The sequence below is a fragment of the Aphis gossypii genome, chromosome X (genome assembly GCF_020184175.1).
Source record: "Aphis gossypii isolate Hap1 chromosome X, ASM2018417v2, whole genome shotgun sequence".
Classification (NCBI taxonomy): domain Eukaryota; kingdom Metazoa; phylum Arthropoda; class Insecta; order Hemiptera; family Aphididae; genus Aphis; species Aphis gossypii.
Window position 1 is genome coordinate 33,020,758 of NC_065533.1, and position 144,179 is coordinate 33,164,936.

General features: G+C 26.1%; 2 protein-coding genes across 4 annotated transcripts in view; one reads left to right on the top strand and one right to left on the bottom strand.

Moving 5' to 3' along the window:
- The window catches only part of LOC114121022 (thrombin-like enzyme bothrombin), a 2,979-nt gene extending 714 nt beyond the window's left edge, over positions 1–2,265 (bottom strand). For 2 of the 3 annotated variants that reach the window (XM_050205995.1, XM_050205994.1), the window contains exons 1-3: positions 1,892–2,265; positions 1,687–1,809; positions 2–195 (exon numbers count right to left, since the gene is read on the bottom strand). In XM_050205995.1, coding sequence (XP_050061952.1) covers positions 2–195; positions 1,687–1,809; positions 1,892–2,158 — 584 coding nt within the window. In that variant the 5' untranslated portion in view covers positions 2,159–2,265. The remainder of the gene's footprint in view (position 1; positions 196–1,686; positions 1,810–1,891) is intronic. The other variant, XM_027983164.2, reaches the window with a different exon arrangement.
- Positions 2,266–15,050: 12,785 nt separating this feature from the next.
- LOC114121006 (uncharacterized) lies at positions 15,051–117,991 on the top strand. Its single transcript, XM_027983135.2, has 75 exons — positions 15,051–15,314; positions 23,278–23,322; positions 23,392–23,549; positions 23,620–23,741; positions 24,292–24,433; positions 24,505–24,657; positions 26,988–27,192; positions 27,563–27,681; positions 27,744–27,868; positions 28,327–28,461; positions 28,645–28,852; positions 28,920–29,050; positions 29,780–29,946; positions 30,023–30,193; positions 30,277–30,386; positions 30,731–30,922; positions 31,055–31,183; positions 31,255–31,442; positions 32,219–32,401; positions 33,409–33,682; positions 33,777–33,918; positions 33,982–34,155; positions 34,276–34,571; positions 36,284–36,524; positions 36,634–36,782; positions 37,422–37,607; positions 37,753–37,922; positions 38,954–39,177; positions 40,187–40,349; positions 40,864–41,089; positions 41,208–41,421; positions 45,077–45,342; positions 46,452–46,652; positions 48,978–49,220; positions 49,317–49,469; positions 51,630–51,878; positions 52,105–52,254; positions 52,355–52,617; positions 52,830–52,956; positions 53,895–54,065; positions 55,106–55,251; positions 55,338–55,577; positions 56,757–56,955; positions 57,058–57,257; positions 60,410–60,559; positions 60,660–60,831; positions 61,975–62,193; positions 62,697–62,805; positions 64,678–64,817; positions 65,660–65,902; positions 66,946–67,127; positions 67,335–67,485; positions 67,571–67,739; positions 71,035–71,216; positions 71,326–71,480; positions 72,179–72,310; positions 72,453–72,555; positions 74,134–74,244; positions 74,347–74,521; positions 74,623–74,811; positions 82,106–82,215; positions 82,360–82,472; positions 83,206–83,317; positions 83,450–83,579; positions 85,399–85,607; positions 88,226–88,382; positions 94,601–94,851; positions 96,781–96,914; positions 97,836–98,036; positions 100,364–100,485; positions 100,672–100,793; positions 100,904–101,015; positions 111,233–111,364; positions 112,565–112,764; positions 117,687–117,991. Exons 1-75 carry the CDS (start codon positions 15,245–15,247, stop codon positions 117,771–117,773), a joined length of 12,594 nt encoding a protein of 4,197 aa, XP_027838936.2. The 5' UTR covers positions 15,051–15,244; the 3' UTR covers positions 117,774–117,991.
- Positions 117,992–144,179: the final 26,188 nt, after the last annotated feature.

Genomic DNA, 144,179 nt, shown 5'->3' on the forward strand with positions numbered 1-144,179 from the left:
CCTGTCATATCCTCGACATGCTTTTTTACCATGTTTGACCTTAACATTACTCATGAATCCTTTTGTGCCCATGGTATCTTCATTAATTAATCCAAACCCAATAACTGTACAATTGAGGATTTTTTCATTAGCAAAATCAATAGGAGTTCCGCCTATTTTTATATATTTCTTTATTTTTGGAAACTTTTTATCTATCTAAATATAATAAAAATAATACATAACAACACTCATACATATAAAGAACAAATATTCGAATTTAATTTTTAATAGAACTATATTATGTAGTAGGTATAATATACCTAAATAAAATATAATATTAAAAATTAAATTCAAATATTTTTTATTTTATAATTAAATAAATATTAAGCATGCATAAGTAATTAAATGAATTTCTTATTTATAGAATAGTGGTTCCCAAAAGTCCAACGCATCCCAAATGGCTCCCGTAGAAAAAGGTTAACAATTAAAGTAAAGATCGAAGTCATGTCAATACACCTAATCGAAAAAAAACAGGAACTCATTAGAAACACTAAATTTTAATGAATAATATTAAAAATTGTGCCTAAAATAATTTGCTTAATGATTTTTTATTATATTTTTAAATATATAGGTAAACATTTTGTTTACATTTTTTAATACTAAAATTTAATTCACAATAATATGTGATAATTTTTATAATTATTTACTTAGTGAACATCAACTCATTTTTAACCACTCCCTTTTTGAGACAGTCATAAGTCTTATAAAGTGGGAAAGGATTTATGTTGTAAAAACCGAAGCTGTTTCGGAATTTACCTGTTCGTAAGACCTTTTTCAAAGGGGGCCGTTTAGAAATTGAGCTTTTTGTAAAGCAAAGAATGGGCTACGTCCCAACATGTGTCACTGACAAAGGCGGTAGCAAGGGAAGCAATTGCCCTAAAATTGTTAAGTACGTAAGTGGGCCCTTGGCTTTGGGGAAACGATCCACAGGTTTTTCTGTGTATTGTTTTAACTTTAAGTCAATACACTAATTAAATTACATTGTTTTTATTTGAACAAATATTTACAACAATAATTAACATTTAAAAATTGTCACTCTATCGAGTCTTTATAAAATAGTGTTATTTACTCTTGTTAGTAATGATAAAAATATATAACTATCAATACTACAATCAACTTTTTTTTAACATTATTCATTAATAATAATTTGCTTCATAATTAAAATATAAAAAATCTTAGGTCTTAGATAATATTCTGATAATACTTTTAATACTCTTATTTAAGATATTTTACAAGGTTTTCATATTTTCATACAATAAATAACATTCATCACCTAATAAAATATTATTAATGGAATAATCTATTCATAATACTGACCTAATATAATAATATCAGTGTAAAAAAAAACTATAAACTGCAACAATAGGTTCTACTGTTTTTTTTTTTTTTAACACATATTATAATCCCTATATTTCCTTATTTAGGAGCGGCAAATGTCTACTACGTATTATCATAAAAAAAGATAAATCGCCTCCATAAGTGTCAAATTGGTATTCCATTATCAAAATATGAAAATTTAGTTTAAATTAAGTAATTCAAATTAGAATTTCTAATAATGAGTACTTAATTAATACTACACGAGTGGCCACTCGTTACATAGACTGGCATACTGTATTATAAATAAAATACTAAATATTTAGTGCTTACTTTTAATACACTAATATCCCCACTTATGTATAAATGTTTAGTAGCAGGGTTATAATCTTCGTGTATGTACATTTCAACTAAATTTCGTGAAATATTATTTCGTAACCATGTACCTTGATACACCTATATTAAACATAGTGATATTAATAAAAACGTACTTATAAATAAGTGTCGGGGATTATATAATATTATGTAGTTTATTTACATAGGTATTTACTTTAATAAAGTCTTTGTCAACACCGTAAACACAGTGAGCAGAAGTCAATACGAACAATTTTTTTATCAGTGTACCTGAGCAAGTCTTCTTAGTTTGGTTAGGATACTTTATTTTAATAGAAACTACGTACGGATAATCATCTACACTATAGTTTTGGCCGTTGTAAATAAGACCTTTATAAATATCGTGATTGGTCGCGTTAACTTCAAATGTCACCACTTTAATTACCAGTAATAAAATGAGTGTAATTCTCATCGTGCCTTAAACGATTGCTGTTGGCTGTTATCGATAATAAATTTTTCTCTATGAAATGGTACATATTTTTTAACTTTTTGTCAGTGTTTTATAATTTACATGGCAACTAAAATAATAATAGTAATAATAATTATGAATGCATATAAATCTCAAAAGTCAATATTAAGTTAATAGTTTACATGAAATAACATAACACATTAAAAAAAAAAATGTATAAATAAGTAGTTAATATGAAAGATAATATTAAATTAGCTCAGTCAAAAAAAGCGAATTGATTCTTTTTAATAACAACTCGGGTCAAGCTTACATAATACAGTGAAATTTCCATATAAGTAACGAACTTCCGTTTAACAAAATTTTCTATTAAAAAAATTATTTTTGAGAAACATGACCTTCATAATTGTTAATAATGCGTTAATTCTATTTAACCAATTCCTCTATGATACGATGATTTTTTTCATTTCCCGCGAGACTTCATTGTATGAAAGTTTCATTGATAATATAGTGTTTATGCATGTATTTTTCAAATACCTAATAGTAACTATTATTTTAATAAAACTGCATCCTATACCATTCCTACCTATTTTACACTTCTTTAATATAACTGTTGTAGTTGTTAACGGGTTTAAATAGTTATACGTTCGTGTGTAGTGTCTGCTTAATTGTATTAGTTTTTATAAACCAAGAAATATTAATTTGTTTCTTTATATTTAAAAACACTATATACGCTGGGCGATTAAACAAAACAATAATTAATTAATTATCTTTAACTCTTTGAGGGACAACCATTGACTGTAGAAAAAAATCTTATTTGCGCAAAACGAATAATTTTCCCATTAATCACAACATCAATAGTGATAACAAATGCTTAAAAACAAGGGAAAAGATATCAGACTAATCTCAGTGATGAAGTTTAACATATGTCTAAACTGATAGCAAGGTGGTTATACTATGGTGGTTATACCATGGCTATACTAGCCACCTAAGAAAAAAAATGAAAAAAAAATGATAGGTAATTCAAATAGTAACCACCGCCCTTGAACGGTAAAAAAAAAGGTGGTCGGCATACTATTCATACTAACCACTGCCCCTCAAAGAGTTAACCATAGCAATCATAGAGTATTATGTAGGTATATAATACACGAATTTAACTTAATAATATTAATATATTTTTATTATTTTTTAAAATCAGCTTCAAAGCGCTAAATCGCTACAATCAGTGGCGTTGCTTATGGGCAGGGCAGGGCGAGGGCGAGTATTTGTGCGTGTGAGTGTGTACTGTGTATAGTGCACATAATATACGCTGCATTGATACTGCGCCGAACATGCATCGCAAGCGGGTTTAATATATTTGAAAGTACGTTTATTCGTTTTAAATTTCTACTCTCAAAATCAAAGTCTAAAGTCTAGACACTCCATTGCGACGGTATAGGTATAGGCACACTGCACTGGCACAGTGTAATGGTGTAAATTATGGCGACTTGTTTCGTTGCGCGGGGTGAGACGATGAGTGTCAAAGTTCAAAAAGATGATCGTCCTTGCATGATGGAAAATATATTGACAATTCACTCGAATGAGTATGTAATACACTAATACTGATTACATTTTTACAACGAATCAAAAAATAAAATATAGGCGATGGTGAAGTATCATATACGTATATCTACATCAGTGTTCAACTTTAAATATTTAAATCCGGAATACATAAATAATATTATAATATTATAATTTACAAAGTGAATATCGCAATATTACCTAATATCAACTCCACGGATACAAATATTTATTTATATATTATAATATTATAATAATTATTTACTAAGATATTACTGGGTAATTTTTTAATAATTATATTTTATTGGACCGAGACCGTCTGAGCATTAGTAAAACCAACACTTCAGCAAGACCAACTGTACAACAATTTTGCTATTTTGCAGTATTGTTCTAATTATCTGTTTTTTATTTCCCTATTACCTCAAAAAAATAAAAATACATTTAGCGTAGGTCAAATTTTTTTATTTATAACGAATAAGGTATACAATAGTAATAAGAAAAATGAATATTATTATTATTTATACCATTTTATTGGTATTTTATTTGATGGTGTTCGAAAATACGAATATTATTGAAAACAGGATTATATAATGATAATTGGAATAATATTGGATGTAAGACACAAACGCACAATAACATAATAAATACTATCAAAGTCACCAGTGATACGATTTATTTATAAACCACATTACATTTTATTTATGGCCCTAAATACATTTGCTCTTTGAATATAATATCTAAATATATATACTTTATAGGTAATTATAATAACAGTAGGTACTTATGTTATTGCTTTTCCTTAAGGTGAATTGTGATAGAATTGGTTAAAACCGTTTCATTGTTATTTCATGTGTTATTCATTTATAGTATATCTACTGTCTCACTGTTGAAGTACAATGTATTGTATAGAATAGTGCTTCATACGCAAATTTTTTAGTATTTCTCGGTGAAGTAGGTATACGTATACTTATGAAAAAAGTATACAAACAAAGTAGGTAACAGTGACTGCATTGTAATATAAATATTATAAATACCAAAAGTGTTACCGTATCAGGAATCAAAAACCAATTTCTAATAACAATAACAATGAGTAGGTGTTTTTAAACCAATAGTCTTATAATATTGGATGAAAATTATATTATTGGATTATTTTGAGTATAAATTCCAAATTATAATATGTATACATAATTATTTACCTGTATAATTTGTAATAATATGTATATATTATATATTCATATTTTTTTAAGCGTTTGTACTTCAAATTTCAATGATGTTTGATATTTAAATGTAAAGTAAAGATTTTAATTATTTTATTGTAATTTAGGTAATAAAAATTAATCATACAAATTTGAAGCTTTTCATTATTGTCTATTTATTTTTATCTACAATAAAGTTTTACAAAATATTATAATTAATTATAAACTGTATAGGTATTTATCATACTTATAGAGATTTGAAGTTTTTTTCGATTTATGATGATACAATTTTTTATTGTTCAAAAATGTTAGCAATATAATAAGTACCTTCAAGGTTTTTCATAAGTTTATCTTATAGATAATCTATAGAAAAAATTATATATATACAGATAAAGTGATATATATATAGGTACATAGTGACTAGTGAGTAAGTAATGATTGTGTCGAGTAGTCGTGTTTATTGTATTGAGCGACATGCGCTTAAACCTACGACGCCTTATCCTTGAACACTCTTGCAAGTCAATAACTATGTAGTTAAAACATCAAAAAATTCATAAAAATGCAGTGTTTTTATTTATGATATCATTTATTGTTAACATTTTAATTTTAATGTAGTAATTCATAATTTAAATTACTAAATTGTATCATAACGTCCTATTTCCAACAAATAGTACGACGTTTTGATCTAATTTATGGAAATAGTTCCAAATATAAGGCATATAAAATCCTATATAAAATCCAAATACTTCGATGCACAAGTCATTTAGTTCTTGATTTATACATTGTAATATTATACTATTAAATAGTCTAAGGCCGTGGTTTGAGGTTTTTGAGATGAATAAAATGAATATGATAGGTGATATTACTGACCATCGATACCTTATCGGCACAATTTACTATCAATAATCACAATGCTTGGTGTATGATGATTATATTTTTAAATGTAGAAATAAATGAATAAACCATTCAAATTAATTTGCACAGTTAATTTATATAAATTAGTTAATTATTAAAAATCTACAAAAAAAAAAATGTTCCTATGTATTTTAAAATAACTGGAAATAGTATATTTTATATATTTATAAATTTTATAAATTCGGCGTACAAAAATGTATATGTTTTATAAAATAAAAAACAAAAAAAAACATTCACATAGGTAGGTACGATATGGTATTACTTTTAATTAATTTTTAAAGTAATAAATAATGTCTGATTGTATACTTTTGAATATGAATATTCATATTTTTAAGTTTTTAACCACTCCATTTATAAATAATTTATAGTATTAAAAAGTCTTCACTCTGTAAAAGTGAAAAAGGAAATCGAGAAAGAGCAATTCGAATGTAACGGTTTTAATTACTCAAAAACTACTCGTTCGAAATTTGATTTATAGGTAAGTATTCGGTATGTACTATAATACTATACAACTATGTTTGATACTTTTTTGTTAAAAAAGAATTTGTAATGTTTAATTTTTCAATTAGTTAATGCACCAGTTTATACTTGAATCAATGCGATACTATTAAAATTCAATGTATTTATAAATGATTTATTTATGGTTTATTTTTATATAGGTAGTCCATGTGTACAATTTAATTACATTTTATTTATAACTTAAAAATCTTACAGATTATAATTTATAAGATTTAGTGGCTGTTTATAATTTTCATGTTTAGCAAAAACATGCACAGTTTTAGCACTTATTAGGCAGTACTCGCGAAGAAAGGAGATGATGTACGGAAAGCTGCCAGTGACTGTCCAAGCGGTGAGTTAGTTTAAAAAAAAAAAAACAGTGTAATGTATTAAAAACCAAGCAGATAGCGCCACAGTGATATTATTTTATCGCTCAGTTTTCAAGAAGCAGCGGAGTCGAGTCGGTCGTATCGTCGTATTTTAATAGCACAATATAGCTATAATATCTAAAATAATATCTTCTTGTTATCTTCAAATAATGCTGAAAACTTGTACCTACCAAAACTGTTTGGACGAAAATACGAGGACAATTGTCAATAAATAAATAAGCACTGCAGTGCTGCACGACTATCTGATACCCTAGAAATGTATAGTGTATGTAAGATAGATAATTCCTAGAGTTCGGTAAGTATTTTATCGAGAAATCGTAGGATTATTTTTGTCTTTTGATAATACTGAGAACTTAATCTAACACTAATAGGTATTTGAGGGATCGTTGCAAAAATAAAAGAACCCTATACCCATATAAAATAATAATATAGTAATTACTAAAATAAACATTTACACGAATCCGATAATATTCTTCATTTTTGGATATTTTAATTTTATTTTATCCATAATTTCCAATCAGTTGACTTGTCAGGTATTACAAATAAATCTCAAATCAACGCTCAATGATGTTAAAAATATCATTAATTTAAAATCATATAATATTAGATACTTAGTGTTTAATTTTTCCATCAATCACTAATCTTCAATTTATTTTAGACGAACGAATATTCATGCGTTTGTTTGAATAATTTAACATTATTTGTAGGTTACATGTATACACATTAGAATATAAAATTATTTAAAAAATTGTCATTAGATTTTGATTATTCATTTAAAACACATTACATGAGAATTGATAGCGGTATTCTGTTTCGAAATTATATTAATGTTTTTAAATAGATATATTATATTTTATTTTGCTATCAGTATTGATATTTATAGTGTACCTATTGTATTCCTTATTCCTGAACACAATTTAATATTATGAGTTATTATGACACATGAGACGTTGAAATCATCACTTTAGTATCCATGCACCGACGATGTATCGTATTGCACTGTATATTTGTGTGTATATTATTATAAATAATTAATAAGTATGTTAATATCCAAACATCTTAGTTATATCCTTAAGATTAATAGGTAGGTATATATTAAAAATGTAATTCGGTATAATGTATACACAGAGTAATTCACCAAAAATGCCCAACCCTTTTCGTCTTTCAGTAATGAATTAATTATTAAAATCCTAATTTTAGCGCAACAATTTTCAAGTATAGGTATATAAGATATTATGAGAAGCGTAGTTTTTAAACAACTCAAGAAGTATTATATCTCCTGCGGTTATACCAACTTAATTATTTTCAAATCAGTATTTACTGTTTTAAAGATTTATCTAAAAAATAAAAATTATAAATGCATAATTAAATTGAGAATATGGATTAGGCATACTTAAAGAATCATTTTGTATAATAATAATGCTATTATAACAACATTTTTTCAAAACAAAAATATTATATTACACAATTTTTAAATATACCAATAATATAATATATATGTTAATAAATCATGCATTATTATTATACAAAATGATTCTACAAGTATGCTCAATCTAAATTTTTAATTTAATTATGCATTTATGATTCTTATTTTTTTAGATTACCCGAATAATAAATAAAAATAATTAAGTTGGTATAACAGCAAGAGATATTTTAAACGCGTCTAAAATTGTGTAATATAAATAATATGCTTATCTTGAAAAAATATTATCTTTCACTCTTTATTTTTAAATTTTATTTTACACTTGTCATTGGTAAAGATATTAAATGATTAGTATAGAGTTCAAATTAAAAGCTTAAAGGTATAGGTACCATTTTTCTTGACAAAATTAAGTAAGTACTGCACAAATTTAATATTAGTATAACTCATAATATGTACCTAATTATAAAATAATTTACTTATATGATTAATAAATAATTGGATTAAAACTTAAAGTCGTATAATGTTTATTAGTGAAGTAGTAGAATCAATGCATGGGAAGTACATTAAGTACAATAAATTATATAAATAACTATAAAATAATATTATAACTTGAAAATATTAGTTTTGAATTTTGAGTAATTTTTTATTCGGATTTAAATACCATTGAATTGTGTTTTATTTTAAATACTCGAATGTTAATAATACTTAAATATAGCCCATTATAAAATATGTTTTTATTATTACTATTTATAATCATCATAAATTAACAATATAGAGATAACAAATACATTTTGATGATTTGATGATTATCAATCCCTTTTAAGCTGAGCTTATGTTAGAGATTGAGAGTTAACATTTTGTTTAATAATTAGTAGTTAGTATAGTTGTTTTGAAACAACTAAACGAATGTTCTATGTGTGTATATTTGACACACTAAGTGCTCAAAATATTATTATAATAATATAATAGGTATGTACGAATCGGAAAAATGTGAGTATATGAATTAGTGAAATGTTGTAAAATATTTATATAAAATAAAATAATTCACATCATTCATATAAGAATGATATAATTTAGTTCATAATTTATAAAAATATAAATAATTTAAAATAAATTATTATCAGTAAATTTAATTTAATTATATAATATTATATATTCATAATTAAAAATTAAATAATGGAAAATTATAATAATTATGATTTTAACTAAAATAATGTTTGTTACTAATAAATATCGTTACACTAAAAAGATAGGTATATTATCTTATTTTACGGGTTTAAGTACGAAATAAAATCACGCGAGATTAATGATTCTAAAAAAAATATAATTTTATAATGAATTCCTAATAATATTATATTATTAAATTTATCATCAAACAATGAAATACCTAACTATCATGTATATATTTAATAGCCAAGTTTGTTGCCTAAGTTTAAAACTATTAAATATTAATTATAGTCATAAAAAAATACAAATTAACATATTTTATTAAAATGATGCAATTCTTTATTAATATTTTTGAACGGTACGAGTTAATTTAAAAACGAAAAATAATTAATTGAATTATTAGCTTATGAAGTTATGGACATGGTACTTTATTACTTAAACATATTATTTTATAATGAACACAACTGTAAAATAAACAAATTGTTAATCAAAGATTATAAATTTGGAATTATTATTATGTTGGTCACTAATAACCAGGGCTAGGATTTGTATGCAATAGTATGTTATTTTTGCTACGTCCAAATGGAATTTAACTAATTTAAGTGAGTAATATCAGTGATTTATATTATTGTGATAAAAATGGTACTATTTTTATTTTGCATGTTTTTGCATACTTAGTATGATCGAATTTATTGTTTTTAAGTCGATAATAACTAAACTGATCAAAGTATAAAATTTGGTTTTTTGGTTAAACATAAATTGTATTTTTACAAATACAATCCTTTATGGTACAATAAAATATATACTATGTACCTACGTTCGCCTATCATTTATATTTGAAAATTTAAAATAAATATACGGTCGTAGCATATAAAACACATAGATCTACTATTGATTGATAATTATTATAAATTTTATAACTAAAATAATAATGAATGCACGCAAAAAATAAATAAATAGTTTTTAATTGTTAATCTCAATTATACGTAGGTAGGTATTATAGGACAATCAGCTATAATCACCGATGTATTTCTTGAAATAAATATATTTTTTGTAACTATATTTTTGTGTGTGTCTTTTAAAAATTAAAATGCATATTTTTGCATCTTTTGGTAAATAAAATGCATATTTTTCAATTTTTTATTGCATACTAATCCTATAGCCCTGCTAATAACTATATATTACACGCAATAGTCAATAACGTACAAATACCTATTCATTTTGAGTTTGTATTAAAAAAGACACGTATTGAATCATTCTTTGTCGTATATTTTACGAATTGCTATTAAACCAATGTATTTTATTATAAGGTGATACATAGTGATACATTGGTCAAATCATCGAATTATTTTTTTGTCAAAAACATTGTACTCGTACATGAAAATGTCATTGTGTGTATAAAATATAATAATAGGTATACTTTAAAAGTTTCAATTACCCATAAATAATATTTATACATTAGGAAAAAATTGAAGAAAATCGTTATTCTTTGTTTAAATATTTAATTTCATTTAAATTCTCTTCTTGTATTTAACGCAAATATTTTTAAACTGAGTGCTGCAAGATTTTGTTCCAAAAATTAAATAATAACCAAAAAAAGGTAAAAAAAAATGAAAACCACTGGTTTAAAGAGTAGTCTCTTTTTATAACATTATGACAAAATTGAATAGTTAAATGAGAATAAAGATTTTAGTTATTTTGTTATGTAGAAATAATATTCAGGGGGACTTAAAATTTTTACGTATTTTACTGTATTTCACAACATAGGTATAATGAAAATTTTAAAATATTCAGATTAATTCCACTAACTTATACTATTATTGACACTATTCTGCTGTAAGTGGTAACTGGTAACTGATAAGTACCTAATACTTATTGACTAATATGTTTGTATCAATTATATATGCATATTTTATAATATGTTGTATTGTTGTATAGATATAATTTAAGTATTATAATATAATAAATGCAATGTTTTTGAAAATAATTAGTTATACCTACCGTATTACTATAGTTTTAGAAAATAAATTACTGGATTAAGTATCAATATATGAATGTATAGTGACATTTTACACATAATACTTAGGAATAAGGCTGACAGATCGTCTCCGCTCGAAAGCGTTTTTTTGTATGCAATAATTTATCATTGCATTTAAATTTAACATATCCATTAGGTACCACACTATTACATTAACCTACTCAATGACAAGTTGTATTCGAAACCTGCTGTATAATAGAGCGTTACCTACTTATAGTATTTTTTATTCTTATTCGAGTGCTATTATTTTAATTTTTTACTATTCAAAGTTATTGTTTTTTATTTTTATTATTTTTTATTGAGTATAATAATTAAAATATATTAAAAAACATGTGTAAATTTATTTTCCAATTATAAAATATAAACATTTTTAAAAAGTCTACCTACCTATATACATCATTGACCATATTATGTGTCTATTTCTAGAAAAAAATGTCTCACTTAAAATGTATTTGTTTTTTTTTTTACTTAATTTTTATTAAACGTTGCTGTACAACAAATTGCTTTTATAAAACCATGCATTGTAAATTTTTTATTAAGAAATATTAGAATATCACTAATATTAATATGAAATAGATATTATATACATTTGAACAAAATTGTATTTAAAGAACATCATTTCATAAATTATAATGTTATAAAATTATTATTTTTTTCTGAGTATTTCTTTATTTTAACGCTCCTTGAAAATTTTCCCACCGCTGTTGACATTATTGCTTCTTTCTAAATAAGTCTCAGATTATGTGTTTCATGACAAATTTCACTATACCTAACCTAATGGTATTATTGCAAATAATATTTTATAATAATTAATGTTATTGAAGTGTATAATATTAGAAAATTATTATTTACTGTACTATAAAAAATATGTTGGTTTATCAAAATAAAAAAAATAAAAATCAATTTATGTTATTATATATTATAACGAATTGAAGTAAATATTTTAAAAGCTTGTAGTGTTACTTCTAATTTTCATCATGTATTAAAATAGTTCTGTAAGTTTAAAACTTTAGTTTTGTAGGTGGATTATATTGTAACAAACACTGTAACTTGTGAGACACTCGCTGTGTTCGAGGCTAAATATGTAAAAATAAATATATAAATGTTTTCATTTCTTGAACTAAAGCAGTATAATATTATTACCATAGTTTAAAATACTGTTACTACAGTCGTACACATTTTCATATTTTATATTTTAGAGAGAGCTGGTCCTTAAAAAGAGATATACATGTAACTTAGATATAGAACTGAGATATTACGTATAATCGAGTTACACAAATTGTAACTTGTATCTTGTATTTAATTACATTTTTTAAAATAATTTGCATTGTAAATTTACAGTGGAACTTCCATAAAAACGAAATTTTTTGTTTAAGATTTTTTTTTGTTACTCATTATGTAATTTCGTTATATGGATGTTTCACTGTATAATGTGTATACATTTTTGGGTTTAATTTAAAATGAATACGATACGAATTTTTTTTTTTTTAATTTTTAAAATATAATTAGAGTGAACAATTTAATACAACATTGTATTTGTCTCACAATAATTGTGGTATTCTAACATTTATAACATTTAAAGTATATATTACTTAAAGTAATAATATTAAAAGTATATAATTAACATGTACACTATAAGATAAATATTGTTAGGCATTAGCTGCCTAATCATCAATTTATAGTTATTTAAATCGGCAGAATATAACGAATTTGTACACTTTAAAAAGTGGAAAATAACTTTCTTATATTTTTATTTTCAGAGTCAACAACTCTAGGTAAATATAAAAAACAAAAGTTGATTTAAAACGAATTCAATGTTTAACTAATAAAACAAATCTTTATCTTATACAAATAAATATTTTGTAAATAATAAGTTGTCTGTAACATATATTCTTTTTCACTATAGTCAATAGACAATATCATATTTATTAGATAATTATTTTGAAAAACATATTACCTTAATAAAAAATTGTATTATTATATAGCTAATCAAACTTTATATACCTACATTGATTAATATTTTATAATTTATTTCAAAAACGTAGGTACCTTACCTGTTTTATATAATATGTATTTTATAATTAGTATTTTTGAATACATTTTTACTTTAAATTATAAAACAATAAGTACTTGTTTAATAAAATAAAAATATTTTTTTGTTTTTAGATTTATTTTTATGTAAATAACTTGTAAAATAAATTTTGATACATTAGGTACTTAAGAATGAATTGTAACTTGTATCTGGTTACAATTTATTGAATATTGAGTAACTTGACCAGCCCTGATTGTAGTAAGTTTGTCTACGTGATTACCTCATGTCAATCTAAAAATGTTTTTATTTACTTTATGACATTTTTTATAGTATATTGTCTATGCAAATATATATTAAAAAATAATATGGAGAACGCTACAAAACACCCATACAAATCAGACCTACAGACAAATTATTCAGGGGAAACCATAAGATTTTTTCTTAATTTCATATTACTTTCGGAATTATTCATTATATTTTGTGGTTATTAAAAACATACTCACACTTTATAATAACGATTTGGTATTTAAAAATTAAGATATAGGTATAGGTACCTTAACAAAAGTACAATAAATTCATTATTTATTTAAAATTTTTAAATTTTATAATCAATATATAAGAGCCGCAAAGAGCTTCTTTAAGTAAAAATTAAAAATTATGATATACATTTTAACATTAAACTAAATTTGTAAATAATTTAAATACATTATGTAAACAATGTTTATAATTTATATCATTGACTATAGTAGTCGAGGGCCTCTATTTTATTTATTTAAACAAAAAAAAAATATTACGTAATCATTTTCATAATTATTTCGTTAAGTCTTTAATTCTAACTAACCGCTCTCCTTTAATAATTTAATAATGAGATACCACTTTTCTCCACAGTTTATTTTATATGTACCTTACCTACACACGCACACACACACACACACACACACACACACACACACACACACACACACACACACACTGTATATATTTATATATAATAATAATAAATCTTGACCATTTTCCTTCATTAAAGAATTAAAAATATCTTGTTTGTCATATGTAGCTTAATACAAAATAAAATAAATAACAAAGTAATATTTTTATTCAATTCAAATAATATACGGTATGTATCACAACATTATTAATATCGGTAGATTAGGCAAATATTGGTAATTTTTTGTTAAATTAATTTTAATATTTTGGATATAGTTTTAATCCAAAACAATTTTCAGAGCAGAATGGTAACTAGCATATATTTTTGTAGAGGTGGAAGAAATTAGTATCTCACTTTTTGATGTTTCATACAACGTTATTTCGATTAAAAAAAAAATATCGCACGAACATTGTTCATTTGTATTTATTAAAAAACTAATTAGAAAATTATTAATCACGAAACGATTATTGTTCCTGGTAATTTGGATGCTACATTGCAATAGGTAATAGTGCTATCGTGTATGAACGCAATAATGATTCGATCTAAATTATACCACACACGTTGAGCGTTGTACCATATTATAATACATCGTCGATGATTAACCATTTTATATAGAACATTCGTATCTCTAACAAACATAGCCTTTGAACTTGATAACAGCCTACCTTATTTACTTGAAATATTTGACGTATGTATTGAATGCAATTCCGTTTGTAGAAAACTGTGCTCATTGTCAGTGTTTAGTAACAAAACTCATGCCACGTTTTAATGTCATAATTTTGTTTTTATTCCTACGTTCGCGGTAATTTTTTTTATCGGGCAGACTATTTTCTATGATTTATAACGTGTAAAAAATCATTTAAATTTCGTTTTCAGAATGTAATCGTTATATATATATATATGTATAATATATATGTTAAACTAAAAAACAGAATACACAGGAAAAATGAAATCCGTACGCGTCCGTGGTCTGATCGTCTTGACGCTGTTCATAATATTGGATATAGCTTCGGCATGTGAGTACCCATTGGTTGTTATTCATTATCGATAAGATCAAAGTGTTAATACATGAAAATCTAAATTTAAATATATATCTCACTAATTTTGTTAGGTGATTGAAAAAAAGAATAAATGGATATAAATAAAAACTTTTTTTTAGGATGGTAATTTCTTTATTGATAAAAACATTTACTAAATGTATTAATAATTTATACAGATTTACTACAGACCATTCATTTGTATGATAATGGTCCCCTCGATAGTTTGTTGTGAATAATATTTCCGTTATTATTACATAATTATTATTATCTGTTATTAATGAATTTTAAATAAAATTATTTTTTGTTGTAATAAAATATTTAATATAAAAAAAATTCCAACATTCACTTATATTTTAACTAAAAAATATTAAAATCATTATAACTATAAGTACTTACAAATAAATTTGTATCATTTTTTGATGTTAATATCGATTTTGTTTTTTAAAAGAAATTTTTGGATTTAAATGTAATTTTTTGCAAACCAACAAGTTCATTAGTGACTAGTTTAATGATTTCAATTTAATTTTGATTGTTAAGAAAATGATTTTTATGCTCAATATATATTCAATTAATTTTGCTATTGAAGATAGATATTAATTGTTTTATAATGAAATATAGTGGATCATGGAACAATATTATAATGACTGCTGAGTAATATTTTACATAATATTATTAAGTCAAGACTTAACACATTAAACGTTTATAAATTATACTTGCCTTGGCTTTTATTTGTTCAATTTGACATTTAAAAACAATCTTGATAAATTAGTTGCTTTTAACAAAACATTTTTAAATGTATTGATCCCCTATGTTGAGTAATCAATTATTATTTATTTTGTAACAAACTTAGGATGAGTTAAATAAAAATAAATATAAACTAAAGAAACATTATTTTTATGTAGGTAGATAAAAATAAGTAGGTACCTGGTTAATATAGTGTTATACTCGTATTTAAAGTTTATGAGCGGAATGAATAAAGTGGCACAGAGGAAATCCGTAAAATGTTGGTCCAATACTGCGCCCTTATATAAAATTAAAATACTTTTAAGTAATTAACTAACTACTCGTTCGAAATTTTATGTTTTCTTTATATTTTATAATGATATATACCTATCTATCTATATGTATGTATAAAATATTATGTTTTTCATTCAAACACATTTTAAATGATGACGATAAGTATAGTAATATATATATATTTAAGTTTTTGTTTTGCGTTGTTAAGACAGACATTTTTAAAAACGTTCATATTAATCAAGATATAAGATAATGAATGTTTACTGTACAAATAATAGATCAGTAAATACATAATATTATAAAATGATTGAAACGTTTTGAAATTATTACACAAAGTAAATAATTTATACATCTGTTACATCTGTATAAGTTTCACTGTAACTTTTGACTGATGAAATTTACTAGGTTAATTAATGAGTTAGTTACTGAAGTTGGTATGCAAACATAGATAGGTATAACAATAATTATGAGAATTTAGGTTCATTACCTACCACATTTTTCAAACTAGCTATTTTCTTATAAAATATTTTCTATAAATTATTGTCTAATTAAATTATAACTTATATATTTTTACCTTACAGGTTTAATATTATAATTTTTCCTTAAATATTTATTAGTCGATCAAAATCTTAAGTTCGCCTAATTTAATATAAGTAATGAGGCTTTGAACTGAATTAGATTATGGTTATTTAAAATTTTTACTCATCAATAATAAATATAATAAAATTTGCAAAATTTAATTTATATTTTAAAATCGTTAAAAAGTTTTTTTAAAAGTGGAAAACTGCTAATAAATTTCAGAATTATTAAGTTTTAATTTTTATTATTGGTTAAATAAGTTAAGATTAAGTATAATGAAACTTAAAAAAGAAAATATGATATTTAACACTTATGATTATGTTATAAATGCATTTAAGATGTCTTAATTTACGTTCACAAAATTCCTTATTTTCAATTTCAATATTTCTATGAATAAGTTTTTATTTATCAAGCATATTAAATAGTTGTTTAAAAAATTAAAATTAAATGATCAAAAAAATGACGGAAATATTAATTCATAAAATTAAAATCAAACTTGAAAATATTATATAGATTATATTATCTAGATGTGTTTTCAAAAAGTCCATAAATAAACACATTTTGCATAAAAATGACTATACATCATCTTAGAATTTAGTTTTTGAAGATTCATAACATTATTTTACTACAGTAATGTTCAGTATAATACACATCATATAGATAAGTAAAATGTAAATACCTAATAATATAAGGATTACTTATACAAGTATAATTTTAAAATGTATATTTACCTTTATATATTATAAATGGACACATTGAAATGTCTACTTTTATAATTATTTTCGGTATCTTAATCCTTATCAATTATAGGTATTTATTATTGAAATAAAAGTTGAAGGGATCAAAATAATTTGTCCGATTTAGTCAAAGCATCAAATCTATTTACCACTTGTAAAATAAATTATACATTTTATTATACCTACATTGTTTACTCATAATAAAATAATTGATTGTGTTATAAAGTATTTTTTATATTCTTCTATTTATTTATTTATTTTTACAAATTTTATTCAATATACACAGATATTAAATTATGTTCATTGCAAGTTTGATAAAGTTAACTATATGTATAATGTTAACAAAATAACTTTGTATGATTTTTATTGTTATGTCAAACTCGCACAAACTGTGCATTTATTAAAAGAATATTGATTAGGTACTTCAAGTTAAATATTACTTTAAGATTTTAAATTTATAATATTTTGTGATCATATATTTTTTTAATCAATTTCGAAATTCGTTGTAATTTAAACTAATAAAAATATGTGGTTTTATTTATGTAAAATGCTGTAGTAACATTATTTTGTATGGTACAAAATATTTCCATGTTGGTAGGTACTAACAAATAATTGGATGATCGTGTATTGTTCATCTCCGGGCTAAATTCTATAGTTGTGCAGTATGCATAACAATACTCCAATTTATTATTTTGCATGAAATTGTAAAAATAAAAACACCAATATGTACAGACAACGCATCCATGTAAAGTGAAATCCATACAATAGTTTTTAGAAAGCGATTATTAATCGTATTCATAATGTTAAGAATAATACTATTATTGTGTGCTCTATATTTACACAAAGCACCATTATTATCATGGCGTTAAATCCCGGCCGAGGCCATGTCGAGTTTCGAGTGCTAGACATTGTGATCACTGTGCCGATTTCAGATTCCGAATGAATTGACGAGTGCATTGGTTTTACAATGATGTGTGCTTTTATTTGATTTTTTTTTTACTTATCATAGGAGGACGGCAAAAAATCTCAACGCATTTTTTTCAAAGCCTGTCCATATTGCAAATAAATTATAGAAGACTTTGGAAGATTCGATTTTTGAATTACTAACATGATTGCGAGAACATAATAAAAGAAATATTGAAGAAAAATAAGCCCATCTAACCATTATATCGACCAGGTTTATACCTAAACCTAGTTATAAGGCTGGTTTTAGGTTTGGGGTAGAACACATTTCCGTACTGTCCTTATCAGTTATCAGTAAATTAAATTGTGTACATTTTAAGGTACACAATTTCGTGCGTTTTGTACATAACATTTTAGTGCAATGTTGCCAAATTTCCATAAAATAATGTAGGTATTTGACTATTAAACTTAGTTATAGCATTTTACGTATGTTTTTTACATATAAAATAAGAACAGCATCTAAATTACGTTTTAATCAAATTCTATTAAACGACTAACAGCATTTAGATTATAGAATTAACGAGTATAACGAGTATAACGAATATTTGATTCTTCAAAATAAAATAAAATATTTGTCAAGTATTTGAAACAAGTACCAAAGTATCATAAATTATATATATATATATATATATTTTATTTTATAGTAGTTTGTGGTTAATAAAAAATTGTTTATACAATTTTTACTATTATTTTTATTAATAGACAAATTTTTAAACATTTGAATTTTATAAGTTTATCAAATTTTTATAACTTAATTATTTAAGAAAATTAAGCGAATTGAACATAATAAATAATAAATATCAATATTACTCAGAAAATAAATTGTACTTAATTGTATTGTTTTTAGGGTAATTTTGATAATCCCTTGTTTAATTAAAATCGAACGGAATCGTGTTCCCAAAACAGATTCTAGATTACTAGATATATTTTTATATTTTTCTAGATTCTAGAATACTATTTATTATTATTTTTTTTTCGATTTTTTAACATATTAGGTACGTTCAAATTGATAGTTAACTTGTAATTATAATATAAAATATTTATTATTTATTTGATGGATATTAATTAAAAATTAAAGTTGCATATTAAACATAAAATATAAAAATTACTGAATACAGTACCCACCATCTGCAGATGACTCCGGCCCTTCTATAAATCTTGCTCTACCTAATTCCATACACAACAAGTTTTTTTATCATTGATTTTATTTTGTATAGAATTGTGAAGGTACTCATATTTCAAAGTGTATGTCTTGGTCCAAGTGGTATAGCCATTATTTAAATAAATTGTTTGATGCAGTTAACTATAATTATTTGTTTGCGTTGTAGCTATTATAGACCATGCACTTACTTTGAATCGACTTGCTTTAATAGTATTAGAAATATTACATCACAGCTCAAAGAGTTCCTATTACTCAACTTTCGATCCATTCTTATCATTAATCCTTTTTTCTTGACTCACGAGCGAGTGATGTCATTGTGTATATTTTTTTACTGCTATCATACTCCTGACACAAAGTATACTTTGGACAAAACATTTATTTGTTGTACAAATTGGATATTCCGGAAACAAAAAATAAAAATAAATCCGTTTTTTTTTTTTGGTTATCTTATCTGGCTTCCCGATTTAATTAATATTTTATTGTCCTAACTTTAGCTGTATTATATTTTATTAAATTGTTCCATTTATTATAATTTTTCCATTCTACTTTATTTGTTACATAAATCAGCTATTGCAAAGAAGCTATAATAATTCATAACTCGTATGAGAAATACAGAAATAATTGACGATTGTATTCATTGAGCATTGAGTATTTTTAGTTAAACAAGGAAGTACAAAACAATAAAACAATAAAGACTTTTTTTAGATTCTTAACGAAGAGAGATGAATGTATTGATTTTTCAATGATGTGTTTTTATCGTTTTTTTTTTTTTTTTAAAGTTTTGTGTATGAATAGACGATACATTATTGATAAAATGCTTTGATTTTTAAAAATAATGGTGGTTTTGGATAGAAAAATGGATTTAGTTTGTACTTTTGAAACCTAAAAATTAAAAATTATTAGTACTTTTTTTATAATCGGAGAAAAAAATCGATTTTATTTTTTTATGTACCAAACTCGAAAATGTATATTTGTAGATACATGACATTTTTACCAAATCTTTATAAGTATTATGGTTTTATATTTAAAATGTAATTTTTTAAATCGTTTGATTTTTTTGAGCTATTTATGGACATGAGAAATTTTCAATTAATTTTATAAATATCGATTAAAAATTATTTTCTGCGTAAAAATGTTTTCAATTAAAAAATATCGAAAATTTATGAACATAATATTATTTTTTAAATGAGTTTGACAAAATTTATAAAAACTAGTGAATTATTTTGTATAGTTAAAAATTAAAACATAGTTTTGGTTTTATACCTACGATTAAAAATAATATAAAACAAAGTTCTTTATAAGGTACCTATTTTCTATTATACATAGAAAAACAATTATACTGGGAAGTCAAATTAATTTTTGATGAGAATTCCAATTTCAAATTTTTATGACATTCGATACTCACTCGTAAAATAATATGCTCAATCAAAATTATTTCTATAATATCTCATCAAATAATTTTTGATATTTTATTAAATTTCAAGAAAAAAAAAAATAATAGATATTTGAAATGTTCACCAAATGTTTGTATTATTATTTTCATAAAATAATAAAATTATAAGTTTTTATTAAGAGTTAGCTAAGTTTTTTAAAAGGCAAATAATTAAAAAAAGTCATTAACATACATCTCTACATATTGTATTATTTATTTATACTAATATTATTAGGGCTATTAGGCTGTAGACTGTAGAGTATATTTTATATGTTTGAAAATGCTAATCTCAGGAACTAGGTACAAGTATGATTTTCATGAAAGTTATATAAAATCCTTTAGACTCGAAGATGATTTTAAACTTTTTTTTAATTCTTATAAGGCTGCTATAGGGCAATTTACGCATAAATTTCGGTTTGGATCTCGGAAATCGATTTTTTTTTTAATATACGGTTACCAATGGTCACATAAATTAAATTTAAAAAAAATTGGTATATACCTAGTAGCCGACTCGCCATGAGTTACTATGAATTTTTTTTTTTTTATTAAAATAAATAAAATAATATCAAATTTATTGCACTTTAATAAATTATTAGACACAAAAATTACTTGACTGACGTTGCCAAAAGTTTCAGTGGTTGTTTTTAGATATAATAGAAAATTTTCGAGAGTTGATTGAACCATGTTCAAAAATATAGATACTAAAAGCTATATCCAATACGCTACTAACGGATATCGGAATATTGCCCATCTCGGTCGAATTAGTTATTTAATTCACCAAGCGAAACACAAAGATGCTTATTCACTCTCGAACTGAGATACACCAAAGTTGAGATATATCGATAAAGCGCAGTAATTTATATTAGTTTGTTTTTTCCCACACGAAGTTGAGTTATATAGCTATAATTTAGTATTATATATTAATGTCTAGTACCTATATAGCTTATAAATGTTTAATTAAATGATTTATATTCTATTATATTAAGATTCTTAAGAAATTGTCAACTATAAAAACACTCAAAGTGTTAATATACGTAAGCTTAAGTGTAAATCAGTGTTTTCAATAAAAGGAATGCGACAAAATGATTAACTCAATATCCTAATCAAAGTTCAATTTATATGTATGGTTACCATGTCTAATCACGTGAATTCATCGCCTACCTATTTACACAATAATTATTGTAAACATGATTCTATTAATACAATAAATCATTAAGAAGAAAATCTTCAATGAAAATGGTTATAATTATAATAATACTTATGTTCTTATCAAATTTTTCATATTTATAGAGAGCATATTATGATATGTAATTTTTATACGATAAAATACCTATTTTAATAACATTACAAGTCTTAATAAAAACAATATTGTTTGTTATTAAAATTTTATAAGCTTCTTGACTCTTGAGCACCACTTTAATAAATACCTATTTTACAGATAATAAACATATTACCTATTATAAATTATCTATTGTTGAATACCTTGAACAAAATAATTTCATAAACTACAAAAATAATTTCTTCGTTATTCAGATAACAAGTATAATAATATCTATGCTATGTCGTGAAATCCCCCCCGCGGTAGAATAAAAAGGGGTAATATTTCCCGTAGTGACAAATTGTTCGTACTTTAGGATACTTAAGAGTTTGAGTGGATCGATTTATGTATTAACATTGTAAATTATTGTGTGTTTTTTAAATAATGAAATATTTTTGTTTAAAACTAATAGGTATTGGTCCAATACGGCTAATGGAAATAGTTTGATATTCTTATGGATTGGTAGAATATTTCATATATATTATATTTTAATACATTAATATTTAGTATTATAATAGATTGATAAAAACAAATATAAGTAGTCTTTTTTTCTTTTAATTTTTTTTTATTAGAACCCGGTGTTCAGGTGACATTTAAGCTAAACATAAACTGCAATGTTTAAAATATTGAATATTAAATTGAATATTGAATATTATATGTAATATACCTATATAACTATTTATTGTTTGGGATTTGGAAATTTATTAAATTTAAAATTTATTTGTTTTCAGATACCACAGCTAAACACAACAGTTGTTCAAGATCTGCATGTTTTAGTATGATAAACATAAATATATTTAGTCTTAGCTTATTTTTAACAAATTATTCATTATTTTTGACTGTAGATGATGGAAAATTTAACTTCTTACCCGGTACCATCTATGTGTACAAACATTCCATTAGCACACAGACGACGTTTGATAAGTCCAAGAACACAGCATCGATTGCCGAATTTAATTTCAAAGTTCATATACACATTCAAGAATGCGACGGGTTCATGTTTGTAAGTGCAATTTAAGTTTTATTAATTACAAAATTTGATTCACTAATATAATAGCGTAATATTTTTTTAGATTACTGATACTAAAATTCATAAAGGAGTCAAAACAAGGAATTCTAACACCGTGGATGAAGAAAATTATTTAAGTTCAGATGATGAAGTACTATATGAAGATTTGGAAAAAAATATGTTGAGGTTTGCTTTTGTCTTCTAACAAAAATAAAAAAAAATACGATGAATTTGATTTTAATAACTTATTATAGTTGTATACAAATTGGTTCATCGTACAATTTTGTTTATTTCACATAATTATTATTATTTAAAAATAAATGTTAATGAAAATGTAAGCTTTACAATATCGTGATTGAAAAATAACCATGGTATTCACACAACGAGGACAATTTGTTTTACTACATAAATTATTATTAATTGGAAAACAGAAATTCTATTAATTAGAAAATAAGCATTCATGACGATATAACTGTGTGAGGTTATTGGTATTTGAGTAATAATTGGATGACTTTTTGGTGTGTTTGTGTGTGTGTAGGGGAGTAGGAATTTGTGTTGGCTTCTTATTAATTTTCAATAATAATAAGTTCCTTATGATTATACAATTATAGTATAGGTGTGTATTTTATTGAATTTTAAATTAAAAATTAAACGTGACAATCGAAACCAATTAAATTTGATGAAATACTTACACAAATATAAGTGCATCGAATGAATAAAACAAGTTTTCCAACAGATTTTCATTCCAAGATGGTCATATTAGCACGGTTTGTCCCAAAGAAAACGAACCGGTATGGGCTTTAAACATAAAAAAAGCTGTACTATCCACATTCCAGAATCGCATGGAGAGATTCGATATTCATCACATTGTCGCAGAGGTTGTTTGCGCTTAATTTTTTTTTTTTATTTGTCAAATTTAATGTTTAATTTAAACTTTATTTTAATATAGAGAGACATCAACGGATTTTGCCCAACGTCATACACGTTTTTGAAATCGAATGGTACGCAAATAGTAGTAGATAAAGTAAAAGATATTTCAGAATGTACCGAGAGATATCACATGCATTCTATAATTCCAACTTCATCATATGTTTTCCAAAGTGTAAGCCAATAGTTTTTTTTTTTTTTTTTGTTACATTTTATTCGTAGTTTTTAACTATTCATTACTGTCAATACTTTATAGGGAAATTGACTTAGTTTAAAGATTTTTGATTAATTAAATTAATATTTTGTAACATAGTCAAATAATGATAATTTGAATAAAATACTTACTTAATTATACTTTTATATTATATCTATGCACAAGTTTGTTTATTAAAAAAGTTAAAAAAAAAAAAAACAACAGAATAATATATTCATATAATATTATTATAATAAAGATAATTATAAAAATTAATGGGAGGTAATGAGCACATAGATATTTTATTATAATGACTACCACTAAATACACGGATAAAAACATACATTTGGTACTTAATAATAAAAAAGCATAATAATATTAAGGTCGCCTTGTGACTATTTAATAAGGGGTAACATTTAGGCAATTTGTACACATATGGTCACCGCTCGGTACCTTTGTGTTAAACGTAAATGATTATTATTTATTAGTGTAAATGTAAGTAGCCTGGGTTACGAGGATACTATGCAAGCGCATAGTATTCTGTCATGCCAGACAGAAAAATTACGAGAGTGATTTTATGCCCAAAACAAAATGTTACAGGAAAAACTCTCACTCCTTGTAGATTGGTCTAATATTATAATAATTAATTTTTTTATCAAAAAGAAGAACATTTTTTACAGGGTGTATTGGACTACGATTTTTGATTACGATGCTAAGAATAAAAATAATAAAAAAAATAAAAAATGCTGAAAGTTTTATAATACAGGATTTAGAATAACAGTTTTGAAAAAAAAGGTAAAATGCGCCCTGTAAGAAGTCTTTCTTAAAAAAAAAAAAAAAAAATCGTTAATCAGTTGACTTTATGTGGTCTGAAAGTTTTTTCTGTAAGATATGTTTTTAAACAAAATTACAGGTAGATCTCGGCCTATTAACAATAAAATAAAATTCATTTAATTTTTAAATAACTTAAAAGTTTCTTTATAGTAATATTATGCTTTGTGAATAATATTTTCAAAACCTCGAATGATTTTATAATTCTATTTTAGGTTTGATAATTATATAATTTAATAAATTGATCAAATATTTTTACAATTTCTTGAAACAGGTACCCTACTTGATTGGTTTAATCAATATTATGAGAATAAAAAAAGTATATTCCTTATTGTAAGTTGTAACCTTCAAATAATTATGAAATTTTACAAAATCTAGTCACTAGTCTAGCTTTTGAAAATTTTCAAATTTTTCATTCTTATAAGTATTGAAAAATTAAAGATATGCTTGGCAATTAAAAATTCTCTAATAGTTTAATCTATAATTAATGGTGAAATTTATTTTGAACTATAAATTATAAATGTTATATTATACTATATTATTCAATATTTAAATCTACCTTTTGACTACCTATATTTATATTTTGTGTTCATTCTAATAAGTTTTTGTAATTTAAAACTTTTACATTATGATGTATTAGATTTACATAAATATATGGTAAATAGATATACTAAATTAACCCACAGTATTGTCAGTAAATAGTTTTTCAATAAAATTAAAAACTCATATTCTAAAAATAATCATGATATGAACAATACTTGTATAGCATTAGTAAATAGTAATGACTTTTGAATTAACAATAGGACAAGTACTTACTAATGCACTATCAATCTTTAATATGCTTAATAAGTAGGTATAATAGGCAGTATTATTATTAGTTATTTTACGAATAGATAACGAAATTAACTCTGTAGCAAATAATATTATGTATAAGGGTTAATTCAATACATTTTGTTTATTATGTTTATCTAACTAAGCATTTTTTTTTTTTATTTAATATTATATAAATATGTAAATAGTTCAAGCATGATGGAAATATTGAAAATATTGAAATATATTATATATAACCATCTTAACGATGTTATTACTAATTAGTAATGTACCTACTACTTATAAAACTATACAATATAGTATATACATTACAGGCCTCAAAGGGGTAGAAAACAGAGTTTTTAACTCTTTGATGTTTTGATATTACCATAATTTTAATATTTTATGAATTTGTTTTTAAAATAACATGATTACTTTATAATTATTCTTTTTAACATTTCAATAGCATACAAACGATATTTTTTTAAATATTAGTGAGCGTCTATCTGTCTAATATATTAATAAATTTAGGTAGGTTTTAACCTTTTGATTTGCTTAGAATGTTTTGGATTTTTTTTTTTTTTTTTTTTGGTTAAGTTGTTTATTCATATCTTTTAATTAATAATCTATAATATTAATGATACGTAATTATTATTTATAATTTTTTTTAGAAATACCACAAATGGTCTCCGATGAAATCTCTATTCGTTTGTTTTTACCACATTGATCATCATATTATAGTAAAGATCGATTGTCAAGAAAAACACTCATTCCAACCGTTCGCTAGCAATGAAACAAACAGTGCAAGAACAAAAATATTTCAAACGATGGTATTGATCAGAGAAGATAGTGCATTATATTCATCTCACCCCAATAGTAAGATAATTTTAAAATTTTATTCTGTAATTTATCTAATTTGTAATTGTTATACACTCAAATCCTTTCTTTAATGCCTAATTAAATGGCTTTCATATTACATTTAAAAATGACTAAGTAAACATACAAACTGAAAATAAAAAAATTACAAATCTTAATTACATAATCAATTTGCTAATAATATTTAATTTGAGTAAAATATTTTTGAATTAATTATATACAAATTTTAAATATTACACATATTACCATATTGATAAATTTAAAATGATATATAATAACACATTTTTCGAAAATCAATAATTCATATTATATTTAAATCAAGGCAATGGAATTTATTTTAATTTATATCCAACTGTTTTTATTTGATTAGTTTATGAAATTACATCCAGACAACCTTTGTTATACAATCACAAGCTCATTAGTAATCCGGATTCATCGAATGTAACAGAAACTATTGAACTGATTAAAAAGTTATGCGCAATGAGTGAGGTACGGAAAAAACAAAAACTAATTTGGTATACAAATAATTTATCTTTTACCTTCTTTCCTAGGGACAATTCGACCCTGATTCCCCAAGCGAATTTTATAAGGTTATTCAAGCAGCTAGAAAATTAACGTATGATGCGTTAAAACACCTTTATTATCTTTCACAAAATGATATGTGTTCATCTGCAACGTAAGTTTTTTTTAAAAATTATATTTGACCTTTTAATATAATACTTATATCATATATACATAGGTATAACATATGTATGTGTGTATATATAATACAGATACAATATAGATATATAATATAATATAGATGTATTTTTTAAATTATATGCAACTTGTATAATTTAAAACTCGAGGGAGATCAAAAAAATTCAAAGTTGTGGAGTTTTTACTTTTTAGATTTTTTGCATCATTAATATATACTGTATACTGATTTGAACGTGTGAATGATTTCAAGAGGGGAAAATATTATTCGAATTATTGAACTTATGCAATTATTGAATTTGATTCAAAAAAGTTGCAATATAATTTCTATTTAAAGTTATTTAGCATTACTCAATCCGTATAAAATTTATATCAGTACCTATCGAAAATGTTAGGTCGTCTTTATAATTATTTTTTTAAATTTTGTTTTATTTTAAGCAAACATCTACAAAGCGCTTTACCATATGTTCGTACTACATCTGCGGTAATACTTATGAAAGACATATTATGGAATGGAACCATAAGTGAATCCACTTCTACCAACTGGTTAATGGCAATGGCAATGTTTGATAGGTAATTGAGTTTATTTATGTTGTATATTGTCATTAATAAATTATTTTTTAAAACACACAGTTATTAAAAATATGCTTTATCGTTGTGGAAAACTTTTAATGCTACTTATTTATTCAAATTGAGACCTATGAAATATCACACAAAAACACGTGTAAAACTAATAATTGTATTATTATGCTACAGGCCCGATGATCAAGTAGTTTCTGAAATTTCTCATTTGCTACACAAAGAAAATGCTTCGTCGGATATATTATTAAGTGTTACTTCTTTGATTCATACATACTGCAAATTGAATCCTAACTGTAAAGAAAATGTTGGTTTAATAGCAGCCATCGTTTTCATTGAAGAGAAAATCAAAGAGAATATTTTGATAAAAGAAAACCGAGACGAGGTAACTAAACTTAAATATTCGAAGATAATACAGTAAAAACTTAACAAACATACCATTTCTCCTTTAGACGTTAATATGGCTGAAATCATTGGGTAACACTGGACAGACTTCGCCTACTACCCTTCATACATTAAATACAATCATCGCGAATGCAGATTTAACCGTGGATATTAGAGTATCGGGAGTTCAGGCTTACAGGTTTGTTAACACGTTCAATGCCGCGGTCGACACGTAGTCGACAAAATATGCATTGCCCCGGACGCCGCTGTCGACACGTAGTCGACAAATTAGTTATTGACTTTAATGTCTCATAACTTTTGCTGGAGTTGTTTGATTGTATTGAATTTTTCTTCTGGCCATTTGTGATTACATTACTAATTGAATGGTGTATTTGGTTTTATATTTGGTCTAAAAATACACCTGTTATTTCAACTTTTCCCGGAATGTAGAGACGGAGCTCCTTTTATTTGTTTAATACCAACATATATTGCATATCGTCTAATAAGTAATAAATATTACTTGACATTTTAATTAAAGATATTATTTATAAAATTCAATTTTTCCCGGATGTAGAGACAGAGTGGCTTTTATTACTATTAGTATAATTCTAATATACCTATATATATATATAATGCATATTATCGGTTAATACGTATTATTAGATGTTATTAGTTAAATAATATTATTAGTTATAAAGTATAAGAAAATATATGTGTAGGTTCTAAAATGATATACAGAGTGTAACAGGAATATATGACAAATAACATAATATACTAGAATAGTCGACCGGGTGGAAATTTGTTGCGGCGACGCGGTAACGTACGGCGAATAGGCCGCGGCATTGAACGTGTTAAAAATATAATATATTTATTATTTTTATATCACACGTTGACCAGTCATTAAATTGTCTGGAATAATACATTTTAGACGATTTCCCTGTAACATTACGAGACCGGTTATGTTGGACATCTTCGTTAACCAATCTCTAGACTCAGAAGTCCGTATTGCTGCGTATTTACAAGTAATGAGGTGTCCCGTATACAGTGTTGTGAGGCATATAGTAACGGTTTTAGACAAAGAAGAAGTCAATCAAGGTAATTAAGTGAAAGAATTTATTAGGCATATTTAATATCCTCATTTTTTATTTTTTATCCTTCATTTTTTCCGTAGTCGGCTCTTTTGTTTGGACACATTTGCAAAACCTGAAAAAGACATCTGTACCATTTTATTTGGAGTTACAAACTATGTTAGCTGGTGATATAAATAAGAAATTTAACACTGACATACGAAAGTTTTCTAGAAATTATGAAAATTCATTTTTTTTAAGCGAATACGGTGTTGGTAAGATTTTTTTGGAGATTTGAATTATAACCCTTTGAATTATAATAATTACTAATCGTTGTTGTAAATGTCATTTTATCAAGGCGGATCTTTCGACAGTAATGTGATATTTTCTCCAAAATCGTATATACCTCGATCGTTTACATCGAACATCACGTTAACTTTGTTTGGAGAATACATAAACATACTTGAAGTTAGTGTTTGATTAGTAATTAAAAAAAAATAATAAATTATAAATATAATCGAATAATTTATCGATTTCATAGTAATTTAAGTTAACATTTTTAATTTGATTATTATATATTTTTCATTTTATCAGTTTGATTAAGGATTAGTTCATTAGTTTTGATTTTGGATGATAAATAATAATACCTAATTTGAATATGTAGGATATAGGTATTTAAAAGAGTTTTATTTTATATTATAAAAAAAATAATTTTAACTGACGTGTATTGATCGATATATTTTAATACACAAAATTATTAAAAATAAAAATAAAAATGATTATAATAATTTAATGATTGTCAAACATATTAGGTAGAAGTATATGCCGAAGGCTTTGAAAACTACATAGAAGCATTATTTAAGCCCGGAGGTGTATTTAGCTCTGAACGTGTAAAAAAAGGATTGGATGTTTTACGTTTTGTGCGAAGTTTAATGCCGGACACCCTCAAGGGTAGGATTAACGAACTGCCAAATGTCGTTATAGACAATGTACCTCCACCAAAGGTCAGTGATAATTTAATCTGAAAAATACTATAGTACAATATCGATTTTTAATGAGATTAGTATTAAACTTTTTCTAAATAAATCCTTAAAAGCGATTAACCTATGTGGATTCTTATTTTATTTCTCCTATAGATATCCTTGGCGATTAAAGTATTTGGAAATGAAGTAAAATTTTTGCGTCTTAATGGTGTAGACGAAATCAACAAAGTGATCCGTTCTTTTGATGTATACAATATTATGAAAAGTTTCATGAACGGACGAGTAAATATTTCCACGATATTTTAACTTTTTAGCATAAGCCAACTAGTATTGTACTTTATACTTTTTATCAGGAATTTAAATACGACCAATCCGCGATGTTTATGGACTTAAAATACGTTGTACCTACTGGAATTGGCATGCCTTTGATATTAGACGCCGTAGGTACTTCCGTAGTAAACTTAAACATGTCAAGTTACATAAACGCAGATGCTTTCAAAAACTTTGGAGAGTTTAAATTGTTAACCAAATTGTATCCAAGGTAAATTAAAATTTAAGAAAAGTATAATAATAATATTATTATCTTGGTTTTAATTTATATTTGTTTTTTGCGAACGAAGAAAACTCATCATATAGTATCCCCGTTATTATTCACATTAAATAACTAAATTATTTTCGTTTAACTTTGGTGTGTTGTTACATATCTTTATAATAATATATGTATTACAAAAACAATTTCTATATAATAATTTATAAACTATATTACATTTACAAATTTTAACATGTTTTGTAGAAAATATATATTATAACGTCCCATAGTGCCATCTTGATTTACGGACAGAAATTAAGCGTGTACATATCGCGCATATGTTTTATGTCTTTTTAATAAATTGCAGTGTAATTTTGAAAGTACCTATACCTAAATTGCAAAGTGCTGTTTATTTCAAAGAATCCATTATCATCGAACAACGCATCAACATTTCCAAAACAATAATTATTCTGTTTCAGAATTTTAAATGAAAATTGCTGTTTGAACATTAATAGTTAGTTTAGTTTTATACAGCATACTTTGAGGGTGCTAGTTTTTAAAATACGCATGATAAATTTGTCTGAAACAAGAGAGATTTATTAAAATATATTTTCATTAAGTTTTTAACAAAATTATATGAAATACATCATATTTTAGTACCTTTTATGTAATATTATAGTTTCTTTTTTATAATACTATTCTAGTATGTTATGTACGGAATACAAATACAATATTCCGTATATTAACTTTGAATAAAATATCTACTTATATCTACAAAATATGTGCAGTCTAGCTTTGAATTTGGAGGGATCAATGACTATGGACCTTCATTATGAAACAACTCAGGCCACAGTTAAATCAAAGTTGTATACTTCAACTGCATTTGAAGGAACTACAGAGGTTAAAGGATACAAATTCGTGAATTTGGTATTTGATTTGCCTAAGATCAGATCCGATATTATTAGCATTGAGTACGTATGGATGTTCCAACTGTAAAATATTTACCTACAATGTAAATACAATATTTGTTGTAAACGAGCTACGCACTTAAATAATATTTTGATTTATGTTATAAGCAGTGGCGAATACTGACTCTGATGTATAGGCATGCTCATTTATCATAATGTATTATAGGTAGTTCTATTTAATTTATAACTAATAAATAATATACAAGTTTGTATTAATTTATAAATAAGACTTTAATTTAATATATATATTATATACAATAGCACTTATTTAAATAATACTTTAATAATTGTAATTGAGACTTGACTAACTCTTTTTACTAAATGAAAAAAAATTGCCATTTACTCGTACACGTAAATTTTATAAATTACGTTGAAGAAGCGCAACAGTATGAGCATGTCCCGGGTGATTAATACGTGGCAGCTAGTAGAGGGGGTCTCGGAGTAACTGATTTTTTTTATATACGATAATTTATAAGGGTCGTATAGCTTGTGCACACATCTATCGCATGTTCTGTCATTAAATGTTAGAATAAAGATAAACACAGATATCTAATTAGGTATAACAGAAATAAATGAATTAATGTAACACATTATATTTCTTGTAAAATACATAATATATTATTGATTATAAAATAATTTTTGTATTTTGATTAATAACGTTTTTATTTCTAAGCATGCGGCGCATGCTGAGCATGCCTGGAGAATTTGCCACTGGTTATAAGTGTTAATATATTTTGTATTTATTTCTTAATTTTTTTATTTCTAAATAGACAACATTATATACTTATTTAACAACTTGTATTATTTCAGTACATAATATTCTATTGATTTAGATTTTTATTACATAAAAATCTTATATTTACAGTTTTGATTTAAGTGTTTTAAGTACACTTAATTAAATATAAATTGTAATAATATTTAAATAGTGGACTTAGATATTTTTAATGCATACTAAAAATGTTTCATCTTCATAACGTTTCATTTACTAATTTTGTTTTATATTGTGACAGATCTGAGCTGTTTTTAGAAGATCATAAATTAGATGTCGATGTTAATCCAAATCGAAATTCCATGGCACCCTCTACATTATCTTATAGTTTGCCCGTTCTTGAAGAGATGATGGGTCTTAAATTATACACTAATTATCGGTTACCAAACGTTACTGAAATAATCAAATCACCTATGGTAATATTTAATGGGCCATTGAGGTTGAACATTTTTCTTCTTAAATCGGATGTAAAAGTCAACAAATATGTAATCGAATACAAATGGCTCACTGGCAAAGTAAGTGAATGCGATTTTCCTGCGTAGACACCTATATATTATATAGTTTTTAATATTAAAAATAAAATGAGTATTTGCTAATGTTTCGCTATAGAAAAACTCTTCCATCAGCCTTATATATGAAACACCTGGATCTCAAGTTAAACATTACTTGAAAGCACTTTTAGAAATGGACACTCAAACGCAAAATTTCACTTTAATAGTTCATGGAAAAACCATTCAGCTACAAGCCTTAGGTACCGTTTCTGTAGTTTTTTCAAAGGGTTACTTATTATAATATTTTGATATGATGTTTTTAGGTTTGTATAGAAATTCTCCGTTGCACAAGTTGATGACGTTTACACTAGATATCAACGATGTGAGACATCTTGATCTGTTCATGGAACTCAAAATCGAAAATGAAAAATATGGTCGTTTATATTTACCAAAATTATACCTTGACATAAACACAAGGCGAATTGCTGAACTTGAAGGTGGTTTTTACTATTATTTTTAGTATTTTTTTTTTATAACTTACTATCTATAATATTTTTTAATATATAATATAATGACTTAAATAATAAAATGATCATATAATTGTTATCCAATCGTAGGTCAATACAAATGGGTTGAAAAAAAAGGAATCTCTCAGTGCGATATCAATCTGACATTCAAAACTACCAAGTTTGATTCTACAATTGTCGGTTACATTAAAATAAACGATGCGTCGACAGCATTAAATTTGATATTCGAATATACGTTTGATAAAGCTATAACTTTAGACACGATAAAACTGGAAGTGAAAATCAGTGATCGGTCAACAAAAGCCTTATCATCATTACAAGGAACCATGCAATTAGAGTCATCAGCTTATCCACACATCAACCATCAAACTTCTGCCATATACCAGGTATTACAATCTGGTTTATAAGTGAATCAGTGGCGGTTTGAAAATTCTATTTGACCGAGGCAAGCCTAAAATATATCACCCAACCACCACTTTACAAATTTGATATTTTACTTAATAAAAAATCAGTTTGATTGTGCTATTACTTATTAGTACTAATACTTAAATATTATAGTGTATTAATATATATCATTTACTCATAATATAGATTAACAAATATTAAAATATCTCAGGATAAATAATAAGTTAGGTATAGCTATTTCAAACAAATTCAATATTATTAATGATGATTGATAACCAACCGACCACCCACCCTCAATTTTGACCAGGGATTCGCTCTGATCTTATATATGTTCAAATCGTCTCTGAAGTGAATAAAAATATGGATGTACTTTATGTTATGTAACATTATTAATTTTAATAAAATAGTAGATACCTACTTACAGGAACTAATATAATCTTATCTCCTATATTAATAACTTTTTGACCGAATTTCATATATTTTATTTGTATACCTCAAATACGTATTTAATATAAAACGTACATTGTACATGCATTTTATACAGACTTGCAGTTTATAGTCCAGTACCCACTTGATTTGCAAAATACCATTCAAATATGAGTTGGAATGAATTCTTGGAATATCAAACATTTTCTAAACGAAATTCATAATAGTAAATTATAAATATTTGTTGATAATTGTACGAGAGAATAGGTACAACTTCGATACAATTGAACATTTTATTAATTGATTGCAAATTATAATGAAAAAAATTGTAAAAACGTGTTTAATATGTTGACTAATAAAAAAGTAAATAAATAAATTGAACTTCAATTTTTAAAACTCAATTTTTAGATATTGTAGTAAACTTTTATAGGCACCTATATGACAAATTGTTGAGTATTTCAAGATATATTTTTTGGAGTTATTTAAAGTTAATTCAAAAATCCGAGTCCAATATGTGACCTAAATAAAGTTTTTCTATTTCAAATAATAGTAATAATAAAAACCATCAAAAACTGACTGTACAATTCGTGTTATGGTTTTTTTCTGTCAATTCGTTTTGATCGTTGCAATGGTTTGATTATATTTTTTTCATACAGTAGCGGCAGCTACGCCACCTAACTAAAATAGGAATTGTCTATATTTTTGCCATTTAATAAATAGCTTTCGACTTCCTTCAATAAGGTATTTCATTTTGAAACACCTATGTTTTTATGTATGTATGACCTATGCTTATATTATATTGGCATTACATTGTCATGTTGAAAATGTAATTCGAGAAATAAATGAGTAGACTAAGAAGTAAGAAGTCTATAAATTATAAAAGAGTTACATTATGTCATATGAAGTTTTATTTTACCATCCTGTATCTTTTTTTCACAGAAAAATATTTAATTTTTTATACAAAAGATGGTAAAAAAATATAGATATATAGTATATATTGCAGTATATCTATAAATTGTTCGCCTTACCTATTTAGATTTTAAATTTATTTTATACTTTTTTACACTTTTAGCACTTTTTATTGATTAATATGATCGAAAAATACTCATAGATAGATAATATTATTATTTTATACAGATATTTCTTTTAATAGTTAAATTTTATTATTTACTTTATCATATTGTGGCTTAATTAAATTTAATTGTTGTACAAATCATAGCTCATTAAATTGGTTAACCAGAAAATATTTTCTTCTTTTTTTTTTCAGAAAGCACAAGGTCACACAGAATGTCGTATCGATTTCATTAACTATCCTAGTCTAAAGGACAAAAGTAAAAAGTTACACATCGAATTCGGATTCACTCAAATCAAATATTATTCGGGTAACAAAATAAATATAAATTTATTCGTTACTAAAGTGGCGGACAACATTTTATTTAAGTTCATAACAAACCATCAGGACACGCAAACCCTGTCCAACACCGCAGTTATTGTACAGTATGCGCCAGGTATATATCCAATTGTGTTTTATTTAATTTTTTCTTACTTAAACGTTATTCAAATGTGTATTCAACGCGTTATTAATAAATTTACATGATATTTACATGATGTGCACAGATAAAAATATTACGGCCAAACTTGATATTCTTATGCCTCCGAGTATATTACTAAACGTAGATACAAGATTTAAATTGACAATACCATCTGGAAAATTCCCTTTGGACGTACACATAGTAGTCAGAGAAAAAGTCATGAACGAATATGACGTAAGTGTGATTTTATCGATGATTATTTTATCAAAATACTATTGTAATAGATAGCTTAAAACAGAAATAATGTCCAGGTTAGGTTAGGTATAAAATATTATTAATTGTGTTTTTTGATTTTAATATTTTACAATAATTACTTGATTTTAATTTTAGAATATTATTATCTAACTTACAATTAATTAATTTTATGATATTATGTAAATTAAAATAGAAATACCAGTCACCTACAACATCAGTATTAATTATATTAAATAATAATGTACCTATTTTAACTGATTTTATTATTTTAATCAAAAATGTATTACGTCAATATTGTCAATACTTGTCGTCTTTAAGTAATTAAAATAATTTTCATATAATTTATTCTATTAGGTACAACATTTTTTACTTAATTTATTTTATTTAATATCATATTGTATTATGATTTATAATATACAAGAAATATAAAGTACGATGATGATAAACGCTAAATTGTAATAATTTAAATATTATATTTGTATATTTTATTAATTGTTACTTGTCATAATTTTTCCAGCTTGATAAAATCATCGTGTATATTATATATTGATTGATAAATGAAATATATTGTTTAGAATATCATTAAATTTGTACATTGATAATTATTAATTTGTCTAGATCGATTTTGCGGGAACTTGGATTGGAGGACAAAACGTAACTGCAAGAGGGCTGTATCAGGACCACTCCTCGTATTACCTAACGAGTCATACGCTTAAACTTTTAATAAAATCTCACTTGTTTAACGACATAGTGTTCATGGGGAAAATCTACGTATCGGATGAGGAATACAGAATGGAATCATGGGTCAGTATAATACCAACTAAGATCTGATCTGGGTGCTGCCTATTATTATTATGTTGAGCACACAGATCAAATCGAAAAAACCCTTAAACGACTATTTAAACACATTAAATTTACTTATTGTATTTTTCATATGTTGTATATACAGGTGGACCACAACAATACAAAGCACGCTATACTCTTGAGGCATTTGGCTCGTTCTAATTTGTTGCAGTACGAATCATACGGTGAACTGAAATTAAACACGAGCACGTATTCGGTGTCAAATCTGATCGATTTGAAACATCACGAAATAACGCTAGACATGCACTTGGACCAGTATGATAATCTAATAATGATTAATAATAACTATTATCTATGTTTTTTATACCTCCGACCGCCTCAATATTAATTTCTAGGTTCAGATTTGATCAAACTTTAATATTGTTTGGGTTGATTTTTTTTTTTTTAATAACATTTTTACTTACATTAGCGAACTAAATCTTCGTCTTACTAACGCATAAAATATGGCAAATTGTATGTACTATTAGAATAATTAATTTTATTTTGCTATTTTAATACTATAATGAATCGGTGATTACCTACAACTATTTAGTGTCTGGTGTATTTTTTCTTGTTGATATTTTAATTTCAAAATAAGTTGTGAGCATTTTAAAAATGAAAATTTATTTTTAATTTAAAAGAAACATAATTTGCTTTTAAATTAATGAAATCTAAAAAAGTCTTAAATAATATTCTTAACTTCAAGTTTGGTGATTAGAAGAAATTATTTTAATGTAAAAAACAATAAAGTAAAATTAATTATTCAGAACATAAAATTGGCTGTTGAGCGTTATTACGATGAGAATTATATGGGTACGACGTCCCGTTAAGAGGTTAAATACAGACAATTTTAACCACTTATTAAATTAACAAAATGTAATCATTTAACTTACCATTAGTAATTATTACTAATTATTACGTATTATTATTAGTTAATGTATAATTTTATTAATATTAATTTAATTAGAAACAATTCAATTTAACTTACATAAAAAATTAACTATTAAAAATTAAAAAAATGCATAAATCTATAGAGTAGGTATAAGATTGTCGACGACCTCTTTTACCACCATTTAAAGACTGTTCTGTTTAGTTCTATATCAGTATGTTGTATCATGATATTTAAAAATATTTCAATGGATAACTAATTGGAAATGAAACGGGTAGTGCAAAGGTTAAAACTATTGACTAAAAAAATATAAAAAAAAATATTTGTTTTTAAAATGTGGCCATTTTTTCCCTGTTTTATTGACATTACATATGTATTAGTTAATCATCAAACGATTTGTGTTAATGGCATGATCTAGGTACAGGGACATATCAATTTACGGTAAAGGATTTGCTAAAGAATGGAACTCCCATACAATTTTTGAAATAAAATGGGACGCCAATCGAGATCCTGATCAAAAATTTTCAGTCACCTTCAAAACGAATACGAGCGAGATCGTCGACGGTGAACAATTTCTTGGTTTGATGGTGATAGAATATCCTGGTCGAACAGTGAACGTTGATTTAGAATTGAGTTATATGGGTATGAATATAATAGTAACAATTATAAGAAATGCTTAATTTACCAGTTCAGTTTTGTGATTGTTGTAATTATTATAATAATAAACTTACAGTTAATATTAATACATATATACCATATATACTTACATAATAGGTTTACTTTATTTTTCAATAATAATATGATAACATTTGTTATTATGAGGCGTAGCGTGCCACATATGAGAAACCGTAGAGATGTAGTATGAAGAGATGTTGAAATAGTTTAAATGCCGATGAAATATTTCTAAGTGTTTTTTATTGCAAAATTGCAAAATTATTTTAAGTTCAAATAATTAAATAAATTAAACTATGAAAAATATTCTAAGTCCAGGATACATAAATATGAAACTGGGTGACGTGAAAGTGCTCGCTCCAACTCTGGTAAATCATGTATAAAATGTGCCTATTCGGGATCCCCTTATATTATAATATCGTCCAGAGATTACCGCGGTACTGGCAGATCCCTGCTAGTCAGTGCACGCGTACCCGCTCTTCCTACGCATTTGTGTCAATCATAAATCGATGATTTCCTGTTGAACCATAAGCGTACGTGCGATGACACTATATGTGACCCTGAGACGATACAAATACGTATTATGATATAATTTTAATATAATATAATATTGTCGATGCGGTCAGAATTCCAAGAAAGGTTGCTCCGTTATTATCGATAATTTTTGGTCTAAAATTTGCTACGTTATGACCATTGTCATTAAATCTGTGTATAGGTGTTGTTTGTTTGTTCACCATACGATATGTGGTTTTACCCTTCACTTATTTATACCTAAAGTTACTGATCCGTATTTGATCATTTTCTACTTTAACGTCTCTAACGCACTTGTTTATGAATTTTATTTAATAGTATCCATTATAAATATTTGATTATCAGGATCTACGTTTGGATACTTATATGTACTATATTTAATATATAAGATATCAGAGCACGTAGCAGAGGTGTCAATTTGTTTTTAATAACTATAAATTGCACACAGGGCAACATTATTTTATATTGAGTACAATCGAATGGGATCCTGTGTCAAAAATTGACTTCTCGTTAATATTGAAAAACGATTTCCTATCAAAAGGAAGTGGATATATTGGTTGCAAGATGCTCACACCATTCGAAAATTGGGTGAAAACAATGTATGAACAAAGGTAATGCGATTTCATATTTTATAAGCTAGAATAAAATCTAATATAATTTATCATGATTGTTTTTAATAAAATATAACAAAATAAAAATAATAAAAATCTGATGAACCTATTTCTTTGAATTTATGTTGTCTAGGAATAATGTTTCAGGTCTCATACATTGAGTATATTGAGAACTCTTGTATATTTTATAATAGTTATAGAACTGCATAAAATACTGAACTTTTAACTATTTCTTAAAATTAGTATAATTATAGTAAAAATAATTTTTCGAAAAAATTTAAATAAATTTAGTTTTGACTTCAAGACAAAATGTTTTCTTATTAATCACAACGCCGCAATTTGAGTCAATTATATATAGGTACCATTTTACATTATATTATGTATGTAATTTGTATCAAAAACTTTTCTACATGTTTGGGTTTATCTTAAAATAATTAAACCGTTCAAAATTCAATATCAATCACTAGTAAACGATGTATCTTCCTGTGTATAATGTACTATATTGATGTTATAGCGTTATGATTGGACCGCAAAACTTGCACACAAACGGTAGTGTAATGTGGCAAGGAACCCAATACTTGGACTTTGATGTACAATCCGGTTACCAGACGCTAGACGAAGATTTTGGATTTTCGTTTAATACGGCTGTTAACAGTTCACTGCAAGATCTTAATGCTATTCGCATATATATCAACCACAATTATGGTACAAACAGTTTCAACACCACTGTCTTACTGCAGGTTATATTTTATTAAATTCAAATAATGTACACTTTTGCTTTTGATTTTTTCATATCATTTGAAACTATATTAATTACTCGATATTTGTTACGATAAATATTTATTTTACTTTGTATAGATAAATCCAAAATACGTAATATCGTTGGGGTTAACTGGGAAAATTAACAGCACAAAGACTGAAACCATTTACAGCGGTTCGGTGACCACGCTCACCCCGTTTTTTTATTACAAGACATTTAGCTTTGAATCAGAAGTTGGTATACAAGAAAAAAAACTCAATGGGGTCGTTGGATTACAAATAGATTCTAGTAATTTCAAAGTCGAGTTCCATGGTAAGATAACATTTTCTGACTTAAATTTACGTTTAGTATAACCACTTTTATTTTTATAAGTTGGCTAACTATATTGTTGGTGTTCTGTATTCATTAATCTAATTATTGAAATAATATAAATATTATATTTATTTACGATATATTATACAGCGTTTATCGTGTTTTTAAGCTTGGCAAATATAAATTATGTAAGTTAATTTATAAACAAATATTTACGAGATGTAATAGTCATATAATTGCTATCACGTAATTAGCTTTTTATTGATCATTTTCGTGCAAATTTGAATGTCAGGATGTACGATAGTGTTATTTTATTTTGTTTAGTTTAATTTAAATACAAATTAAAATATGACACTATGATGCCCTAAAAGTCTTTTTTGCCCTTAATAGTTCAGTGGCAAATCAATATATTTAAATTTGGTTTTATTTAACAATTAATATTTAGCAAGAATATTATAAATGAACGACATACGTTTAAAGTTTGAGACATACCGTGTTCCTCAAATAAAGTATAAATAATTAAAAAAGGTGAGCTAGTTTTTAATAATTAAAGTATTATGTTCTCGTAGCGTCCAAGTTTTTTAGGAAGGAAATTTAAGTTTAGTAATTAAAATTACAGTTCCAATATAAGTATATAGGTACCAATTTTGCGTGCATATATTATATTATAATATAATACTGTATTCAGTATATCTGTATCATAAATATACTTATCACTTACGTTAAGAATTATTTAAGAATAATAGAATTATTAGAGTGTTGATATTAAATTTTATATTGGTTTTTGGTGAGGTAATTTGAATACTCCTCATGAAAATATAAAATTATATTATTTTTATAACGAGCATTATGAGTTGTAGGAAATTTATAAGTCCGTGAAGACATTATTGCGTACGCTTACAGTATAATATGCACCTACCTATGTCTAATTTTTAAAATAATGTCACGATTTATTGAGATGTGAGTGCCTGGGAGACGATCGTCCAATTGCCTTCTTGGACAATTTACCGCTGATGTACCTACATTTATTTATAATAGTTTCTAGAGGACAAAAGCGTTTTTTTGAATTTGACTATTTAAATTCAAAAACATTTATAAATATATAAATCATTTCTCTTTAAAATCTGTCGATAAATTTATTTCAAAATACATGTTTTGTAACAAAAGTCCAAAAGTGTTTAAATGATCGAAATAATATGACCTTAAAATCATAGAATATAAATAGGTACACTAAATATTAAAAAATGTCAAAATATGCAAAATTATGCATTAAAAAATATTTAAATTCATAATAATAGAAACGTACTTAGCATAATACAATATAATTACGCAGAAAAATATGCAAATATATACAAATCCGCTCCCTAATGATAAGAAATAAAATTTAAGTAATCTAAACGTATCTACGTGGAAATATAGTCATTCAATTAAGTATCTATTTTCTCGTACGCCTGTTTAACGAAGTTAAAAATTATTAATATTGGTACCTATTGTTGATGCATATAACTATACAATGGCATTTGTGTTATTATCTAACCTTGGCATTGAAATTTTAATTAATTTCAATAACGTTTAAATGTATGCTGTTTTTTGTTTTCATTGTTTCGGTGTGTTATATGTATAATGCATTTATACTTTATAGCGTATGTGTAGTATTGGTTTATAGCTTTATTATTATGTATGGTGTATACACTATTACGAAATGATTTATTTATATTATTAAAAAAATAACACTTCATTTTTTGTACGACCTAAAAAAGTGACAGTAGATATTTTATACTCTATACAAAGTATTTATCACTAAATTTTAAAATTTTATACCAAAAGGCTATAGGTATATATGGCTATTTGAGTATTTGGTTCGTTTTATTTTTGATAACCGTCAATAGGTCATTTGGTTCATAATAATTTCCATTCTTGTATGAATAAAAAAACAGACCAATCAAATATTCAATTCTCACCTTGAAAATGTTAAATGATCTTTTAATGCATAAAAAGTTAGGTATTACAAAATTTACCTACAAAAGCTTTTTGCTGTAATAAATGTTAATTTAAATATTTATTTATTCAAAGAAGAAATCAGTATTATATTGGTGTAGTAAGTACATTTTATAGGGCTGAGTCAGTGAAAAACAAATAAATTAATACACAACATAATATTATAAAAGTACAATTAATAGGTATAATTGGTATATTTGGTACATAGTATAAAAAGGGTATGATTTAAAAATTTGGTATAACATTAATATTATTGTCCTGTGCATATTTCATTTAAATATTTCACGAATTGTCAAATGAATAGTAGTGAAAACATGATATATTTTGTGTAATGTATAAAAAAAATTATTTTTAAACCGGTTAACTAAGACTGCAAACTACTTGCGTCTTAAAATTAAGTCAAGCAGCCAAGCAGGTAGTAAATACATGGATTAGGAAAAAATAAGTTATCTACATACATCCTGCTAGCTGTACCTACCAAAATTGGCAATACGATAAACAAAAATATGAAATAAAAAAACTGTTAATCACTATTATTGTTTTGATAAATACAATATAAACGATATATTATATAATATACAAACGATAAATTATATGGCATTATGGCAATTAAAGTCATGTTAAATAACACTTTTTTTACTATTTTATTAATATAATGATCAATTTTCCATAGTTATCAAAAATTAAAAGTAGATAATTATTATAGTAAATATACTATGAATAATATAACAAAATAATATTTCAAAAGACATTTTAGCTTATGAATTAATAAAAAAATGTTGCAATTTATTTCGAAATATTGGTAAGTACGTTATTGAGTTAGAATACGTTTTACATTTTAGCTAATTACATACGTACGTAGGTATGAAGGACACAATATTCAGGTTCTTTTTTATTCATTAAGAAACTGTGAGTAAGTTGGTCGTTGGATATATGAGCGATACGTAACCTGGTTATTATTATTACCTACTTCGAGTTTCTAAGTAATTTCCTGACCAAGTGTCCATTGCGTGTGACATAATCTTGCTTTACGTCTTTAAATTTTATGCACTGGGAGTTTAAATTTATTAACCAAAAGTTATTGATGCATCAATAGTTTTTATTATTAAATAGAGATCTTTTTTTTGGTATAAGTGAAGTTTGAATAATAATATTATAATATTATTTTATTATTTTTTAGTCGTCAGTATTTTATAATGGTTTAAATTCAGCATTTATTAATAAAGATAACTTAATTTATGTTTTTGAGTGTGATTTTTGCAAGTATTTATTGTAATAGACGGCTAATAAGATTAAATATAATCTAACATAATGCCTATGATCTATAGATTATAGTCCATTTAATGGACTGTATGTTATAATGGACTCCATAATATCATTATATCTAAAATTTAATACAGGTCTATAAATATATTATGCTGTACTGACGTATTGTAGTTTCTATAAATAAAAATGTCGCTGTCGACCTTTTTTGACAGATATTATCGTCATCTGCAAGTGTATTTTAGGTAACAAGAGAAATTCAGTGCTGATCTTTATCCGAATTTTGGTGAAAACTTGCACACGTGTTCCTCTTGTCTGTTCACGTAGCAAATTCACATAATATATTATATACAACAATAACAATTTATAATAATATTTTATTTTTATATTTTAGGTGTATACATGCCACTAGACAATAGTAAAATATTGTTGAAAATCTCAACTCCTTATGAAAGTTACAAGACTCTATACGGGAAAATGGGATATAAAGCAAGAGAAAAACACATTTTTTTCGATATATATGGTGATAACTTCAAACTAGGAGTCGAATTGCGTTACTTGTACAAAAACCTATCCAACTATAATCTTAAGTTACGTGTCAACACACCCGTAGATCCATTAAGGCAGTTGATCATTGCCGGTAAACTAAATAATGAATTAGTAAGTACCTATATTTCACCTGAAATCCATAAAAATATATATCGTTTATATACATTAATATACTTCGTAGGATATATAGACGTTAATTGTTTAATATTAAAATCAGAACTCTGTACATGAAATGTCCAAAAAATATGATGATATAATTTAAAACACATAAATGCTTTAATAATAATAACATAAATATTATAAAGTAGATATACAAAATAGTATATTTTTGTTAAATAAATTACTGTTTTAATAATCTTTGTTTTACTTTTAAGTTTTATTAATATAAACACATTTTTAGTACTTAGCGTTTTTGAAAATAATACAATCATTCTTATTGAAACATTTAAAATTATTTTATTATTTTATTTAAAATTATTTAGTTATCTAATATAAGTAGTCTTTTTAAAAATATTTATCACTCATTAAAATTATTCAAATAGACTTATGCGAGTCAACATTAATAAAATATTAACATACCTATTACTTAAAGGTACATATTGACGTCGACATACGTAATGCATAATTTAAGTTTTGTTTATATACATATATATAAACTTAATGACCTTACATTGACATATATTTTGATGAAGTAAATTATGTAGTTTGAGCGTGTTAAATATAATATGTAAATTCTAAAAATTCACAGCCCTGATAATATTCTACATAATTAATATATCACAAGCTATATTTTAAACTATTATTTACAATTAATTTACAGTCTTAACTATAACATTTATAATTTTATAAATGACACTAAAATTAAAAGCCTACATTTAAAGCCCAAGTACTCGTATATATAACTTGTGAGATAGTTGCAGATGCCACGTCAGTGTCTCAAAAAATTAACTAAATATTTACTATGCAATTAAAAACTTTCTATCGAAAACGTTTGTATAAAACTCGAGTTACACAATTGAAAACTTTCTATTGTAATGTTAATATACTATTTACCATAATATCAATACCTACAATATTCCAACATCAAAAATACAAATTTTTATCAGTGGTTTATACAAAATTCCTTTAATTACAAAAATATATTTTCGTGCGATTATTATACTTATAAATTAGTGATCACTATCTTGTAAATTATTATGTCAATATCGTTGTTGTAACAGGCCGACTTCCGACTTGGATGGAATCATTTCGTGTTGGGTTTTGCTGGCATTTCTCACTACGTCAGCTGGTCCGACTTCGAGTACGCTTTACAGATATACACGCCTGTGGAGAAGTTTACATATAGCAGCGCTACTGTGAAAATCTATATCATTGACGACATTGACTGCGAGATCCGAGCGGTTTTGCCAGATTTGTCGATGGTAATATTATTGTTATAAATACAATTTATATTGTACATGCTCATTCAATAGTGATAAAAAAAAAATAAACCATACCAGAATCACTAGATAGATTTTATATATTACGTAAATAATACGTAATTAACTGTGTTTAAAGTTTTACTTGATATATTTTTAGTATAATTATATTTAAAAATAAACAGTATTACCTACAATAGTACAAGTATATTATGTAATATTATTTTTATAGTACCTAACGAGTAAAAATGTTTAAAATTACTTTTTTTTAGGAATAGTTTGGATAAAAAAATTCATTAATAATAAATTATAAGTAGATCGATATTTATAAAAAAAAAATTTAAAAAATTTATATATTTTTAAAAATATATAATTAAAAAATAAACACGATTTTGAATAAAATAATATAATATAAAGTTTATTATTATGATAAAGGTTTTACTAGTTTAAAATATAATATGTTTTATAAATTTGATTTTATTAAATCCACATTTCATAATTATTAACTATAGACACATGCCACGGAACACGTTTAATCGTATAGTATTTGATACAGTAGGCACCAATATCTAGTAATTACTAATTACTCATGTACTATGAATATTTATATATTTAATATAATAAGTTTCGATGTAAATGATAAAGTTGTTGAATTTTTTTAATCATCATTTTATGATTTTTCATGTGATTACACTATTTTTTATAAAAATTAACTATAATTATAATTTGATAGTTTTTAGTTTTAGAACTATGGTTAAAAAGCCTTAATAGTTTAAATTTTTTTTTACATACGTATGGAGTTTAAAATAAGAGTTGTATTTTAAAAAAAATGCAAGTTGTATGGTCACGATGAAAGAGATAAAACTTTGAAAATCTTCAACAAACGTTTATCTATTTCAGTAGTATTTCCTAAATCTTTCTAAGACTCCTACTTAAATAATTCGAAATTATTATACAGAATTATATTGTAATACTTTTAAAAAGAAACACCCTGCAGGCATAATAATTAATAATACTATATAAAAAAATTTTGTAACGAAACACAATTTTATGAGAGTATTCAATATTAATTTGATTAATTTTAATAATACATGTATTACTGTGCGTAGTTTAAAATTATGACAAAATATATTAGTGTTTGTCATTACTTGTTCAATAAAACATTATTATAAAAACCTTTTAAAAAAAAATGGTGACTTTAATTATTATGATATTTAAAAAAAGATTTAAAGCTTTTCTTTCTCTCAAATAAAATAAAGTAAGTAATTCTATGTTATCAAATGGATTAAATTAAATAGAAATTAAAAACGATAAACTTGTTAAAAAAATATTTTTAGACATGTATTCTAAGTTGTGACTGTCATTTAAAAATCATAAGTTGATATTTAATTAGGGTAAACGACGGATAGGGTGGTCGTTTCAAGATTAAGTACTAAAATATTCAAGAATTTTGTATTTTTTTTTGTATTAATTAAAATTCCTGTAATAACTTTTTTTTTTTTATAAAGTTAAATATACTTTTCTAGATAATGAGTTTTGCACGTAAAAACCTTAATGCTGTTTAAAATATTTAATAATATTGTAAAAAACTATAACGGTTTTTGTTTGCTTTATAAATATAATTATGTATTAATTTAGTTTAATAAATATAGATATAAACTATTATTTAAACTGATATCTTTAACTAATATCTTTAAATAATTCAGAAATTATTCAGCTCGTGCCGTACCGACAAAATTTTTACTAATTCCATCTTAATATTATAAGATCATTGATTATGAATTATGATAACATACTTTTTTTTTTTTAATAAAAATGCACTTCATACAAATTTCAAACATAATTGTGTTTGTTTATATTTAAAAAAACGTTTTAATAGGCTTTCCTTCCCTCGGTTCAGTAAAAATAATCCAAAGTCAGGATACTTTCAAAGTTAATAGATGTGCTCATCTTTTTGTTTATTTTTCCTCTCAAATTTTAGCTATACACAACAATATACACATATTTATATATATATATAAATAATATTTAATATTATATAGTGTACTAAAATTCAAATAAAATAATTTTTAAACAATAATCGCAGATGATATACCTTAATGTATTGAATACAAATTTAATTATAATGAAAAATGTAGGTAGATATTTACTACCTACTACTTAATTACTACTTGAACATAAATTACTTAGATCCAGTTTTTTTTTATAGTTTAAAGGTTTATTGACAAATTTCTTCAAAGTTCTTCCCTCAGAATTTTGATTCAAGATGTATTTATATGTTAAATAATAATGATAATATTTATCTTGTTTTTTATATCATATTTTTAGATAGGAGTGAAACTCGTGTACATAACAATACCCAGACCGGAAGAAATAGATGAATATTATTACGACGAAGATGCTGAGTTATCCATGGTGCTCTATAACGGACTTTTTGAAATTGACACGGCTTATTATCCTTCAGTGGTTGCAAATTTCAACGTGACACAAAAAGATATTATGTACACAACACAAGTCGGCTTGTCGGCAATAATCGTAAAGGTTACATTGATAGACGAATTATTTTTAAAGGTATACAAAAGGGGAAAACTTAATCGTTATTATTATTATTATTTTTTCTTAGTAAAAATCATCAACCATTGTAAATGCATGTTTTATTTTTGTTAGAACTTTTTGGATATCAAAAATGAATTGAACGTGACGACATCGTATGAACGTTTTTCGAAGATATTTTCTGAGTTTGCGGTGTTTGCCGAGAACGAAAATCACATTGTATCCAATTTAATTGCGTCTGTAGTCAATTTCAATAAAACATTGACGGTAATTCCTGATAAGTAAAATTACGTTTAACTATAGTTTTGAATTTTTAGACTTCAAAAATTATGTTTATTAAAATCTAGAAAATTAATAAATTTTATGTTAGTGAAATTCAGTCAATTAGTACATTTCAAAATACTATTTTATGTGAATACGAGAAATAATATTAATCATATTTTTGTTTGGTATATTGTAATATTGTAATATTATGTCTAGTACACGAGAAAACTGACGGTCGTATGTTGTGACTTGTAAAAAAAAAAAAATACAATTTTATTTTTTTGAAGTATAAAGTATTGTAACATTATATTATTATGATTAGAAAAATCATGCACTTTTCATTATTTTATATTTTAGAATAATAAAAATTTCGAGTATTATACTATGATTAGGAAAAAGAAAGTTTATGTGTAAGGAAAGTAGTAATAATGGTTTTCAAAAAATAATTTTTAGTACAATATATCAATTAATTAATTAAAAATGAACACAGGTAGTTTAAGGGGAGTTTCATTGTGAAACAACACCAAAAATAAATTATACAATATTTATAATTTTGTTAAACTGTTCACAGTTAGTCATATTCATATGTAATAACATTTTAAAGATGTTAAAGGTGTGTTTCTTATACATTTCTTACAACTTATGTAATTCGTTTAAAAACTAGTTACACACATATTACACTTCAAAATGTTAAAAATATTTAATTTTAAAATAACTAACAGTTATAATAACTATTAAATAATCATGCATTTTTTATTCATCATATAATACGATTTTTAGATTATTTAAATTTGAATTGAATATTAATATATTTATTGTCTTTTTAGGTTTACAAACTTTACATATTTGATGAGAATCATTTTATTTTACTCAATAATTTTCTTAAATTAAATTAAATTTATTTACCCCGTATCAACTTAAAATAATGAACTGCCCACGCTCCACGTGCTAAGAATATTAGTTTATTTTTAATACAGACATGTTTTGATACATTGAAATACATCCAAAATATCAAATATTTTATTCGTATAATAGAAACACTGACTTGTATTAAATAAAACTTTGTTTTATAAAATTATAATAATAGGTACAACATACTACAATACACCATTTAGCTGTATGTAATAACCATACATAAGTTAATGTAAGTCTGTTTATTCGTGAGAGTATGTAATTGTGTTAATTTCTAATCAGGAATTATTATTAAGATTAAATTATTTTTTAATAAGAAATGTCATTTTTATAAATTCAAATACATTTTCGGTGAATAATTTATTTTTTTTTTTAAGTTGTACTTTAAATGATGATTAAAATTACTGGTATTTTAGGATTTATTCAGTCATTAATAGGTAGTTTAAATATTGTTATATTTTATGGATTCCAATCTCTTTTATTACCGTATTAGTTCATTTGTGGGAATATTTTTACAATACTCAATAGAATAGAAGTGTTGAAGACTCGTAGGTACTTACATTAGTGTTTGGTTAGAATGCTAATGAATAATGATTAATTTGAAATAAAATTAATATTGAAAAATAGATTAAATTATTAGTATGGTATTACATTAACGTTCGACTCAGTTTTTAAGTTTTTTAAGTTAATTTAAAAAAAATCAGAAAATAATTCTAGAATACTTATCATTACATTAGCTTAAAAAAGTTAAATAAATAAAAAAGAAAAACATAACGATTGGTGTACTAATTTAAATCGCAACCATTTAAACGTAAAGTGATTGCAAACTAATTTTTCATAAAGGGATATTACGGAAACATAATATTTATAGCTAAGTGAGTTTTCATTGCCTCTTTTAAATGTATATAAATTTGCTCCAAAACCGATAAAAAACACGAAGAAAATGGTTATAAACTATAAAGTGTACCGCTTATAAAAATTATAAATCCATACCGACCAAAACTATTATAATATTATATATTCTTATAGTTTTCAAATCACAGTAAGATAATATTATAGTTTATAGTTATGCATTGTGTAGTTACACACAATATAAAATATGCATGGTACGTTCATTTTTTATTTTAATACAAGTATCAAATCAAAAGAAGTACCTTTAATAGTTTATAATATTTTAAGTCAAGTTAATACATAACATTAATTTACGTTTTTATGTATGAAATCGATTATATTTTTTTCATATTATTACAGACAACTCTCGATGCCGATTTCTTAACGACAGCTTTATCGGATCCCGGTTCAGAAGATCAGGACGACCCGGATTTGGCAAACAACGTTCCATTCGGTATTTATGAAATCAAGTTTTACTTGACTTCGCCATTCAAACTCCTCGAGTTCTGTAACTCGAGCATGAGCGTCAAAATTCTGAAACATTTTTACGAAACAAACATCACGGTGAAAACCAACTACACCAACATGTTTGTTATAGGAAATATGGAGGTACAAAAATAATGATATTAAATAAATTAGTTTTCAAAAACCTTGGAGGAAGATTGAATTGATAAATTGATTAATTTGATTCAATATTTTTTTTTTTATCATAGTTGTTATAATTTATTAAGAACTATTTTTTTTTTCAAAATACATTTGTGACTTTTTCTTGTTCTCCTTTCCCCATACCATAGCAATCAACTATATTAATAATATTGGTCGTGTGATTTCATAGATCTACGACGGTTACTTTGATACGATAGTGGACGTAGATGTGACATCAAAACTATTCGAATTGCCTTTGTTCCGTGTTCAAGTGAAAAAAGATTATACAGAGATAGAGAAAAACGTGCGATTCGTGATCAGCAGACCTACGGTGTCGCAGGTGAGTTTAGGCGTAATACTTGAACTTATAACCACTCTTAAATTATTATCACTTTAAAACTTTATTGAAATACGAACAAAAATGTTACGCCACAAAAAAGGTCAATGAGATAGTGTTGGACATCAGGAGCGCTTGGCAAATAGACGGATACAATTTCATAAAGCTTAGTGGTGAAATTGTAACACCGTTCGTGGTGCTCAACCATGTGCAAGGTAGCTTACAATACTTCCATCAGAGAGACACTAAGTCGTATTTCCTGGAATCATATCTCAACTATTCTCGGAAAGCCGAAATGAAGGCTAGGGCTCATTTAAAAGAACAGTCGATCACTCTTAACTTGGAATCGTCGCTGGAGGGATTGAGGTCAGTTAAACCATATTGTTATTATATTTCATGTCATAATATGTTATAAAATATTACAACTGTGTAATTAATCAAAATTTGTATAGCATTATTGATTTGGAACGTTTTATAAATTTATTCTATATTAAAATAAATTGAAAATACCGTAAATAATTGAATAAGGTTATTTCAATATATTAATGATCTGACATGTAAATAATAATAATGTGTAGGAACGTACACTTTTTGGGTTCGCTGTTTGCAAAGGATGGTCGGAAAGGAATCGATGCAATTATGATCGGTGACCAATCGTACAGGATTAGTGGTTGGGCGTCCGCAAATAGCTCGTTTCCATTAGCTGTATGTATTCAATATTATCATCATCTTTATTAATATAGTTTTGCGTTATAGTATTAAGGCGTTTTGTGATAATAGGTTCTTATTTGTTTCCATTGTAGGTTTAGTTTTTATTAAAATGATTCAACTATAATTCGACAATTTATTCGTTGTCATTAAATTAATAATATTATTAGGACGTTACGAGCCTAACGATTATTATTAAAATGTTTTTATTACCTTACCTAATGAAGTACTCTATTTAGTATTTAGGTATTATTGGAAAACATTATTTTTAATAGTTATTTGATAAAAAAATATATTAATATCCAAAAAATACTTGTACATAATAACTAATAGTATACTGTTTGTAAATATTGTTATAATCCTTTTTGCAGTGAAGAGTGTAATGACTAATATGAGTATAATATATTATGTTGATTATATTTCAACTGCATGTCATATGGACAGTGGACACAAGCCAGTTATAAATTTATTTTTTTTAATTTTTCTTTTTAACCGGGGCTATTGTAATAACGTGTTTTCTCCAATTTATTTAAAAAACAATTTAATTCCATATATATATAAGTAGATACCTATGTATAATAATCATGGCTAAAATCAAAAAGCATTTTAATATTTTGGAAGCTGGGTAAAGCGAGGAATCTTGTAGGTATTTTTAGCTATGCAGTATTGCAATAATATAATATGTTTTATTATTTTCTTTTCTTTTTTGTTGGTTTTCGTGACTGGTGACACATTTTTACCAAATAGTTTACTTCATTTCTCAATATTGGTTAGTTCCTGGTAGGAAATATGATCTATGTATCTTGGATAGTTGGATTATTAAAAGTAGGAACTTTTTTTAAAAATAACCACTTATTATTCTAAGGAAACTATTGTATATTATTATGATATATTTTATAATATTTATGATCGACGTCTATTAAACCGTCTTTTAGCTGGAAGCTTATTTAACCAAAGAAGGGATTTCGGTCGGAAGTATTGTGATGCAAGTGAAGCATGATACCCACGGTTACATGATTTTAGCAATGTTGCAATCAATGAAAAAAATAATTAGACTAAGCACACTGATTGTGTCCACTGAAGAAGGAAGAATGACTACTGTAGAGGTAAGTTTGTTTTAAATACGCGTAACAAGTAACAACTAATGATATGTATTGGCATTGAATCGAAGGTATGGAGTTTTACTTGTATAATTGGACACTTATATCGGCTGTATTCGATTTATTTTTGTGATAAATAATAATATTACTTTTATCTCCAAAATAAAATATCAATATTAAAAATAAAATGCATAAAAAACGATTATGAATTATGACGAACTATTTAATGAATGGAACATAATTAATTTCAATATAAAAATCTGTTCTACGGATTATTAGTACATTTTACTGTATTATAATTGACAATCCTCATACTTCTTTGATTTCAGCCAGCGCTACTTGTTTAATAACTGCTGTTAATTTTAAATAATATATTTTTAAAGTTGTTTTATGTAAAAGTTCATTTAAGTACAATGCTGCTCGTGGGACTTATAATTTTTTTTTTTTTTACTACCACTTTGGTAAATTTGAGATTCCCATCTCTACGGTTAATAACCAATAAATTCAATTGGTTTTTGTTCGGTAAATGTTTAACTTTGTAATTATTCTACTAATAATAATGGATTTTCCATAAAATCGTATTCACAATGTTGATATGTGTAGTGTGTGAGTTTTATTTGTTTTTTAGATTAGCGAATATACTGATAAATATCTAGTTTTCTAATCCAGCAGATTATTATTCAATGAATGAAACATGATCAATATTATTAATTAAATTTGTTTATAAGCATAATATCCTATTTCCACTTCAGAGAGTTAAAAATTCATTAAAAAAAAAAAAACTAGTGTTAAGGCTCAAATTTCTTTAAATTTGAATTGCCACGCGTAGACCAGTTATTATTTTGTCATCGTAGTTTTTTCGCAACTTCTCCAAATGACCTTTTATTTGATCAACGTATTATGAGAGCGTTGAAAATCTTTTGTTTGTACTAATATAACATTATAATTACTAATTAGTGTTGAATAATTATAATAAAACTATATATATTATTTATTAATTATTATATTATGTATATTCGTATATTATTTTAACGATTTACTTGCAGATATCGTCAATGCAAGATAACTCTCAAGCTGTGTTCGTCAAGAGTTCATTAGTGTTCAAACGGCCAGGTATATATGTGGTCAACGTTCAAGGGGAATCTATAATCGATGGAGTATCTACTTTATTATTGGGAAACGTTAAATTGTGGTAAGTGTGGCTGTTGGGTCACATAATTGAGAGTTAAGGTTTCCCGTCGATTATAATGTTTTAAATCACGATATTTATGCTAACAGGTTCATTGGCGACAAAGGCGTAATCAGAAGCTCTGTGGAATCTCGATATCTACAAGGACACGTAAATATCGACTGGGTAATGTCGCCGCCACAACACATCTGGGGAGCTGTAGATATTGAATACGCGCTGAACAAAAAGTCGTACCAAAAGCTATTTAGCAAAGTGTACTTCATTGCCCCCGAGAACAGTATCAGTCAAATAACTGTAGGAGCACGTGTCACTGCCAACAATAAATGGATGTAAGTTATACTTATTATGTATACTATTACCTAAATAGATCATAACCTATTATTATTTTTAAAGCATCTAAATACTATTATTATTGTATTTATATAATATATGATAAGACAGAGGTAGCCATTTTTTTTTTGTTTCACGATCTACTAAAAATATACTTCATCTTTGAGGATTGACTTCTATAGAAATTTTTTTTATTATTGAATAACTAAAAATATTAAGAAACATATAGGACGCCTGGCCCTAAAAATAAATTCTAACATGATCGACTTTGAAAATCGATCGGTCGATAGCGATTGACTGTTTGACCGCCCCTGTGATATGGTATAAAATGCGTCTGAAATTTGGAAGTAAATTAATAAATATTATTACATTATAGTTATAGGTATCAATATATTGTACAATTATTTAAGAGGGCGTTAAAATCACTGAATTTTAAGTATAAAATATATCTACGGAACGGTTAATCGTTCTATAATGATTGTATAGGAAAGTTTTGTTTAATAAAAAAGGTTATAGCTCTATAATTATCTGTGTATCTTAAATTAGAAAATAATTACTAAATATTTTTAAGTTTTTTTTCATATTCAGTTCTTTTTTAGAAAGGTATTTTAGAAAGGTAATTTTCCGAGTACAGATAGTACATGCATTTCTATATGTATCAAAAGTTAAATCATTTTCCGTGTATAAACTCATCTTTCCATGTACCTATATATATTATAGCAGTTTCGCTTCAATACAAAATAAACGTATTTGGAGGATAATAAATAATATTTATTCTTTCTTAACTCTGACACGGCATTTATTTTTAAATTGTTTTTTGGCTTTTACTTTATAATACTGAATAAATTAATAACAAATAATATTTAAGTAGTAAATAAAACATGACATACTTAGTTCATGTATAAAAGATTTGAAAAAATCTTTCTTCCTACTTAAAAAAAGTAATAACTTTGTCAATTTCCTTTTGATAACTGATATTTATTAAAAATTATTAAATGTGTAATAGAAAATAAGTAAAACAATAATATTGTTATAAGAAAATTTCCCGATTGACTAAATTTTATGGGGTAGAATTACAACCTGCCCTTAAACCATACGAATAGCTCGTTTTGTATCTACCACATAATAATATAAGTTCTTACAATTACTCAATGTTCTATTATGCATATGCCTAATAGGTTCGAAGCTAATACAACGGCAATGATACCGTCACTCCGGAACATATCATTTTTGACGCATTTGATATTACCACAAAACATTACCAATGAATACGCAATTGTCGGCAATCTGAAGATTCACGATCAATTCGAATTTATCTCACATCTGTTCCATTATCGGTCACCAGATCTAAATTACGAATTTGCTACGTTCAGCGAGGTAAGTGTCGTATAGTTGGTTACCCACCTAACTATAACGGACAACGACAATGTCATTGTTGTGGCGGACAGTTTTAAATGTGTCTGAATGTTTTTGACGCAGGTTCTCTGGAACGAGAAAATAAATGGTTTGGTGACGTGGGCGTATAGAACAGAAAATCGCGTGTTTTTGGTTGACACGTTCAGTGGTAAGACAATGGAAAAGTTTTACGACATACATAATGTATTTGACGCGAGTTTCCTTAAGCACAGACATATTTCTAATTTAGTGTACAAAAAGCCAGACAAACCGCATAATATCAGGTGAATTAAATTAATTTTGCATGTATATAATTACTATATAGTATTGATACATCTTGGGCTAGGATTATTTTTTCAACATCATACAAATCATAATGTTTACTATTTTGACAAAATATAATACAATTATTATAGTAGGTATATAGTAACATTTATTAAATTTTCATAATTTTATGAACGTTTCAGTTGATTTTCATTAGTTTTTAATATAAAAGAATTAGATACTTAAAGAAAAATTCAAATTCATAACAATAATTATGGTTAATATATTATGCTTATATTTTAATCCCCACACTACCTTAGAATTAAAAAATTGTTAAAATATTTTTATAAAAACTATGCATATCTTTAAATACTGGGTGATTTTTTTTTTTTTTATCAAACAACGCTTATTATTTCAAAATCTATAAATTTTTTTGAAAACATTTTTTTTTACATGTTTTTAAGTCGAAATCAAATAACATAAAAAAGTTTTTAATATTTTTTATCATTATAGTTTTTAAAGTTATTTTTATTTTTTTTAAATAACAATACACTTTTAATTTTATATTCTGAAATATAATATTTTTTTTAGTATTTCTATACATAAATAGGTGATCAAGTGGCTAACGCTGTGCTGTATAGTAGGTATCGAGTGGACCTTGGATATAGATTAGGTCACTATAATGGGTGTGTTAAATTTGAATACAATGATAGGTAACAGAGGCACCCGCAGAGAGGGGTCAGTGGGTGCCATTGTACCCACTGACATTTTTTAATAAACAAAAAAATCATTGTGCACATGAGATTCATAATTTTATTTTATGAAATTTCGGCGTTCATAAAAGCCCGTATTAGTGAATTACTTACTGCAGAAATAATATTTTTGATCATCTGAGTTCTACCAAAATAACATACCTATATAATGTTGTGCGAGTATTGCAATATATAACAAGCATTTAATTTTGCACCCACTGAGCTGATTTTCTGCGGGTGCCCCTGATAGGTATCATCATACATATCAACATTATCGACGTTTCAAAAAAAAAAAAAAAATACTTAGAAAAAATTAGTTGTTTATAAATAGCTCAAAAAGCCAGAATATTTTTAAAATGTAACCATGTATAGTTAACGTTAAAATATAAACATTTAGGTAATGAAAATTTCAAGTATTTACAATGATTTGTTTTCGAGTTACAATTAATATAAAAAAAAAATCAATGTTTTTGAAAACTGCTGGAAACAACTTCTTACTTTTGACCTCTATAACGCACCTAGGGTAGGTATAGGTATTCAATGTTGTTTGATTTATACTGAAAATTATGTGGAAAAAGTATTTTCAAAAATGTTAATAGATTTTGAAATAATTATTATTGTTCGCTTAAAGAATCACTCTGTATAGACATCATTATCAATTTTAAATTCGTAATAATTGCAATGTAATAAGTAGAGATTTATTTTATCAATATTTAAAGTAAAATTGGCAACCGATACTTGTATGGATAAGTATTAAATATTAAATTTGATTTAAGTATTGTAAATGTCAATCATAAAACGAAGTATCACATTATAAAAAGTAGGTTAACAATTCACATAATACAAAATTGTCTCGTTTTAACATTTTTAGTGCTTCTATTTCTTTTATAGTTATATTAATGAAAACCATGTTTTAGTTATTTTTTAAAAAATGTTACGAGTAGTTGAATGTTATTGAAAATATAATTGTATTTTTAGATTTTTGATAGTGATTATTTGTTTATTGTTAATTACCGTTTTAAAAATATTAAAAAATATAATGAGAACAAGAATATGAATTTTGAAAATAAAAGTAATTATATAGTAGCCGTATTATTATTATGTACATGAATCCCGCAGAATCAAAAGCCAAATAGTTTATCAAGTTGAACAATAATACAAAGAAACTTTAAGGCCACAGAGCTAAAAATATTATTGTATTTTTCACCAAAAATAAAAAGACTGTAGACGAAAAATTATTGAAATAATGTTGAATACACCTTATTCTATAAATAATATTTTTTAATGGGAATACTACAAGTGCATAACTTGAAATAATAATAATATTATTTAGAGCATTTGAAATAGAATATAGATTTCCTACCTACATCTGTCATTAAATAAAATATTTTAAACACGGATATGATTAATATTAAGATTGAAATCTAAATTATTATTTTTTAATTGTAAATAGATAAAATGCCATCATCAGTTTACCATAATGTTTTAAATTTTATGTTGTTTATAGATAAACATTGTAGCAACAGATTTTACAATTTTAAATCTGAATAAATAATGTTGGGTTCCTATAAAACTAGTCAAATCTTGAATGTATACCTACATAATACATATAAAACATAAACATTATAAAATATTATACTTTGCAGTCTTATATTTTATTTTATCAATCGTTTATTAAAATATCAAATACCTACCCGAAATAACAAATTAAAAATTATCATTAATATTAATTTGATTCAACGTTGATTTTCAAATTGTTTTAATATTACTTAGATTCAACGTTGATTTTCAAATTGTTTTAATATTACTTAGAAAATAACTTACAGTCTGCAATCATATTGAATTCAATAGTATTTGCTTAATTAATTTTCACGTCCATTTATAAAATACGATGAACAATTTCAGAATTTCTTATAGTAATATAGTATACATTTTTGAATATTATTTCTTGTCTGTCATAACTCACAAGTAACTACATAATATCATATATTATTACATTTATTTTGAATACATCTTGTAACTGCAGTATTGACAATGTTTAATTTTATAATACATATACAATTACTTCATGAAATTTCTTAATAAATCATATAATTATTATGATATATGAGTAAATTAAATTAGTTAAGTAGTAAACAACCAATTGTTTAATAAATTTTAAATTGATAGACAGTATAATTGTTTTGATAATTTTTTTTAAATAATTAAAACAATAATATTATAATGTAATATTAATAAAATAGTATAAGTTGATTTCACTAAAAATCAATTATTTTTTTTTAAAACTCTAGCAGTGAGGTTTTCGTTAAAAAACTGAAAGGCTCAACTGTCCAAGTATTGGTAGATTTAATTCCTTATTTGCATACATGTATAAAATCAATAAATCGTATAGATGCTTATGTTTATTTTTTCATTTGTAGTTTGGAAGTATTTTACCCACCAGAAATCAAGATCACTTCAGCAATGGTGAATTTCGAATCGTTCGATAATTTTATATCGTTCATTAACACAACTACGCCGTTCGTCACAATTCCATACTTTGCGTTACGCATTATCGCTGAAACGACACAGTAAAAATAATTTATTTTTAAACTTTTATAAATACATCCGGCTTTTGAGACCGGAAATTTTCGCGACAATAATATTATAGTGGTGGTGTGTATTCGACAGGTTGAACTTTCACCGACATATCGAAGTATTTTGGCCACACACCAGTGCTTTATTGAACGCCACCAATTCCAAGACACTGAAAGAAGTCAGTACACTGAACGTTGGAGAAATACTTTTGCAGTTCCCTATCGACAAGAAGTACCACGTCGGTAGGTTCGCGTTCAAATACGAAGTAAGTTCACTGTATACAATTGTAAAACTGTATACATACAAAGTATGAGGCAATAGCTTTTAGATCGAGCTACCTCATTCCTCTCAGATAAAAACAAAAATCCATAAGTTTCGTCATTATCATATATTTCTAATAAACTATAATCAATGAATCGAAAACTCATGTTCAAGTCTAAGATTATGACTCTTAAATATTAAATTTAACATAAATAGGTACCAATTTAATCTAACTTTTATGTGTGTATACAGAATTTAAAATTACCTATTACCAACAATATTAATTGATAATATCTGTAAATTACTAAAATATTATATTTATAAATTACATAACAACTTAGACATTTTATTTATATTATAATTAGGTGTCTATAAATTAAAACAATCGATAAAAGTTAAAAATTAAACAAATTTAAAATAATAAAAAACTGAAGACAATTATACTTAATGTAAAATAATACGAGTAATAATTTGAAAACTCCATTTGATGTCTCCAGCAATTATTATACCCTAAACTTTGGCTTATGACTCTTAACTGAATTAGTAAAACTCCTCTAGAAGCTTTTAAATAACTATCATTAACTTAGTAGTTAGTACTCGCCATTCTAATCCACTATTTATTGAACTATTAGTAAAAACTATTCCAGGCAATCCAAAAAAGACATTTGTGTTGTGACCTAGTTATCTAATAAAAACATGTTGCATTTCAAAATGTGTAAATAATCTATATAATATATATTTAAAAGAAGAAGTCCTGACTGACTAAAAAACTCTATAATATATTTTGCCAGTTTTTCTTACATTCATATTATTATGGTAGATTAAAAAATAGAAAAAATATATTTACAATTAAACAGTAATTTTTAACAATAGTTTTTATTTTTTGTACATAACAATAATTATTAATGATTTATGACTAAAACATATACATGAACCACCTTAACTTATAATATACATCTTAACAGCAGAATAATAACATAATACATAATATCTGTACTACCATTAATTTGGTCTTCTTGATTATGATACATACACGTTATGAGGTATAATTATTATAACTGTAATTCATTGAAAATAATCCAAAATTTTGTTTCTATTTCCATTTACTGTATATTAGTTATATAAAACTCAATATTATACATTATAGGACTTGACGAAAGAAATAATCGGGGATTCGAGAGTGGTGTACGATGATATAAAGATCATTGAAGGAAACTTCACAAGGAAATTCACTGTATACGAAAATGACTTTATTGACGATGCCATTGACGTAACAGTCCAAAATAAAGTGCTACCACTAGGTGTGAAGTACCTCCACAGGGTAAATAAAGATGGTCATGTGGCAACAGTGGATGTTCCCAAAACCGTGCGTAATATTTTTGTTTATTCAATTACTTTTTTTCACACGTTTATCATTCGAGGATGTCTCTTTTTTATACATAAACACGTTAACAAAGATTAGCTATGATTGTATTTAGAACAATACTAATATATTATAAAAATAAAACACTTATTTCGAAAACTAAAGATTTTTAACTTTCGGAATTTTCATTTAGAAAAATGTTTTAACAAATGATTTAATAAATATATAAATTTGTATAATTGAATTTCATAAAACATGCTCAAATGTATCAAAAAGCCAACATAAGATCCTTTAAAATTATTTTATTTCTATGATGTAAATCATTTTGAATCAGTTCATAAACATTTATTTTTAATATTCTTTCAAATATCGATAAGGTATATATTTTAATTTTTGAAAAACGCCGATGAGACGTCATCCTAATCGCAATTTAAGTACCTTATACATAGCGAATATTTTTTATTTATTGAGCTGTTATTGAGTAATATTTTCACATTGGGTTTTAGGACTTTAAACGCATAGAAGTGTTTAAACTTCACAATGAAACTGAATTCAACGTGACTCTTGAGATGCTGCAAGACAAATATGAAGTAGCCAGGGCAAATACATTGAAAGGTTTGTGTGTTGTGTTCATGTAATCATGATTATATGATTATTATCCGTGTGATCGTGCGGTGATTTAATATCATATTTTTGTACTTAAAGGGCTACAGTCTCAACTTTTATAATAACAATAACAAAAAAGATTCTATATCGAAAGTACAATAATATTATATTTTATTATTACTTTGCGATTCGACTTCGATTAATTCGAGGGTTGTGTGTATATTTGTAGTGTAAAAATAAATATTACGTAATCGATCCTGAGCTACCATGGTTAGGTCTGAAACAACACTTCTGATAATTAAAAAAAAAAAAAAAAATCCATTATGAATCCTGAGCAAACAACGCATGAGTTCGCATTTATCAAATACCTTACCAAGAATTATTTGCGTATTGGTATCGTTTCACATTACAAGTACCATTACGGTCAACAGTAAATTAATTATTTTTCAATATAGATGAAAACGTAGAATGATTGAGTGAATTTTGTGATAACTAGGCATGTCTTTGATGTCGAAAACTAATTATTTAGCGCAAGGAGAACTCTCTTATTGGTGTACAATTAGATTCACTAATCAATAATATTATATTAATTTTTGTTTTTATTTAAATTATTTAGCGTGTATAGGCGATTTAAATACCAAAAGTACAAAATATCCAATTAAAATAAAACTATGTACCTACTTTTTTTCTAAGCGTGCTGATCTTTTAATGACTAAAATTGGTGCACTTAAAAAAAAGCTAAAAAAGATTTTAAAACAACCATATAAGCCAAAATAAAAATATTAAAAAAGTTATCTATATTTGAAATTTTAATCAGCTGTTTATACTCACAGTATTAAAGTAAACGAAGATGGGCATCAAAAATGATTAGCTAGTCTGTCAATCTAATTTATCTGGATATGCAAATCGCAAATGTATTGATTCCTGAATATATATTAAAAATTAAAAATGTATTAGTCTAAAAAAAAAAAAAATAATTTTGGTACAACAAAAATATAATACTTCATAATATGTTTAAACAAAATTTGAAAATTAAAATATAAAACTTTACTAATGCTTGTTTTGAAAATGATAAAATAATTATAAATGGTGGAGGCAACATTTTAAATTATTATCGACATATTATAAAATATAATAAATGCTTGTTCTTGCCAAGGCTTTCCCTTTTAACAGCGTAGATAATTTCCCCGGCATCAGGTATTATATTGTCTGTTTTATTGTTATTTATCACACTTATCGGTTAGAATTATTATTAGATATTATTAATTACAAATAATAAATCCATATAATACTTAAAATATAGAATAATAATTTAACAAAAAAAAAAAGGTACCAGTAAAAAAAAATATTAAATTATACGTTATCTATGCATTTGATTGGAACTTCAGCCAATCACAATGATTACGATATTAGTACAGTAGGTAGTACTTTGTAGATATTAAGGAAAAAATTGCGCTTTTTTCCCCATCAAATGACATAATTACTTTAGGAAATAGGTTAGGTTAGCTGGTTAGGTAAATACTACCAAATTATTTGATTTCATTATAATATGAGTTACCTTCAGTAACATACTCGGGATTTTTTATCAGGTTACCAGGGCAAGGTTTTAACTATACTAACAAAGTTATTAATTTCAAAAGCTATATAAACTTTCTGAAATATATAGGACATAGGTACCTACTAACTCTAATATATTTTATTGTAAAATAATGTTAAAAAATACAGTACAAGAAATTTAATAAAAAATAACTAATACACTTATACCTTTATGATATTTATTTATTTTTCGTGATGTATCTAGTTAACATTTTTATACAAATAGTATGGATTTTTTCAAAATTAATAATAAATAATCAAATGTAGTTTTTGTTAAATTTGCAGTGATCAATTTCAACAGGAGCATAGTGGTAAACTCATATTATGTTGACGATAATGATGACTCTTATACAAGAAATGTAAAAATAGTCTTGAATCCTGAAGCCTGGCTGAATTCGGCTTTGAGGGTTGCTTATCATAATTCGGTATGTAGTGCTTGATTGTTATTATTAGTTATAGATAAGAGGATATTTGGACACTATTTGTTCTCTCTCTCTGATCTTCGCACACCATAGTGAATTTGCATTAAAAAATTAATTAAATTTAATTCTAGAGCAGGGGTCGCCAAACAGTGGATCGTTCTAGGAATATAGGTCGATCGGTAAAAAAATTTATTTTATCATTATCGGTCGATCGCGTAATAAATAATCAGACAATTAAAATTGTTTTCCCTTATTTTCATATACTAGCTATTATTATGCCAATATTTAAATTGTTATTATTATTGTATTATATTATTATTTATTTTAATGAAAATAATAAATAATTGTTCTTGGTAGATCTTTTTTTGTTGCTCGTTAACCCCTGGATGTCGATTACCAGGGACTTAAAATTTAAAATGTAGCTCACTTGTTAAAAAAGTTTGGGGACCCCTGTACTAGAGTTTCTACTAACAAACTTAAAGTTATGAACAAGATCTTTGTTCACACGTTTGCTTTTTTACATTATTTCAATTTTTTGTGATAATACTCATATATTAACATTTAAATTGTAATATTTTATATACCTAATTATTATTTGCGGAAAAATTGTAATATCGTAAAATAACCAAAACATAAATATAGAATAGATACTCTTTTCCACTTTAAAATTGATTATATGTTAATCCACTTAAATATTTAAACGAACAACACAAAATTTGCTTTGCTGAATGCGAATTTGCTACGATTCTCAGAAAGAAAAATTGAAGAGTGCACTAATATCGTTATAAATATATATATTTCATTTTTAAATCGCACAACTTAAATAATTCTAATTTTGTTTAAAGACGCCCAGTGAATATGGAAAAATCATTGATATAAACGTGGCATATCCCAGGAGAAATTTCTCAATTATTAGTGATGTAGAGACAGATACTAAATATTTAATGTCTCAGATGACACTAATACAGCACAGAACTTTGCCCGACGATAAATACGTACTCGGATATCGAATTGATTGGAGAAAACTTGAGTCTAAAGTCAATAGACATCGTATAGGTGTATTATTGTATCATCCTTCATTCCAAAAAGTAAGTAATTCTCATATAAGAAGTCTAGAGTAAATATAAACTCTGAATTGTAGTAAGTTGTCAATTTTAATTAATTTGTTTGAGTGATAGATATATTATTTTATTTACGAGTATAAAAATTATTCAATGTCCGCATATTTTTTAAGAGAGCTCGAATCTCAAGATGATTTTTTAAAAGTATTCGCTTATAAAAATACACTTTACCTAGTGTGCTTTTTATTTTAAAATATTTGTATTAATAATTTTAACTTCGCAAAGTTATAAATTATAATAATATTAGTAGTTTTCTTGGTTAACTTGTAAATGCATAAACTATTCATACATCGATACATATTTATTATATAAATTATTTTTATTTTATTATATATAATCGATATGTTAAATCCCTACCCCTCCCCCGCCGGTACGCCACTGTGATGAGTAAATATTAGTAGTATGAAGACAATAAGACATTATTAAAACAAGGAGAATATATTGCCTTAGTAATATATTAATTTATTGTTATATTGTAAGATATGGGTTCCTTTATTTCTAATAATGAGGAGATATGCGGTAACAATACTATTCGAACGAGAAACATAACTAACTAGGTATCTACCTATAAATATTATAACAATTATTTTTAAAATAGTGTACCGTGTTTGGTAAATAAGATAATATAATTATTAATTTATAAATTAAAATTCTTTCAAAAATTATGGTGAAATACTTTATTTCCAATTATTAATTAGTTATATGTCAGTTGACATACATATTATATTATTCTTTATCATTTATCATATATAATATTTACCATAATTATTTAGAGTGAATAAAATATGTTCACCTTACTTAAATCGTTTTTTTTTTAAATTTATTTTTTCACAAGTAGGTATATTTCACATTTTAATATTTTAAAATATACTTTTAGGAATAAGCTTCACATTATTATTTAGACTTAGGATTTATGACAATTGCACCATTAAGCAATTATCATAATATTAAATTCAACATATGTAACATAATATGTAATTGCATGGTCTAATGATATATCATGTTTTTAGAATGTTACAATTAGAGGGAACTATTCACGTGGTAATTCGATACTTTTCGATTTAAATGCTGAATACGATTATGCTTTGGATTCAAGGCGGAAATTTACCATTGGTTGCTTGATTGAAAACAATTCTGCTAAGTCTAAACGAAACTACTTTTTATCCCTTAAAGGAAGACATTTAATTACCAGGTAATTTTAATTAGTCATGTGAATGATTGTATTTATGAAGGATGAGGAAGTGCGATCATAATGATGATTGTTCCAATTAATTAATTGATATAAATTAAATATTGTAAGACAAAATTACTGATGAAAATATATGTTTATGATTTATAAAAAATTTATTAAAAAAAAAAAAAAAAAAACAAAGTTAAAAACGATAAAAATTACTTTTAGATTTAAATTAGACGCTGCTGGCACTTTTAAATCACAAGAATTCTATCATTACTTCCATAATAATATTACTTATAAACGTGCATACTTACCAGATCAGTATTGGGATGGTAAGGGTCTATTGGATTTTTTTAACAAAACTATACAGATCGAGGTAAATATTTTTAGAACATAAAAATGTTTTGAATAATTAATTATTACTACGAAAAAGACTTAACATTAAATAATATTGTAATTAGAAATATTCAATTCACGATACTACTATTATCCATGGGAATTACAGTAATTTTCAAGGAACACATTATGTGAACGGACTGATACGAAGAGGAGATGATGAAAACATTGTTGGGAAATTTTACGTCAATATTCCACAGAAAGACACAAATCTAATTATTAATTTCACTCCAGGTGAGGACTAATAATATTATCAATAATACGAGTATTAGTAAATTAGTATTTAACAATGTTATATTTTTTATTTCTGAATTAAAAAAAAAAAAAACAGGAAATCGCTTTGATTTTAGAGATAGGTTCATGGTATATACTTAACCTAACCTACAGAAGTAGAGTATTAAGCCAAACATTTAAAAATTGTACGTATTAAATAATGATACCTTTAGATCATATCATATAAATATATCGATGACAATTTTCAAATCATAACTAATAATTTTTTACGAGTTACAACAAAAAAAAACTAAAATAATTATTTTTTATTGAAGGATCCTAGACGAAATTTGTTTTTTTACTTCAAAACTTGTCTTACAAGAAAACTCAAAATTTTAAATAATTCAATTTTGATGTTTTTTTTATGTGTTTTTATAATGTGTCTTGTAAAGTTGTAAAAGACTTTCCTCTTTCTAACAGAAAAAAAACATGGAAATCAAATCAATCTATCAAGTGTGAAAGTTTAACATGTGTTTTGAGCATAAAAACAATCTTGTAATTATTTTTCTATCTTTTAAAACAGTTTAAATATGTAGTACCTATGCGTACATGTATAGTAGTTTGGTAACCCACTTAACAACTTTTCACTCACACTAATAATCATTTATTTTAGCACAAAGATACCGGACGGTGAAGCAAGTGAACCAATTGCCTAAATTTTAACCCTTATTAAATAGTCAAGAACAGGTCTTTTAAATATCCTATTTCGTGAAAACTTGAACTTTATAATATATATTAAAGAAAAAGTATACAATTTGGGCTTTTTTACAATGCCCGGGCATTATATTAAATACTCTCCATGTATTGCACAATATTTACAAACGATATATATAGATATACAATGATATACATTTATAATTTAAGATTTACATTATTAGAAAGTATAATATATAATTTTAATCTATTATTGTCACATATATTATTTCCATGGCATTTTTATAGGCATAGTCTGGTTTTACATGTGCAATTCTGTGCTTTATGTTTTTGTTCACACGTCTATCGGTCGTTTCTTGTAAAGACATTTTTGTTTGTAGCACATCGTGGACTTCTAAAATTTATTTTTGCAAATTACAAATTAGTTTTTACTGTAAAACTTTGAAAGGCGGTCTTTCTTAATCCCTATTTAATTTGGATAGTTAGGGCTACGACTGGTGTACGTGTGCACAATCATCATACGGACGTGCAAGTGTAAAGCAACGGAGTGAATATGCTCATCAATATGTTACGGAAGCAATACATACGAGTATGCGACAATAAGTGATACAAATTATGTTTCAAAATATAAACAAATTATTACATTTTCTAATAATATAAATCTTTTATTATAAATATATATCATTATTGATATTGCTGAAAATACTAAGGACATTATAATTATTACATATAAATGAAACCCAGGTATTGTAAAAAACGCCCAAATTATAAACTTTGTGTACCTAAGTCATTTATTTTTGATATTTTTTTAAGTGCAAATGATGAAAAGTCTTGTTTAAAACTATTGAGCTTTTTGACTAAACAAAGAAATGTTTAACAATTATAAAGAACAAACTGAAATTCAAATATTTTAAAAACTTTTAACACTAGTTTGTATATTTTGAAAATTCATCATAAGGAAAAAATAAAATATGTAATACCTATTTGAATGGTTCAGGTTAATATTTTTTGAATAATAGTAAAATAACAAACATAATTTGAGGATAAATATTTATTTGGATTAATTTAGGTATACTCCAATAGTTCATCATCCCTATCCATTAAAATTTAAAAAAAGTTATTTTTTAGTAGATGCTGGAGAAAATTGAGTTTTCTGGGTGAACCGATATCGTGTATATTTTAAAAACAGTAATACAAATTCATGTAAATTGTAAGGAATAAATTATCAAGCCAATTTGTAACTAAATGTATACCTATATTTGCTTAACAATTAACGTTTGTATGCATAATCAACTAAAATGGACCATATCATTAGAAGAACATAATGCTTTGCCTTCAAATTGTTTGTTAAATAGCCTATTAATTATTAATATAAATTAAAAATCTTAGTACAATTCTGAGCAGTATAAAATATTTTATTAATTAACATTTCAATATAAATGTATAAATTTATTTTTACTTGTTGGCTATTAATATAAGATTTTAGTAGAAGTAGGTTGTATGAAAATTCTTCAATTCCACAATACTCTAATTTGTATACTAAAATATTATAATCATCAGTCTAAATAATTTTTTTAAATTAAAAAATACACCTTTAATTTATTTATTTAAATATAGAATATCATTAACATATTTAATAGTCCAATATAAGATATAATCAGTAATACACTTTAAAAGAGCAATATTGGTTGTATTAAAAAATATATTTACTGTAATGGTGCGTATTTTTATTTCATAATTTATTATTCAAGTCTATTTTTAATTCATTTTTTAAGGAGCTAATATAAAGTAAATTTATTATTCCTGTTTACTATAATTATTTCCATTATAATGTTTTAAGATAAGTAGAGGGATATTTGTTTATAAACTTCCCTCAAAATTAAATATCGAAGTTGTTTTCTAAATATTATATCTTCTAATATAAAATAAAATAAAAAAAATAAAAAAAATATATACACACATTACACACATATAATATCATTGTAAGATCAATTCATTCAGAAATTTACTCAGAATCTAAAATAGTTTAAATTCATTAGTAGAGTATAGTAGGTAATTTGTCTAATATTTATTTTTCATGATCAATACAATTGAAAGATTTTATAATTATTTTAATTAATTAAGCTACTCATAATTTGAGAAGATGCTCAAATTAGCATTGGTAAAAATACATTTAAATCACATATTATATTAATATATTCTTTTGTTACAATTTAAAATATATTTTTAATTATAAACCTGTTTTATTTTTTATCTGTTACGAAAAATGCAATAAAATGTTATAAATGTAACGAATGAGTTAAATTTTAGTTGAAATCTATAGTAAATAAAAAGTGTATAGTAAGTAGAATTTAACGCTAGTTGAAAAAGTTGCTAAATAAAATCAGGTTATATGTTTATGTTTAACATATAATACATAAATTGTCTAATAAATCAAAATTAAATTTCAGACATGAGTCACCTATTAAAGAAATATTTCGAAAATTCACAACATATTATTTTATATAAGCCTATATTTAGTTAGCCACCAGTTGTTTATGTATTCATTGAATTTGTAATTTTGTAATTTATTTTTATTTAATCTTTTTTTTTGTTTTTTTAGATGCCTCAAAACAATTGTTTATGTCCGGAAATATGTTGGAGAATAAAATTGCTAAATTTAACATATGGAGAACCGAAAATAATGTGATTATTCCAGATGTTGGGTTTTCTTTAAGCCTTAACCATTCTAGATTATTGTCTTCATCTTTAGAATGGAGAATAGATTTAAAAGATAATATTGTGGTAATTAATATTTAATTATATATTATTATTATTACATTGGATATATAATACAAGTAGTGTTTAATTTGGTAATTGATGATGCAACATAATATTATGTATGTATGTTTAGAGTGTGTTACGTACATCGGTTAACCGTACTTGGTGTTATATTCAAGATACAACAGAGTTTTGGACACATTACATAAAATCTCAAACAGTGGAAACTGCAAATGGCATTTGGGCTGACACAAAACCGGAAATACAAGAATTTCTCAACGATATAAGGTATTGTGATTTTTGTTTTATTCTAACTTAAAAAACAGAAACTTAATAAAAGGAAAACTTGGTGATAAAAATTGTTTTATTATTTACCTAAACTAAATATGCTTAATATAGCGAATCACTTTATAATTTAATACCAAATACTTTTGATTGATTAAATTGTACAAAAAAACTCATATTTTTTTTAAAAATGTGTACTTTCATTATTTAATATTAGACATTTTAAATATTATATTTATATGTAAAATTGTAGAAACTTTATTGGACTATTTTGATACTTAAATTAAAATCAAATATCAAATTATTAGTAATGAAATATAATGTTATAAGTATCTATTTAAAACAATATATCCATAGCGGAGTAATGCTTTACCATTTTTGGAGGATCATTGTGAAAAACTTTTTCGTTTTTTAAACCTACTAATAATAATACCAACTAATAAATAATTAGTTACTCGTTTGAAATTTGATTTTTACATAAAAATCATAATACTTAATAAAATTTTTAAATATTATTTAAACATCAATAATTATTATGTAAAAAAAAATATTTCCAAAAATGTTAGTACTATTTAAACTAATATGAATAGACAGATAAATGGATTACTTTATTTATGTGTATCTATAATATTATTTACAAATATTGTTTATTGAATTTGTCTTTTTCCTATATTTATTCATACTGTACGTAATTTGTTCAGTAATTTCCATGTATTAGAAGAAGATTTGGCGTATTTCAAAAAGGTGTTCAATAATTCTTACAACGCGAACGAGTTTTATTTGAAAGATATTCATGGGCTGTACATTGCAATGATGGAGGACATGTCATTTATGTAAGTGTTCACGTACACTGAAGAAATCTAGTGTGTTATAGTTGCATTTTACGATGCATTTTTCTGGTGTACCGTTTACAGTATGATTATAATTAATAACTTTTTTCTATTATTAATAATTTATTTTTGTTTCATTTTTAAGGGACACGATGGGATCGTTACCACAAATCGTCAATGAAATATGGACAGCACTCGGTGACACAGGCCAAACAATTAGGAAATCTATAGTTTGGTTTATTGACAACGTGAGTTATATTACATTTGTGTTATACAATGATCGGAATATATTATACAGGGTTTTATGATAATTATAAATAAATTTAGTTAAATTACAGTTATACATTTTTAATGATAAACATTCTCTCTTTTTTTTAATATAAAATAATTATAATACCCAATTATATAAAATTAAAATAAATAAAAGTATTGGTTAGTACAAACAATATTAAATTTTTTTTGTCAGTTCTTTTTGTCACATTCTATATGTAGGCTAATAGATGATGTATTTGAAGTCATAAAAAAATAAAAAAAAATTTAAAAACCTAAATAATCAATAGTACTGCACAATGACATAACTTAAAAACCTAACCTGAATAATCATACATTTCACAGTTCTTCAAATGGAATTTTTGTTTAACTGAATTGTAACTTTTTTTTTTTTATTTAAAGAAAATACATGTAGAATTTTCTATTGTATTAATATTTTCTATTTTAATTCTTACTTTAATTTTGTTTTTTTGGTTGTTTACTAACATTTAAACTTTTTAATTAAGATCCATAAAAACTATAAAAATATTATTAAAAGTAATTTTATAAAAAATTATTTTCAAGAAAAATATGAAAATACGCGAGAACCAACTTTTTTAGGAAAGAAATATTAATACAATTAATATTTATTTTAGTATTTTATATTTTATTGTGAATATTTCAATGTTTGTTTGGTCTGAGGCGTTTGCTTTTTCCGGATCTTAAAATTGTTGTTATTGAAAATACAAAAGTTTATCGAATGAGTATCGCAACTTTTAGTAATTATAATTATGTGGCATAACTTCGTAAGAAAAATAAATTTAGAAACAATTATTATACACGTCGAGCAAAGCAATGAAAATGCAAGATACCTAAGTTTAATTTTGGACATTTATATCAAATATGTTCTTATTATATTTATACGGATACAAACATAGTACATGATGATATCATATTATATTCTATCCTAAGATTGGCGCATATTTTAGTATAGACCTTTTTCAGAAGCACGTTAAAACTACAATATAATTGAATTTATTTTTAAATAAAACCATAAATTAACAGTAAAAATATTTGTATAAGAAAGCAGAAGTATAAACAACTGGTGTATTGTAATAAAAGCTTTTCGGAACCATACAATTTGTATTGATAAATTAAATCTTTGATTATTATTTATTAAGATCGTGTACTTATATAAAATTATCAATTAGTATGGTTTTACAATTCTTTGTAGTATTCTGACCTTATTGTTTTTAATGGAAATGTATGTATTCCATGTATACTTGACCATAATTTTTCAGTTTTGTCATTACAGTGGTCTTAAAGTTAAAACCATGTATTGTAGTTGTTCTACATGATCGTACTACAGACACTGTGTTTAATGCTAAATCTAGATTTTTTGGAATTAAGATTCTTGTAGGCAGATAAATTTTTGATAAAAATGAGGACTTAACATTTTTCGTCAAGAAAAACAATAAACATAATAATCACAATATCTTATTATATTATGATAAGAACAATGAAGTACGTCTTATGAAATTGATTATACTTAATTGTTCTGATTGTTTTGGTTACAGATAAAAATGGCCTACGAAGAATTTGGTAAATTATTGAGGCGATTGATGGAAGGTGAAGCCTTTGTTTATGTCTCAGAGTTTATTAATAGCTCCATGGTTAAATACGACAAAGTGAGTATGAAATAAATTATACTTGGTAATAATTATTCAATAGAAAAAATTTTATTCAATTCAAGTAAAAATTCATTGGCTAACTGCTTTTTTGTTGACTAGTTAATACGTGACGTTCATATATCGTTCATAAGATATGTTGAGAGTATGTTAGAAGAATCGTCTAACACTGTAGCGGCGTATTGGAGTAATGTACTAAAAACCATCGAACCGACAGTAGTGCAGATTTTTCATCACATCGAAGCAGTTTTTGTGTCAGCTACAAAGCATGTCATTCGTGAGTTCCACGATCAATTTTTTTAGTTCAGATAAATTTAAAAAAAATACAATAATAACCTTTTTATTTATTTATTTTAATGTTATTATGATGGACAACAGAGTTTTTGTACGCAAGACAACAAGAACTTATGCAATCTCCATATTACGCGCACACACAAAATATGACACAAGACTTGGACAGATTTTATAAAGATCTTATGCAAAATGATTTATTTACAAATCTAAAAAAATACTGCACAATATTGTACGACGTTATCAAGACTAAATATTATCCTCTCATACCGTTCGGTAAGTACTCCACTCGCTATCACTTTCTCTCTTCTCTCTATTTTTATCAATAAATAATATTATATATGCCTAAAGTATATACAAATACATCAAATATATTTATTTAAATGTAAACATGACACAGTTTCAGTTTTCAATTGAATGTAAAATATTTTTTTGAAGCTTATGATATGATGAAGTAAACAGTTTGCACTATTTATTCTTCTTTATATCCAACGATATTTTTATCTGGTAAAATTTGGATGCCTGAGAAATCAGTTGATTTTAACATTTAACACAAGTATACAACTATAGCATTATAATGGCCTTATAAAAAATAGAAAAATTGGGGTACTATAGCCTTGGTTAATTTTTATACTTTCAAAAATGAAGAGAATTTTGTTAAGTAAAAGCGTAATAAGATATTTTCTTCTCTAGTTTCGTTTCATGTTTGCTCATATCGTAAAATACATATGACAAACAAATATCATGTATAATATAATAATTGCACCAAAGTTTAAATTTATCAATATGTCAAATCGATGGGCTTCTCTGTTAAAGCAAATAACAGTCACTGGGAGGATGGCGATTGCCATACTATTCACCCTTGCTGCCTTAAGCTAGCCCCACTGGACAATGCGCGTTTACGCCGTTTGATCGTGTGTGTTATAAGAAATAATTATATCGTTTCTGTCCGACAGCTATAGCGATAAACATTGGAAAAACGCCGCTTCCCAATACTTAAATCACAATGGGGGGGAGGGGAGGCAATAACACTGAATCAAGTAATATAATGAGCTTAATCTGCTGTGAAATCAAGATTTTGTTTTTAACTGTCTGGGAAGTTATTTCCGAGACGATCAACAATGTCGCAGTCACGGGGTAGTAATTTCAACGACCAAAGCCATTATCCCACATAAAACAGACGCAATAAAGTTGGCAAATTTTACAATGTCAATATAAAGCGAAAAAATAAAAACACAAATAATATAAATTATGTGCATATTGTATTTTATGCAATGTATGCGTTTTATAGTTTAATACAGAATGGGAAATTTACGTAATTCGCAATCATCCACATACAAATATACAATCTATCATTGTTTTATTATTGTAAACTCGCATACATTTTGTGAAGTGAATGTATAATACCGTGATAACTAAATAAATAGTATTTAATAAATCGTCGAAAATCTGATTAGGATCGATTTATGTAAACAAATAAACCAGGAAAAGTGAGGAGATGTCTATTATAATATGGCTATGATATGTGTATAGAATTATACTGTGTACATCAATTTGTATTTTATGCTTAATGAGTTACTATAAATTATTAAATTTTATATAAATTATAAATTTGTAACATTATAAAAACATTTGGTAGGTTGAAACTGAAATTGTCAATTATTTAAATAAATAAAAAATACAAATACTAATATACCTATGTATTAAATTACTAACTATCCCCTATGTACTTCGTTATCATTTTGTAATGCATCCATGTAAAGTATGGTAGCCTAATGTTAATATTTAGTGTTTCACCCGTGTGGATAAATGATAGTTTTAGTTTTTTGATTTGGTTTATAGATAATATCAATTGTACATAAATGTTCTGCCTAGCGTTTATTTTTTTTTTTTTTTTGAACGACTCAAATTTGATTTTCTTTTCATTCTGGATTAAAAACCAACAACTCATAAAATTTTAATAGTGTGAACTAACAACAATGCACAATTTGTTACTGTTAAGTGTTAACTACATAAACTATTCACTAAAATACTAATTTCTAACAATAACTAATAATTGTTAACACGAATAAAAATAGCTTTATGTGTGTATTTTCCGACTATTTAAAAATTAAGAACTCAATTTTTCAATAACTTATAAAGTTAAAAATAGACTGAAAACCTGCTCTGCGATGTAATCTTTCATTGGTAAAAGAATCAAAATGATTGAATCAGTAGTTTCAGAAAACATGCGTGACAGATTTCCATTTTCACAATTATATAACACTTATACCTATTGATTCGAATACCTATGAAATCGAAAGAAAAATTTACATTTGGCATTTGTAGTATTAACATTTAAATAAATATTATACATAACACGAAAAGTAAATTAAAGATATGAAATAATTTATACTATATTAAGTCCCAAGAATGTACATTATTTAGATAACAATGATTTTTTAATTTTATTTTATGTACACGACATAATAATGAAATAATAATTTATTCAATAAACTGTTTAATTTTAAAGCACAACTTGAATTAAACCCACAGTAAATTTGATATAAAAATAATTTATTTTTTAACTTTGAGTGTTTGCCTATATAATTGTATGGACTGTAAGTTATAATAAAACTACTTATATATACTTTAATAGTAATCCAAACTAGGAAGGTAGGCACGGAAGCAACGAGCGCGGAAAGACCTTGAAACATAATTTGTTTAATCATTGAAAGATTTAAACTTATAATTTGTATATTTATATGAACTAAATGATTTTGGTAATTTTTAAAATAATCATTTTAAATAATTTTCGTCGTAAAACTGAGGATGATTAAAATTAAAACAAAATATTTTTTAGACTAATAGGTTTATTATTTAACGGTAATTGGTGAAAATGGACACAAAAAAAATGTACAGACAAATAAATGTACATAGGTGTACAGAATAACCATGAGGTACCATTCAGAGGAAAACATGACCAAAGACCAAAATAGCCCAAAGCAAAAATTAGTAAAATCAATGGATAATAAAATATAATATATTAGATAAAGGTACCTATTTTTTTTTTTTAATTGTAACATTCATTAAAAATAATAATTCAGTCAACTATGTGTTTTTAAAAACCTAGTAAATTAATATTATTGTATTTATATTATTTTTATTATTTTACTTTTATGAAATTTAATACCTACGAATATACACGGTATAGCTACTTATGATTTCGGTGTTTTGTAGTATAGAGATACAATATTCTCGTTACTGTATACGGAATCATTTTATCACGTTTATTATAAATCACTTAGATAAAATGACTAGTACAATTCTTCGGATAGAACAAAATACGATCTGAAAAATCAGCACATTGCTTATAGGAAAAGCAATAGAAAACTTTGTACATCATTAATCCGTGAACTCAGATTATGCACATTGTCGCATTTCTCAAGTTCTATAATGAAGAAATTAGGTAAGGCTAAAAGTAGTATTGTCAAATAGATAATAGTAAATACATTTTTTTTTGTCCAGATCAAACTTATCTAAATTTGAAGTATTCGTTTGTGTTACAAAAAATGTGTTTTTTTATAATATATGAGACAGTTTTAAAAATTAATATGAACTATTAAAATACCTAGTTTATAATATATTGATAGGGATTTAATATGTTTATTTAATTATATGGTAATTTATTAATACTACCTAAAATAATAAGATGTTGAATAATTTAATATTAAATACATTATGTGATCGGTGGGTCATTTCTATATCGAGATTTAGAAAAAGTCGCTAGCTATATTATTATATAATATAATATTGGTACGTTCTCAATAAATTTAAAACTATTTATTTGGTTTTCTGGCATAGTCCTTACATGTCATAAATATACATAATATTATTTACATACATACCAATTATCTATTTTTGTCCAAGCAAATATTAAATAGTATAATGTAATAATATATGAATAATATAATAATGTTGTCATGACTCGCGACGTGCAATGTACATGTGTGATAAATTAATAAGTAAAATTATATCGTACTTACTGCAGTAATATTTAAATAAAATTGTACTGCGGCATTTTACGTAGTCATACTGAGTCAATCAGGAACGTTGCTAGGATTTTATTTTTGGAAACAGTGGGGGGGGGGAATAAATAATTTTTATACAATTTCTATTTTTAAAAATTTCGGGTGTCCAGGGATCTCCCCCTTGGATACGTGTCGATATAACGATAATAATATTGATGCTAAGTATAAGTAGAACTAACCTGGCAAAAGAGTATTTTAAACATTTATTTACAAATTGAAATCATATATTTAATAATAATAAATAAAAACAAGTGTCAAAATATGACTTTTTTTATACATGCGAGTATAACTGTTACATTACATTCGATTATTTGATTTCATCTGTAGTAATATTAGAATTTATACATTGTATATTATCCTACATACAACATACAACATATTGTAACCGAACAAATAGCATTGCAGTAATCAATCATTATTCATTACGATAGTTGAGAGTCTTGTCGTGGAAACATTTCTTTTTTTTAATTACTTTTGTCGCTCGTCACCTATACGTTTCCATCGAGATAGATACAAGTGTGGTTTTTATTCATAAAACGTATCATTAAAGTTAAAAATTAAAAAGGTTTATACAAAATACAAATATAAAAACCAGCATCGATGGAAATAACGCCAGCTAAAATATAAGAAACTCTGCATTATCGTGTATCATGTGTATTTTAATTCTAATTATATATGTCTACAGAAATCAAACCAAATAAATATACTCATTCGTTGGATAATCACTATTTCTCAAAAATGACAATACGCATAAACTTTAAATTTGAAATAGTGGTTTTTCCAATGCTCTAGAATAAACAGATTACTGTTTATTTTTATATCAAACTAGAGCCTATTATATTTAAAAGTAATTTAGACCTTAAATATATTTGTTGCTATTTACAAAAGTATACGAGTCTTTCTGCTCATACGCGTTCTAAGAGTTTTAATTATTTTGAAATTTTCTATAAAATGTGCATTTAGGAAGAGACTAAAGAGTACCTTTAAATTTTAAAAATTTCCTGATTCGATCAGCGTGACATATGCCGTAGAAAAATTTCAACATGTTATGTTATAACATTTTCATGTAAAATTTTTTACAAATCATACCTATTTCGTTGCCCAGTAAAACCAGATTTAAACCTGATTAACGATATAATATAATAATTCATGCAAGAATTTCTAACGTGGATATTCGTACAGACTGTGTATAATTTGCACTTTGCAGTAGATAACCTATTTAGTGTATTAATTTATTATATTATGATATACACCTACTGTTTTTATTATGCAAGAGACTCACTAAAATATATTATATATTATTATTATAACCATGCATATACTTTGTAGGTTATTTTAAGTTTTAAATTATTTAAATCGGTGATTTCGTGTTATAGACTGTAAAATAGTTAATAATATTAATGTATCTTAAATCTAAATAAATTTAAAGTTGTGTACAATTATAAATATTTCCTCTGAATTTCTTGGGAAATGGGGAACAATTTTTCGCATAATTATCTACTCACTCTATTAAACATATAATATTGGCATAAATCCATTCGTACAAGATTGCAAAAAAAAAAAACTAGTTTTAGAGTAAATAAGTGTATGATTTCCTTATAGGAATTGCACACTTAAAGAATGTATTCAACAATTTCTAGTCGTGCCAAAAATAACTCGATAATAACAATACACATAAATACATACTATTACAAAATATCATATACGTATTTATACAAATTGATTAAACAATAAATGTATAATTTACTACACACACACACATATATATATATATATATATATATATATAATACTATTATATCTTTGAAAATTCGTATTTATTTAACTATAAGTTTTAATTAAACTTAAATTAAAATTAAATTTGTAATAATTTGTTTAACGTGCATCATTAATTTTGTATTCGTTTACATCTTGACACATTACCATTAAAAGTCAATAAATGCATGTTATAATGCATACATAATATAACGATAGAAACTAGGAAGTAATCATCGTGTATGTCGTTCCTATTGAATATTATGTTTGTAATTAAAATTTAAAAGTATTAGTATTGCTACAGATATCTTGGTTTAAAGGCAATTGTCTAAAATAGATTATGTGTGGGTTTTATTTTACTTCATCAATACAATCTAGTGTGTTCAACCACTATAACGTCAATGACGACATTTCGGATTTATTTAAAGAAACTAAACTTTAACCGACTTAAAAAAAAAAAAAAAGGAAATGTATCCTATTTATGCCTATTTTAGACAAATCTTCTAATATTATAAATTTCTAATAGTTTGAGATTACCTACCTATATCAAAATATTTTAAGTTTTAATGACTGCAGTGGAGTTATATAGAGATATCCCGCAAAATGTTGATCTTTACTATACTTACCAATAAACTAAACTCTTTAATTTAACTATTAAAATAGTAAATATATATAAATATTTATTTTAAATGTTGTTTCTCAGTGACTATAATATCTAATTCAAATTATGTAAGAAAGTAAATATTTCCAATACTTTTCAAGGAAATGAATGTTTGCTTTAAAACAAACATTATATATTATATACATAATTAATATTAATAATAGGTATCTATATTTATTTATAATTACGAACGGCTATAAGTCCTAAAACATAATATTTCAAACAATTTATGTGGGAGAAAACAAACATAGTGCAATAAATTATAATTTATCATAAATAAAGATTGTATATAATAAGAAGACTAAGAAGTGAATATAAAATACATGATAAATATAATTTAAAATTTATCAAATACAACTAAAAACATAAGCATTACATGCAACCATAAGAAGGTTATTAGGAGAGTTTGAAATTTAATTTTTAGTTGAAAAAAAGAGAATGAAAATGTTTTGGATCTTTAGTATTAAGGCTGTTAATTTTAAAACGGATTAAATAAGGGATTTCAGGAGAGTAAATTGAACCTAATATCAATTTTTGCAAATATTTAGAGAGTTAGAAAGTGAACAAAAAAGTATATGTAATATGTATATCAACAGAAACACTGCATCAACGATACAACGATACAGTGTACAATTATTTTTTATTATAAATAGGTTCGATTTATACTCATTTTATTTATACAGATACTTACGATACCTCAGACTGTTGTTATTATCGTATTAGATTTTCCGTTATCCACCACTCATACATATTTTAGGAAACGATTTTTGAATAATTTATCCGCTTTACCCACAAAATGTCAATCTCTTCGTACAAGGGCAACCGTCACCCAATGTAGTATAGTATCTACTTACAAATATATAGGTAGGTTAAGTATGTGCAATGTGTTTACGTACATCGTTTTTGGTAGTCGTCCGAAAAATATTAAAATATTATGATGTTGGCGTATTTTGCGTATGAAAGTTTCACTTTGCATATTACTGCTGCGCTATTGTATGTCAAACAGACAGACGTGTTATATGACATATGTGGCGTTAGTTTATAATAATATATTATGATGTGTGTGTGCTTGGAATGATTTCAGCGACCGAAATGAACGCCCTCAGACTGGAAATAATGGACGGCGTGAATCAATTGCTCAAGTTGCCGTTGATCTCTTACGTGATAGACAACACCAAAACAATGATCAACCAAGTAATAATCATTATGCAACCGAAAATATGCTGATTGTTATTCAGACACATATATATATAATCAGCTTAAACAATGAAAAATATAATATTATTTTAAGTGCACGTCATCTACGGCCTATTTACACTGTTTTGTTTTGTTTTTCAGTTTATCTGGTTTTGCGAATACATCGACTTAAGTAAAAAAATACAAAGTATTATTCCCAAACTAGTGAATCGGCTATACGATCTAACATACACGGCAGTAGACAACGAAATGAAGTAAGGCCCATGATTGTATTTGTGTGTATGAGTCACCAAACATGTTCACCCCAAATTACCTTAAATAATGCATTATTTATTCAACTACCAATTTTGGAATTTCCAATTATACTTAATTAACATATTTTCAAATACTTAATCAATTCAAGAAGTGTTCTATAGTACCTATTATGTGGTGATATAGACTTACTTTTTCAAATGAGAAGTACTATTTTTAATGTAAATTATTGTTAAGCATTTTGATATATCTATATTAAAATTCAAATAATTATAGTTTTTAGATTATTTTAATTTTATGTATGGAAGATAGGCTTTAATTATTAGGTTTTGAATGATTAATAAGGCTTTGATTATTTGAGAATTTTAGTAATTTATGTTAATCTTTATGACAGTTTTATAATTTTAAATCTCTATAAAGATTATCTTAGTATGTTATGATAATAACAATAAGTATGAGGTTATGTAATACATAATACATCTATCTAATATTTTATGTAAAATAATTACCAATGAAAAAACAAAAGCAAGTATGAATATTGGAATCACACTTATAATAACTTCAAGTTGCTACCACCGAATGTTTTTTAGAATTATAGGTACCTAACTAATTGATACAACGACGTATCGAAACATCAATTATTAGATTTAATACTGAAAAATAAAATAATGTTTATATGTTTTAGCGTTTATTTTACTGTAAAAAATCTAAATTATCGTGTTTATTATATTTCAGATACCACAAGGCGAAAACAAAGTTTTTATGTAATCCGGAAAAAGGAATTTTAGAACTAGAACAGAAGTTACCGTTTTCGTGGCACGCTTTCAATGAAACGCCTAAATACGAAGTAATCGTCAATACGACATGCTTATTTTAAATTATTCATCAATATATTATTATAATATGCTTAACCAATTGCCACAAAAACTATGAAATAACAATTAAACTCAATCGTTTGTCACCTAATGATTTCTTTTAGGAAATTCCAGAGTATAGAATGGCCACTAAACTGTTGAGCATGTTTGCACCATCCAATGTAACGTTTTGGTTTTTGTACTACAATTTGATGCCATTTATGGACTACACAAACTGGTTGCCACCGTTCCGAGGTAGGTATTTACAAAATTGAGCAACTAATACTAGTAAAAAGTTAAAGATAAGCATAGTAATTAATATTTTTTATAACCTTTTTAATTTAACTAAATAGTTTATTTTTTAATTAAAATTAACTTAATAACTTGAACAGTCAAATAATCCATTGTAAAAAAATACATTTTTTCAGTTGATTTGAAAAATAAATACTTATGTTAAGTTAAACACTTGATTATAAACATATCCACTGTTAAATACATAATTATTTCCTTTGTCTTATTATTTGTTAATCGGTGTATTATACTATGGTTTTAAATACAGATGAACAAATACATTCCTTGATTTAATAATTTAGTTGACCAAAAAGCATGTAATTGTCTAGTATGTAGTCGTAGTATGCAATAAGAAGGAATACTATAGTCATTGTAGGATGCATTTATACATTTTTAATAAAAAATATTTGATTCTCCTCTAAAAAGTAAAAATATTTGAAATTAAAATTAATTTGAAAACAAATTTATTTATTTATTTTTGTTTGAGTTAAGTAAATCTGTTTTTCTGTGTTAATTTTTTTTTTAATTTAAATAATATATTGTATTTATTAACTTTAATTTTACAGATATTTAGGTTATTAACGTCGATTTAACTCAATTGGCTCTATCTAATATTTGTATAAATGAATTTTCCAACCTTTTAATATCCTGTATATTATAATATTGTATAGGCAATAACAATAACTACAAGGATGCCCCGTCATTACGATTTTATAATGCATAACATATGGGTATATCATATTGTCTTGTACAAAATCTCAATTTTTTTTCTAGTACCTATATCAAGCTACACTGCTACAAATCACGTAAACGTAACCACCTAATATTTAAACGTATCTTAATTATAACACCTGAAATATTATAATGGTGATAATTTCGAATATTATAATAATAATGCCTATGGGTATGGGTATGGATACACAGATGATCGTAATTTTGTTGCCATGAAATATATGTGAATAATCAATAAATGACTCACGTTTCATGGTTTAAAGTTTCATACCTTTAATGATATCATAATATGATATAATATATATTATATTGTTTAGTTAGTAAGAATAATAGTGTACTATACTAATTAGTTACGCCCACCAAATTTAAAATATTTTACGAATCAGACTCTAAATTATATGTTACGTATTATTGTACATATAATAAGTTGTGACGGCCAATTAATATGCGAGGTTAAGACTTAAAACTATAACAATAAATAATAATATATATTGTCAATTATCTAATAAATTATAAATAACATGTTAAAAATGACATTTTATTGCTTTTTATTTGTAATAAAAAGTAGCTATTATTAATTATTATTAATTACTTATTATAATTATAGCTATTATAGTAAGTATTAAGTTATAATCGTGTTTTATTATTTGTTAATTGAAAAGATATTTCAATTTTGCATCTACAGAAAATAATTCATCGAAATAAATGTTTCATCTTTGCAGAAATAAGTTGCATGATTAGATAAGATCATAGGTTTTGATCCGATTAATACGTTCATAGATACGACAAAATACAATTTATCAAATACATTATATTAAATAGTAATATACGATATACATAGGAATATTGAATATCGGAAAAAAAGTTTTATCGATCCAACTCTAAAAACATATAACATGTTATACGCGTTTATAAAACACTTTTGTAATTTGACACCACTGACACCATCCTTAAAAAAATAATGCACTTAAAATTAATAAGTTATAATATTATACTTACTTGTGCTTTCGTTTATTATTTAATCTGTTCTGTAACCACACACATGTTGCAGCTCACGCGATGATAGTCGGTTCGCAGCACTTTGTGACGTTCGACCAGAGACATTACGACTTTAAAGGGCAATGTTCGTATCTGCTGGCTAATGATTTTGTCGGTCATGAGTTTTCCTTGGTGCTCAACTATGAATCGGAAATCAAAGGTCACTATACGATGTTGCTGTTACTGGGATCCGAGACGATTTCGATAGATCTTCATCGCAAGGTAAGAGCAGCTTGCATAATTTTGTTTTAAGGAGTCTTAAAGGTAACGTTTTCAGTGAACTCAAAAATATTATTTTAATACCACCAATGTATTATGAAATTATATGAGCAGCGCCGGATATACAATGTCCCTAACTACTGAGTTTTAGGATTTTTAACTTGATTACAGCTGCATATACTGTATACGATTACATAATTCGATTCAATTTTATTTTCTACTAATGTTTAAATTAATTTATCATTCGTATAAAAAAAATTAATTACGACCAAATACCATTAATGGCTCGTATTTTAAGCGGTCTACTGTGATTTTATTGATAGCTTCTTGGTTCAATCCAGGAGTATAGGTATATGAATAATTATAAGTGCCGTTGTTGTTAATATAAATACGATAGATGAGTACCTACAAATAATTATCTTTTAAGTACATTTAAGTTTGATGAGCAAGTTCTCTCGGCTATTCAATTTTGAATGCTTACAATAATTATATACAGGTACCTTAATCTACCTATGGTCACTAAGCATTGTAGTGTTAACTTGAACGGCACGCCATTAATAATCTGTATAAAGAACCACATTTAATACTCAATTTCACATATTCCTCCTCTTCCTAGTATGAATTTATTTAATACAAATATGTTCATAATTTAAAATAAGCGCGTACAATAACACCACAGTAGTAATCTCATGATTGCATTATACAATATTTGTATTGCATGACGTAGGTATATACTATAATAATACGGATAATGTGCGGGTGACTTGGTAAATGACAATTATTTCGATATAAAATAACTGAAGGGTTATAAACAAAAAATATATAAAGTACATGGTCTGTCAAAAAATACTTCTAACCGTTTTGATTGCTAAAATATTTAAGTTTAAAATGCATTAAATGCATACATTTTATATAATTTAATATATAAATATATTAAACTAAAATGTAAGTCCCTTATTAAAGTATCAACATTTTGTGAAAAATAAAATTGTGAAATGTTTCTAAATGTATGTTACAACCATTAGCGACTGGAAATTGTTTTTTTTTTTAAGAATTATTATTTTGATTTGTAAAAGTGGTACTTATAATATTTTTATCAACATAAAATATACCTTTAATAAAGTTTAAATATTCAATACAATAAAATACTTGGAATTTATTTTATGTAGGCAAATAACAAGTTTATAATGGAAAAATTTACCCATCAAGAATCAATAATAATGTATAGCAATTATTGAATAAATAATAAAAAACTATATTAATTATTATAATAATTATGATATTTAAAATTATTATGAATATTATTTTACTATGAAGTATGATATATTTTAACTTGTATCCTATAAATAATTAAAATAATATAATATAATTAATTATATTATATTATATGCAATGTATTATAAGACAATTACTAAATTAATAAAAACAATAAATTATTATTAATCTATAATAAGTATACTAGTTTTGATAAAAGACTGTTCTGGAAAATTATTAGTTTTACTAAATAGTTTTACTTTAATACTTTAATACTTTAATACTGAGTACTGAGTAGTAATAATAAACTATAAATTCAAATGAAATGTATTATTTTATGAATTTATCATTCATAAGTACGTGTATTGTTTCTGCTTAATTTAAATCGATTTCTCCACCATTTTTCTACTTAAATTAAGATGGCACTATATAGTCACTTTCATTTTCCTTGATTTCTGTTCAATTTTATTTTTTAATTACATTTTCTTAATATCCTTCTCTATAAAATCATTTTAAGACAAACTTAATAAATAAAATATAATTAATAATTAGTTGAAATTTTTATTTTTATTTTTATATTTAGTTTATATTTCTTGTTTTTTTTTTACATTACGCGTTGGATAAATTGTAAAAATATTAAATTATCACCTACTGCTAAATAAATAATGACAATTAACAATTAATATTTGTTCTACTATACAATACGGTCTAAATGTATAAGTGCCTAATTATTAACCACGTGTGGGACTTATTAAATTATTTTTACTATAAAAATTATAATGCCCATCTTCTAAATATTAAAATGATACCCGTATTTTGCACTGTTTATCTACTGTACTTGCCAACGATCTCGAAATATATAAATTTTCAAGTTTTTGTGCTTTTTATAAATTATGTTTTCTAAAATGTTATCAAAAAGGTTTTCATTTACTTGTTTGCAATGGCCCATTGTAAAAATATTGCCAACACAAACGTTGATTAATCATAATTTTAAGTTGATTTTATACTAAAAATTAAAATGCAGCTGATTCGGATCCTCAAACATATTCCACTACCTATTATTATTGTGACAAACCAACTATATAGGCCATTATAATGCATGTTACAACAACCTACTCCATTAGAGTTCGAAATGAACTCTATATAATAATAAAAATTATTATTATTTATTTAATACGAAACTAACCCAATACCTACTATAATATGTATATATATACGGTTTAAATATTTTCTAACAATGTTCTTGCAAATGTACGCTGTACAAGCTATCACGATATCATAATAATATTAATAATGATATTATTGCTATATTATACATATTACATATAGTATATTGAAACGGTCTTTATTTGTTTTTTATGCTTCAGGACGTGAGAGTTTTTCCCGACAGTATTAAACAACTACCTTTGCAACTGAACGATACGGTTATCTACTATGAAAACGAATTACTCATTGTGGAGAGCGAGCGGGGATTATCTCTAATATGCAACATGAATTTCCAATACTGCACGTTTCATGTATCAGGTACAAAAATATTATTATTATTATCAATAGTACTAAAATTATTGCAAACATGGGTGTATACTGCATACGTGTGCATAATAATATTAGTATACATTATAGCATTGTACTATCTGTGCCGTGCAGTATATTTTATATAGTTACCTAGGTACTGTTATCATTAGATATATGATTAATATTTACTATATTGTAAGTACTATACTAACCAACTTACAAATTAAAATCGTCATATAATGGTTTGAATCGTTTTTATTTTTCATATTTTTTAAAACTAAATAAATATTATTTTCTTTTTTATTATAATTTATGTACCTAAATTATTTTGTAATTTCAATTTTTTCACTTGTGTTATTTAATATAAAAATAAATTGTTAGTTTTTAATCATGTAAATCTTAAGTATATAAATTGCGAAATTATGAATATGTTTTAACTTTAAAATTAACCGTATAATGTATAAAAAATATTACATAATGACGTATAATATTATGTTTACTATATACGTTAATTCTAGCTGGTAAACACGTGTGTATAATATAGATATTGGAATTTAGTTAAATGTTTTAGAAAAAATACAATCAGAAATATATGGCGAGAATAAGCAATCAAACATCTTACATTAATACAGACAATTTTTTATGTTAGTGCTCAATAATATTTAAATTGCAAAAATATTATTTTATTATTTAAATTTAAAAGTGATTAAAAAGTTTTACTAATTCAGAAAAAAATATTACATATTTTTTAATTTATCTCATATTACTGTTTTTCGATAATAATGATAATAAAAAAAGTTAAGTTGCTAGTGGGAGAGTGAAATTTTTGAAAATCTTCAAGTGGGGACGTAGAAAAAAAGTTGGAAAACACTATTTTAACTGTGGACTGCCTATTTTAAATTTGAAAAGATTTATGTTTACGCCCAAAAATTATTATTTCACATAATTCACAAGTCACATAATATTTTCTCATTTTGTTTCTGAATGTTTTACATTGAAAATATTTTAATTTATTTTGTTATTATTAACTGGAAGATTATTTTTAACAGTAACTACTTTCCAAATTATTTATCTTGTTAATTTATAATAACTGTACTTGTATATTATTATTATTGGATTACTATAACTCTTGATTGGTAACATGGTTTATTTTAATTTCTGTCTATCTTATCATGTTTGATTGATCTAATGATGTGTCTAATTTTAAATTGTTATCTGTATCTGGCAATAGTATTCCTACTCGAGGTTAGTAAGATTTTTAATGATCATTCATATACGAGTAATGAGTAGAATACTTGATTTAGCTTTGTCTTACTGTATTTTTTATTTATTCAGAAATCCTGTTATTGTTGTTCTGGAAAAGCATATCTTCCAAATTTAGTTTTCAATATTTTATTTATCAATTTAATGTAGTCTGTATTTTAATTTTGATAAAGTTGACTATGTTTAAATTGCATTTTTTTTATCTTTTAATTTCAGTGAAACATTTATCTGAACATTAATGTTGATGATGATATAAATACGTTCTATGATATTTATGTAACACTTATGCATACTAAATGATGTCTAAATGTGTTTTGTATAGAAAAAAAATATATTCCTTAGCTGGTTTTATAAAAAATTATAGGATATTGTTAATTAAAAAAAAAAAAAAACGTTCCTGCAGCCCTTGGTCCTTAAGAAATCCCGTTAATTGTTAAATAATCGAGTATAAGAAGTATTATTTGACATACCTATATAGTATTATTAGAAAAATTCATTAATTCTGAAACTGAAACTTTTACATTATTAAACAAAGTTAATTTTCTTGTCCTTCTGTGGAAATATCACCACTCTACTCACTCAAATTATATCTCCTATTTATTACAAAAATAAAAAAAAACAGTCTAATAATAATAATTATGTAGTTCTAGTTGGCCTCATCATTTCTTGTTTAATTTTTATATTATTTAGAAATTATGTTCACTTGAATTATTTGTATTTGATAATAGGTACTGTATTTATCATTTATCTTATATTTATTGTCTGTGTAGGCATATTTTGAATTAGGTTTTACAAGTATCAAATAATAAATTATTACTAATATTAGTCACGACTAATAAGTATAAATATAGTATAAATAAGTATAAGACTATAAGTGTAGAAAACTACACAACGAATTCTATTATGTATATATTTTCCATCGATATATAATATAGTTCTAACTTAAAATATATTATAATATAATCATTTAGTACCTAATGAATTCTGTTATGTATTTTCTAATGTTATATTCTTTTTAACTTGCTGTGACATAATAACATGTATAATTAACTTATAAACTAAGCTCTACTCTCCCAATACAAGCTATACTTAAAGGGAGTGTTGCATATTGTTTATCTGTCCTGTATTTTGTACCTACATATTTTGTTCATACTTCAAATTAAATTTGCTTATTTTATCATGTTAGTTCACTAATTATACATATAACGAAATAACATATTTTTCATATTGATATTTATTTGAAAACAAAAAACTTTTTATATTTTAAAGTATTAGTTATTTTTTTAAAACCCATCATAGTTTCAGTCTTAAATCACAATAATATTGGAATATAAAAATACACTATTACATACAACTTAATATTTTTTTATTTTATAAAATGAGAAACAAGTTTAAAATAAAGTTATGATATACATATGTCAAGAAGGTGTGTAAATACTGAGATGAATGTTTGCCCCTAAAATGTTTGCCAAGGACGCGTACTCGTATATAGACATAAGACATAGCCGTTATTTTTTTTCAATTTTACGATGTTATTTTTACTGTTAGTTTAATTAAGTAATACTGCTGGTAATATAAATCGGCATTTTCCGTAAAAACTTAAGATCAAACATATAAATAATTGTAATGAAGAATATTTAAATAAAAAAAAAAAAACTGAGCCGTCGCCGGATGTTTGGCAGATGTGAAACATCAAAAAACAACCGCAAATAGAAGCATTCGTCACTCTTGGGATGAATTGTATACATTTTACCAAGATCATCAGTAGAACACACGCTTTGCTCTTGTAATTGAGAAGCACGAAGTTGAGCCATACTAACCCGGCGCTTTTCACGTGTAATTTTTTGTTCTTCTTCAGTCCTTTCATTCGCAGTGTTTCGAATCTTAGTTGCATTATGGCTTTGTTGTGAAAGATTTGTTCGTCTTGGTCGCGGCATGATATAAAATTATTAAAATTTCCAACGTAAACTCTTGATGCCATGACAGCCTTACACCCGTGCCAAAAGATGATTCACATCAAAAATGAATACTCATAACTTTTTCTCTGTTGCCTGCCGTAGTTTTACCGTGATATTTATCCGATCATCATTGAATACATAATAAAAAAATAAGGCTTTTAAGGAAAATAAATGTAAATTATAAATGTATAATGACAATTATAAGTACATAACCAATAAGTATTAAACTAAAAATTAGCTAAACCTAAAAAAATAGATTTAGAAGATGTTTTTTTTAAATTGTAAGAAAATATATTAAAATTAATTACGTAAAATTAATTACCTGCAAAGTATAGCATGCAAAAATCACAATTTTAGCATAATGTATTTGATAAATTTAATGTATGTTTATTCCTGGAATTGATTATTATATTTACCTTACCGTTTATTAGCTACAAAAGTTCAGGCAATCAATCATAATATCATGGAATAATATAAACGCAATTTTTAAATTTAATATAAAATAGCTGGTCTTTAAAGAGCTATAATTTGAAAAAAACTACTTATTATAATATGTAGTTATATTCTGAGTAGATTAGTTTTTCTAACGATATGTTACGATAAATATCTTAAAAATATATTTTGGTCTGAAATAGGATCAATTTATTTTAATCTATATTATATGAGTATCAATTAAAAAAGTATACACTCAAATTGAGATCGATAAACAGCTGTGTATGTGTGTTTTAAAAATTCTAATTGTATAAAAAAATTATTTCAAAATAAAAAATAATCAAAATAATTAATAAAATATATTTTCGAATCAAATAATTCTCTTCTTTGGTGATATCTGTACGTGTCAAATTTATATTATTTATAGAATAACTAAAAAGTGAAGTTTTATTTTTTTTTAAATGGAGATTTTCGTAAAAGTTTCCAATTTAAAGGACACAATAATACTATTGACGAAATTTATTTAAATCTATTAAAAAATGATTTGAATTAATATAATACATTATTTATATGTAGTTTCATAAAAAAGTATTAGACATTTAGAACATTTTTTAAAATACACAAATTAGTAATTTATAAGTGTTTTAGTCGGAAACCTTGTTGTTTGTGCATTATAGTTGTGTCAATTGTGAAAAAGTTGTATTAGTAATAAATGTAGATAATAATAATTTAGAAAAGTTTGAAAAGTTTGATGTACCTATACGATAATACCTTGTAATTTAAGAATTATCATCGATTTCAAAGATATTATGTAATTTATAGAAACTTACATTTACCTGAACATATACTTACCTGAATTCATTTATTAAATAAAAATGTTAATGTAGGCACCAAAATAAAAAAAAAACAAATGCAATTTCTTAATGCATTTTTTTGAAATATCCTATCTGGATTATTATATAAACTAAATCTGATAGACTATAATTCATTAAAAACGTCAATTTTAAATACGTAAATTAAATTGCTATCGTTAATATAACTTTCGAAATTATTTATAGTTCATGCACACAGTTAATCAGACACTTGAATTGAGTGGCCTAAGTTAGTTTTTCTATATTTTATCATGAACTATTTAGAGATTAGAGGCAGACATTTTTCTCTGTTTAATAAATATTATGTACATTTTTTAACATTGAAAATTTCCAATATGATTTTGAATAACAGCGATAGATTAATATATTTAATGCTAATTTTATTAATGATTTTAATATATAAATGTTTTTAATCTCAGCATTTGATATTTTTACGTATTGATTAAAATACATTAAAATGCGATTCATAAGTTTTTAACATTTTGATGGGGGCATTAGATTTTTATTATTTAATATTCATTTGTAGTTCTTTACTGAGTCAGACGAGGTAAGATAATTTATGTTTATTGTCTACGTAATTTTAGGGATACAGTTATTTGTTGCTTAATTGATGCGTTATAATAGAACAATATTATCTAAGTCATAATTATTAATATTAGAGTTATAATCAAATATAATGAAAATTAATTAATAGAGCCCTGTGAATAAGCTTTAATAGATAAAATTATTTCCTATACTCATATTATATACGTAATAAACAAATAATTGTAAGTAAAAAAATTATTTGTAGTCAACAGCAATGATAGGGCAATAATTTTGCATAAAATTCAAAAAAGTGTCAGATATAATACAGCCAAAAACTACTCTTTTATATTTAAAATAAATGATAATAATAATGAAATAATTTATTATTGAAATATAAATCAACATAGCAAAATTATCAGATGGTAAGTACTGTAATCATCTGATTACAATAAATAATCTCCAGGGTATTTAATACATACGTTTTTGACATAATAAATGTATTATCGTATATGACATATACTATATGTATTAGAGTGGTTGAAAATACGTATAAACTAAACTAAATCGATAACTACAATAATAAATGGAAATTTTATAGTTACAAATAAAAGTTTAATTTTATTACTATAGATAAAAACAGGTTCAGATAATAAGTTAAAAACTATTTAATAACCGGAACGAAATTGTCTATCAATCGCTTCCGAATTTAAATCTGATTAATTTGAGACTTGAAAAGTAGAACAATAATTATTTTGTTAGAAAACGACTTTTTCGAGGAAGTACCTAAACTTTCTCTTTTAAAATTTTATTTTTAAAAATAAAGTTGATACCTATATAATACGCTATCACATTTTTTATTTAATGTATTTTAAATACATTATCTAATATTTTGGATTATTAATTGTTTATATTATTTTATCTTGTACAGTCTTTATAATTTGTTTTGAACTAATTTAAGATCTTCATTAGCAGTTTGAAATTTAATATTTAATATACAGAATTAATGATTGAATGAACCTATTACTAAATAAAATAAATACACTTATATACATGACCGGCGCATATGACTGTCTGATAACGACTTTCAGTATGCCATTGTCGTTGGTAAAACATTGGATTAAATATTAAAATAGCATAGTACCAAATAATGCATTGCAGCCCTCGGAAACTGTTGCAGGTTGGTATTTCGGGAAGACGGCGGGATTGCTGGGAACGATGGACAACGAGCCCATCGACGACATGCTGTCGTCCAACGGCTACTTGGAACCGGATTTGTTCAAGTTCACGGAGAGCTGGTCGTTGAACGAGAACAGCTGCAGCGCGTACACGTCAGTCCAGAGGAAATCGTCGCCAAGCGCTCAGATCGTGGAGATCTGCGACAGCTATTTCAAACATAAGACCTCGCCACTATTCACCTGCTTTTCCGTGGTACGCATAATATAATTGACGTTTGTGAATACTATAATAATTATTTATTTTATTATATTATCTATTGTGGACATTTTATACGAAAAGAATTGACGTATCCGACAAATAAGGTCCCCAACTCAATTTGAACAGTTTAATAGTAGCTTAAAGTCCTTGTTTTCCCACAAACCAATACTAGAGTTTTGATTTACAAATTTACAACCCAAGAATTCACAGAGCTATTATTTTTTTTTAGTGGCAAGAGGGTTATAATTTTAAATTAATAATCATAAGCAATTAGGGTTGTGAATTTAATAATTTTTCGTATCGATGAACTTGATTTGAATTTATTAACTGAGACACAAATTTGATTCAAAATATTATCAATCTTAAAGCAAAATTGTATTTTTTATACATAATTTTACATATTATGTTGGTGCATATTATAACTGGTTTTATTTATTTATTTTTTTTATTGCACACCTAGCTAAGGAAGAATATACATGTTTTAATGAAAAATATGTTTTTCATAAATTCTTTGAAAAAATATTATTTTACTTATATAGGAAGGTGCTGTAAAATTTTATTTTTTATAATTTTCTCAAAGTATAATTTTAATATTTTATGCGTACTATTTATTGCATTTAAATAATTCTTTCAAGCCATGCATCTGTGATTATTTTCATGAAGTAAATTTCACATATTTCGGAATATATATTGCATTTTTGTAATGCTTATTTTCCTATTTTTGAGCACACGAATGCATTCGTATTTCATGGGTTTTTAGTGCATTAAATTCACTGCGCTTGTAATAACGTACCGCAACGGCAGTTATGCTTACCGGATTTAATAACGAGTCCCAGACGCCGTGGGGCACGGGTCTTAGGACGCCGAATGGAAATCACGCGCCATTTAATTCTAATCTCGCTATATCGCTCTGTAAAAAATTAAAATCAATTTTCTAAGTAGGTATAGAGAAACGTGTACTAGTTAAATATTAAATATTATTATGTACAACGATAAAACTTATAGATATATAATATTTTCAATTTTTACAAGAATAAATATTATATTATAATAATTGTAAAATGTAAAGTTACATAGGTATAATAATATGGTGTAAAAATACATTTAATGTAAATTTATCAAATACCAAATGATAAAATATTTTAAATTTTTGATGAATTAATTTAGTAAAAAAAATATTAATTTATAATTGTTTATGTTGAGGTTATGTTACTCCTTTTAATAGTGAAAAAAAACTATTTGGTAGAATAGTCAATAGTTACTAATATAATAAATATTAAAATTTAATAGGCATTTTGGCAAGAGGTTTTAGAGTGATAGACGATAATTCAAATTTTAACATTGAATAATACATACATAATTATATATTATAGCTAATGTTAACACTTAGATAATATCGATATAATCGATATAAATATACTCGTAGGTATATTATGTATAACCATTAACCACGTTTTATGTTTACTCCAATTAAAAATATTTAACAATTTTTATTTTATTAATTTCAATCGTTGTAATCATTCTGTTATTAAAATAATCAAAAACGAGTTAAGTAGGTACCTATCTATCTAGGACAAGAAAAATCTAGACAATGTACTTAATTTCAAAACGGGTTTCAATTGTTCAAATATTGGATAAATTTTAAATAATAAAATCAATTTTCTCAATAAATCGCAATAATAAGTGATATTCCTGGTTGTTGCTCGAATCGAATACCCAACCGGTATCATATTATTATTACTGTAGTTGTAACCGTACGATAATGACTCTATGATAATAATTATATAATGTGTATGTCCTATCGTACTTACATAAAATGTACCCACTTATACTTAATGATTTTCCACGACGTACAAACGATTCGCACAAGACTTGTGATAACGGCTTGTTTAATTTTTCCGTTGCACTGTTGATTTGTTACAGATAAACCCCAGCCCTTATTACGACTTGTGCCTGAAGCAAGCCAACAAAAACGAGACGTGTACATCGGCGACCGCCTACAGCGAAATGTGCTCCATAGAAAATCTACCAGTCCGCACACCGACAAACTGTGTCAGGTCAGTGGTCGGAAATATATTATTATTATTTTTTAATTGCTTGTCGTACGGGTTTACAATACGAGATTTCATAATAATAATAATATTGTGGTAATAATTAGGTATTGTATTTTAAAAAATCGGCTTTTTTTTTTTGTTTTGGAAAAATGAAAATGCTTGAGATTCATATGGAATGATTACACACCACCCTAAAATAATGAATTTATTTTAATTATGATTCCTAAAGTTTTTAAATTAACTCGTATTTACAGATAGGTAATTTTTCTTTTTTATATAGTTTATACGGATTTCGTTTGGCATGACAAACATAAAATATAATATTTATGTATATGTATAATATAACCGATTATTGATAAAGATCAAGGGTTCTCAACTTGGGAGACCCCCCCTCGGGAGGCTTGACAAAATTTCAGAGGGGGAGGGGGCGTGAAATTTTTGAAAAAACACAAAAAACGAAACGATATGATAAAAAACCTTCATTTAAGTATATTCATATTAATCCAATAACCAACATTAAAGTAAGTTATGACGTATATATAATAAATCCTGCATATATTAATATATACTTACATATAAATATTATGCATACATCAATCTTATAGTAGTGAGGGGGTGGGACGTAAATTCATACAATAGTTTGAAAGGGGGCGTGAAGTTCAAAAGGTTGAGGATCCATGATATAGATGTACATAAAAAAAAAATTAAATACATATTAATAAAAATTAGTAGAAAATACGATTTAAAAATACTTCCAACATTTTTTTTCCAAAAAATACATATAAAATTTGATTTTTGAAATAAGTGTAGCCATAATGAAAACAATCACTGTGCAGTGTATAATATTATACGTACCATAATCCATTTACCCGATTTGAAATATTGATGTTTATTTTATGATGTTGCCCGTGTGTTTGGCCACAGGTGTCACGGAGTAAATAACACGGAAATTACCGAAGGAGATTTCTTAAATATCAACGGTAGCCACGTACCGTCGTCAGCCGACATCGTATTCATCGTCGAGGCCAAGAAATGCAACGAGAATTTCACGGAAAAAAAGAATGTGCACACCCTGCTCACGATGATGGTTAAAGAGTTGCACGACGTTGGAATGACGAACAACAAGTAAGAGTTTCTATGTATGGTATAGATCAAAGATCCCGATTTTAGACTCAAACGAAACCGCAAACATTTCGTTTCGACGAATTCATTATACATAGTAATATGATTATACTTGATTCCGAGTGAATATCGCACGATGCCGTACGTCTAGCTAGAATTGGGATTTTATAATGCAACACATGAATAAATGTGAAAATATATTATATTTGTTTTTTAGATTTTAGAGTTTTTTTTAGATAGTTCCTTAAAATAGTTTTTAAAAAAAATAGGCATAAGAAATAATTAATAAACGATAAAACGATAAGAATGATAAAATGCTTTGATGCTATAAATCTATTTTTTGTTTTAAAATAGTAGATAATTATTGGTTGAAACAAAAATAATAAGACTACATAAATCGAAATTCAAATGAGTAGTAAAATGAATGACTAATCATTTTACTTAGGTATAGCGATATTTATCACTAGTCATAGGCGTAATATGGGTAGCAAAGACCGTGACAGTAAGTTGTCTCCCTGATATTTTATGAAAGGGAGCAAAAATGTCGTATTTAAGTTTTAATTTATTATACATTACGTCATATTTTTTTTTCAAACATGAATATTACATTCATGTGCTCCTTTAACTTATTATGTAGATAATTATTAACATTGATTTTATAATAAATTATTATAAAATCAATATTACTATAGTAAGTTATTATGTGACCATATGACAAAATTGGGAAGTATTTAGATAGTTTAGTTAGGTCAATGTTCATAACTTTATAACTTTAAGTTATAAACTAATAGTTATCAAATGGAATATTTAATTTTAAAAGATTAGAGTTAATAAGAAATAAAGTCTAATATTAAATGTGTTAAAAATAATTTTTTTTTTTTAATTTTCACTCATATTACACATGATTGGGAAACTTTCAAAATGTTTAAATAATTATGGTCTTAAGCCATTTTTGTACTACTTCATTAGTTTACTTTTTCTTATCGTTGTATATTTCAATATTGTACATGCAATTACCAATAAGTTTGTTTTTAAAACAAATTATTGAATCAACAAGGAAAAACAGTTTGTTTGTTTACAAATTTTTAAAATTATTGCCTACTTTGTGATTAAATAATAAAATATTTAACTACACTATAACACTTATAAATTTGTATTAATATGTCTTCTTTTAATAACTAGGTATCTATCTATTATTTTTTAAATTTAATTATTCAATTTTATGTTTGATTTAAGCCATCATTAAGGATTATTATCACTAACTAGAATATAAATTGTAAAATCTCAGAAAGTAGTAAACTATTATTTTGCATTTTAATTTATATATATCAACATTAATGTTGAGCAATATAACTTAATAAACTACTACCTATATATATTATAATAAAATAATATGGAAGTGCATATAAAATAAACTGTACTTATATAAGTATTTGATAGGTTCATACAATGTTATTAAATCATATAACGATAATAATATTATCATTGATTCGTTGTTGCGTAACAATTTTATGACAACTATAAAGAATTGTCCCATTAAATCTAATAGAATAGTGTATATAAGATGTTTAATGGTTAAAATAAGTATATTTAATAGTTTATTATATATGTAATCTATGTACATTATAATATTCTAAAGTTAAAAAAATATCTAACGACAAAGAAGAAAAAAAATAGTTAGTTCAATGAGCTTTATCGTATAATTTAGATGATATGTCATTAGATTGATTGTCGACTGCATGTGAAGTAATTTTAAACTATAAATGCGTAAATGTATATTAAATGGGGCATCGATTATTATTATCAACTAAGTCTTGCTTGTTTTAATACTGTACGCACGGATTTTTTTGTAAGTATTTTACCACCTTACGTTTTGTAAATACGTATTTATTTTAAACAGGTCATTGTCTCAACAAATGTAAACCACACATTTTAAGTGGTGTCAAGGTTGAGCTTGCAGAGCTCATCCTAAAAATATGTCAACTTTATTATGTTGATACTTTTGGGTAACGTTTAAATGTAAAATAAAATAAAATATTTTGAAATTATAGTATGGGATAGAACCTAGTATAAAAAATAGGTAGTTTAGCATAACACTTGAAAAACCATATCTACAGAAACACAGAATTCAGCATAAAACGATAAATTATATACAATTACCTATATTTTACTTTAAAATAAACAATTATTTTCATGGAACACTGATTATAAGTAGACTGTGGACTAATAATATCAGTTTTTTTCTATATCATATACAATATTATACGATAAATTTTTTATTTAAAATACAAACGTATAAATATTATAAAATGTATTGTTTGTGATTTCAGATTTTCAGCTGTTTTCTTTGGCGGCAACGGTTTATTTGACGAGCCTCATAGCGTTGTCATCAACGGTCAAGTGTTCGCTAGCCCAACGCTATTCTTACAGTTTTTGAACAACATACAAATCGGTTGGTATAGATTTTATAATCAATATTAAATATTTTTATGCTGTGCGAATGGGAAACAAATATTGATATATATTTCAAAACCAACAACAGTGTACTGTATATAATTTATAATGGTTGCTTGATGTTTTCGATTTAAAATAATACAATTTTAAAACATTTATTATTTATTCGGTTTTTTTTCCATAGGTAACGGAAATTCCGACATATTCAACGCCATTCGATTCGCGTCAAAGTTGCGTTTCAGGACGGCACATTCAATAATATTTTTACTGTTTCCGTGCAGTGACTGCGATCCGTCGAACATGATGGTAACCCTATTTTTATAACTACATTAATTTATCACAAGTCTCTACAAGTAGAGCACACATCGCACATAATTGTCTGGTGTTTTACAACAATGCAATTCATATTATTCTAGTTGGACTATTCCGTTATCAACCATATAATTACGGAGAAAAGTATAAAGTTACACGTTTTAATGGACAAGCCATTCGTTCTTGATAAGTCACGAGCGGGGAGCTCGTTATTCGGTTAGTGTGCACAATTTATTTTTATTTTTTTGTTAAATCTTATTCACATTATTATGTATTCCCGTACACACGGAGTCTCTACCGATATAGAGAATCATTGTTCAGTGAAATAAGTGTACACCTACTTACTTTATAAACGCTCTCCGTTGAGCTCTATTCAATATCGTTGGAAACATTTCCATTTATTTATAATTGTGATCGGTTGTAATATATAATGGTATATAGTATGTACCTAGGTACATAGATAAATATAGGTACACATACTGCAGACAAAACAATAAATGTAGGTATAGATAAATGGTCAATATGCGGAACGAGTCGACTTATTTCTATAAACTGTATACTATTATTATTATATTGTATATGGGCTTCGATCGTTGCTTCGTGTAGGAATATACGCACAATTTATCATATATTCATATTATTTTACCTACAACTGTAGTTTTGCACGGTAGGTTAACTATAGTGCCTATTGTATAATTATATTCAGCGGATTATCTAGCAAAGTTGGCAGATATTTCAGATCTCCTGTGGTCGAATGAAATCAAAAATCCCTCAGCCTAAGCGATTATTTTAATTCGGTCATAATTGCGCAGCTTGTTTCATCTCATTGTGTTTTTAATTCATGCTAAATCAAACACAGATTTTCGTATTATTTCTCAACCTTAAAAGTAACTGTGTATTTGTAAAGACTACAAAACTATAATAATGATATAGGTACCCATAGTACCTATAAATAAGCAGTATATCCGAATACGTGTATAGACACCTTTATGTTAAATGGTTAAAGCTTTTATTTTTAATTTTCTGTTTTTCCAAAAAAATGCTTTTACGTACTTTTACGTTGCTTTTAACAACTTTTAGGTACAACAAAAATTTTAATTACAATAATATTAAAAAAAATTCTCTTACTGCATTATTCAATTGTGAGGAGTCCTAAAAGAATCTAATATATAATAAATACAAACCTTAAAATCGATATACGTATAATAGCAAATGAACTACTTTATGTCTCAAATCATATTCTTCATTAGAACTTAAAAGTTCAAACGGTCTTAGAAGTAGCAATATCTACTTAAAAACTTTTCCAATACCGCCTTCAAATCATTCAAACCTACTGATCCCTGCTCTTGGCTTCGAAAATATCCTTTTAAAAAATCCTTCAAGAAGAGTAAAGAGAAAATGGTGTAGAGATTAAGCATAAAAGAAAGTATATAAAAAAACATATCAAAAGTGTTAAGTAATTCCTTCGAGTAATTCCTTTTAACAAGTCTTTTATGTTCATAAATATTATAATATATACATTACCTACCTACTATTTATATATACGTATTGTAAATAAATTTAAAGATAAAACATTTCAAATAAATGTTACCTAAATTAAAATTAAAATTAAATTCATTACCAAATATGGTTTCCACGTAAAAAATGTTATAGGTGCTGTAGGTATACGAAATATCGTAGTATGTTATAAAACTTTACACCTCTAACCATGTTTGACAGAACAAATAAATATGTATAAATTATTACTAAATTCGAATATCCCTGTCATATTTATTTTGAGTCACTTCGATATTGTTTGTGTGCAGCGTATACTTACAGTATTAAATAATTGTATTACATTTAGGTTGGATCAATATACAGCGACTTATTTGATTTTTCCCCAGTTCATTTGACTGAAAAATTTGAATTAGCCTGATATTAAGGTTGGTTAATCATCATATTTATAATATATTATCAGACAACCATGGCGGTCACCACTGGACCACCGCGTGTTGTATGGAAAAATAAGACTAATAAAGAGAGGAAAAATGTGCGTATTCGGCGGGCGTAGGTATCTATAACACGTGTGTTGTGCGTGCAGATTCGTCATGGTGCAGTAATAATACTGTGGTCCAACCGGCCCAATATTATAAATCATGATGTACGATATCGGAATAGTAATATTACGATATGAATTAAGATGTACGTGTGAATGGCTATACGGGATCGGAATGAAATATTTTTTACTTTATTCTTTATTACTTTTTTCCTTTTTTCTATAACACACGTTAAGTATACGCCGAAAACATTAAATGTGAATATTATATAATCAATTTATAAACGTAACATAAAACTTAACTATGACTTAAAAAAAAACTTTAATTGTAACTGTTGTAAATCATACATCAAAGATTTAAAATATATAATAATAGGTAGGTATAACTAAAATGTTGTTAAAAAAATGATTACATGGTGATGTCGTGCATAAATAGAGCATCATACTTACTAGTTATTACTATAAATTTCAGTTATAAATTGAGGATATAAAATTTGTGGGATATATGATCCCTATACACCGATACAAATCGGTATGATTTGATGCGTATTGGTATAAACATAAAACTTTTATATAAAAGTCCACTCACGCTACTGTGGTGGTGAATGAAAAGTGTAGATGTTCTCAGAACTTAGTAGTTAATAAATATCTCTTTAAAACTTTAAAGATAAATTAATATAATTATTAAATCGTAATAAAGCCATTTATTTCAGTATTTTTTTAATTATCAATGATAAAAAATAATTCTTGGGTTCCTATACCTATTGTAGTTAAAAAGTTATAATATTATTTTTATTTATTTATTGATATAAATATTAATCTGTTTTTTTACATAATATATGAAATATCAAATACTACGTAGAGATAGTTATAACATTAAGTAAAATAATCAATATAGATAACAAAATTGTACAAAATTAAAATAACAAAAGGAAATAAAATTACAAAAAATTAAAGACAAATATCAGCATTATTATATCATTTAAACAATTTATAACTTTAATTAAGGAATCATTCATTAAAAAAAATAGAACAAGAAGTCAGGAAATAGAAAGTTAACGGAATTTAGTATGGGCCATTACAGCTTGTAGGTTTATACGCTTGAGCAGTCGAGGTGCATCAATCTTACCCTGTAATAATTTTAATAAAATATTTTCATCAGTCAACAGCCGTTTGTTCTCGAGAAAATTGAGATTTAACGCTTCCGTGACTGGTTCGTAATAAAGCTGGGGATGATAAATTTTTAGTAAAAGAAGGCTGCATAACTTAGGAAACGTTTCTGAACCCATTGAGGGAAATAAAAGGTTACTATAAACAAGCTACAGAGTTGAACCTACTGGTTAGCCATCGTAAGAATCTAGATAGTTTTACGTATTATAATATTTACCTGATTCAATATGGGGGAAGACTTCGTCTCTTAATTGGGCACATCATTGATTTATTTATGTATATTATGACGTACGATTGATGCTTTACGCGTTTAGCTATAAGTAAATCGATGTTAAACGGGCAAATAATTGGTTCATAAATTATTATGATTTATTATTAAGTTATTAAAGAAAACTCGCGTTTTCATTTATCGTAAATTTTCGTCATTAGCAATTGTTTGAATTTAGAAAAAAAAAGTTATAACTCAAAATCAACCTTTCAATATGAAACTCTAAAATGGTTCTGTAACATATTCCATTGAATTCAATATGTATCCAAACGGTGCGGATGAACTGACTTTTATTATTTATTTCCATATTTTTAGCGAGAAAAGTGATTAATTTAAATAATAATAATAATAATGCAAATAATTGTATACTGGGGATCGTTTTACCCTTTAAATTGGTTTCATGCGTTCGCACAATTTCGAAATATTGGCCTAGAAGTCTTAATGCACGTGTGTATATATATAATTTACACATTATATAAATTAATAAAAAACAGAGATGTTGATTCTTTAAATTATATTCTTTAAATATCAAAAATGTAATTATTCCTTGTCGGCTTTTTTTTTTTAATTGCAAAAATCATCTATATTGATAAATACTTGAACTTTTATGAATTTGTATCTACTTACTTTTTCACCAAATTCCTTTGTTAAATATATTTTTTTAACATTCCAAAAATATTTGCATCAGTAATGCCTTTATTGGCTGTATTATTATTTTTAACAATCATTTAAACTAATTCAATATTTCATGTTTTATCTGTCTTCCTATTTTCAATGTTTGTTTGAAAACAACTGCTGTAAAGTAAAATTCTGATCACCCTGAAAATGATACAGGGATGTTCTATTACAGTTAAACATTAATTATTTGAAAGATATAACGTGGTAGGAATGTTTTTATATTATGTGAATAGAGGCAAGTTAAATGTATTTACTTTAAAAACAAATACATCTATGTAATGGATCTTCTAGTTATCTAATTCATTGCTTCGAAAGTAATTTAAATGTGTTGTTATAATTCGAGCTTTATAATCCAAAAATACTTATTTTTTATTTTTTTAATTATAGTTTAAGTAAACTGTCTGCATTTAAGTTTAAATAAAAACTGGGTCGAGTAAAATTAAACTCGAATAGAATAAAAACTGAGTATATATTATTATTACGCTATTAAATGTAAAGTTTTTAGAAAATCCCACACTAATGTTTATTTTGAAAATATTTTCATACATATTGTCTCGTACATATCGTAATTATGAGTGTAGTAAACTACCAAACATTTATAATTTTACTATACTCAATGTACATTGAATAAATATAAATAAAGACGGTATTTTTATTATGGACACGTTAAAAAAAAAAAAAAATAATTAAAAAATAAATATTAACTAAATTTAATATCGACAAACAAAGATACAAAAATATTAATACATTAACAGTATTATACTGCTATCATAACTTGACTTAGGCAATCTCTATAATTTGGACCTTGTAGTACGTCCACTGGTGTGCCGCGAGTTCACCGTTATTGGTAAATTTCTGGTCACACACTACACTATACAGTATTCTTTTTCGTGCGTACCCAGTTGTCTCGTCAAATTGTAAATTTGATAAAACACCGTTTCACGCACATACTTATCATACGATTTCTTGCCTATTTGAATGCACCGATGTACAATCAGATTTCTGCTATTGATAAGCGATTTATTGCACATGTCACGAGAGCACTGTCTCTTGCCCACGTGCATCTTCAGCCCACGTGGGAAATCATTCATTGTAGAATGTTTAATTACAAATCACAAAAACGTCACTGACCCTATTATCTCGGACTCTGTTAGATAATAGGTAGGTACACTGAATTAAAATGTACAAGAAATTTAGGTTTATTTATTGTTTATAACTAACAAACACGTATACATTTTTCGTAATGTGGTTCTCGAACTATTAAATTTATAGTCAGATATAATTAATTGATTACACCAGGTTTTTAAGTCGGTGGGTTACTAGTTAATGTAATAGGTAGGTATTATTTTATAATAGTTAATAAAATACATTGAAATATCATAAAAGTGGTAGAGACTGAAAGTCTGTAACGCATAATTTCCATAAGTCTAATATTTTATTTAACTGTTATCTATATATATATAAAATCAGAGAATTTGATGAGCCATATTAAGATAATACGGTCTTTATTTCAGAACACATTAATGATTATGCTTAATTTTAATTTAAAGATAAATATTATTGCTTGCCTAAGAAAAACAATTCTGGGCAAACAGCAGAACCGTGTTTTAGTCTTATCAGTCTTTGAGAATATTTTATAAATTATTTTGCTACTTAAGTTATAGTGTTGATTTAACTAATTTTTGCCAATATTAACATTAATACACGATATACTATGTAAGTAATATTATATCATAAATTATTGTTTATAATTTGGGTGGAAGTAAACTCTTCCAAGTCAACATTATGTTTACTGAAAAGAAATATTATGTAAACTCTTCTGAATCAAACATTGTGTTTACCTGAAGAAAATATGCAAACTCTAATAAAACAAGTAAAAACATTCATAATATCAAAAGTAAAGAACAATTTTCATATTACAAAAAGTTATAAATTATACATACCAAAAAATAGATGTTTTAAGTTTTATTAAATTTGTATACTTATAATAAAATAAATATTAAATTTAAAAAGTTGGCTAATGTGTAACCACTCTGAGATATAGTAGATGTTGATAGTATTTCATAACTAAGTCACTGTAATGTTTATGTTGAACTTAAGTTTAATGATAAACTATTGCAATATTGCATAACAAAACTAAAAAACTGAAAAAAAAACTGTCTGTCATCTATATTAATCAGTATATTTTATGATATATTTATATTTTTATTTTTTGATTCTAGTATATGAATTACTTATGCGAAACCTTATATTAAATTTTTAAGCTTTTTCACAAGAAATAAAGTCGATAACTTTATAATGAAAAGCTAAACAAAATCAAAAATAACAAATGTCTAAAAATAGTTTAAAAAAAAAAAATATAAAATATTTTGAAAATTATATCGTGTGTAAATAATGCAAGTATAATTATTTGGTAAAAATATAATAGAACATATATTGTTTTTTTTTTTTAATTGCATCAAAATAAAATACATAACATGATTTTGAGTGGGTGAAAATTTTAGTTTTCTTTCATTTTTTCTCGATCATTTTGATAGTTTCTGCTGAAAATTTAAAATTTTAACTTAATAAAAGTATTATACTTATCGTACTATGTATTTAAGATTCTGAGCGGAGTGATGAATGTATTGATTTTATAATGATGTTTTCTTTTTTTTTGTTTGCCATCACATTTTACTGTGAAAATGTTTCAATTTTTAGCTTTGAAGGTGGTTTCCGATAGCAAATTATATCTAGTTAGCACTTTGGGGAAGGGAAAAGAACAAAAGTAAAAATTACAAGTAATATAATATTATATTCAATACCTACAATAAGAAAAACAAAATTTAAAAAATTAAGGAAAAAAGTAGGTACATTTTTATGCAATACCAGTAGTCAACAAAATTGATTCTGTAGGTTAGGTAAAAAAAAAAAAATAACGTAAATATTTGACATTTTAACCAAATGTAAATATTAGGAATTTCTATATACTATAGAAATTTCAAAGGTTCATTTAACTTTTTTTTGTAAGATATTTATAGACATATTTTTTTTCTATAAATGTCTATAAAATAATGTTTGTACATTTTTTTGTATATTAAAAAAATAATACAACGTTTCTCATAAGTTGATAGTTATTACATATTTAACAATTAAATGTAAATAGGTATATTTACAATTATTATTTAAATATATTTATTTATATTATTTTTATTTTTATTTTGTCAAATATTTTGTAGTTAAAAATTTAATAATTAAACTTAAACTTAAATTATTCAAGGTTTCTTAATAGTAGTTAACCAAAAAATCTAAAGAACAATTTTTTTTTTGTATAGATATTCTAAGTTCAAATGTGTATGAAATTAGGTATTTAAACATATTATAAAAATTTGAGTAATTTGCTGAAATTAAAAATATTATTCACGGGTACTTTTGCAAATTTTAACGTTTATAATTATACTTCATACACATAACGTCATTTCCAATTGCAATATTTTCCTAAAAAAATCAATTCAATCTACTGACTACTTTATTACTAATAGTTATAATTATATAAATATACTTAGTAATGCTGTCAGACTGTTTTCGATCAGAAACGTTTTGCTTATGCAAGAATTTATCGTTGAGTTTAGCACATATATTATAGTGACTTATACTCTTCATTGACGAAGTTCAATCGACGCCTACTGCACAACAGAATGGTTACCTACTTTCCCCCTTTTGAAGATTGCATAAACATTCAAAAAACAATCTTTAATGTTGTATAACACCGCATGGATTTTTCGCTTCCACAGCGTTTACATGAAATTTCGATACAATTACTCGGTAATGATATTAATGAAAAAAAAATGTCATCTGGACGACCTAAAAAGGTTCCTATAAAATATGCATTTCGTTCACGTTTGCGCTATATTTGTTGTAATATAATAGTGAGTGACGAAGACGTTCTCACGTCGTTCGCAATATATCAACGTGAACGTGATACACGCTCATTCTTTCTGAACACTGCAGGATGTGGGGTATAATACGTAATAGTAAAATTAACGATGCATTACTGTAATACTGTGTTAATGTATTATATATTGTAATATTATCTTTTTATATACCGATTTCCGATCGGCCCGATCGCCGTCTACAGCGAGCTCAAAGGTCGGAGACGTGCAGCCGCTCGTTCCTCATACCCATATAGGCCATAATAATCGACGAGTAGGTACCTCCTTTTGCAGAACCACAGATCACAAGTAATATTATAACGGCACAGCACAATAATATGATACTGTGTATCGTCGGTATCGAGCCCGCTAACCGCGAAATCCCGGTATATTATTATCTAGCGTATACCTACGATCGCGGTGACAACAGCAATAATAATAATAATATATATAAATTGTGTGCACTGCCAACAGCCGCGTCTGGTTTTTGCGCAAATACGTGCGGATTGTCTGGTGCGTGTAGTGCAATGGTACGCAAATTTCGAAACGTAGGCGCATTTACGTGTCGTGTATTATAATATAAAATACGTCATGTATGTACGGTATACTGCAGCTGCAGAGTCGTAGGCGTATAGTACAAAGTCAATTTTTCCAAAATCTCGAGGAAACATAGAAAAAAATACTCGTTTTGGTTTTAACTCTGGTTTAGTAATCCAATCTTTTTTTCTCAACACTTTTGTTTTCCAAAACCGAAATTTTTCCTTCGATGCGGGAAAATCATAGATTTATATGATTATAGCGACGTGGATTGTATAGTTTTTCGCGGAGGAAAGAATTATCGTACGAAACGTGCGCGGTTAGAGTGCTTATTAACGGCATTTTAACAGGTATCCCTGCACTTATAATACCTTGTATAATCATATTATATCTCGAACCATTTCGCGGGCCACTGGCCCTGAGCATTTATACGCGTGTTACCGTCGTGTGTACGCCAGTAAAATTAATAAACAAAATACACATTAAATAAATATATAATATAATATTATGTTGTGCTTCCACGGTCTATGGGAACAGTAGTTGAGTAATACAAGCCGTTTTCAAGAGTGCAAAGACCTCGCGCGCGCGCGTAGACGGATATTATATAGTATATAATATTATAATATTATTATATCGTAGTGAATGTGCTGCGTTTAGTATCACTGCAGTGCGGACGGTATAGGTAGGTAGGTATATATTGCGAATAAATAATGTTAACCAAGAGGTGTATTATAGTCGGTCATGATGGTGTAACGTCACGTAGGTATACGTACTATATCTGTTAAATAATAATCGCGCGTTGTCTTTGTGCGGAGCGATATTATTATATTATTTTATCGTAGACAGTAGGTAGGTGCACATTTTCAGACACAACGGGTCGAAGAAAAAAAATTCTATTTTATTTAGGCTGCGGCGCTCGTGCGGTTTCGTCGATATAACACTCATTATATCACACGGGACTGTAAGTGTGTACCTATACGGTATAAAATACACCTGTATATGTATACATATAATATACATCACTATACATTATATACTAAAATATGTATGAAAAAAAACACACGCCCATTAACCCAATAACACTCATCGACTAAAACACAGTGACAGTGTACGAGAGACACAATCTTATAATAGTATTATAATATTGATGATATATTTAGCATAATTTATGTACAATATATGAATATAAAACGACCCACTATAGGATTTTTATTTCACGGACTAATAATATGGTACTGAACTTAATTGTTATAACAATAAATTCCAGTGCCAAAACGAGGGTTTGTCCAATTTATTCAGTTTAAAATGTTATAAAAATAATATACTATATTACTATTTCCTATTGAGTAAAACATAATTTTGATATTTAGTGGCTACGTGTAGACACTAATTTCACTTATTTTTCAAATAAAACGTGCAATCAATACTATACATAATGTAATTAATAATATTATTTAAAAATGTGTGGTAATAAATTGAAATCGTTACATAAGAAGAACTGTAAAAATTAGAAATTTTACAAAACTGGAATACGGAAGTTACTTCAACACTTAATATTCGGGTGCATGAATAAGCCCATTAATTTATAGTTTCCTTAAAAAGATAATATAGCATGAGTTCCTTTATTGGAAAATGGAATACCGAATAAGATTCAAGACATTCAAGTAGTTGAGTAGTTATGATAATACGTATAATGTGCTAGGTATATATAGGTGTACACGATTGTGTAAACAATACATTTAAATACATGTTCTAAAGTAATTATATAATATTATAATATATTATGTAATAACATTATAATAACATTTTTTGGCCATCGGCGTGTGTGTTTCAGGTGTTGACGCCGAGACGGCATACACGAGAAACGATTTCAAGGCACTAAGAGGAGACGCGGGTCTCAGGAAGCAGGTGAAGTTGACGAAGAACATGCTGGGATACTGTACGCCGATCGTTTTGGAGTCGAATGGTTTGTGGATTGAATTACCTATATAATATAGTGTTATGCGCGTGAACATTTTTATAAAAAATTTACGTCCCGCGAAGAATTTACCGTTGTAAAACGGTCGCGCCGACAATAATGGTACGAGCCGTGGCGTGTCATCTATTGTTACACTACAACACTTTAAATAAGTAAATCCTCGGCGGGGTACACGCTGCACATGTCGTATACGTCATATATTCATATGCGATCGATGTCTTTAAAATATACAGCGTTCAGTCCCACTGCATGTGTTTGTCCTCGCCGTACACTGCATATATATATACGAGTATGTACTATACCTATAGATGATCGCCTACTGTATTTATAATAATATACAAGTCTCTCTACCCGCCTCTCGTTCAAACTTTAAAACTTACCCGACTGTTTGAATACTTAATGGAAATTATTCATTCGACTTTTAAAATATTTCCATAAATCATCAATCGATAAATTAACTATTTACGTGTCACTGCGAGTTACACGTAGACACGTCACACTTATTTATTTATTTTTTTTATTATTATGGAGTTTGACTATAAACCGTTAACTTCTATGAACTATAATAATAATAATTTTAACTCGAATACAGTAATAATCAACAGAAAATGACGTACTTTAAAAATATAAATTTTAAAATAATATATTATTGACACGGTGCACAGACACTGCAGTATAAAATAATATGCTATATACAGAGTGAGTCACTTATAGCATGCTCACTTCCGTTTTTCTTCAATAATAGAGTTATTCGAAATCTGATTTTTTTCAATTTTTAAATATACTTAAATACAAAGTTTTCAAATGTTTGACATTTTTTGTATTGTGTACTTAATAAGTGTCCCGTAGAAATACAAACTTATTCTTTTTTCTAAAGGAGTGCCCTCCTTTTCAACTGTATATTATTTAACAGATAAAACAGATTTTTATGACAATGTTAGCAAGGTCTTAGGAACTTGAGAATATAGTCTTTAAGTATATTTAAAAATCTTAAAACTCAGAATTTTAACAAACTCGTTATTAAATGTAAAATAGTACTCTTAGTGATTAACTCAATGTAATTTATAATATACCGCTATCATACCATACCTTTTATGTATTCGCATCGATTCCGATCGGGTTTTGCGAATTGGTATAAATTAATGTCTCCTCTCTTACTGTAAATAATAATATTATAATTTAACGCAGGTTCGTTGTTCACATCAAAAAAAATGGAAACCGATAACTTGAATTTGGTGAAAAAATTCTTGCAAGTTTTTGCTAAAAGGATCGCCAAGACAGCGCCGGCGCCGAAATGCCAGACGTGCGAATGCAACTCGGACGATAATGGAATTAGCCACATGGACTGTTATCCTTGTTCGTACCCTACGGCCGCTAACATCGAATACGTAAGCAATAAATAATTAATCACTTACACATAAACGCTTTAGGTATACATATACAATGCAACAATTGTCGTATATACATATTATTAACTATGCACAATAATAATAATATTGTTGTGTTGTAGGTATAACCATGCATCTAGGTAATAATAAATTAATAATATTATATAGGTATTGTGATATTGTAATGAATCGAACAAATCCTTGATTTTTCTGTAGAACGGTTATGACATATTATTATTATTATTATAACAAATGCATTGTAAGTAGGTACCTATAATCTAGGTAAATGATAACAATATTCCGTCTTCGTTCTGGAACTAGTTCATAATATATACGGTCGCAGTACGCGCTCGTGTAAGCCTGAACCGGCGGTTTAAAACAAAAACGACAAGTACCCATTGTGATTTGTGGTTATACCGCTACAGAAGTTCCCAAACGTATTTTAGTACTAGTGTATGATTCCTCCCGACATAGCAAAAATTTTACGAGCGTAAAAATTTGCCCACGGGTCGTAACTCGTAATACATATAATTATATGGAAATGTAACCCTGTTCCTAATCGCATTTATGTAATTTTGATATTTTAAAATCGTTGTAAATATAACTCAAATTACATCTTATATTGCATTTCTAAGACTTAAAATTACATTTTTTTATGCATTTTTTACTGCAATATATTTTACATACTTTAATGATTTTGACGAATTTCGTATCACAAAAAGAACAAAATCGATTTTATACATACTTGGTATTACGTAAATATTCCACTTTTTTCACTTTTTCCGTGATTTTATTTTTTCTGATTGTTTTGAAAAGTACTGTGCATTTTTCTATAAGTACAAATCAAATTAAATTAATTTTCAAAAATCACTTTGAAAGTTAAATACTTATAGAATACTGGGTTTACTTGCATTTTAATTTATAGCCCTTAATTACAATATAAATATATACACTCGTATAAAGTTATAACTACTTATAATAAACTAACTTTTCAATTAAATTACGCCATTTTATTGTGTTCTATTTATATTGTACATATAATATAAACTATATAGATATTAATGATATTACATAATAACATAAAACGATATTAATCATTATTAGCTATAACAAACGTCATGTCATTGTTGGAGAAGTCTGTTCGTGGAAAATTGACGGATTGCGTAAGCTCCCGATAATCTCATACTCCGTGAGTTTTCAACAACACCCCCGCTGACAGCAAACGAATAGCGAATCCAAAAATTATTAAATTACAGATTATTATGTTTCCTAGAATAGATCTTTGAGAAAAATAATCACTTATGGGTAAACTTTATAAGGTAATTTACCAAGAATGCTTTTTATGCAAGAGATGAAAATAACTAAAATTAATTTTTATTTGTAATAATTATACCTAGAGATTACATTGAAAATTGAATTTTTTTTTAGATTTTTGACATAGATAACATACTTCCCGAAATACAACATCTAATTTATATTTTATGTGCAACCATTTTTAAAAGGACTTTAAACTCTTGGCACCTACTCATAGTACTTATATACAATTTAATCAAACTAAAACTAATAGTATTTTAAAAAAATACTACTACAAAGTATAAAATAGTTGTTCTTATTTTAAAGAAAAAAACAAAATTCTATCACTATTCTCCATAGGTCGTTGAGTGACATAAAAAATTGAACTATTTGAAAATATAGATTAAAGCAGGGATACTTAAAAGTGCCCAAAATCAGAATTTGAAAAAATGCATAATTATTTATTAACCTAACCTAAAAGCTAAAAGGAAAATATTCAATCTCCACGAGCCACTATCGTAGGTAGTAAAAACAGTCTCGATGGAAAATTTAAATTAGATTATTTTACTAAATTTAAATTTTCTGAAAAATATTCTGTGTGTGAATAGAAAATTAACAATGCATAATAATAATTCCCCTCCGCATAGCAACTGAAACAAGTGCAGCCACCGTTACCATTTGCATGGGCCCAACGAGTGTGATATGTGTATATAATTGATTCATTATTAAAATACTACATTAACTATTCCGAAACTAAAAATTTTTTAAAATATTTTTTTTCCTTTTTTGCATACATAATATTTTGGCATATTTTGTAAACATTTTTGAAGAAAATATTATATTTTTTCAAATATTTTAGTAACAACAAGCAGTTAATGAGTTATATTAGTATTAAAATTTTGAAACCCCATAATGTGTTGATCTATTACTATACCCATTTAAACTTTGAATACTTATAATAAACTATTTAAATTAGTAGACAATTGTATAAACCACCATATTCAAACAAATTTTCTGTTTTGGAAAACGGATTACAAAAAGGTGCTTTGTCGTTAAAAAAAACGTAAAAATAAAAATATTCATAATATATAACATTTTTCGAAAATTTTATTTTGGAATAGGTACTTCAGACAGTGTAAAAAATAATTTTTAAAATAAATAATGAAAATTTTTCGAAATCGTGAACGTATATACGATTGAATGGACTACACTGTATATAATATTATTAAACCAACGTGAACGAACCGGCGACCGACTCGTAAAATATGTATATGTTCGCTACCTAACTATACCTATACGCGAGTATGTATTATAGTGCGATAACTACGATATTATATTTTATATTATTTTCAAGGCGAATACCATAATATAATATTATATCATATAATGTTACAGTAACAGATTTCCTACCTTCCTGGTGGTACCTAGTACCTACTACCTGATGTAAATTGTATACACAATATTATTATATTATAGTATCTGTTCTGCAAGTCTCTCGTTCGTCCGGGAAGTTTTTTTCGACACGCGGTCGCTGCACACCACACACAAGTGCTCGACCGGTTGCATAACAATTTATTTATTATTACTATATATATTTACCTACTATCATACTATTATGATTATTTTTGTTATTATAATATTGTTTTATAGACAAGTGTGTGTTTGTTTGTATGCGCGCGAGTGTGTATAAAAACATAATCGTCATCACACGACATAGAACGTCACAATAACAATGTAATTTTCATTGTTTTAACACCGTGATAATAATATAATAGTATTAGGTTACACGAATATTACAATATTGCCGACGTGTGACATGTACGTTTAGATCGAGACGAAGGAGAACAAGGACTATAAGGAGGGGCAGTGGATTGTGGGTGGTGTTCCACGTGAAGGAGCACCGTCTCAACGGTGTTGGTTCTAAAATATTTTAATTATAGTCAACGATTATTATACCTACTACGGTTTTTGATATATTCAGCTTATTTTTAAATTTTTTTCCACTAGACGTGAAATTACTCTGGGAGATCTAAGACTATCGTATTTATAAAGTAAATATTATTTACAAAATATTGTTATCGATATACCTACCTAACTATAAATGGACACGAAAATCACGATTATAACGCGAAACGATTTAATGGCACTTTTGAGTTCACAGCCATTTAGTTGAACTACCAAAAATCGATTATAATAAATAATAATATTTAAAATGAGAGTACGTCATGATTATAATATTAAAATATATACAAATAATAATTATATTAAATAAACATTCCATAATATTTAATTGATTTATGATACCTATAGGCTATAATGATATTGTGAGTAAAAATATTCAATTTTATAAGAATTTATTTAAATCTAACAAGTAGTTTTTTCCTACGCACAAAACAACATAATATACCTAATATTTATAACGTAATCAAAATAGATTAGGTAAGAAACCGAAAAAATTGTTTTTTTTTTTTAAATATTATTTACGGTTTGTTAAAAATTAGTAGTAAATAATAATACTAAAACTAGATTACAAATTGTATACAAATAGTTAAGAAAAAAAAATCAATCGTTAAATCTAATGTATAGCGATATTAGTATATGACGTGTGGTAAGCTCCTTTAGGTTCAATTTTTGACACTACTACCAGCTTTAAAAAAATTGGGGTCACAATTATAATGAAATCATCATGGTTTAACGAATATATAAAGCTTATACACAGCATTGTTTACAATGTTAACAATAATATTCTAAAAAATTGTAGTGTTAAACTTTTATAATGCATAGTGATATACAGATTACTATTTATTTATACATTTTCACGGGCACCTTTAGATTCCGAGATTTAGGAGACAGGACCAAAGGATTCCTTTCCTGTGAGATCCTGTGTGCAGTACATTGAAACGGGGTTAAATTAAAGTACGCATCAAATAATTTAAGGGCAGCGTGCCAGCATTCACTAAAATATTAAGTCCAATTCGTAACTGAACTGTAGCTAAACATGAAACAAATGGTTAAGACAACTAACCAAACACAGTACACCACTACGCGCTAAATTAAACCGGCCGAACGAAAAATTAACTGACGTTATTTATTAATATACGGGTCGAGAACCTAATTTAATTCACAAAAATATAAAAAATTAAACATAAATGAATGGTAACGCATACCAAACTTTAAAATTGTATATTTAATGATACAAATATATAGCCATAATAATAGGAATAAAACGCACAAGCACTAAATAGAAATGTCAATAACATTATTATAGTTGCTGGGATAAGTGCGGGCGGTCATTGCCAAGACGCATCCCGCGATTTACATTGCGGGCGGTTTCTACCGTAATTTGGGCGGTGAGCGGATATGATAAAATAAGCAAAAAAACAAAATGGCAATATAACTTTACTATAAAGCCGATGAGTGTAATATTTTTAATTTCTAAACATTTTACTTTATACTTTATATTTAATTAAATCCGGTCTTCCGATGATAAAATAATTATATTATATGGATGTAATTAACGCTTTCTATGACGTTTCCCTTTTATATAATCATGAGGGGGGCATTATTTAAAAAAAAAAACGAATACACCTATTGAAATTTTTTTATTTATGTGTGTTTTTTTTTCACAGGGTTTCAACGACGATTTTATTCCGCCAAATGTTTTATCATACGATTCCGGAAACGGATTCTACTATGATGATCACAACAATAATTAACCGCCAACACGTCGTATGTAACTATATTCATATTATTACTATTTTTATAATGTATACATCACATCATGAAATGCGTTACTCTCTAAATATTTCCAAGATTTTATTTCCATTATATTATTACACTATCAATTATTTTATAATACATTATATTGTATATTTTACACTATTTTCTATTGTCGTTTCGCATTTCATTCGTTAATAAATTATTGATTGCTATATTTTATTGTTAAATATTATTGATGTTGTTAATATTATTACCTCTATTCCACAAAATCAAGTCCTATATTAAATATTTACACGCTATAACGTATTTTGTAGTATAATATATTTACATAGCCACATAGGTGATAATATATAAAACAGTTTGGCCGGTAAAAAATATAATATATATTATACATACTAGGTCACTAAATTTTCGTACCGATTCAAATAGTGAATAATTAATAATCGATAGGACTTGAATATTATAATACACTTATACAATGTAGATACATTGTATAAGGTCTTACCTATGTAGTACTAGCCAACTACGATGTTGATCCTAAACAACATTTAAAATAGATATTCATGAAATTAGCCACGATATAAAATAGGTATTTCACATGCCCTAGCTGTTCATAATTTTTGTATTTTAATATTTTCATTAGTCTTAAATTAATTGCGATCACTAAAGTTACGATTTAGGGTTTACTAATTATTTTGTGCTTAATATAATAAAATACATAAAAATGTATATTTTATAATGTATATTAAAAAATGTTCAGTTTAAATATCTAAGACATAAAAATGAGATACAATATTTCATCCCTCATAAGTTAATCATAAAGCACTTTATTGATATCGAAAAGTCATGACGTTTGCAGTTTTATTTGATAACTGTTCTAACTGTCCGTCTATTTCACTCGGAATCATATTTTATACACAATGATGTATTGTATTTTATTTAATTTAAACCTACAATTCAACAGAAGTAAGCTTTACATTTTTTTTTTAATAATTTATTTTAAAAATAATGGTAAGTGGTTGCCTTTCACGCAATTTGTTCATGAAAAATCTAAAATTTTTTCAATAATAATATTTTCTTAGTAATAAAAAATCAGCTTCCACTAGTTCTGCGTTTTATATTGTGAAATACAAATCGGCAATTCGTTCATAACTTAAATATCACGGGAGCCGAGTGTTTTACATATTTTTCAAATCTCACTTTATTCGTCGTTTCAGAGAGTTTTGAACAAGTGTAACAATTCTATTGTTATCAAAAAAACGAAGACATATTTAGCTGAAAAACGATTTGAAAATATTTGTACAGTACTCTTATTATACTTCAAGTAAGTCATTAAATCAATGTGACTGTAAATTATATTATCAATTAAGTATGTTCGTATAATACTATTATGACAATGCTGGATCACCTATTTTGACTACTAGCTCCAACATATTTTTACAATCAATATCACGCGACTTACACACAAATTATTTTAAATATTCTTAATTAAAAATAATTGTTAGCAACTCCCCATTGTAATTTCACGGTTATCAGTTTTTGCACCACTCCATTGTGGAACATATATAATTTATAAGTAATTAATCAGGAAGATATATACAAATAATCGATGTAATGTACGAGTAACAGATTGGCAAAGAACGAAAAATGTTTATATACATTTTTGGTCATTGAAAAGTCGAACATTTTCAAGATATTTATGTGTTGGTTTGCAAATAAATAAATGCTGAAAATACAGGCTCAAGTACACTCAATTTTCAATTCATGAATATAGCAGTATTACATTTTTTAGAAACTTCTTCAAGCCTTCAGTGACTGAATACGCAGAAACAAGAAAACATGACTATCGTCTAATAATGGACTAAAGAATTCTCTCGAGAACTTAAACCACAGGATAAAAGTAAATGTTTTCTATCGTAATAAAGTTTTTCAAAAGCGAAGTATTCTTACTATTTGTTTATTTGTTTTTTTTTATTTATTTGTGTCTTTTAACGCTTTTTTGGTTAAAGAAATGTACCAAAAGCTGCATACTTTTATTGAGAGACGTTTGTGTTACATTAACGACTAACCAGGAAAACAGCTGTAACCGTCATAAACACAATTTTTCTGGAGAAACAAAAATCTATTTTTATTTTTAAAATATTATTTTTAATAGTTATGCTTAAGTGCTTCAGCTGTTTATATTATTAAAAATCCACTGTAACACACTGGTGAATCTGAACTTAAAAACAGCTACTCGGTTCAAAAGTTGATATTAAGTAGTGTAGTGCATACTTTTTTTATCACCTGAATTTTAGTCGATAGATTTTCGACAATAATTAAGCCATCGGAACGCCAAAATTATTTAAGTTCGATAGTTATAAATTGATTAGCTGAGTATTTATTCAACTTGGGTACCCCAAGTTACCTGATTTTATAGTCAGTGTGCTGGACGGATTTGTAAATGCAAAAAGTATAATAATATATTGTATAGATTTTACTTCATAAACGGTGGAATTTTTCTAAATTGGACAAATTATATATAAAAAATTCTGAACATTAAAATTATTATGTGGTTATTTATTTAGTTCTTAGACTAACTACCTAACTAGGGTATTTAAAATTTTGCAAAAAAGCATAATAACATTTACAATATAAAAAAAAAATACGATTAATATGAAATAATATTAAATATTTCGTACTTTTTACTGTCTGAAAAATAATTACAGTTATATTATTATAACGGTATGATTGAAGTAATTCAAGTTCAAAGAATTTATAATTATTAAATTGTATTATGCTAATGCTACAGCAGTGGATCTCTGTATTACAGTAAAACCAAATATAATAATATTAATAGTACGATAATGATAATACTGCGGAACTTGATCTGTTGTTAATTTAGTTTGTAGTGCACCTATACATTATCGTCATTGGAAAATGGAAGGTCACTGCTGTAACGAGTGTATTAAATTGATAAATTAACTTTTAAAAAAGATTCTGAGACAGATAAATCAGCATTTTATTTCTAATAGGATAATAGAATAATTATGTACTAAACGATAATAATGAAGAACAATTTAAAGTCTCTTTGTCACATTTTTTTGATTTACCTAAGTACTACAACAAAATAACTTTAACGCGTTAAAAAAAATTTAACTATTAATTAAATAATTAAAATTTTTTCGTTTTAGTATTAAATACAATCATAACTTGAACTTAAAATATTTAAACAAAAAATAAATCAATAGACGGGCAATGTATTTCCAGTATTTTTCAATATTTGCGTAAGAAAAACGTAAGAGGAACGTGGATACCAAAATTTAAAATTAAAAATTATATGAATTGACTAGGAAATAGCTTGTAAATCAAAAAAAAATAAAATAAAATACACTTTACTATAAATCACTAAAATAAATATAATATTTTCACCTATCAAAATCTAAAATACCAAAAATATATAAAAATGTTTGAAAATACATTTAAATTCAATAATATTTTTTGTACACCGTCAGTCTCGTATAATATTTAAGTTTTCTATGTACTTTTTCATTCCATCTGTATATAATATATATATGTATAATGTATATATATGATGCGCGTAATATGTAATAATATTTTTCGTATGAATTCGAAATTGTATTGATTTCGGCCGAATATAATATTTTCTAGAGTGATGTTTATCTTGATAATTTTGTTGTGTAAACAGAGAATTTATTCGCAGAACTAAAAATGTTATTAATTTTGACAAGACCTTATACATTTCTAAATCGTCTCGATAGTAATAATATTTTTGTTTTCATTTATTTCGATTGAATAAACAAGACGTTTTTTCGTCGAACCCGGTATTTCATTAATTTCGTCTAGACATGGCTTTTCTCAGGAATCGAAAAAAAAAATGCTTAAATTTCGTTGATCAATATTCTATACATTAGTAATGATTTTCATGTTCGACGGGGTCGTGTATCACGGCTGCAGCAATGTGTTGTAAACGAGTGACGGAGCGCGGCGTAACAATCCCGTACCTCGAAAACTATTATTATTTAATAGAGTTTACGTTATAAAAATATTATTTGTTCGTCTAATTGCGCTCTCGGAATAATTTCAATCAGAGTCATTACTCAGTTTATTCAAGTTACTGAATACTCGCATTCGCATGAATATTATTATACACCGTAGAATATTTAAACTATAATAATACTGCGTAATGGCAATAAGTTTATTGAGACAATATTATTTATAACACGTAATAATACGAGAAATATAAATTGTTGATATTCATACGAAATATATGTGTCTTACTGAATTAGGTATAAATAATATGATTGTAGTTGCAGTCGAGTTGTTGAAAAAACAATTCTTTAAATGTCCAGTCTATTATTCACTGCGCTGTAGACAATTTAAATTTATAACTCGTGTATTGTAAACTTAGAAGTTGTGCTGTAACTTATAACTATAAAGTGTTTTTAATAATTTATTATTAGTGCTATTGTGTTACGTACACACATTATTCATTAGTTATTAAATATTCACAAATTGAAAACAGCACCATAACATAAGTAATAAAGACTGAATTTAAATGTTTCAATAAATACAGAAATAAGCTTAAAAAAGTGTGCATATATTATGTACGAAAAAAATCGTTGAATGTAAGCTTAAAAAATGTTAATTTAAACCAAAATTGTAAAAAAGTTTTTCATAATAATATTTTCGTAATAAAAACTTAATTAAATAAAAATTGAATACATTTAATGTATGTATTGCTTAACATTATACAAAGAACTAAATAAACAAATGTTTAGTTCTAGACAAATATTAAAATTAAAAAATTGTCAACGTTGGAAATATACTTTTTAAACTGTTGTGCTTTGCAGCATCGCGATTTTATCTAGAAAAAATAATAATAATTTACGTTTACGAGTATTATACAATGTCAAGAAAATTAAGAAATACCCGAAGTAAAACTTACTAAATAAGTGAGTATTAAATATTTACATCGCAATAATAATATCATTTTTAAACTATTGAATGTACAGTTTTGTCGGTTATCTACGAATTAAGTTTTAAACTTTGGAAAAGTTGTTTCGACAGCATTTAACGAGTGTATCGGTGTGGGTTGTCTTTGACATTTTAAGCTCAAACATTATGTCTCAGTTAAGACACTCTAAACGATTCTCCATGTTTGCAGGTTTTTGAAAGTTTGAAAAAACGACAAATAATATAATTTATTAAATCTTGTAATTATTATAGTTGAGTCTTTAATATTTCGATTACTTATAAAAATATGCAATTTAAATTTTAAAATGTAATTTTAATTTTTTTATTTTAATTTAGAGGAATTAAACAGTTATAAAAATGTATAATAGAGATGGCGATTTTTCTCCCAGGTGTGAAAATATTTAAATATCGGAGCTCTAGACCAATGCCTAAGCAGTAAAGTCAATCATATACAGTTATTGGTTAATCTAAGCTTAAGCTAACATACATTATAGATTATAATTGAAATCCACGATATACCTGCCAGTAGCTGTGACATGGTATGACACCAACCTGAAGATTATTGGAATTCACCAACTAAGTTATACAACTTAATTATTTAAGCTACTGCAGTTAAATTGCTTTTTGATGTAACAATAATATAAGAAATTACTTACTGTACGTTTTCAAATAGGTAGGTAGGTAATATAAAACCGACTCTTATTCAATGAAAAGTGCTTCCAACGGCAAATAAAAATAATCTTAAAATTGTTTGAAAAGACTGAAAGTTGCTCGAGAAATATCGGCCAACTGGAAATGAACAATTTTATTTAACTTGGTCTTTTATAATTTCATTTTTCAACTTAGAATACAGCCAGTTTTACTCTAAACAAGTCTATAAAACAAAAAAATGTTTGGCCACTGTATTGAGTTAAAATTTGTAGTTGTGTCAAACAAGAATTTTATTAAATTGTTCAAATTCAATGGTTCATTGCAAAGTTAAATAACTGTATAATATATAGGATGGTTCTTTTATCAAACAACACTCATTATTTCAAAAAATACAGATTTTTTTTCTAGTTTTTTATTTTCACATTTTTAGATACATGTTTTTCTACAACTGAATAACATTAAAATTTTTTTCACTCTTATATTTAATAGTAAAAAACTATCAACTTTTGATTTTCAAATGGGAAACTATATTAATAATTGCATAAATTAATAAAACCATTTATTTTTAATTTTGAACTTTTGTTGATACGTCGGTGAATTATAGCTGTTTAAAGTTAGTTGATTTTAGAAGGTTTTTATGTATTAAACTACATCAGTACTAATATTAGCCCCGTCAGATCTGGGATTTTTATTTATAAAATTCAGTAGCTATAATAGTAATGAATTCGATATCGTCGACCCCAAGTGTAGCAGAGAGTGATGAAAATATTTGTACCTGTTACTACCTGCCATAGCTTATTATCAATTGTTATATAATTATAATTAATTTGACCAATATTACTACTCATCACGACTTATCTACTGACGAGTTATAATACATTTACACTCAATAAACACTTACCAAAACTACTCAATTTTGAGAAGCTATATCTCATCAATGGCTGAACGAAAAATTAAAAATTGATAGTGGCTTACCTAATATACATAAGGATGAAAATATGGAAGAGTTTTACAATATTCTAGATTCTAAAATCTAGAACAATAATTAAATTTTGAAAAAAAAAAAATTTGAAAAAAGTCAATACTTTTTGAAATAATGAGTGTTGTTTGATAAAAGAATCACCCTGTATAATTTATTATATTATTTCCAAAAAAAAGATGTATTTTATTTCGTTGAAGTTGATGTAAATATTTAATATGCATTATAAGCAGTATAATAATATGTAACTGTACACCGCAGTGTTATTTCGTTTGTATTTTTGATATATTGAAATTTCCTTTCCAAGTGTGCATGTATGTGTGTCGGTGGTATATTCTGTACTAATGACGTAACATAGAGATGGTCAAATCGTTGGTATATGACAGAGAAATGAAAATGTTTGGTGCCCCAAAAATGTATCGTGTTACATTGATGATTGATGGCTATAGTTATGATAGCAACCAAGCCACTATGAGGGTCGACGAAAGTATGTGGATTTATTTTATAATGTTTATACACCGGCATTCATCCTCTCGTCTGGGACGTGTAAATATTAAAAAATGTGCAATAACTTATATTTTACATGAAAAAAAAGGAAAAAAGATGTATTTTTTTTTAACAAAATTCAAAAATATTAACTTAAATATAATTATTTTATTGATATATATATATATATATATATATATATATATATAATATACCTATGTATAACCTATGTATGTGTGTATGTATGTATATAATATTTGAGTAGGCGATTTTAAAATATTTCTATTTATATGACAACAATAAACTTACAATTTTCGCTTGTAAACATATAAAATATTCTCGTAATAAATCATTGCTAGAGTAGACGATCAAAATATTATAACACAAAAATAACTAATAAGTAACAGTTTAGTATTAAATACATTTATTACAAAGTGACAGTCCCAAATATATTACATACACAATAAATACAAATAGGTGGGTAATAAATGTACATTATAATAGTATCTTGTACTTAATGTTAAAAATAGTTTTCTTGCTGGTAAAAAAAAACAAATAAAAACAGGTCAAATCATATAATATAATAATTTATTCACCTAAAAATGGTTATAAGTTTTGTTCAGAATTAGTTTTCCATCTTATTATAATTTGTATAATTATACACAAATACTTAAGCTCTTTTATTAGTTTAAATATTTCACTAATATAGGCCGTTAAATAGATATAAAATGTTCGAAATATTATGTCCAATTAACTATGTATAATTACTAATTATATTACAACTCTTAAAAAAAAAAAAAATTCAATTACTTCTATATAATCAGTCATTGGTTTCAAAAATTAATACACAGTTTTTCAAGAAGAAAATTAACACAATTTCTTATTTAACTATTTATAGTTACCTCGAGAATTTGAAAGAATACTTACAGTATAGGTACAATGAATTAATAGGCGTTTAAATAAAATACAGTGTATTTTTATTGTGTTTTAATTATTATCTGCAATAACTTTAAACTAATAACTTATCTAGATACAATTAGAGATATTTTTACCTGTAAATTGCATACAATTTCTTTTGTTATTCATTTTGTTAATGTGACAAATCATTATTATTTCTTTATTTGACTAGATAAGAATAAAAATAAAAAATGTTTTTATTGGATACACTATTATGATGGGATATCAAACACGAGCTTACATTTTTGGAAATTAATTTTCACGCCTAAGTACTAAAATATAGACATAAGTAATATTATATCCTAAATGTATATGTATACCTATAATGTTAAAAATAAATAAATAATAAATCAGGTACTCGCGGTTATCTAAATATTAAAATCGAAATGTACCTAATTATATAGGTATATAATATTATATGTACATTTTAGATTCTGAGAACTGAGTGGAGTGGTGAATGTATTGATTTTACAATAATGTGTTTTTTCTGTCAGTCGACAAACAAGACATTTTTTATATATGTTATAGTTTTAAAGATAATTAATAATTGTTTTCGAGTTATTTTAAAACATTTGCATTTTCAATTATTTTAGTATTTTCTATAAGTATTGATAAAAAATTCCGCTAGGTCGATAAGTTTAAAAAATGAATGAAAAATTCCTCCTAAGTTTTTATTATTTAAAAGTACTAAAGATACATTATATTGCCATGATTTTTAAAGTAATAAAAGTTCAAATTTGTTAAAACCACGAAAATTGGAAAATTTGAAAATAATTTTATATTAAAAAAAGCTATGTACAGCTGGTAGGTTGGTACTGCTCTGCAGTACATTAGGTACCGATGAATGGGTTATTATAGGCATGTTAAGTATATGAATTCAATGATATATCATTAAACATGAAAAACAGTTCTGATCGGAAACGATCTTTCACCAAGTAATACGTTTTTTAGTACCTTCAAACAGATAATAATTTAAAATACATTAAAATTATTATTGCGTATAGTATAATTCATAATAATATAAAACATATTAAAATAGTTTAAGTTCCAAAAAATAATGTTTTTTAAATTTTAACAAAATAATTAAAATACCATTATTAATCGTTTAAATAAGTAATTTTGTTAAAATTAAAATTAAAAATGTAAAAAAAAAAATAACCTAGTATGTATATGTATTTTTAACATTTTTGTATAGAATATTTAAGAATAACTTTTGTGGGTTTGTATATTAAATGTTAAAGAATTTTCACCTAGTAAATAATTTCAAATTGAAATTTAATAGAAAAAAAACTAATAAAAAATTTAAAATTGCTTATGCCTATAAATAACTCAAAAAGAGTTAAAATGTTGAAAATTTGTTCGTAAAATGAAAATAATAATACTTATATAATTAACATTTGGTGAATATTTCAAGTTCTATTATTATTATTATTTTTTGTTTGATATACAATAAAATATCAAAATTGTTTGAGGAGAAATAATTACTATTTTAATAATTATAAAGAATATATAGTAAGTATTTGAATTTTAAATGTTCATAAGAAATTAAAATTGCTTTTTTTAGTAGAATATAATGATTGAAAAACTAAAAACGTACTTTGTATTAAATATTTAAATCTTAGGTATATCTAAAAACAAAGATTTTTATGAATTTTTAACTACAAAATATTTTACTAATTTTAACGATTTCTTTTAACTTAAAACACTTATAAAAAAATATTGGAATTATAGATTTTTTATAATTTTAAAATGAGAAATTAACAACTTATGAAAAACTTTTCAATATATTTTCAACCATTTCCATCCAGGAAATAATTTTTAATCAACATTTATAAAAATAATTCTTTATAATTGAAATATTTTGAATAATTATGTGTATAATATAAACATTTAGTAAAAATTTCAAGTATCTATGGTTATTCGTTTTTGAGTAACAAAGAAAAAAATTGATATAGATATTGTTGTTGAAAATCTGAGTAAAAATTCCCGATTTGTTTTAATCATTTGTTTGTATTTCCCGGTTCTCACATAAAAATAAGTACCATTTCGTGTAAACATTTCGGGTTTTCCTTGAGTTTTATTTTGTATTTCCCAGTTATGTTTAAAAACACTAGAAACATCAGCCATATTTGTTTCAGTTACATCCAAAATCTAATCTACTAAAAATCGCTCGCAGAGTTATAAATCGAAGTATATTTTTAATGCGCCAAAAGGTAATGACAGACAGAAAAAATGCAGATCATTGTGAAATCAATACACTCATTGCTACACTCAAAATCTAAAACAGACTATTAATTTTTCGGTGAAAACGATTACACTCACTCAAAGAACCACCGCCCTGCCATTAATTTCTCAGATCTTTTTTCTAAGACAGTTGCGCATTGTTCGATTTTCGGGTTGTAGGTACACTTTGTTCGCCCGTTTTTCTTACGATGTTAAATTATCGCACATCATTAACGTCAAAATGTTTAACAATAACATATTGAGCTGAAGAGAACAAGGAAAAAGCTCATATTGTTTTCTAACTTACAGTTTAAACTTTGACGTTCGTAATATTCAATAATATATTACATGATACGTATCGTAATCGTGACTATAATTTCATTTCAAATTTAATCGAATAATCAATTTATACTTAACGTTAGATTATAATTATATTACGTTTGCCTATATTTGTGCAGTAATATTATGTAAATTATAATAAACGTCGAATTTTCAAGTGGGTGATTTTGCACGTGTTTGAACACAGTACGATGACCGGTAGCCATATATATATATTATATATACTAGTTGTAGGACCGCAGTGGCGCAGTGGTGTAACACAATAGTATTATAAAATATAGTTTACATAATATGAGCGTTTTATACGCCGTGTGCGCGGTGAAGACGAGGCCGGTCGTTTAGTGGTAAGAGTTTTTTGATAAAATAAAAAAATGTATATTTTTTGTTCATAATAATATAGGTATATGTATATTTGTTCGTTCTCATAGATGTGAGCGTAAGAGAAATTTCAATATTTTATGGACGGAAGATCTCGGCGGTCAAAAAGCACCTATAGTGAAATAACGAGCACTGCACAAGTGCTCGGTGATCGGTAGGTATCATTATAATAATATTATTTAAATATTTATACACAACCGTATAAACCAGTTAGTCGGGATGAGCGAATACTGTGAAGTCGGGACACGCGCTTTTCTCATCTCCCGTCTAATTATTTGTATTTCTGTTCCGATGAAGCACACTCGACGCGTTTGACGTGCGAAAAAAATAACAACAACAATATAATAATGACGTTTTACACGCACAGTGAGCAAACGAAGTTAAAATAATCGTGGATACACGGTATACGCGCGTAGGCGATTTATGTGCGTGTGGGCGTGTGTCGCGTGTGTGTCGCGTGCGCGCCGATGACGACCAACGATTTCGGTGGAAAAACGTATCTAGGTACATACGTTTGTCGACAAGGGAGCGTTATTATGTACGCGGCGGTGGCTTCAATAATATATTTTCCCGAGAAATACGAGCGCGAAGGTGGGCATAGCGCACAATATTATTATATTTTCAAAGCTAATGATTATTTTCGTTAAATCTTTTAACACGGCTAGTTAAAGAGGTATATAATTGGACCGGACTGACGTTTCCGGTCGGTCTGAAAAATAACACTTACAATATAGTAGGTAATAATATGAATTATTGTCGAAAGCCCGTAAAATATGTTTTTGTTTAAACACGTCGCCCGTAATAATGCACCATCGCCGTCGTGATGATCTATTCGACGATTTTAAATGAGATTTAATTATTATCGGACGGATATAAACATAATATTGTACTTAATTGTCTAACCATTAGGCACGGCCATAATATACAGGCGCCGTTATAAAATTACTATAAAAATACTATCGTTCTCTAAATGCTATTTGGAAGTGTCAGTAAAACACGATTGAAGGTATAATATTATACCTTTTTAGCAACTCGATTAGAATATTTTACCCGACATTGCCACATTCGCGTTGCCGAAATTTTGTAACTTATTATTTTCACCAATTATTATGATCCGAGACTAGCTTTATCGACAATGTTATCGATTAATATCGAAATAATTAAGATATAATTTCAAAATTATTGTAGAAATAATAATATTTCAGTATTCGATCACCAATAGTCGTGTACTCGTGTCACGTACAATGCGTTTTATATTTTCATTTTGTATAATTTCTATTTTTTTTTTTTTTTTTTAATACTGATCTACAATTATTTTATCAAAAAGAGGCAAAAAATTGGGTTTAGTATAATTTACACAAATATAAACCAATTGGAAAATGAAAATAATATTATCTTTTAAAATGGATAATAATAAATGTTCAGAAATTTGAAAATTCTGGACACCATAATTTGATTTTATTATTTTCATAACTATAATTGTTATCAAACAGATTTATGAAGTGTGACAATATTATAGACTATGAAATCATGTTATTTTTTTTGACATGTTATATTTTGTATTATTATAATTATTTAAATAAACATTTTTGTATAATATTATAGTTCAAAATTTAAAATGGCAACGTCGCAGAGTATTTCATGCTCAATCGTATAGGTTTTCTTTTGTATTTCGATTTCCTTTGATATGTCGACAAGTTTGCTCAATCGTGTCGCAAAAAAGGTCTTTTATACTCAATCGCGTCGTATCCATCATAATTAACGTGTTGACAGACTTTTGAGATACATTGTATTGTGATGTGTTACCTAAGCATTAATAAAAAAGAATAATTAATATAACTTTTTTTCAAATGCGTCGAGAAAATATTTTTCAACATATTAATTAAGTTTTACATTACTCGGTTAAATACAATATTATTCGTTCCGATGTTAGAGCTGTAACTGTTGTAACATAATAAATAATATTTATTTATACCGTTTTTAATTAATTTAATATTATATTAATATCGATTAAGTACTCGGTTTCGTTTTGTATTTTGTTCGCGAGACTACAAATTATACGTAACGACTATAATGACAACAAGTTAAAATTAAATAATAGAACTGACAGGCAGCGTGTTTGTATCGCAGTAATGAATTAATCAGACCGATGCAGTTGTGCTATTACACAACTGCTCGTACGCTTCTCGCTATACACATTGTCACTCGAATGTCTATACATTATATTATATTTTGTTGAAATATGGTAACCGAATCATTCCGTTTCATATTATATATTTTATTGAACCGGTGGTAATAATTAAACGATAAGTTGCAATATTGTTTACGAAACGCACGAAAGGCAATGTTATGTACAATATTATGACAAGGTACCTACATACGTAATCAGTTACTACGTAATTATGTATTCCAATATATTGCTCGAAAACAGTAGGTATAGGTATATCCTAATATTCGTAAATGTGCCGTGACATTTGGCCCGCTCGCTTGCATTATAGGTACCTGTTAGTTATAATTTTGTGCTTGACACATAAAACATATAATCTATAGAAATATCGTTTTTTCACTCGTGTATTGCTGCAGTGTGATTATTCGCATAATCCATGAAAACACCCTTATAGTCACAGTGGCGGCACGAAAAACTGGACTAGTTGCTGAAAACCGAACTAAAGACGTACCGCCGACTCGCGAGTTCACGTCCGCCTTTGAGTACCGTAGTCTGCGGCCAAGTAAACAGGAGATAAAATTAAAACATACACCGCCGTAATTATTCTCTCGATAATATCCTAAAAAAAAATTTCACCAAATATTTATACTGCCTAGCGTTTTCTATAAACGCGGTGCAGTATAGCTTTAAACGCGTTCGCCAATTTTTAAGCTGTCTATACGTTTATACTTTATAGTTTATATGTATCAGACGGTTGAAATGTTTGACTATTTCACACGCGTTCTCGACAAACCGTCGTGCACGTGAACCGTACCAGCCGCCACTGTACGTATACGTATAATGCGTATAGCGTCATTAATAATATTATTCTAACCGTTGTGAGTTATTGTAATAACGACGTGTACGTATACAATAATATTATTACGGTCTCGAAGTCGGTTAGAACTTTTATATATGATAATAATATAATAATATGGCTACGTCTGCAGTTCGGTTCCGCCGGCGAACGACGACCAGTTCATAATAAATCGTGATTTCCTCTCTCGATCATCCGGGAAACTCGTGCGTATTTCGGTGTACACATACGACGAATATAATATATATGCGACAGATATACGAGCGCTGCTGCTCCGCTCGCGGTATATCGTAATATACATATAATGAGAGTGTACCGAAAACGAAAGTTTTTGGCACATGTCGTTAAAACGTGTGCGCTGCCCCCTTAAATCATATTATACGCGTTTGTATGGAAATGAGTTTTTGGTTTTGCCGTTGATATTGAAGGTACGCGTCGTACGTCAGGTCGACGTAGCGTGCCGTCAACAACGCGCTGCAAACGATTAAAATCGAGATACCATGTTACCTATATACGTATACCTTCTCCGCAATTATTATAATAATAAAAACAATATATTAAATGTACGCCGAGTATACGCGTAATTATATAAATTGCCTATATAAACGATTATTTTCAGCGAAAACCGTCGTCACGTCGCTGTGCAGAAATAACGAGTCTGACACGTTGTATTTTGCCGGTGTTCGTACTACGAGCAATAACGACTCGCGGCGAAGCTCGTGTGAGATCTATTTGCGAGTCTCTTCAAAACGTCTCGCGCACATTTTTCGCGTAGTCGCGGACTACACAGCCGGCACGACTTTTCTTTCAGTTGTCACTCAGCCACATATATTATTATATACGAGGTAAATAATATAACCGATAGCTTATAGCTGCTACATATATGTATATTCGTATGTATTATATCACGGCTGTTGGCACTCTGAATTCCATATTTCCGCCTCTCGTCAGCGGCCCGACCGCCGCGCGTACGACGATTCTATCACTGAGGCAATGCCACGGTATACGATATATGTATAATGTATATAGGTATACCTATTACAGTGTAATAGTATATTATTGTGCACACATCCATGATATGCATCGCGCAGATTATCCGTATACCATGGTTACGGTGTATTAGGCGTGCAATGGGGAGAACTTGTGATAATCCCGCATAATATGACTATATGTACATAGTGTACCCAATATAATATAATGATACGTGCATATACAACGTGCAATCTATTTTGCCGTAACGCTCGTGGCGCATATTATTTTTTCGTATTATACCTATACACCTATTATATGTATAATAGACGCGGCTGAACGACTTTATCGATCGGAAAGATTTATATACGGCGCAAATATCGTATTATCATAATATACTACCCGAGTACACGATATACAGGACGTCGCGCGAATGGTGCGAATAATTATTATTATCTCGCTACGCGCATTATACGAACATCGCAGACGCGTGCGAAGTTCGCCGCCGCCCTCCGACAGGTAGTTTTTTTGTTTGTAATTTTTCCGCGAAATTTTACGGTCCCCGTGCCGAATTTATTTCGTGTGCGATTAATTTTATACTCGTAGCCGTATAGGTACACTATAATAATATGGGTACACCTGTACTAATCTAATTTAAATTTATATTATATATATAATAATAAATCGTATAGAGCTATAGCGTTTTCGAGCTCCAATATTATGCAAAGTTATACCCTAAGAGCTGATATTCTAATATGCTATTGTGTTTGAACAACTCCGATATATGTACACAATATGATATATGTATGTTTTTCTATGATCGATTTAAACTAAAACAATGTCTGTTGCTGTGTGCTCTCAGTATGACGTACATTGTTGTTCACACAAAATATACATATATCTATATATTTTGTCACGTAGGTAAGCGATATATTCACGCACAACATACACTATATACACGTGATTATATATTATATGTATATGGTGTATATAATATATATATGCATAATGTACAGGGTGATTCATAAATTATGGACTGTCTCATTTTTTTTTTATTATTCAATAATGCGGAATTCAAAATCTGAGTTTTTGAAATTTTGATTATATATTTAGCGAAAGTGTTCTAAGTAATTTAGACTTTAATACTATTTAAGGAGTATTCTGTGGCAAAACTTATTTTTTCGTGTAAATCGCTTGTGCATATAGTTTCTTAATAAAATGTTAATTTCTCTGTACCAAGATTCAAACGAGCAGTAGTTTTTAATCCTATATATGTATTATAGGATAAAATGATAATTGATTCATTGATTTAATTCTTTAAATATATTCTCAAGTAATCAAATTAGGATTGAATATGCTTGGTGAATCACCCTGTATAAGACCATATAAATCATATAAATCATAATGTCTTGGCCACGTTCGCCGTCAAACGCCTTCCGAAAATGCGTTCAATTTTCTCAATTGTTTTTCTTTCGGGGAATTTCAGTTTTTCGATCCCAGCCCGTTATAAATATATGCGAACATTTATCATACGTAAAAATAACTAAGAATAAAATGTCAAGTATGTAACACAGATAAAGTGAATATTTTGTTATCCATGTGTAATATTTTTTGTAGAGATTATAATATATAGTTAATATATTAACTCATTTTAACTATACTACAATGTAATATATTATGTAAAAATAAATCTACCAAATCTACCAAATCTGTTATTAAATGGTCTAGATATTCGAAAAAATATTGTAATATTTAAGTGGCAAATCTTATTGTAAGGTCACCAGACTATAAGTGCCAAAACTGGTCCTGTTTTTATTCGGTGACGATCGGTAAGATAACATCTGTGTTATATTTAGGAAATAATTTTATCTTTATGTGAGAATCGTGCGATAGTAACTGAATTTGTTGTAGGTACCTACGCTTGTACGCTTGTACGCTAACCCCAATCTAGATGTTATACGAACTCGTAAAACAACTATAATAATGAGCGATTTTATGACTGCTATCCCCGATAAGAGGAATAATTTCACAGAAACTTCAAATCATATAGTGAAATAATTATTTCCTTAGAACACGATAACATAAATCAAGAATTAAATAGAAAATACAAGAACATTACACAAAACGAGATACAATAAGATGCATACAGCCGCGTGAGCCTCACCTTAAAAAAAACACATTTGTCAATATTATTTTCAAAACTGAATTTATGATATCGAGTTGATTTAATCTATATTTGATTCCAATCTCAACATGATAAAATTTTGAACATACCATATAATATTGTTTATTATGGTTTGATTTGGTGTAGACTAAATTTATTAATCCCAAACCAGTGTCAAATCATTGAAGTATATCATGAGCAGAATTTGTGGCTATTACAACCGTATAGATATTTTAACAATAAATGAGATGATTTAAAAACTATTTTTTTTCTACAATAGGACAGTGGGCGAGAATTGCTAAATAAAATTGTCATAAATTTAGGAGAAGTAATGGCACAAGCAAAAAATCTTACCGGGTCATAGCCTAGCCATAACAATAAGTTCTGAGTTACTTAGGACGTGGCAAGCCGAGAATAAGAAAAACACAGCATCAAACTTCACTGAATTTAAACATGACGAAAAAGACCAAATTATCATATTATTAGTATTAAATTATATTTATTTGGTTATTTTCTAATGACGTATGCAGGTTACTAGAATTGATCTTTAGGTTATCGATTAGAATTTATTTACTTTGTTATGTTATCAAGTCGCGTGACGTGTGTTTGAAACATGGAAACAGGAATAATTGGAAAAATTAACAAGCTATTAAGACCATGACGGAGGTGCATAAATGGAGATTATTGTTTTTATCAAATATTATTATAATATTAATAGTATATTATGTTTAATGAATTTGTGTTGCTATTAATAAATACAAAACATGAATTTCATCATTTAATTTGAAAAATATTTAAATAACATAATCATATTTAAAATGTTCCTATTTATTAGTAACTGATAATAATAATATTCATATTTTTTTAATTTAGACTTTAAATAATAATTTTTAGTTCAAGATAAAGAGGGAAAAGTGTAAAACTATAAAATAAGTCAATTTCATATTATGGATCGTTCATCTTCCTACATTTTGACACTAATGATTGAGTAATTGAAACTATTACGCCTTCATAAATCGGTAATTTTAGGTAGGTATTCTAGTATTTACTAAATAGGTAATAATAATATTTTATTGTCAATTGATATGCATTTCACTATATAAATTATATCTAACCTATAGTGCATAGTGTAAAATAATATTTTAAAACTACTCTATTAGTACATTACTCTACGTACTGAATACTTATTGTAATATAAATCGTATATCTTAAATTTCTTAGAATTATTAAGTATTTATTTATATTTTTAAATAACATTTTTTTATTATTTTTACTTTTACATTCATAGAAAACAGAATAAAGCCCTGGTTGTAAGAAACCAGGGCTTAACAGAATTTTATACAATTATAAATTTTCTATTTACCTTGATGGTTTATAAAAAATAAAAATTTGATATACATAACTGGTACTCGACAAATAAATGCTACATACACGGCACTTGATGGAGTATTATAATTATACTAGGTACTTATACTTTTTTGAAAATGGAAACCTCAATAATGAGTTATTATATAATTTTTTTGCTATAATAATTTTTTATAGTAAAAAAGTAAAAACTTGATATATTATAATCTAACCGTGGTTAGATTTTATTTTTCCGTACGATCCGGTTCCTTATAAATTTTAAATTATTATTTTACCGCTTTAGAGATTGAATTTTCAGAAATCTTTACTTAACAGATACCTTACATCATAATGGTTATTTGCACACCAAATTTCAACCCGATCCGTTCGGCGAGGTGGTTTGAGTTATACGTTAATATAAATTAGTCATGTTTTCCTTTCACATAAATATATAAATGGATTAGCAATGTTGGATAATTAAATAATAAAACAAAAAAAAATGTAGAGTTATTCGATAGAATTATTAAAGAATATACCAAAAAGTAGTCCCTAAAGGGATTTGAAGGGAAATTCTATAAAAGCGAGTTACTTAGAGAATAAATACTAAAGTGTACAAAACTAAGTTGTCAAACATATTTATCAATTCATATATCATTTTGACGTATAAGGATATAAACTACAAACGCTATAGTGTGTTTTAACGTGACGTGAAACTAACAAACATTTTTTTTTTTTTAATATTACAGAAGAAACAATACTTCATTAGTAACGATTTACTGAAAATAAAATATAGGTCATATAAATTGTAAAAAAATATTATAATGATGGTCATTATAACATTTAATAGTAGTTAGCTAATAGTAGACCCAACAAAATGTATTTACGATTTATTGGTAACATACTTAACGAGCACCAAAGTTGCTAATTTATTAAATTCAACTATATTATCAATTGCTTTTTAGAATTATAGCATATATTACGTCTCTACAAAGATGATGAGCAAATTATGCCTCAGTATTGGGTAGTATTCGTAGAATACTATAAATAGGTGTCCAACATTCCATAGAATCTAACAGGAAAACTGCGTGTTCACAAAGAGATCGCTTTCCCAGCTCCCTTTCACCCTTACCCTCGGGTTGTAACGAAATTACTTCACTTGAACCAATATCTATACATGTATAGTTAGTGATGGATAAATTCCTTTGAGTAATATAATATTGAATTCCTAAATTATTAAAATTTTTACTATACGTTTTAAATTACAATAAAAATGAGTAGATAACAGACAAAGCCATATACAATTAAATTATTGCCAATTTTCAGATAAAAATATAAACTACTTATATTTAACGTTTGGTAAAAGTTTATGATATATATATTCTTATGCTATGAAAACATAAGAAAATTGAAAAATTATTACCTCACTAAAGTATGTTACATACACAGCTACTGGCGATGAAGTAGTATCATAGATGAAACTTTTGATCTATTTTTTTAGTAAGAAAAGTTTTCTCAGAAAAACAAATATGTTTGTAAGAACAATAAATCCTTTACGTCGCTCAGAATCTAAAAACAAAGCACTAAAAATAAAATGTTCAACGCACGTAGATACAACGACATACTCGACACAAATCAGAAATGTACTATAATAACAATTATTAGTAACCAAATAGTATAATATAATATATATTTAACTCAAAATTACAAGCACAATCAAACCCTTTAATTTTCATAGTTTTATCATATGCACTTCCGGGAAAGTCAATGATGTAAAAACTTACCACAGTAAAGTACATAGTAAGTAATAATTTTAAAAAAACACACACGTTGAGTTCAATCAATGGATAAGTTTTTCCCGTACGCGTATAAATATTAAAGAAATGTAGCTTGTGATAAAAATGTACTTGTTCTGCAACGCACGGATTTTAAAAATTCTTCAGCATGAGAATTAAAAACAAAAAAAAAATGTCGAGAGGAAAATATAATGCTGTGGAAATATTTCCTAATAACGTGTAGGTATTTACTTATTTTCGTAATATTCCCAAAGAATAACACGACACCGCAGCGGCGTAGACAGAACGAGTGTATAATAATAATAATGCATAATATATAATAAAACAGTAGAATGCAATATCATTTATGCACTGTTGCTGCAGTTATATATATATATTTGTATACGTGTCGGAGTGTTTTGAACGAGGAACGATGTGTGTCTGTATGTGTAAGTACGATTCCGAAAACTTTTTACCACACTTACCCGTAACATTATAATATACGGGATAGGTACCTACATCACGGTATTTTATAACACAAAGACGGCGGTAGCGGTATATTTTGTAAACAACTTATACCGCGTTTATATACTCGCGCTCGGCATACCCATATACTATAATAATAGTAATATTATAATATAAACCGGCCGCGATGACATTGTTATGGCGGTGCATACGCACGGATGTCGTGCGCACAACACAATTTATTAAAATATCAATTATCGCGTAAAATGAAAACGTTCCGAAATCGTTTTGAACCCCCCCTCGCCAGCGCTTGTCTCCGCTCGTGTCTGCTGCCGCTGAGTGTCAGGTTGGGTATTACGGTTTTATTACTATTATTATTATTATTATTATTATTATTCCATAGTATTATATTATATTATTTCGTTAGTGCAATAAGGATGTTTGTTTTTAACAGGTGTGTTTGCCTAGAAGCTTTCACTTTTAAGTGTGCGCGGGCGGCGGGCATGATGATAATATAATGATATTATAATATTTTGTGTCTAAATGTCATTTTAATGGGAGTGCGGTTCTCGATTCCGTCGTACATATAGGTGCCCGTGACACATAAACGCACGCGCGAAATCGTTATTTTTCGTCTTCGGCGTCGTGACGATTTGTCGCTCGTAATCTGTGACCTATTCTCCCTGAAAGCCAACTGATTTCCACGCCGATCGTCACTAAAACGCACTGCGTGATATACATGGCAATTTGCCCGCGTGGCACGTCTCACGCTATACGTTTTTCGACGCGACTGCAGTTTGCCCGTATATGTGCCGTATAAGTCCATTACGATATTTTGTCAACGTGTTATAAATAAGGTATATAGGTATATAATTATTATAAAGTATATTGGTCAGTAACCACGGTGTATATTATTGTAACAACGCAGCGCTTATCAAAGGGGCGGAGAATAATAATAGGAGTTTATCAACCTCAATACATCCGAGTAGTTACATAATATTAAGTGGTTTGTTATTTTGAATACAAATCAATACATACGCGTATACATAAATTCGTAAAACATAACATAACATCCGCATGGAGTGACCACCCAATCCTTTACAAGCTCTCGCCACTTATCAGGTGTTTTTTTTTTTCATTTACAATATTATATTATTATGCACCTATTATATACCTATTCGACAATATTTTACTCGTGAAAATTACTTAGATCGAAGATTTCCTGTTTTTATCGATAAAAAAAAATAAATATTATAATATGAGTTTCGTTTTAATTCCAAAATCGTCTGCTTAAAAAAAAATGTGTCATATACGCTTGAACCGGATACGAGTACCCCATCGTTATAGTCACTATTAGGTACTACTTAAAAAAGACAATAGGTAAAACTAATACGTACGGAACCGCAACTCGTATGAATAATATGTAGAATTGCTGTCACAGTCAATTTATTAGCTTATTTTCAAAGACATTATTAACTATGTACACTATTATACACGTCTTGTTATGCTTTAGTAATGTTTTTTTTCCATCAATCATTAGTCTTTGTTTCAGATCTTATATTTCAATTATAATAATTAGTTTATTTTTATCATATCGTTTTTATGATATTAATTTGAATATTTTTACTGCTTATAAAACAAAATCGATTTTTTTTTTATATTATTATTATAGTTATATAACTAAAGTAATTTGACATTTTTATTAAGTATTTATACTAGTATTTCCTTGGACATTTTTAATGTTGAACTATTTTAGTTTTTTTGTTTTAAACAATTTTGAAAAGATAAATAACATAATATATAATCATACAATCATATGCTCATATTTTAATTTAAAAATAATTAAGTTTAAATCTACATTGAATATTCAAAATGTGTAGACAATAGCAATTTATAGTTAAACATTTTTTGTTAGTTTTTTAATATTCGAAAAATATTAACTTGTAGAAACTTGATAAATTCCACTACTTATTTTTTAAATTATATTTTCTATCAGTGAAACAAAAAAATTTGGGCCCCTAAAATATTGTTATATCAAATATAATCCTATAACCAAACGCCCAAAATTACCGTCCCCCCGCAACGCAGGGTCTACTGGCCCTCAAGTACGTCACTGTTTTCTATCTACAATATAATTTTCAAAATTATTAGATTAATTTTAAGTTATTTATAGCAATTTAAAAATTACATTTTCGAATATTTTTAGTTTTACTAAAAACTGTTGATAAAAATCATTAAATTTAATATTAACAATATTGCTATGAGGCTTATAAAGTTAAAACTAGGTGGCCTATAAATATTAAAAAAACATAAGTACACATTTTTTTTTATTGAAGATTAAATGTTGATAAAATTATCATAATCTCGAAAATTTGAAAAATATTTTGTCGTTAAAAAAAAAAAAAAATTAATTGAATAAACAAAGATCATAAGTTTATCATGAAAACCCTAAAAACATTAAAACTACGTGTAAATAATTTTTTCATAAACATTAAAACATTTTAAGTTGATTTTAAATTGTTGACGTAACTGAATATTTTCAATAAAAAATAATAATAATTTGTAAGTAAGAAAAATTTGAAGATGCACACAAGTTTTCGCATAAATTATTCTAACTATAATTTAGAACGAATTGAGCATAAATCTATTGCATTTGATATTAAATGTATAATTTTAAAATTTATATCATCAAAACTAGTATTATTTTATTGTAATTCAAAAAAAAAAATAGTTATTTTAAGTACTTGATATTAAGTTTATTATTATTTTCTATGCACAAAAGAATTAAATCATCAAGATATTTAGATTTCATTTTAAGCTATTTGTACAGTGAACACTATTTTCCGGAACGTTGATAATTGCTATTTGCTTATGGCGTATACACTTATTACTAATAAGTTGTAAGTTAATAAGAGCTATATTTACATTTTATATTGTATAAAACATAGATAAATGGTTTATTTTTAAACAAAAATTGGTTTAATTTAATTGGCTAATCCAAATATAAATATTATTTAATAAAGTGTCCTTAAAAACACACAAAGACGGTCTTCGGTCTCAATCGTTTTACGCGTACAATAATAATTTACCAATTGTTTATTCTTCCGCGACGAAGGACATTCGACACACATAGCACAGCGACTTCCCCGGTTTTCGTTTAATGAACACTTCAGTCTTTTTATTATTTACTTAAACGTGTTTGATAGCATTCATATGACAACACTGTCTATAATATTATGTACATTTAAACACGCCACAATTGTAATAATATTATCGTCTGGATCCGTCGCTTCAAGTTTGCACAACGTCAGCAGCAGTATATAACAGCATTGCAGCAACCAGCATATTAATATATATATATATATATAGACGATAAACACGAATCCACTAAGTTTTGGTGTAACACGTCCATTCGACATTCGCTTGGTAAGTGCATACTTGAAACACATAAAATGATTTTTATTTGTATCTCCGTTATTGTGGTACGTGCTCATGTTACGTAAAAAACGATATACGCGAGTAGTGAGAAAACATTGCTTTAAATAAACATTTAATGGCGTGTAAGATTAGTCTTCCAATATATATAAAAGATCCTTAACCGCATGTCAGTCGATAATGTTATTTAATATTATCTGTATATTATATCTACGATAGATTGCAATATTAATATTTGTATGTATTAAGTATATAATATTTTGAAAAAATCAATAAATATATTATATTAGCTGCGAATAGCCGCAGTGGAAAAAAGTGACCACGATGGGAGGCACGACTAGTTTTCGGTTGTACATGTTTACTTTGAGAGCTGCTAGTGGGTCACTTCTCACCGTTCCGCCTAAAACGAATAAGAAAATGCTTCTGAAAGATTGCTCGTAATTGTGTACGTGGAATTCATATGACGTAGTACGTTTTATATAGTTTGTCGTTGCAACTTTCTTCATAACTAAATTATATTATATAGTATGGGACATTTTCAAAATAAAAAAAAATATTTCATAATTTTTAAGTTTATCTACTACCCGAATCTAATTTTAAAAAAAACGTATAGAACTGTATGACATGTTTGAAAAACTCTGTATACCAAAAAAAAAGAAAAAGTAAAGAAACTTTCATCTGATGTTATACGCGACCTACTATATGTATAGATCTAAAACCTATAGTTCTTGAATTTTTTTTTTCTTTTCATACTTTTTGTCGTGACCTAATCTTACCGAAGTACGAACAATAATCGAATGTATAGAATATCTGTGTCATATAATAATTGATTTTCATCTATTTTATCTCATTATACAACCGCAGTAGTTATATTAATAAATATGATATTTCAGATGAATTTCGACCAGAAGCACCGAGGCACCGGGTAAAATATTCCATCGAGGCACCGTCACTTCCGCGTACATACACCATATAATATTATGGCGTCTGCGACCCCTCTCGTCCCCCTCTACGCCAACCATAAAAATACACCCCCGCAGTAATATACACTCGCGTATTATTATAACAACAATGCGGTAAGTGCACGGTGGCGCCTTAACGGCTTTGTTAACATTTGATACTTTTTTCGTGGCAGTATTGACAACCTTTTGTATATTTTTTCAAACAAAATACGCCCTATTAATATCCTTATATTGTGTACAACATATTAATATATTATTATATTATATACAATCAGCGCAGGGCCATTATTGTAAGAGGTAATATGAGTTTCCTGAGCGATCCTTCGCCTCCTACCTATAAAACGCCACTGCGTCATCGCCGGAGTGTTTATATTCTTATTATAATAATATTTTTTACTCACCTTTATAGTCGGGTATCTAATATGATTATAATGAGATGAGGGTCGGGCGTAATAATATGTACTATATAATATGATAGTCAAAAGCTGTTTAAATTCGTTGGGTAGTGTATAAATTATGATTTCTTGAGTTTAATTTTTACATTGTTCTACGAAAAAAATCGCTGTTTTGATAGAGATATTAACATGTGTAACTATAATATAATACTATTAGCTGCTACTGTAATACACTCGTTTTGCAAGTTATCTCAGAACCGTTTTTCGTTTACCACGATGTATCATAGAATTCAAATTTAATCGCACATCTATCACTGTGACCCATTCGACATCTACTGTGCAGCGGACCCCCACTTTTCCACCTTTCTTCCCTTTTGTGTAATAACGCAAAAATAAAGTAACTAAAAATATAGTAATTAAAAATATAAATATTAGTAAAAGTAAAAATATTAATATGTTAATTAATATTTTTATTTTTATGAAAGTAATAGTTTTGTTTTAATTGAAGTAATTAGAATAAATTGTATCGGCAACCACAAGGGACACAAGCCTTGAATGATTGTCTCAAATATATTTGTAAGTTGTTAGAAGTCTATTGATTATTTTAGCCTATATTTTATTACTCTAAATTTGTGGAATTACCTTCCTCCTGATGGTCGGAGGGTTCTCGAGGTCGAGCTTCGAGAACGATCAAGTAAACTCTACAATGCTATTATTATTTAAATGTGGGTGCGCATGCACCTTACCTTGTCCGCAGCTGTCTCTGGTTGTAGTCGACGTGACAAGGATGTAGTTTATTAATTTTTTTATCACTCAAGAAAGAAATAATTTAACACTTTGACAAATTTCGTTATATGAAAAAGAACAGCAAAGTTATCGCAGG

Coding starts and splice junctions, on each gene's coding strand:
- LOC114121006 (XM_027983135.2), top strand. CDS start 15,245: ATGAAATCCGTACGCGTCCGTGGTCTGATCGTCTTGACGCTGTTCATA. Junction 46,653..48,977: donor TTTTGCCAGATTTGTCGATG/GTAATATTATTG, acceptor TCATATTTTTAG/ATAGGAGTGAAACTCGTGTA. Junction 52,255..52,354: donor GCAGACCTACGGTGTCGCAG/GTGAGTTTAGGC, acceptor GCCACAAAAAAG/GTCAATGAGATAGTGTTGGA.